The sequence below is a fragment of the Crassostrea angulata genome, chromosome 10 (genome assembly GCF_025612915.1).
Source record: "Crassostrea angulata isolate pt1a10 chromosome 10, ASM2561291v2, whole genome shotgun sequence".
Classification (NCBI taxonomy): Eukaryota; Metazoa; Mollusca; class Bivalvia; order Ostreida; family Ostreidae; genus Magallana; species Magallana angulata.
The window spans coordinates 4,100,805-4,243,309 of record NC_069120.1 but is presented as its reverse complement, the minus strand read 5'-3'; the positions used below and the strand labels follow the sequence as shown (position 1 = coordinate 4,243,309).

The 142,505-nt window shown below is 35.0% G+C and overlaps 12 protein-coding genes across 22 annotated transcripts in view; 6 read left to right on the top strand and 6 right to left on the bottom strand.

Moving 5' to 3' along the window:
- The window catches only part of LOC128165188 (helicase with zinc finger domain 2-like), a 25,175-nt gene extending 4,608 nt beyond the window's left edge, over positions 1-20,567 (bottom strand). The window contains exons 1-22 of the mRNA XM_052829448.1: positions 20,462-20,567; positions 18,939-19,067; positions 18,427-18,454; positions 18,084-18,284; positions 17,931-17,967; positions 17,729-17,850; positions 11,788-11,934; positions 11,637-11,679; positions 11,064-11,323; positions 10,911-10,965; positions 10,279-10,788; positions 9,628-9,993; positions 7,968-9,347; positions 7,415-7,724; positions 6,391-6,601; positions 6,148-6,255; positions 5,287-5,798; positions 4,674-5,138; positions 4,285-4,476; positions 3,392-4,190; positions 3,206-3,287; positions 1-3,113 (exon numbers count right to left, since the gene is read on the bottom strand). The exon at positions 1-3,113 is cut by the window's left edge and continues 815 nt beyond it. Of these exons, the coding sequence (XP_052685408.1) occupies positions 1-3,113; positions 3,206-3,287; positions 3,392-4,190; positions 4,285-4,476; positions 4,674-5,138; positions 5,287-5,798; positions 6,148-6,255; positions 6,391-6,601; positions 7,415-7,724; positions 7,968-9,347; positions 9,628-9,993; positions 10,279-10,788; positions 10,911-10,965; positions 11,064-11,323; positions 11,637-11,679; positions 11,788-11,934; positions 17,729-17,850; positions 17,931-17,967; positions 18,084-18,284; positions 18,427-18,454; positions 18,939-19,054 (9,057 nt within the window). The 5' untranslated portion in view covers positions 19,055-19,067; positions 20,462-20,567. The remainder of the gene's footprint in view (positions 3,114-3,205; positions 3,288-3,391; positions 4,191-4,284; positions 4,477-4,673; positions 5,139-5,286; positions 5,799-6,147; positions 6,256-6,390; positions 6,602-7,414; positions 7,725-7,967; positions 9,348-9,627; positions 9,994-10,278; positions 10,789-10,910; positions 10,966-11,063; positions 11,324-11,636; positions 11,680-11,787; positions 11,935-17,728; positions 17,851-17,930; positions 17,968-18,083; positions 18,285-18,426; positions 18,455-18,938; positions 19,068-20,461) is intronic.
- A 6,485-nt stretch (positions 20,568-27,052) lies between these two features.
- LOC128168142 (uncharacterized) lies at positions 27,053-45,309 on the top strand. 4 transcript variants are annotated; one of them, XM_052834252.1, is made up of 6 exons: positions 27,053-27,340; positions 35,420-35,695; positions 41,591-41,714; positions 42,363-42,410; positions 43,383-43,576; positions 43,923-45,309. In XM_052834252.1, the coding sequence occupies exons 2-6, from the start codon at positions 35,481-35,483 to the stop codon at positions 43,993-43,995; spliced, it is 654 nt and encodes a 217-aa protein (XP_052690212.1). In that variant the 5' UTR covers positions 27,053-27,340; positions 35,420-35,480; the 3' UTR covers positions 43,996-45,309. The 4 variants fall into 4 exon arrangements, with proteins under 4 accessions (XP_052690212.1, XP_052690213.1, XP_052690211.1 ...); XM_052834253.1 differs by lacking the exon at positions 27,053-27,340 and adding an exon at positions 29,055-29,206 and having other exon boundaries at positions 42,363-42,401; XM_052834251.1 differs by lacking the exon at positions 27,053-27,340 and adding an exon at positions 29,055-29,206.
- LOC128168139 (uncharacterized) lies at positions 44,345-56,754 on the bottom strand. 2 transcript variants are annotated; one of them, XM_052834247.1, is made up of 9 exons: positions 56,508-56,750; positions 56,196-56,368; positions 52,860-52,925; positions 52,490-52,595; positions 50,443-50,558; positions 50,258-50,349; positions 49,905-49,990; positions 49,575-49,611; positions 44,345-48,795 (listed from the first exon to the last, which is right to left on the bottom strand). In XM_052834247.1, the coding sequence occupies exons 1-9, from the start codon at positions 56,550-56,552 to the stop codon at positions 48,701-48,703; spliced, it is 816 nt and encodes a 271-aa protein (XP_052690207.1). In that variant the 5' UTR covers positions 56,553-56,750; the 3' UTR covers positions 44,345-48,700. The 2 variants fall into 2 exon arrangements, 1 of the variants encoding a protein (XP_052690207.1); XR_008241300.1 differs by having other exon boundaries at positions 48,693-48,795; positions 49,871-49,990; positions 56,508-56,754.
- LOC128168138 (AP-4 complex accessory subunit Tepsin-like) lies at positions 56,741-61,865 on the top strand. Of its 4 annotated transcripts, none has more exons than XM_052834246.1 (12): positions 56,741-56,869; positions 57,258-57,330; positions 57,636-57,727; positions 57,961-58,054; positions 58,192-58,259; positions 58,956-59,025; positions 59,182-59,250; positions 59,765-59,956; positions 60,608-60,731; positions 60,897-61,092; positions 61,170-61,304; positions 61,469-61,865. In XM_052834246.1, the coding sequence occupies exons 1-12, from the start codon at positions 56,741-56,743 to the stop codon at positions 61,523-61,525; spliced, it is 1,299 nt and encodes a 432-aa protein (XP_052690206.1). In that variant the 3' UTR covers positions 61,526-61,865. The 4 variants fall into 4 exon arrangements, with proteins under 4 accessions (XP_052690206.1, XP_052690204.1, XP_052690205.1 ...); XM_052834244.1 differs by having other exon boundaries at positions 56,741-56,878; positions 59,768-59,956; XM_052834245.1 differs by having other exon boundaries at positions 56,741-56,878; positions 60,608-60,725.
- Positions 61,782-65,246, bottom strand: LOC128168140 (D-erythrulose reductase-like). The gene is made up of 7 exons (XM_052834249.1): positions 65,056-65,246; positions 64,592-64,689; positions 64,150-64,304; positions 63,692-63,734; positions 63,318-63,482; positions 62,476-62,593; positions 61,782-62,219 (listed from the first exon to the last, which is right to left on the bottom strand). Exons 1-7 carry the CDS (start codon positions 65,105-65,107, stop codon positions 62,116-62,118), a joined length of 735 nt encoding a protein of 244 aa, XP_052690209.1. The 5' UTR covers positions 65,108-65,246; the 3' UTR covers positions 61,782-62,115.
- A 68-nt stretch (positions 65,247-65,314) lies between these two features.
- LOC128168143 (uncharacterized) lies at positions 65,315-69,560 on the top strand. The gene is made up of 4 exons (XM_052834255.1): positions 65,315-65,460; positions 66,847-66,924; positions 67,767-67,817; positions 68,076-69,560. The coding sequence occupies exons 1-4, from the start codon at positions 65,447-65,449 to the stop codon at positions 68,416-68,418; spliced, it is 486 nt and encodes a 161-aa protein (XP_052690215.1). The 5' UTR covers positions 65,315-65,446; the 3' UTR covers positions 68,419-69,560.
- A 3,262-nt stretch (positions 69,561-72,822) lies between these two features.
- On the top strand, positions 72,823-79,308 carry LOC128168141 (monocyte to macrophage differentiation factor-like). The gene is made up of 9 exons (XM_052834250.1): positions 72,823-73,069; positions 74,375-74,453; positions 74,610-74,673; positions 74,812-74,893; positions 75,021-75,178; positions 75,383-75,457; positions 75,954-76,055; positions 76,418-76,487; positions 76,618-79,308. The coding sequence occupies exons 3-9, from the start codon at positions 74,630-74,632 to the stop codon at positions 76,819-76,821; spliced, it is 735 nt and encodes a 244-aa protein (XP_052690210.1). The 5' UTR covers positions 72,823-73,069; positions 74,375-74,453; positions 74,610-74,629; the 3' UTR covers positions 76,822-79,308.
- A 1,454-nt stretch (positions 79,309-80,762) lies between these two features.
- Positions 80,763-88,882, bottom strand: LOC128167841 (RAD50-interacting protein 1-like). Its single transcript, XM_052833771.1, has 14 exons — positions 88,700-88,882; positions 87,180-87,421; positions 86,893-87,066; positions 86,127-86,258; positions 85,529-85,691; positions 85,303-85,416; positions 84,722-84,947; positions 84,435-84,572; positions 83,907-84,106; positions 83,727-83,804; positions 83,297-83,457; positions 82,921-83,092; positions 82,231-82,349; positions 80,763-81,803 (listed from the first exon to the last, which is right to left on the bottom strand). Exons 1-14 carry the CDS (start codon positions 88,844-88,846, stop codon positions 81,617-81,619), a joined length of 2,253 nt encoding a protein of 750 aa, XP_052689731.1. The 5' UTR covers positions 88,847-88,882; the 3' UTR covers positions 80,763-81,616.
- A 238-nt stretch (positions 88,883-89,120) lies between these two features.
- Positions 89,121-92,705, top strand: LOC128168133 (SUMO-conjugating enzyme UBC9-B). The gene is made up of 7 exons (XM_052834239.1): positions 89,121-89,214; positions 90,505-90,576; positions 90,770-90,853; positions 91,344-91,416; positions 91,614-91,723; positions 91,858-91,937; positions 92,043-92,705. Exons 2-7 carry the CDS (start codon positions 90,511-90,513, stop codon positions 92,110-92,112), a joined length of 483 nt encoding a protein of 160 aa, XP_052690199.1. The 5' UTR covers positions 89,121-89,214; positions 90,505-90,510; the 3' UTR covers positions 92,113-92,705.
- A 1,381-nt stretch (positions 92,706-94,086) lies between these two features.
- On the bottom strand, positions 94,087-101,407 carry LOC128167931 (transcription factor E4F1-like). Of its 2 annotated transcripts, none has more exons than XM_052833925.1 (15): positions 101,325-101,407; positions 100,810-101,037; positions 100,420-100,513; positions 99,978-100,269; positions 99,587-99,713; positions 98,249-98,327; positions 97,899-98,031; positions 97,281-97,448; positions 97,029-97,187; positions 96,860-96,927; positions 96,336-96,502; positions 95,836-96,053; positions 95,504-95,702; positions 95,223-95,359; positions 94,087-94,865 (listed from the first exon to the last, which is right to left on the bottom strand). In XM_052833925.1, the coding sequence occupies exons 1-15, from the start codon at positions 101,368-101,370 to the stop codon at positions 94,260-94,262; spliced, it is 2,721 nt and encodes a 906-aa protein (XP_052689885.1). In that variant the 5' UTR covers positions 101,371-101,407; the 3' UTR covers positions 94,087-94,259. The 2 variants fall into 2 exon arrangements, with proteins under 2 accessions (XP_052689885.1, XP_052689886.1); XM_052833926.1 differs by lacking the exon at positions 101,325-101,407 and adding an exon at positions 101,136-101,316.
- Positions 101,408-104,133: 2,726 nt separating this feature from the next.
- LOC128166658 (uncharacterized) lies at positions 104,134-123,463 on the top strand. Of its 2 annotated transcripts, XM_052831952.1 has the most exons (19): positions 104,134-104,531; positions 104,969-105,087; positions 105,672-105,792; positions 107,738-107,812; positions 109,909-109,997; positions 110,856-110,929; positions 112,829-112,905; positions 114,908-114,991; positions 115,191-115,261; positions 115,543-115,620; positions 115,895-115,955; positions 116,944-117,010; positions 117,170-117,297; positions 117,380-117,610; positions 118,060-118,101; positions 118,630-118,714; positions 118,852-119,003; positions 119,481-119,615; positions 122,743-123,463. In XM_052831952.1, exons 1-19 carry the CDS (start codon positions 104,475-104,477, stop codon positions 122,923-122,925), a joined length of 1,929 nt encoding a protein of 642 aa, XP_052687912.1. In that variant the 5' UTR covers positions 104,134-104,474; the 3' UTR covers positions 122,926-123,463. The 2 variants fall into 2 exon arrangements, with proteins under 2 accessions (XP_052687912.1, XP_052687913.1); XM_052831953.1 differs by lacking the exon at positions 118,060-118,101 and having other exon boundaries at positions 104,137-104,531.
- Positions 123,464-125,697: 2,234 nt separating this feature from the next.
- Positions 125,698-134,408, bottom strand: LOC128166659 (dexamethasone-induced Ras-related protein 1-like). 2 transcript variants are annotated; one of them, XM_052831955.1, is made up of 3 exons: positions 134,262-134,408; positions 126,839-127,197; positions 125,698-126,375 (listed from the first exon to the last, which is right to left on the bottom strand). In XM_052831955.1, the coding sequence occupies exons 2-3, from the start codon at positions 127,095-127,097 to the stop codon at positions 125,825-125,827; spliced, it is 810 nt and encodes a 269-aa protein (XP_052687915.1). In that variant the 5' UTR covers positions 127,098-127,197; positions 134,262-134,408; the 3' UTR covers positions 125,698-125,824. The 2 variants fall into 2 exon arrangements, with proteins under 2 accessions (XP_052687915.1, XP_052687914.1); XM_052831954.1 differs by lacking the exon at positions 134,262-134,408 and having other exon boundaries at positions 126,839-127,427.
- Between the last annotated feature and the right edge of the window lie 8,097 nt (positions 134,409-142,505).

Sequence of the window (142,505 nt, the reverse complement as noted above, 5' to 3'; positions counted from 1 at the left end):
GTCTTTTACAGACATAACAGTGGTTTGTAGCTTAGACTGGTTCTCATCTCTGATGGACATAAGGAGCTTCTGCCAATGGAATGAGGGGATCTGGTAGATGTACTGGTTCGGGTTAATCTCCTCCTCCTCATTGGTCGCGATCTCTTCAGACGGAGCCTCCGGGTCGTATATCTGCTCCTGCCAGCACAACTGTACTGCTTTACTGTCCAATGGTTTAGCAGGTTCTCTCAATGCCAGTGTCTTTATCTTTACTACTCTCTTAGAATCTGGGATTTTCCCCAAGGTTGGAGGAAAACAGAGTACAATTTCTTCCTCATTTATCCTTTCTATTGATGGTAACATGGTCATTGGCTTAGATTTTAGCATCAGGGAGAGATGGATACCTTGAACAGCTTGCTGGTACTGTTTGACAATATCACTGGAGTTAGTAAGGTAAGAACAAAGTTGTTTTATATCAGACTGGTTATAGCCTACAGCGGTTCCCTCTATAGCAGCCAAGGACAACCTGTGCATAACCAGGTCCATATAGCGACTTAATGGATTCACAAAGTGGACATAAGGAGCAAGATTTAAGGAATAATGGCCAAGCTCTGTACCATCAGCAGAACACACATACTTTGATTTTCTTTGAATTGCATTTAGTTTGACCAAGGCTACAGCTAGCTGAGGGTGGCTCTCGGCTGCAATGATTACATTCTGTACAAAACTCACATTTCCTGTTTCTGCTGCTTCACAGAGAGCTTGCCAGAGTGCCTGACAAACATCGAAAGAATCATGTACTTTAATGTTACTGGTACGCTTCATATAGTTTATAATACAAGTACACGCCATTTTACACTGACATGTCTTGTTACCATCCAGGAAAGGTTTAGTGAGGGCAACAGAATTAAGGGCATCAGCAAAATACTCCTGTCTCCACAGCTCAAGCTCCGCTTCATTAGGCTGGCTCTGACAATACAGGGGCACCATGCTGGGGAAGCGCTGAAGCAGGAACACCGCCATCTTGTGATTGGTCTGTATCATTAACTCCTGTAGCATTAAGTAGGCCTCGGGTGAGTGTTTATCTTGGTGTGTGATGTCAGCCTCCTGATACAGACTCGCGTTACCCAGTCTCTGCCTCCGCCAAACTCGCGACATGTGGAACAAGACTATTATACAGCTCTTCAGATAATCAGCTGCTGCATCAGGATCCATTAAAATGTCTGCTACTTCTTTGAAAGTGAACTTTGTTTTGGAGTTGATGATACACCTTTTAGGTTCAGCTTTTATTATTTCTCCAGATTTGGTTACAGTTAAGAAGATGGACAGAGTAAGTCTGTCTACTTCTGGTTTGATGCTGCAGAGATCCGTACTTAGTTTTTCTGGTAGCATGTGAATTACTTCTTTGTTAGGAAGAATAATAGACTCTGTTTTGTTCCTAGCTTCTGTGTCAATATTACTGTTCACCTTAACAAAATAAGTCACATCACTTACATGAACCCCTATAAAATAATTTCCATCAGTCGTCTCTTCAATGCTTAATGCCTGACCAATTTCTTCAGAGTCCCCAGAGCTTATCGAAAAAGTCCACTTCTCACGTAAATCCAGGCGTTTACTGTATTCCTCCATTGGGATGGTGAAATCGGAAGAGAAATTAGAAGAGACCTCTTGCTCTACAGCCTTGCTAGTCTCTTTCTTGATATCATATTCTAAGTTCAGAATGTTAATGGCTGTCTGCTGAGTGGTGCCTGCAGGAATTACTCCCACTGTTAATCCTAGCGGCAGGTAGAGTTTAGGGTGCCACTTTAAGAACCTCACAACAAATAAAGTTTCTTGACAGTTTATCTGGTTAATCTTCACAGCCTGACTCTGTATAACCTGTCCTTCCTTAGAGATATGATACACTGGCACTTCACTGTTACACCTCTCCCCCGACGCCGACAGAGAGTACATCTGATGTGCCCCGGTGTTGATGGGGATCATTATTCCTGTGTTATCTGGATCTACACGACACACGAAACATTTATACTCCGGATCAATCTTCCTGTTCAGAATTCCCACCACTCTTCCATGAAGACACGTGTCCATGTTATCTAGTTCTAACTCATCTATATCCTCTGTTGCCAGAATTTCTACCACTACCTCATCTCCATCCATAGCTGTTCCACAGTCTCGGACATTACCAATCTCTATTACGCTATGACTAGCCCTTTGCTCTGTCACCTCAGCATGCATTCTATCCGAGTCTTTACTGAAGATACATCTCTTAAACTTATCAGGATACTTCTGCATCATGGTCTGAAGATGTGCCTCATCATACAACTGAATCTCCTTAAAATCTTCACTCTTACTAGATTGTGTTGTGTCCTTACTATAACACAGCTCAATGTGACCATTAGTTTCTATAAAGTCAATATGTTCTACATATACTGGGCCATCAGGGAACAGAGAGCTTTCTTTCTGCTTCTTCGATCTCTCCATTCTGATAGCTTCCTCTGCCATCTGCTTCAACAGATCATCTGTGGCTGTATCATAACATTCACTCCAGTCGTACGAGTACACAATCCTGTCCTCCTGGGTGTGAGGTGTAGGTCTCCCTCTGATCTCATTTAACTGTGACACTGACCTTGTAAGAGGCCTAACTTCTGCATTTACTACAGGACTACCCCCTAAAGTCAGCTTACTTTGGCTCCAAGCTTTACCTTGCATGCTGGGATGAGAGAGGGGTGCTGGCATCAGTTGACCTTGAGTAGGTAGTGACAAGGCCTGAGGTCTGTTCTGTCCACTCATTTCCACCATTCTCTGCCTGGCTGGAGACTGGGCTAGATTGGACACCTGTTGTTTGATGGAGTCTAGAGTCAAACTAGTGGGATGGATACTCTTCATGTTCTGGCAGTGCTTCAGATAGGTCTTCCAGACGTTAAGACATTCTCCTATAGCGCAGAGGGCTACAGGGTCCCCAACCACCGCCACAAAGGACTGGGCCCTGGTCAGTGCAGTGTTCAGAAGCTTGGGATCTGACAGGAAGCCAAAGTTACCTCCGTCCCCTTCGCACTCCTTATCCGGGTTATAATTGTTGTCAATCAAGCTGCGAGTCCTCACAGTAGAAATAAACAGTGCTCGAAACTCTTTTCCTATAAAACAGAATTCAAAAGTTTACTCTTTATGGCTATCATTGTTTTTAAAAAAGCATTGTTCTTTGATAACAAAACCACAAAATTCTTACCTTGAACATTATTGACCCTCTCAACCGTCACATTCTTCAGTTCTGGGTGTTTCTTTCTTAGAGACTTTCTTATAAATAGTACCTGTTAGGAAAATGGACATACATGTAGTTGTAACACAAAGAGTTTTACTACCAGCATACAGTTTACTCATAAAGTTTCAGGTGATAATGAAGTTATGTTCTAACCTGGTCGTAATATGGAGTGACTACCCCAATGGTTTGGGGGTTCCTCTCGCCCCACTCTGTAGGCCACCTGTTGTACAGCTCATAAACCCTCTCCACCACCTCCTGAACCTCAGACATGTTGTAGAAGGAGATACTGTCAGAATCTTGGATCTCCATCCCCTGCACAGCATAAAACATCAGAGGAGTGATCTCCAACACAGAGGGGAGGTTGGCCTTGGACTCCAGTTTATCAGGGCCACCATAGAATATGGCAGAGATAAACCGTAAGATCTCCATCTTGGTTCTGTAATTGATCCTCAACAGAATGTTCAGTGGCTTGGCAGGATCTATTTTGTGGGAGAAGGAGTCATAGTACTGGAATAGCCTCTCTAACAGAGACATGTCAAACTTCTGCTCACAAGCCTCGGGGCTGTAGACTTTCGGGCTGATCTGTTGATGGTCACCAGCCAGAACCACACAGGTGTTCTTACTGGCCAGGGTCAGGGGCATGATTGCCTCAGCCTCCAGAGTCTGGGCCGCTTCATCCACAAAGATGTGAGTAAAGTAATCCTGGAGCCCCAACTCTGCCAGCAACAGGGAGGTGGATAGGGTCACTATCACTATATTGTGCTTAGTAATGTCTTCATGAGTTGGGAACTCAAAGGCTGTCTTATCTGGGGTCAACATGCAGTATTTCTTGACCTTGTCGTGGACAGTGTTCACTCGTCTGTCTTTGAAGTACACTCTTCTGATTTTGGCATTACTCTTTGTCTTCTCTATGAAAGGATCTAGGTGTTTCGTGATATACAGGTCAGCAGCACTGAAATAACAGTCAAAAAACAATAAAATCGTTAGTCAACCTACTTTCAGCAACTGTTGTGATAATCTTTACATATAAACATCTCAAGTTTTACCTGTTTGACTGAGCACATATGAGGATTTTAAAGTCTTTCCTCTCCTTGATAAGAACCATTACAGCCTGAGCAATGGTTTCTGTTTTACCAGTGCCAAAAGGACCATAGATTACAAATGGTGGGTTGTATTCAGACCGCTCTGTGACGATGTGTTGGACTGCTGTTAACTGGTCGGCATTCAACACAGAGGAGCTAAAGTAAACAAGATGAATTGCATAAATCATAAAAAAAACTGATGGCTGTAAAATTGGTTGATACAATAAAAACAATATACACCAGTCAGTTATAGAGGAGCTACAAGCAAAATTCATCAAAAATAAATCCTATAAAATCATTAAAAAATTGACGACTTTGTTATTTGGATGATAAAGAAAAAAATGTAGACCTACTTTATACTTAGTGTAGATTTCTCATGGAAAGGTTTAATCTTAGAGAGGTCTGGGAATACAACGTCGGTGGAACTGAGATTATCTACAGCATAATGCATCATACAGAACCACCTCCTGTCCATCTGGAACTGTATCTCCACATTCAGGGTCATTCCAGGTTTCAGCTTCAGACCCTGCACACATTTACTGGAGAGACACAGATAAAGGTATTCCTTGCCACGCCCATCAAAATCAAAGTTATCCTTCCCAACAATCACTCCCTCATATACGTTGGAACCAGATTGGCTCTGCGGAGCCAGCAGCACTGAGCGGACACTGGTTAGAATCAGTTTGCCTGCGTCTGTGTCCTCAGTCAGGTACTCTGCCAGAGGAACTTTGGCGAACAGTTCACCCTTCTGTGCAGGAAACACAAGCATCTGCTCCTGAATGGATCCCAACACTGTGATAGTCTTACACAAGTTGTAGCTTTAAAGAAAAAATTGCAACTAACTTATTGAGAAAAAACACTCAAATACTTAATGTAAGCTAAAATTTCATGGTATTAACCATTAGGTTATAGTGTTACTGGTACATACAAACTACCAGGTTCGAATATGCCAGAAATGGTCGTTACCTGGATATAATTTGGTGTCGCTTCATCTCCTCCATCTCCAGTAACTGGTGCATTTTGTGGTGGTAGTTGTTCCAGTTGAGTTCTGTGGTCACACTGTGCTGACTGATCACGCTGTCAGAGGAGGTTGGAGATTTATACTTACTGGTCAATCTCTTTTCAAGCTCATCCACATTAGCCCCCTCGTACCGAACAATCTCCCTGTTTTCTGCTGTCCAGTGGTCAAACTGCAGCTTCTCCCTGAGAGACCTAACCCTCTCATGAGTCCCAACGGTTCCTACCTCTACGTACAGCTTCCTGACCAGTACTGGCAGAGTGCCAAAGTCAAATATCACCCACTGGTTGAATGAGCCGAACATGTTCCCAGTGAAGTGTACCTCCACACGGTAATGGTCGTTGGTGACCTGGAATGAATCACCCTGGGCGATCTGTGTGTTCTTATCTATCTCATTCTCCTTCAGAGAGAAATGAAGGCGGTCTTTGTTGTACAGTAGGGCAACTTTTTCCAGTGTTCTCTATAAAATGAAAACATTTGTATAATTACATTATCTTAGCACTTTTTTGGTCAGCTATATTTACTAGAATATGCATTGCATTCTACTCCATATATACATGTATTGATTCACTACAAATACTCTTTGCTAGTATTTTTTTTCTAGCTATCACTATTACATCAATTATATCAATACACAGTTTTCAGTGTCAAACTTTATAATGAAACATTAAAATCTTTTTCAGTTAATCACAGTATATATATTGATACATTTTGAAAGAAACACTAATTAAGACATTGACAAATACACATGGTGTTTGATATATCAATGTCTATGACACAACAATTCAAACAATAACCCAACATCCTACCTTTGATTGAACATCAAATATCCAGGCAAACACGGCATTCTTCTTTTCCTCATAAATAGTTAACTCCTGATCACAGGTCACCTCTACATCTGGCAGATCTTCTGCAATCTGGGAAATGCAACGAAAATATGTTCAAACCATACATGTACCAGTATGCTGTTTTTCAAGATACAAAAAGTTGACTGCTACAGGTGCCAGATTAAGTGGATACCGATATCTGTTGAGAGATTAAAGGACACTGACCACTTTTATCCCGTGTTCTGCTGACTGGTACTGCTCCAGCAGTTCATCCATGAAGGAGAAGACCTTCTCCTGGCGAGCCATTTCACGTTTCATCTGTCGCCACTCGTACCTCTCCCGCCATTCGTCCACTTCCTCCTCACTGTGGGCGTACTGACACATATTGTACATGTCGGGGACGTTAGAGTACGGACACTTCCTGCCCTCCACATGTCTGAAAGAAGTAATTCAAAACAAGTTATGATAAGTTCAGTATACAAATAGATACACAGTAAACAGTTTCATATATTACATATATCTTATTTTATACCTATTTACTGGCTAGGAGGACGATAGTAAGTTTATTGTTCCCCACGACAGCAACTATTTCCATTGGCTTCGCCTTGTGAAATAGTTGCTGTCGAGGGGGACAATAAACTTGCTATAATCCGAATAGTCAGTAAATAGGTATCTTGTTATACCAAAAAAAACTTTATTTGTCTGCGATGCAGATTTTTTTATAATAAACAAATTAGAGTTATCAGACTCTGAATTTTATAATGTAGTGAACGGTTTACATCAGAGGTGTTCCGATTTTAACAAAGAGGGGAAATCAAATGCCGTAGGTGAATAGTTTTGATGACTATTTACCATGGGTAGATAGCACGGAAACTAAATCACGTTAGATAGAATAGGATGTTTATTTGATGTAATTATATAAAGAAAATATTCACAGAGGTATAATAAACATGTATGATATATATACATGTATGATCATTAAATTCCAATGGGAATCGCCTCATATGGAATTTACTTTGTGTTTATGACAAAAAGTAAATAAAATAATAAAAATCAAGCAGTTACAAATGTCAACTTGGGTACAAAACTTGACATCATGATGCTCTAAGAATGACATCATATTGCTCAAGGAGAGGTATATTTCGCACTGACATTGTATGGAATACATGTATATATGGTTTCCACATGATTTCTGTTAATGATTTTCTTACAAATTAGCAGGAGGTAAGATATAATTGGTGATCCTTACTTGAAGCAGAGTTCGTAGTTGGTGCCGGGTAGTCCCCACGGGGGCTGTCTGTGGTTCCACTGATGCTCCTTGTCTGAGTTGACGTTGAAGTTGTGTTTTTCGGAGGCGGTGTGTTCGTCCCACTGTTTCTCGCTGTTGCACTGCTTCCCACAGTACGAGCAGTAGTACATACTGTACTTGACCTGAGTGGGCAGGTTGACTCTCTTTGTGACAGTCACCACCGACTCTCCACTAATCGCCTTGTTCTTCTGGGCACTCCTGGTGATCTGGGCTTCCTTACTAGCTATGTACAGATCTTCCAATTTCTTAACTGGTAAGCAATAAAACACACATTTATACGAATCAAAAATGAAACACAGGGCTAAATGTAGCAATAGGTATGGTTGCTCTTTGTACGGTATAACTTGCTTTAAGCAAAGTCAGTTTCAAAGCCCTAATCTTAAAATTATTTTGTAAACTTATCAGATTTTAAAATGTTTAAAAAGAATTCTAACTGCTTTATCCTGCACTCTGCTATAACCCTGCTTTACAGTATAGACAGAGGCTGACTTACCATCGTGAACACACATCCACTGCCAGATCTCCAGTTCCTCCTGACTGTGAGCAAACTGACATGGACCGCCTCCAGTGTATCCACACTTCCCGCGCTTCTCGATGTAACTACACAGGATGAACCGGAATCCAGTGGGAATTTTCCTAGGAAGAACCCGAATCTCCTTGTTGGAGGGAGACACCAAGTACACCCGGTTCATTTTCCAGTTGGAGTGGATTTTCACACACCTGTCTTTTGTTCCATCCTGAAAGCTTTTCTTGCCATTTTTCCAGCAAGTTAAACACAGTTCTTGTATAATAAAAGGACACAGATCATCCCCCTCTTCGTCAACGCTGGCCAGAGGTTTGGTGTCGGGTACCTGGGGGACAGCTTTAGGGGCTACATTTTGAGTCTTCATAGCAGGGGCCTGGAACAGAGTAGCCGATGGTGTGATCTCTGATGTGTAAGTCTTCATCTCAGTGGCACCTGTTGATATACCCAGCTCTTTATTGGCCAGTTCAACTATCTTCTCCTGAGAAAATCCTGTGTCTCTTTCAAACATCCACAAGTCTCTTTCAACCAAACTGTGAGCAAACCTACACTCAGCATTTATCCTATTACGACAATAATGCAGCCATTTACAGACTTTGAAAAATGCCGTCTTGTGTTGGAACCCCCTGGGATTGATGATTGTGACTGCGCCGTCAGTGCTGAAGTGGGCCAGGATTTTATAGTCCGACCAATCATGTTTCCCTTTACCACTACATTTACCTTCGGCTCCCTCTCTATTTATCATCTGGGGTGTATTATAGAAGCAGGCCTTACATACAAAGCTGAGGTATCCTGAATGTCTCTGCAGAATATCAGCAATGGAGTAGCCTTTATCTAGACTTTTTGATCTACTCTGTATGATGAATTCTGAGATATTAAACTCCTCATCTTTCTCCATGGTCCATAACTTCTGTTCCCATGTATTATGAGCAAAGCTACAATTGTCCTCACCATAGCGACACAATCCTCCCACCACTACACTATTACACATTATGTAGCTGCCAGAGAATACCCGGTGGTTCTTCCTCTCCCTGATTTTTAGCCATGGATCATTGGAGTGCTTTTCTCTGACTACCAGAACATTTTCCTCGCATACATGCTGAGTTGGTTGGTACATGTATACTCCTTTAAGAGTGTTCACCTTATAACAGTTTTTACAGACCAGTTTATATTCCAATTTTGAGGCCAGACTTGGAGGAAAGTCTTGTGTAAAATTAGAGACACTTTCTGAGGGGTCCTCCATAGGAGCAGAGTCAGCGACTGGCCTGGGAGCAGGTGGCCTCATCATGTTAGGTCGGATCTGTGCCTGGGATGTGGGTGCATTAAATGGGGGCATCATTCTGGGTGGACCTGTAGTGAAACATACAAGTAAACTAAATGTCAACTCAGAATATCTAAACAAGCATTCAATTGTAAACAATTAGATGTAGAGTTTGTAATCAAGTATGATGTCCAGATTTGGCATGTCAAAATCATTTGAGAGAAAGTAATGAATGAACTTGATGACCAATGTTGATATGTAACTAACGTTCAAAGATATTGTTTTGTACAGCTGTGGAAAGAAAAGCAGAAATGTAAATTAAAATCAAAATGTCATTTCATTATTTTCATTTTTGTGACCTGGCCATACCTTGCATTGGGAACATACTCCTCGGTGCTAGGTGTGGATATGGCAATCGGGGAGGCAAGGGTCCCATTCCTGGGGGAGGGGGAGGGGGAGGCATCATAAAACGATAAGGGTCATGAAAACGTTGAGGTGGGGGTCCAGGCATAGGTGGCCTGTTCATTATAGGGGCAGCCGGCAGACTACTGGGCGGGGCCTGGTGTCTAGGTGGGGTTGGCAGGAGAGGCTGCTTCACAAGGGCCGGACTGGGCTCCACAGGAACAAACGGAGCAGGCTTTGTCTGTTTGGTCTTGTAGTTGAGGCCTGGTATGCTGGCTGACTTATCCTCACTAGACTCTACTGCCTGTAATCGGGCTAACTCCTCACCGTTATCTGCCAATGGAGCAAGAGAAATAAAAATTAACACATTCAAATTCATTTATTGTTCATCATCCAAACATTTACACATAATTTTGATTATATAAATAATATACCAGTATATTCAAGGATGAAATGTATATATGATTAAAATTCAAATGAACACAATTTTTCACACTTCAGGGCAAACTTTGACAGATCTCCATCAGTAAAGTCTCATCAAAAGGAGGATGTTCATCAACCTCACAGTATTATTGAATTCACACAGATAACAACAAAACATTTTACATGTATTCTGACCTATTTTATACTGCTGGAGTTTACTAATGAAGTCTAACAGAAGAAAGCTCCCTATCCTGTCCATGTTCCACAGGGTCTTCTCAGCTGTATTATGAGCGAATGTACACTTCTCCTCCCCGACAGCGCAGGGGTTGCCACTGCTGAAGTGGGTACAGATCTTGTAACTTCCAAACTGCTGAAATTTAGACTCTGGGCGTGGTCTAACCTTAATCCAATTCATCCCTTCTCTTCTTACTTTTACTAGCAGTATGTGTCTGGTACATTCATGTGGTAAGTTCCCACGATACTGAAATCCCCTTATACCTTCTCCTATCTTTACAAAACACTGTCTACAGGCTAACCTCCAGTCATAATTATCATCCAATGGAAACTTAATGTTCTTTATTTCAATAATGGCTGATGGATTCATTGGCCTGATGCTTGGTGTAGAAGTTCTGGAGGACAGGGGTGAGGCAGAACTGGAGATGGTAGAAGTGTGATGAGGAAACTCGACCTTAGAAGGAGATTTACCTACAAAACCATTTTAATCTGAACTCATAAAGATTTCTTGTTAGGTTTTGATTATAAAAAAAAAAGGGTTCTGGAATAAAGTATTGTTTTCTCAAATACACTTGAAGATAAGCTTTTGATACCTGCTGGTGGGGAAAAACAATCTAATCCCATTGCCTGGTTCTTATTTTCTGGTTCCTGAAAAAAAAAATCAAATTGAATTCTTCATCTTCCAATAAGGATTCAAATACATGTTTGTCTGTTTTACTGTATAAATAGAAAAACTTTTAACTTACAGATATATCAACTGTTGGAGCGAAATTATGCATAAAGGTGTGTCCGGGATTGCCCAGTGTAGTGTTACGAATGCTCATGAAGTTGTTGACAAAGTTTTCATCCTCACTGAGGCGGTCATCCGTCCCCTCCGTGTCATCAGACTCTGCCCCCGACGATTCCATGTCCCCGTTCTTTATCTCCTGTGCCGGCTTCACCGCCACCTTAGCGTTATTATTGTTACTGGTTCCATTGGTCTGAGCACGCTGCTTGTTAGACTTTCCTGGGGGCAAGAAAACTTATTTATTAAACATCAATCATCAAAGTATTCTGTAGTCTAATTATGGAGTACAGATCAACTTCAGTATTTCAAACACTGAAATCTCAAAAATCAGAGGTATGTCGAGGGGAGTCGGAGGTCCTAGCCACTGTTTCTTGATAAATCTCATAAATTTGACATTAGACATATCAAAGTTCTCTCTCTCTGTCCAACTGAGATCAAGATAACAGGGTTTTACTTTATATATACATACACCTCAAACTTAACAAATGATCTTCAGATTGGATGCATGGATTACACAAAAGAAGATGATTACCTTTATTTTTCTTTGCAGGCATTTTTTGTTTTGTTTCAATTTGCTAGAATAAAAAAATAAATTGAATATAAACAAATAAAGCAAAAGTGTCTGAATAAAACGTAGCAAAAATTAACTTGGAAATTCATTTTAAAATTTCAAATAAACCTACCTTATTAACGTGAATATTGGTTCCCTGTAGCCATTCGTCGTCTAATTCTTGGTCCTCTACAGATTTAGCATTCTTGGCTGACACACTAGCAGTATTATCCTCTTCTTCTATTAATTCTTTTAATTCTTCTAATATTTCTTTAAAAACCTGAAATTAAACAACCAGTATGACAGAGTGTACAATATAGGACATTTTGTTATATCTTGAAATAATGGCTTCAAAACACCTGATGTTGTCAACGTGTCTAATGACACAAAATTTTAATAGATCATAGAGACCAGGGGATCTATTCACAAAAAATTGTACGTCTACGTACACTTTAAACTTACGACAAACGTACGTTTACGTTTATGGTGCTATTCATAAAAGCTGTCATAAGATAATAACGTTGTCGTACGTCTGTTACAGTCGTAAGTGCCTCTAAGTTCTTAGTTACCGACAAAGCTCATGCGCAGTAGGCATTGTGGAAAAATGACGTCACGCTGTATTTTCGCTCATTTTATTTCGTGGAACTTTTTTAACGCTTTTGAGCAGACATATATAATGAAGTTACTATTTTTCTTTCCATAAGCCTATTCTAATATGATTATATAAGTTTACAATTATCAACAGAAAGAAAATCAAAATGTGCCCGACGTTAGAAATGTTCCATATTATAATAAGATAATTCCCTGTTTTTTAATACATGTAGTGTTATTATATTCCTGGGAATAATTTTGTTACAAAAAGTAAAATGTTTATCGTCAGACGCATGTGAGAATTTTTTTTCTGTATGAAATTTATTTCAAGTTTTAAACTTCCAAAAAATCTACAGCAGAATTTGTTTGTAATATAATGTGGCATACTTAAAATACTGTCAAAAACACTCAGTTTATCGCTACATGTACATTCTAAATATGTTGGGGTTTTTTCGGGGGGGGGGGGGGGGGGGTCTGTTTCGGCGATAATATAGTAACTAAGTATTATCACCCACGTTGGCGTGTCCATTGATAACTTTCCTTTCGATATTGTGAATTTTTTTAAAGGTCGTCTGGAGAATAAATGATAAATATATATTTTTTTTTTTAAAATTTCTATAAAAATTAATAAGAATTTATTAAATTAATTGCTATCATTTGACCTAACATGATGAATTTTTGTGCATAATTTAATAAATTTTTTAGATCATGCTCCATTGTATTAATATTTAGCGGTTGGACCTTGTGAGCTAAAAAGAATTGTGCAAAGGTATGAATATTTTTGTCTTTTTCATGAGTGTAAAAGTTGTTTCAAATTTTAAAAAAAAAATGTTTAGAAACAGATTTCTTAAAGGCTGGGTCTATCTTAAATAATGAAGTTTTTTAGGGGGACCAGACTGAGCCCTGGCCCCCACCTCTAGATCCGTGCATGATATGTAGTACGTTGATTACATTACATACTGATAATTAATTAGTGTGTTTACATATGACTGACTTTTTACTGATTTAATGCACTTGTAGGAATAAAAGAAAGCGCCTATATTATCAAATAATTTTCGTAGTTTTACCTAATACTGATACGATATACCCGAAAACGATGGCGCGTAATATATCTCTTTTCCTATATGTGTAGGGTTTGTAATGGTGATTATACATTGTATGCTTGAATTATTATAATCATGCTTCAAATATGATTAAGAAAAATAAATTCCATCCACCATTAATATATTTTGCTACACGGGATACAAAAGGAGCTCTGGCACTGTCGTTTCATGATAAACTATAGCGCGTTATCAAATAGGAGTTTCTTCTCTTAATTTTGCTTATGACAAAATGAAGGTAGTCCTTAGAACTGCAATAACTCAACTATAAATATATCAATTATAGACTTACGTCAACCCGACAGTAGACGTAAACTTACGACTGTTTTTGACGTAACGTCACACGCACGACATTTTGTGAATAACCAAAATCTTAAAAATGAATCTTACGTCAAACTTACGTCTACGATTAAACGTACGATTTTTTGTGAATAGATCCCCTGGACAAGAAACAAGAACCACTTCAGCGTGTAAGAGTTCCTAGATAGTATACAACTAAACTGTATTGAAAGTTATTAAATCAAAATATTCATCCTTGAAAAAGTTTTAATTCAAAGATAGACTGTAATTGTCTATGAATGATATGAACTAACAATTCATTATATACACACATCTAAGACTAAATGATATTATATTTTTACAACAGACCTTGCTGATTTAGAATAATGTAGACCATGAAATGAATTTCTTACGAAACTAAAACATTTTATTGTCTTACAACTAAACTGTACATCCTTGGTTAGTTAAACAAGAAATTTCAGCATCAAAAAGTAATTGTACATGTAAGTGCTAGTGATACAGATCGCTACCAATTACTTTGCCACAAATCAAGGCTAAAGGCAATCCATTAAACTGATCATCATTGAAACTCTAGAGTGTCTACTCTAAAAAGAAATTCAAAACCTCCTTTAAAGTTGCTTAGTGCCGATTATTGGGATATTGCAGTATCAATTAATTTTCCATACAAACCAATTATCTTAAATTTTATAGGCTTTCACCTATTTACACCAACAGAACCAGCCTTCTTTCAAAGGTAGATACATTCAAGGTAAATAAAAATCATTTAGATACATTCAAGGTAAATAAAAATCATTTAGATACATTCAAGGTAAATAAAAATCATTTATTTATGGGAACACAAAAAAACAAACCAAATGCATCATGGGCGGGTCAAGAACAGGAAACAATTTTTGTAAACAAAACAAACTTCAGAAAGATTAGTGAAATAATGTACTTAAGTTTTATTTTTGATTTGAAAACTTATTTCCTTCATTTATCATGTTTATAGTATATTCATGTATATTATGTTTATAGTTAATGTTAAAGTATCATACAATCATCGCACCTTGGTGCCGAGGGGAAAATAACACAGCACCATGTAATATACGGTTGGTTTTGCAAACAAATTTTGAATACCAGTTTCCTATTGAAATATAGTTTTTTTTACTGGGAAAACTACTGCCATGTCCATTATTATACATATCCAAAACAAACCCAACGTTTTAAAGCAAATATGAAATCTGATATAAGATTCGACCAAGCAGCTTTTATCAAATTTTTATCCAAAAATAAAATAAAATCAGAAAGACAGAAGTCATAAAATCCTATAGCTACCTTTAATGCTTATCACTGCCAACAACAAATGCAATGAATGAAAAACCACACAAAAGAAAAGGCTTATCAAACCTTGCATTTAAAAATCTAGTTTCCAACTAGCTATAACAAAACAGAAACTTGAACCCCCCCCCCCCCCCAAAGATATGATCCAACCACTGCATACAACAGACAGGCAAAGAAAGAGAAAGCAAAAACTACCAATTCTCACTAGTTGTCTACATTATTAAATCACAAAGAGAAAACAGTAATAAACATACCTGTGGAATTACAGAAATAAAAAAAACTCTGGGAAATCCCCATTGCTAAATATATCAATTACCAGTATCTATTAATAGTGCACATGAGAGTCAATCTTATGTAATGACAGTTTTAAATACATGTACATGTATATTCTGAATATATATGCATTTTTAAAACTACACCACTGAACTTCTCTCATGTGTGATGCATGAACAATACTGGTTTTGTATTTCCTAATATTATAAGCAGCAGAACATCATGTAAAAGTACATGTAAAACATATTAGATAATCAAAGTACTGAAGTACTGGTGGGAGTTGATTTTATCGATTATCATTTATTCAAAATCAACGATATGTGATTTTGCATGGCAAGTACCGTATTTTCCCGATGAATCGTCGATGCAGACGACTAGTCGAATTGCTCATTTTTAGCCAAAATTTTAACAAAATCCTACGATATGTCGATTCAGACGACACGTCGATCTTATCACTTCAAAATAGTGTATAAAACTGCAGTAACATTATCAGTGTATGATGCCACGATGTCCCGATATTGCTACCAATTATCATTAATGATTAACATTTAAACAATTATACTTTATACTTATGCATCATATTTTCAAATACCGGCAACATCTACAAAGTCGCTGGCATTGTAAACGATTCCCGATATCACGTGATGTGCAAAACTAAACTTACTTTGACAGAAATATTTTATTCCCATGTATTAAAATAATCACCCACTCTGACCATCGCCAGTGTATTCGCCATTATGTAACCAGCCACCTGTTGACTCGGCGCGTGGTCAATGTTTGTATAACAATTTCCGGTGTCAGAGGCATGCACCTGTCTCGTGTCGGACTTCAAAGGGGGTACTCAAGTGCAGAAAGCTTAGCAATTACAATGTACTATGATTTGATGAAACTTGTTTACTTTGTATCCAGTAATGCAGTTACACGCTATAGTTTTACATACTGTGGAATCATTAGATTTCGTGGTGACTCAATTTTTGTGCAATTCGTGGGTACCTCTTATCCACGAATTAACTTCCTCCACGAATTAATAAATCAAGGCAATAAAGTCATATTTCCTTTCGTAGGTATACGAAAATACACGAAATTACGTCCCCACGAACAAATAAAATTTAAGCAATCCACGAAAATTCGCCCCCACAAAATTTAATGATTCCACAGTAGACACTGTTAGAAATAGATCGATCATTTGTACGACTTGAAAATGATGATATAGGACATACATACGTTTCCTAATTTAACAATAATCAAAGAATTGGACAATAATTAATCAATGAACTATAATCACTCTTATAACTGTACTCTTTATATACACAGGGAGTGAAATTGCCATATAAATGTCAGACTTAGCAAGATTATTAGCACAACCGGGATCAGCCTACCGTATAAACAATAGAGTTGATAATTGCTGATAACGTATTTTAAGATTGATTTTGACCATAAAATATTTCTTATTTATACTTTCCACTAACAACTCTTTACTAATAAAATAATAAAACTTAAAAACATTCCCCAGACCTACTGCAATATTTTTTTCCATTCAACTTTGGTTTCAATTTTACTGCGCAATATTATCTTCCCACTAAAGTGATATATGGAATCATGTGACAATGTGTTTATAAAAACGGAACGGTAAAACTTTTAGTTGATTAAAAACAATGCACCATTGTTTAATAACTGATATGAATATGTATTCTAGTGTTATCAGATGAGTGAAAATGATAATAATTTAAGACGAACATTGAATTCAACAACGTAATTTTCAATAACACAGCCAGCTCAAGATGATTAAAACCAAGATTTTTAATAAGATTTTTCACAATTTTCTGGCCTCAAGCCTTAGACAAGTCGATCAAGACGATAAGTCGAGTGCTCTGCTTCAGAGAAAAAAATACCGACTTAATCGTCGGGAAAATACGCTAGTATCAGTAATCTTGAAATATTTCTGAGAAATTGTATGGATCCAGGCAAGACTGAACTCTTGTCTTGTTCAACCAAACGCTCGGCTGTCTCCGTTTATCTCTGACAAGCAAGAGAGACTCTATTTTGTCGGATATTAACAGAGACAGACAAGCGTCTGGTTGAACGAGACTACATTGAACTCTAACATAGGAATACATACGACTTTAAAAAATATCTAAACTGTTTGTACAATTTAAAATCTTATTATTTTCATGGTATTAATAAATAAGTTTTCTCGAAAAACAATGCTTCAGAATACATAGCATTGAATTTATCAATTATTTTCAAGAACTAAGTGTTGTCAGCGGTATTGATTTGTGCTTAGGTCCAAACACTGTTTCACTTTTGCTTTGCCCGAGTAAGTGCATAGGAGAGTTGATTAAAATCAACTCCCAAAAACCAACACAGTTTGGGTAATTAGTGTCATCATCCTAACAACACAATAATAGTAAGAACTTAGAAGTGCATGGGATCTTACCGAGCAACAGTTTCAATCATACCCTGATTAGAATATAAATACACAAAGCTTACCCCAGGCTTGATCTCCATGCCTTGTTCAGCTACTGACAGAGCATCTGTAAGTCTATTCTGTGCCTTCAGGGCCAGAACCTGTCTGTAGTAGGCCTTTATATTGCCAGGAAAAATCTGTAAAGCTGTAACAACAAATCCCAAATTGATAACATGTCAGACAGTTAATCACTCAACATTTTTTCTGAATGAAGACTTTTGATACCTGATTCACAGTCCTTTATAGCTTCTATATACATTTCCTGGAATTGTAAAAAATAAATAAATAAATAAATAAACCCCAAGTACTAATAGTACTTAGCATGGATGGAGAGAAAGAGAAAAAGTGTAGGTTTTCATTTGTTTGGTGTCATCATACCTTTTTGAGACAGCAGAATGCTCTGTTAGAGAAGAGAGTAGACTTAAACTCCTTATCTACGATATGATAGAATCTCAGCTCCAGTATCCGGGCTATAAACAGGGCATTACGATAGTGCATCCAGGAAGTGTCAAAATCCCCCTCCTTAAATAAATCATTTCCCTCATCTTTCAGGTCTTGCATTAGATGAAGGAGAGCATTCTACAACAAAATAACAGCATTTAACATACATGTATTTTGATTCTAATTTTCAGTATGTTTATCACATAGTTTAGCAACCAAATTAAATTTTCAAAAAAAATTCCAATAAACTTAAAAAAAGAACATGCCATACAAGTCATACCTTGTGTACTTTTGGTTCCTGATCGTTTCTGAAATTGTTTTAAAAATCATCTTACGAAGGTAACTCAACAAAGGAATATGACACTCAAAGTATTTATTAAAGCCAGGTCTGTCAGACACTCAATTATTGAAAGGAACAACTCAAAATTTGAAGAAATGACTGAAATTTGATTCATTCTTAAATTGAAACATATTCTAACAAGATACCTTTTTTGGGAACAAAGAAATTTATCATCATCAAGATCATGGAGGTAATTTAATAACAAGATATAACTTTATATAACTTATATAAACATAATAATTTTATATCATCATTCTTCATCTAAAATGTCACTGCTTTTTCGTATAACAAATAATTTGCCCATTCATTAAGAATATATACACCTTGGTCATATCGCTACATTGTGGCATAATAACCAAACAGAGAACACAACAATTTTGACTAAAGACACATCATAACTAATCAGAGAGCCCAGCAAAAAAGACAGAATAGCCAATCAGAGGGTGACTTACACCATGGACTCCCAGTAGAGGGAGATTCTCTCCTTCCTGTCTTCACGATTTCTGACCTCCTCGAAATCCCGAGGGACATCACTTGGGTATATCCCGTCCGACCACGGGAGGTCCATTTCTTTATCGGACCTACACAAATACGAAAAACATATGTTTATGTTATTTGCAAATAAAACTGCTGTATCAGTAACATTTGCATGTTACTTTTTATACATTCATATTTATTTAATCACCATATTTCAGAAATTTTTATGCATTATCAAAGGTAAAATCTGAAATAAAAAAAAGTGCTCTTGTTTTTAAATTATATTTTAATAATGTATAATTTAACAAGTCAAACTAATATTTAGTTTCGCTGGTCATATTTTCAAAATATTACATCGATGCATCAGGCAGGTATTGCAAAAATTTGAAAGGAGAATACTTTCCTTCTAAGTTTGTTACTGAAAACTAACATATTGTACATGTATTGATCCATATCTAATACTTCTCAATGCAGCAGCATTTGACCTTATTTGGTGGTGCCCTACCCTTGATTTTTTAAAATTTAATTCATGAGATTACACGATTATTTACAATGGATTTGCCCTTCAAACCAATTGAAGGAAGCATTGTGATTTATTTTGGAATTCACCACAAGCATGACAAGCTTAACTAGGAGGAAATATTTCTACAAGACTACAATTGACTCTTATTGCAATCTTTTTTCTGAAATGCCTTTTCCATATTCAATTAACTGCAATATAAAAATGTTCAATAAAGAGAGGAGAGATAAAGGCTTTAAATCTGAAGGGTCAATCCTTTCTGAACACCTTTCTGAACACCTAGAATAGTGATGAGCACTGATGACAATACACATGTATGACAGTACTGACCTTTAGATCATATCAAAGTTACTGCTGAGTCATATAGAATTAAGATAAGCAAGGTTATATGAGGATAAAGTTCAAAATCCCCAGACTAAGACCAGTGACTGGTGAAGTAGACCTCAAGTACACTCACAGTATTCAGTTGAGTAATAATTATTGAAAGTGTACGCCAAAAAATAATAATAAAAACAATTATTGATGGGCTGATTCAGTGTTAGAATAATAATTAAACCAAAAAGCAAATGTTCAAACGACCAAGTGATCATCCTCTGGTACAGTGTAAAATTCAATCAATTGTGGCATGATCGCATACAAAGTCTACCTGCCTACACGGAGTTTAACGTTAGCTCCTAAGCTCCTAAGCAGAGTTCACCTGTTCACAAATTCATTCCAATTGGCTTACATCCGTCATCTATTGCTTAACTGAATTATAATATTTAAAATGTTATCGTTACAAATGACATCGAGCAAGTATTGGTAACGACAATGCATAAACGCCATTCATAGTTTGATATTTAAAAAAAAATCCTGATGTTCAGGCGGCATGGTCTGGTGTGGTCGACGCACGTTTTGTTTACTTCCCTTTATCACAGAGGAGGTTGTCAAGTTTTAAACAAAAATCATTGTGTAATATTGAAACTTTTCAACGCTTACCTTTTTACCAATCATTAAACTTTTCCATCTTTTTACACAGTAATTTAATAAACAAAATCATATCATGTTCTTCGGTAATAGTTTCCCCCTTTCTTTGAACTTCCGGAAGGAAAAAACCAAATCCGATTCGTGAAGTATTATCCGATTTGTTTAGAGAGCTTTTAGTTTAGCGCGGTATACAATTTGACTGCAACGCTTGATGTGTTACAGGGCCGACGACATCCAAAATAAAATAATCATTCAATGCTTAACATTGGCGGATCCAGGGGGGGGGGGGGGGGGGGGGTTCCGGGGGGTTACCCCCCCCCTTTCTCTGGGACATGAATTTTTTTGAAAACGTTTAATGCCTATTTAATTAAAGGCAATTTTTCCCATTGATAATGGAAATACTGTAATTATCTCAAATAAATGCTTTTGAAATTGCTTATTTGATATCGAAATAAAGTACATTGTACTCCCCTTTAGTATCTGGTGTTTACTACACTGAGTAAACATGTGGAAAATTAAAGAAAAAATACATAAAATTAAGCAGTATGCTAAAAAACACAGATTTATAATAACATCTACAATGTATTTTCTACTCTATTTCTTTTCTAAAAAATTGATTATAGTTCATACAGTTTTGAACTGACAAGCCATCGAGTAAAAAAACGTTCAAGTACAAGTACACGCATTCGTTTTACTTTTAAAAAAGCCGCTTTCAAATGTATTGTTTAGTTAATTAACTAAAGTAATCATAATAGATGAGTGTTACTTCGTTTTATACGAAAAATACAATGAAAATTACATGACCTGCTTATGCGGGTTATGCTATTTTTCTGGAATGCTAGCTACCTTCATACCCACATGAAACACAAAAGAAAGCCTTTTTTTTTGTTTTGTTTCCAAGAATCGGAAATTCTGTTACAAAAATACCGTGTAAAGGGTTTATGTATAAACCATTATGAAAATGCCCAACTTTTCAAAACTTTTCTAAATATGATCGCATCTGTACTAGTGCCGGATGATGTAGTGCACCCATTACAGAGCTACATCAAGTTCCCTGTGCATGGCGACAATTACTTTTACCATTGTATTACACACGTACCATCTATTCAGCAGATAAATTATCCCCATTTTTTTTGTCATATCCTATCATTTAGACCTTTATTTTAGAAGGCAATCGATAGAAATCAAAATCGATGAATAGTTCAGAATTTAAAAACATCAAAGACATAAAAAAAATTACCAAAATATCTATTTTTATAATAGTTTGTCGTAATTAGTCTGAGTTATTTTTTGTTTCTTAGTGTTTCTTTTCTATCAAGCATAGACTCACTTTCTCATTGCTGGATACTTGGGTTTCTTGATGCCTATCTTCCTTACCTAAACCAAAACGGCAAAACTCTCAATAATGCAGTGCACTGTGCTGCTGAAATAGATGTGAATTAGATAGTGCTGAGATAAATGTCTATTAAATACAGTTGTATACGCACGGAAAACGTTTTAAAAAATCACTGTTTATTGACAAATGATGAATTTTGCACACATTGGTTTTCATCAAATGGAACCCCCCCCCCCCTTTCCAAATTGCTGGATCCGCCTCTGCTTAACGTATATTTATATTCACACTGTCTATTTTTTATGAAATATATGTGTATATATATATATACATCAACATGTATTTGTATTGTCGCCGTAAAGCCATTAGGCCTATATATAGGCTCTCAGTCAGGGGTATGAGACATACATGGAAATATATAATCTTAGAGATTACGCGCGGTATTCAATTTGTCTGCACCGCATTGGTGTGTCATAGAGCCGACGACATAGAGCCGACGACATCCAAAAATAAGCATTAAATGAATTAGAGAGCTCTAACCTTAAGTTTCCGTAAGAAATAGAGGAAATAATACTTGGTAGATGTAAATATAGAAATTTGAACGTCGCAGATTTCCAATGCAAACATAAGGGGAAATATACACTGAATGTAGTATATACTATAGCATTGAATGATTCATTTTTGACGTCGTCGTGTCAATAACTGCCGTCAGGTGAGCAGACAAATTGAATAACGCGCGTTAGCGCGTTATGATAATTTGTCTGCTCACCTGACGGCAGTTATTGACACGACGACGTCAAAAATGAATCATTTAATGCTTATATTTACATTCCCTTACTGAAGAAATCAATTGTTTACTTAAATAAATCGATATAAAGTGCAGATCACGGAGGGAGTGAATAAGTAACAGCAGGAACAGCTGTTTTGGAAAACCGGTTTAAACTGGTTTTCAGATAGACTGTTGAGATGAGATCGACGAGCATGAAAATATAATCCATGATAAATAACTTTTGAAATGGTGCTTTAAACAATAAAGTCAACTTTTTTATTGAATAATTATAAAACATGGTGTTTTTACAACATTCATGAAATACATTTTTTAACAAATAACATAGAAATCACTGTTTGAGAACTACTTATGTAAATTACTCGTAAATTCATACGCAGTGAATAGGTGTTGCATTTAGAGGCATTTAACCGTCACGGAATTTAATGGAAAAACACAGTAGAATGTAAATATAGGGCTATGAATTAAATATAAATATCTGTAAGAAATAGAGGGAATCATACTTGGTAGATGTAGATATATGATTATTTTTGTAACAATGTCAGTCTTATGCAAGATGAAGTGTCATCTCCAATTTTGTTTAATCTATTTGTAAATGATTTCAATTAAAATGATCTTTCTTATATCTTATATACCGCACGAATCAATATCATTAAATTTGTTTCTGCTAATGTATGCAGATGACGGGTGCTTTTCTCTGAATCTATTGAAGGCCTACATGTACTTTTATATGAACTGTCACATTATTGGAACTTGTGTATAAATGTTGAAAAAAATGTGGTTTTTAGAAATAAGAGCAAAATTAAATTAACGAAAAATGATTTATTGCAATAATGTATTAGAAATCATGGAACAATTTACTTATTTGGGGATTATCTTTTAATGTATTACTAAATTTTAAAAGACTGGACAGCAATTATCTGAAAAGGACAGAAAGCCAATGTTTGCTTTTAAGGAAAAATAATAGCGAAATTCTCCTTAATCATGGAACATTATTACTTCTTTTTGATTGTTATGTTTGTGGTATCATAAATTATGCATCAGAAATCTGGGGTATTCAGAAAGGTAACTATGCTGAAAAACTTCATCTTGATTTCGTAAGCAAGGTGGGAATAGGTCTGCTTTTTATGCTATCGTGTGCACAGCGTTAGGCAGACCACCCCTTATTACTAAGAAAAAAGATCTTTTCAAATTTTGAAAGATGTGTTATATAAAGTAATGATTATATTATTCAAAAGTGTATGAGGAAATGCACATTAACTGTGAATTACACGGACATAAAACTGGGCTTCTGATGGGAAGAAAATTTAATTAAATGAGATTGGGTTCAGTGAAGTTTGGTGTAAGCAACAAATTGATGCAGTTACTCCAAAAGTCATAGATCAACGAATCGCAGACCGGGCTAAACAATATATTTTCGGTAAAATAGAAAATGCGAAGAAATTTCAGTTTAATAGATATTTAGTTGACGGATTTGATCTTTAATGTAAACTAAGAAAATCAGTTCTTGTAAAATTACAACAGTGTATATCGAAATTAAGATTGTCTTCCCGTCGTCTAGTCATCGGAACTGGAAGGTACAATAAGTCTCACAGAACCCAAAGGAACTGTTATTTATATAAAGCCCATGTGTGTCCAGTATATATTAAATACCGTAAAAAATGTATTAAAAAGTATTTCTATGAGAAACCGTCGATGTTCAAACTGCTGCAATTTTTTAATAATGAGAATTTTTTAAAGATATGTGTAACATTGGCAAATATATTTACTTTAGTATGAAATTAAGAACCAATTTCTGTAATAAATTTTTGTTGTTCTTTTGATTTTTTTCTTTCTGTCGTATTTCCTATTTATGTATGTACTAGGGTCTCCTGTAAAACACCCACCTATGTGCTTTACCGTGTTCATCAGTTGTAACTGTATACTCCGATAAGCTGCAGAGCTTAAAGAGATACCGAATGAATGGAAGTATTTGATATCATTTCTCATTGTGGCGTAAACAGAGACAATCCAAATAAATTTTTATTTTTTTCTCTCAGCTTTTTCAATCAACATTCTAAACAATACACTGCACAGTGTATTATTGTTGAATCCCAAAAATTAAAGGTCAAGGTAACCATGTCGCATGCATACCATGTGAAGGTCGATGTCAGAAATTCCTATATAATGCCTAGTACATAGTTTTCAGATGACATTTTAACTTTCTTTATACATGTAGAAGCTTTTTAATTCAACAATGAAAAATAAACACATTTGACCTTAAGACAAAAACTTAAAGGTCAAGGTGCATTTTCATTTTACCCATCTCCATTCATTTTACGTTTTCCTATCTTCTTCTCCTATCCTTATGCGGTGAACCAAAAATTCGATGGAATAACTAGTTGAAAACAATCTTAATTTTTGGTTACAAATGCTTTCATGCTTATCGATTCCACTTTAAATGGTTAAGTTTGTGTCAATTCGGTTTCCGTGGGTCTATGCTTCTCGACACAATTTAATCATCGATACCATAATCCCACTGAGACTAATACAATAAACTTGAAAGCTTCTTGAAAAATACCCTTTTCGTTCTTGAGTAAGAGTACAACCCGATTATTCAAAAATAAACTGGTTTTCGATAATTGTGTAATGCAAACACAAAAGGGAAACCACTCGCCCTGGTGCATTTACACAGAAAAGGTTTATCCTCTTTCCCCAATACGTCAAGAGCGATGTTATCCATTGGAATCAATACTTTACAATAGATCATTTTATAGGTCGGTGCTGACCACGAAGTATACATCTGAACTACCATTGATGGCTCTAACAGGATGACGCGTACGACAACGAATACAACAACAGAGGGACCCATCTTCACAACGTCAAGATTTTGTGAATACGGAACTCCACAAAACCTTGACGTTGTGAAGATGCAGAGGGACCAAACACCAAGCTGTAAACACGATGTAATAGACCGAGACAGTTAACACGAAGTAACAACCGGGGACTATAGACTCGACGTGACAACCCGGAACTGTAAACACGACGTAACAACCCGGGGCTGTTAACACGACGTAACAATCCTGGGCTGTAAACAGGAAGTAACAACCCGGGACTATAGACACGACATGACAACCCGGAACTGTAAACACGACGTAACAACCCGGGGCTGTTAACACGACGTAACAACCCGGGACTATAAACACGAGGTAACAACCCGGGGCTGTAACAACCCGGAACTGTAAACGCAACGTACCAATCCGGAACTGTAAACACGACATCACAACCGGGGGCTGTAAACACGACGTTACAACCCGGGACTGTAAAAACGACGTCACAACCCGGAACTGTAAACAGGACCTAACAACCCAGGACTGTAAACACGAAGTAACAACCCGGAACTGTAAACACGACTTAACAACCCGGAGCTATAAACAAGAAGTAACAACCCAGAACTGTACACACGACGTGACAACCAGGGGCTGAAAACACGACGTAATAGACAGGGACTGTTAAAACGAAGTAACAACCCAGGGCTGTGAACACGACGTCACAACCCGGAACTGTAAACACGACGTTAAAACCCGTGACTGTAACCACGACGTAACAACCCGGAACTGTAAACACGACGTAACAACACGTGCGTTAACTAATGAAATCGGGGGTTCATTCTTGTCTTCTACAGTTCAAAATTAATGTGCCGAGAATGGAATATTCAATTTTAATTAACAAAAAGTGTGAATTGTTTCAAATCTAATGAAACAGAGAATTATTGATCGAAGAGAAGCAAGTTATGCCCCCGGAGACACTGTATAGGACAACTCTCCTTGATGAAATAATTCCAAAGTAACTGATATTCGACAATCAATGAACTTCTTTGTCTCATTAAACACTGTGTTCATGTTCGATTAGATGAGGGATTAAATGTTTCGAAACAAATTCTAGTTCTCCTTTTGCAGCGAACACGATAGAAAAAAAAAGATTGATCGGTAAACAATGGAAAAAGGTTAATTTATTTTTCAATAAAACTGAGAGACATTACCAGAATTAAAATGCAATTCATCTTATTTATAAAGTACTTACTGGTTATGTTTGTTAAAGAATTCTATAAGACGATATTTATGTAAAATAAATATGTATATGTACGTTTGTTGAATGGATCTGTAAAAAAGACCCGCTTTCCCTCCACTTTTATTGGAAGAGCGTATTTTGGAAATCTGTATTATTTACCATTTGAGAGAAACTCTTGTATGATTTTTAACATATATATTTTTTATGATAGCAATATCTTCCGAAGAAGGGTCCTCAAGAACATTACTCATACCGATATTGAGAGAACCAATCAATGTCCAGAAGCGGAAGTCGGCGGTCTTTGTTCGGGTCAAGAAGGTCAGCATCAAAAAGATGTCCTTCTGCTCGGTGTGTCACCCTGAAAATTGATAGGCTGAATATCGACATTCCGATTATTAATACATAGCATAAACACACCGTCGTCGGCAGTACGGTCGATATCCCCGTGTCGCCCGAGCCACACATATACTGGGTACCGTCTCTCGGTAGCCTTACTTTCCCTCTCCTGTGTGCGTACGTTCAAGGAACACGGTATTCGAATTGCAAAGAAGTCCTTAGCAAAAAACCGGGTCTAAGCCATCGACATTTCTTAATTATTTTAGAGATTAATTTTTCCAGCACAGCTCTCGGATCAGTATAGTGGATACTTTGGCCATGCATTGATTGCTACAGAGTGGGGCCCTGACATCGTCCCTGTCCAGAAGTGACTGCCTGTCCTAAGGTAAGCTATTGATTACCGGCTCTTGATACAATGGACATTCAGTCCGGGGAGGATGTGTTTTTTGTTCCTCTTGCTGTTCTTCCAGTCTCCTGGAATTATTGATGCTTACGGGTTCACAATCAATGGATACTTATATTTTGTAACTGCATTGAAACGAAACTTTAAAAGGAAAAGTGACAGTTTATTGTCAACAGACAGGTATGTATGTGGGACCTGATAAGGCTGTGCATTTTGACACATTTTATCGTCATCTCCGCTAGCTAATTAATTCATCTTGATATCCTTAAATCGATGAAGAGATGTCGTCATTCCGCTCTCTTGGGAGATTTTTCCTTAATGTCGACGGGTTTCATGGCCCCGTGGATCCGCAAGAAAACCGCGCAATTAGCTTTTGCAACCATTTAATCTTGCTTTATAGTCCATGACAATTTGTTTGCACAGTTTCTAGGCAAATTCGATAAAAAGGCGACGTTTTGTTTTGTTTATTACTTTTATTGATATAATTCTCTTTGTCAAAGGCTTGTAATGTGTTGCAATATAAACTAATTCTGCACTTATTGACAATTTCTAACATATTTTTACTCAAAACTCAAAAAAGATAAATTGATTTCTTTCATTCAACGTATCAGGAAATCAAACTGAGCGCAAATCATTTTCGCTTGTTTGGGCTTTTTGATTGCACTGCACGTCGAGCGACTATCGATAAAAAACAGGAAATCTAAGAAAATTAGTACTATTTAGACGTCGAAAAAATCGAGTACTATTTAGACGTCGAAAATATCGAACCCAAAAAATAATCAGAAAGCATAAAAAAAACCAACCCCCAAACACACATTCCGTCAACGCATGCGTTTTCTATCACCGTGCTTTTCGTTTATTCAAATTTGATTCTTTAAACACTATAACACAACAAGGACCTCTCTAGACTGGACACTGATTTTGGGGTTCTTTATAAAATAACGTAAAATGTAAAAAAAAAAAAATAGAGAACAAATTCCTGCAATATATAGTAAAATATCATAAATTACAACCCATCAAGTATTCTAAAAACCATTTTATACCAAAACGAATAAACTAAAACTTCATCTTCACGCACTCTCCCCACATAAGAATGTAAACGTGATTTTTATATAGAAATTAATTATCTTGAAAGATTTCCTGGATTAAAATGGCGCATACCCTATTTTGAAAATGGTGTAGATAAACTCAACTTCAACACCAATATGGAATATAATGGGGTTTTTTTTAATTACATGTAAACAAAAAAAATTCATTTGTGTACAGCCCCCAATCAGGGACGTGTGTGTGTGTGTGTTTAATATTATCACATAAGTCTCTGTCTCAATGAATACTTTTAGTGCTATTTATTCAAAGTTTTCATTTTTCTTTCATTGGTCCTAGGTGATTCCTATGCTGACATCTTATTGGTGGCTAATATAAAAGAACTACATATGTTTATTGAATGGGTGCTTGTCTTAAAATATGTGCAAAAATAGAGAACATTTTCCTAATTCTTACGACTCTGAATGACGTTTATTTCTCTTTTTCTGACAACTACCATATACGTATGTGCAGATAATTCAATTTTTGACTTTTATTTGTAAACATGCTTGTGAGTTTTATTAACATCGTGTAGACACTACTGTGACACGATTTCGTAAATCACGTGACATTCGCCCCAGGCCACCGAAATCTACATTTATGTTTCTTGTCCGTTATTCTCAACACTGACTGAGCAATGTCTGAGCACAGTTTTCATTGGACCACAGGGCGCCATTGTTCAGTTGTCGGAATTTCTGTGGCTTTGCTTGGTAACGTGCTACTTGTGTCAACTTCAACATTTAGTCTAGCTGCCATTGCCAAAAGGTATTATACGTTGTTAATACACGTTTTTTCTGTTTGAATTATCACACTACATGAAAAGATCGTGTTAATAATGTAGCTGCAATGGCACTGCAATTTTTCATATTTTGCGTAAAATATTTAATACAGTCTTTTGTTGGGCAACAATGGCAAAACAACCATTATACCATCTGCTATGATATTTAAGATATTTAAAACGTGACAATAGCAAACCTGGGTGTAGCGGTGAAATAATGGTTATATAGTAGATTCCGAGAGAGCAGTTTTCTGACCCTCCTTCCCAAATAGATTTCATTTTACCATTTTCACTTCAGAAATACTCTTGTAATACTTGCCCCTTAACCTCGGAAAACTGACCTTGGTCCGTTCCTGGTTATTTGTTCTTCTGTTAAAGACTTGGAGATCGAGGTCTCCTAGTCAGTTTAACAGTCAGCTTTATCTCTTACCAAGCAGACACGGACTGTTCTCTTTTGTGCAGTCATTCTGAAGAGGTTTCATGGCGATCGTTGGTTTGATCGATTCCCGTAAAAGACACCGTTTTTCTGATGAAGGTTTGATAGGAAAACTGATTTCTGTCCGATACTCAAAAGACTTCCCCACGGACAACCAGTGTTGTAATATATTCGATATAAGTGTGCCCTTTATTTAGTCGAGTAGTGACAAAGATAAGTCATCGAGTCGCAATATCAGCACCTGATTTTGTTAATAGACCATCAAAACCGACACCTTTTGAAAACTGAGGTCACATATCGGCTGATCCGACCCTTGTCTGATATCTTTGGTATGATTCACTGAAAGACGTCGTACGTAATGTTCTCTAACTATGGGACAACGTTGCCCAAATTTATCGGTATTTGATGCATTAACGTTAAGTTTCTTGGTGAACAAAAATACCCAGTGAATGGCAACTTGTGTCTGAAAAAATGGACTAAAATACATCAAAAGAAGAAAATTTCAAAACTTAACGGGTTAACCATTAATTTTTCATAATAATACATTGCATGAATGTTATTATTAAAGCATATTCGAGTTTTCCGTGGGAATTTAGGTACATGTATAATAATGAAGTTTTATAAAAAATACTTGCAGACGTCGTTTCCTTATTACCTTAACCTATTTATCTAAATAATATGTACTGTATCAAGACTTTTATACCCTTCGCAATATTGGTATACAACGTTAGTTATGTTAATTATAAAATCATCGAAATCATCAAAATCATCGTCATCATCATCATCATCATCATCATCATCAGTAATAACATCGAATGACGATTAAATGACAACAACTTTTACAAATATCACCTTGACAAGTAGGCTTCGTTAAGGGGTGTTTTTATTAAAAGTTGTCACGTAATATTTATTGTTCAACCATACACGATACAATTAAAAAAAAACCCATATTTTGGCTCCATTACTAGATTTGTATTCATGACTGGCGGGGGAGTATAATTTGTCAGGAAATCATTAAAACCATTAATGGCCATGGTCGAGATAAAATCAGAAAAGTAAGATTTCTTCTAATGTTCTCAAAAACTCCATCCATCACTAAATGAGAGCGTTTCGATCATTCTCTCTGAGAAAGCGCTGTTTGGGTTTGTTTTTCTCGTTGCCCAGATTGCCTGAACTTGTTCATCTCAATGGAAATGATCGCCGATAAAATTATTTTACTGTTTAAGGATAATGTACCTTCAAAACCTTAAAACGTTTTGGAAAAATACATGGGTCTCTTTCAATCAATATTTTGCGCTTTTTCAGCACGTTTTATGACGATTTTTGAAAGTCGAACCTTGTAAAGTGAAGGTGTTGCAATGACAAAAGAAGTAAAAGCAACAGACTGGATAGAGACAAACGTGTATTGACAAAGCAGTCGTGTCATTAATTTGTATAAGCTCGATAGTCTGAGGACAAAAAACGCAACATCCAAATGTCAACAATAGTTGGGTGAAATTATCCAACGCTAATTGACTTGTTTCGTCTTTTATTAATGGCTTTTAATGTATTGCCTTTTGTGTGTCTGTCTAACCCGAATGAATCCCCTTTTTTCTCTGCCCCCCTCTCTCTCTCTCTCTCTCTCTCTCTCTCTCTCTCTCTCTCTCTCTGATTAAACAAATAAAAATTTAATATTAATATATTCTTCCCAATGTGTAGTACAGTTATCAGACCCTCGGGAATTGTCAAATGAGGGGGAGGACGGATTAACCACTTACCAAACAGATTTGTTCAAATATGAAACCTCCCTAGCACATCTGCATTAGCAATAAACCATATTCTAAATCTGAAAAAAATTCGGTTGGTTAGATTGCTTTTAAGCCTCACTCATTCTCTAACATCTATTGTTTCCAGCCAATTACTTTGAACTACTGGCTATCTGGAACGATGTTCCGCATATCAAACATATGATAAGTTCAAAGTATTTTAATACATGCATTGTTTTAGTGGCTTTGTCATAAGTAATTGTTTTAATTAGAATTGGCACTTTTGATCATTAAAGAAAGTGGGGGGATAAGATACAGCAAATTCAATTAAATCTATTTGATAATGTTATAATACAAGTTTTCAAACGCACAGTTCTAACTATTTTTTTTAGTATTGAATTTTTTAACAAACAGTGAAAAAAGTTGTTGTAACATCGAACCAACAACATAAAAAGCCTAGTTTTAAAAGGTTACTTAAGATCTAACCACTGAGCCATTTCAGTCACAACAAAGTGCATGAGTTAAATGCTATATGCTACTTTGGCCAAGAATTTACGGACTAAAACGTTCTCTTGTTGGGATGCAAGATTATATTTTTAATTTATAGAGGGTCATCTCTCCACGGCTTGATTGAAATCGATCTGTTTTCCATTAGACCTTATGTAGACTAAAACAAAAATATGGAGTACAGCCCACTCTATTAAAGAAAAGACATTGAAGTTCTAAAACATGACACTATTTGGAGGTTTTGATACGTATACGCTAGTTTAAATCAACAATTTTTTAGTATTGAACATATTTCAGGGTTACAAATCCATATAACTGTGTAATGTTAAATATACATTGTTTTGGATAATTTTAAAAATATATACCAGATTTGATGACTTTTTTTTTTTATTTTTCAGATCTTATCCGTCCTTGTATAGGTATTTTAGACCCCTTATCCACCCATCTTCTTAATGAAACAAAAATAATATTGATAAAAACTGTTAAATGTTGTCAGAATATGACATGTATTGCTTTCTTTAATGATACAATTACGCCATAGAGATAATCAGCATCGCTTCCTCGCAAACAGAAAGATATAATATTTGAAGTCGGCTCTACTAAATACTGTAACAAGGGGAGGGGGCCTTAATGAGACATTTCCCTTGTCTACTGGGCCCTGAAGATATATTCTCACAATAGCACTAACTAACGCATAGAACCTTCAATTAGCACCCGTTGACAATAGGAGCTGAAAGCAAAAGCAGGCTAACACTTCCTTTTTCAGATCAGATTTTTTTCAGTTCGCTTCGATCGATCCTTCCACATCAGCTCTTGTTGCCATATCAAAACCTTGTACAGTACAGACTGTGTCAAAAACTTGTCCCAATGTCGTGCAGTCGTTTTGTAACAGAACCATAAACATTATTGTTGCGTGACAGACCGCCAATGCCGTGACGTCGTTCGTGAAACAGAGTTGTCTCAGCATCTCGGATTAATAAAAGCCGGTCTGAGCGGTTAACCTCAGTCCTTGGTATAACATTAAGCCCATGAGAATTCAATCTGAAACATGGCAGGCATGTACTAGAATGTATAGCATTGTGAAAGCATGTACATTAACAAAAAAACGTCTTTAGATATAATAAAGGGGAAAGAGTGCCTTATCAAATTAATAGATCGCATGTATGTCGTATTTTTTCAGAACCATACTTAGGTACAAGAAAAACTTTCATAACAAATATGATACTATTCTTAATGTGTTTTGTTCGACTGATATTTTAAGTTAATAATTCAGATTCCAAAAAATGGAAACACAATTCATTACATTCCGCCCTGGAGGCACTCTGCTGATCAATAGTGAAATTTGAAATCTACCTGTACCAAACATTTTTTTTTAAATATAAATGTTTGTAAGGCATTAATTATTAAGTTAGAAACTGTAATTCTCAGAGTAACGCCCTTTAAAACTTACCATATAGCATACATGAGCTGAATTACTTGTGGAACATTAGGAAATATACACTGTTAGCTCCATGGCAAGTTTCTATGATGACCTTGTATTTATCCATGACGACTATCTGCGAAAAGAGTCCGCTACAACACGAAAATCACTGGCTACAACACGAAAATCACCGTAACGTAGTTGCGCGATATTTATCTCTTAATAACGATATTACTTATTGTAATTCGATAATATACTCTCTTTATTTAAGGAATGAATTTAATATTTATTTGTTTTATACGATATAAAATGGTTTTTGGCAGTTTATGCTTTATAAACCGTATATTGAATTCATTGCTTTATTAATATAATTTAATTTTTTTACTCTTCATTGTAGATAAACACGGTCATTTGACCTTTAAAATGACGTAAAATTATACAAAATTCCAACGTAACGTCAGGCGTATTGATACGTTTTTGACGTTAGTCTTACTTCATGTTTGACGTAGACAACATTCTTTATACGTTATAAAATAATTTTTTAGCCAATCAGAAAGCGCGTTACAACCAGAATAAATTATTGCGTGATCTTTTATCGTCACTACGAGGACTTTTTTTTTTTTTTAGATATGGCACTATTCGCATTTTATCCAAATTGAAGTTAAGAATAATTCAAACAATTGAGTCGAGTGATTTGTGATTAATTATCCTATGATCAAAATTATGGAAAGCTTTTTTAACTTTCATGGATTCTTTTTTATCAGTTTAATCGAATTATTCTAACCAAATTGCCGTTCCTGTGCTTTATTTGTATTTTATTCAACCGATATTAAAAAAACCCTTTTTCCACTTAGTTTTATATCAGAAAATGCCGCCAGATATGACTGAAGATTATTCAAATTTTAGAGCTTTTTTTGACAAAATTATATTTTTAACGCTCTCAATATCCGAAAGCTATGTCCTCGGATAAAATCACTGAATTTGGCATGAGAAGTCACAAGCATTTGCTATGTCAAGATATTCCACATACGTCACAATTGCCAACACTATATGCCATGTCACAATATTCATTGCTATAATATGTAAAAAGATATTCAGTATCTAATGCTAAATGTCAAAACATGTCACCACACCAATTGCTATTTGTCAATGTCACCTTATACCCATTGCTATGTCAAAATATGGTAATATCATTTTGGCCACTTAGTCACCATGTTCAATGTTATATGTCTAAACGAGTTATACCTTATCAATTGCTAATGCTATAACGTCAAAAGATGTCACCACATATAACTGTGGGCAAATATCATCATACTCGCCCCAATGTCGAGATAAGTTACTGAATAAATAGATTTCACCATAGCCATCATATTCGTTCGGATTTATTGGGGAACAGGTTTGATCAGTCTTTACGAAGCAAACAAACGGGTATATTTATATTCCCCAGTGAGATTTGCTGTGAGGTTATGGCATTTAATCTGGATAAATATATTTTTCAAATTTGCAATTGATCGAGAAGGTCGTAGAAATATCAAACGTACATCGTTACAGCTGATTGGGCGCGCAGCAATTGAAATTAAAAATTAATAAAGTTCTTTGAAAAATTTAGTCGGTCACATCATGATATGTTGCGTCGGCTGAACAAATTCTATAGCAGTTTCCAGACTGAAAAGTCTTTAGGTGGGTAAAAAAAAACGATATTACTTATCTGCTTCACAAGTGCATTTTATTAAAAATGTGGCATTGGCTTTGATCACAACTTAATCACTTGGCCCGCATGGTTGATGTTCCGGGATCGATAAACTTCCGTGAGGTAACTCCCAACATGTCCTTGATAAATAACCATCGGTCTGTCGACTACTTCCCCCATTATCACCGGAATGGCCCGGGTCGATTTCACTCGCCTCTGGTAATGGACGCAATGAGCTCCGGCAGATAACAAATGCAGGAGTAAGTCGTTGTTGTAAATAGTTTTAGTCCCACAAGATCTTGTATTTTTCTTTCTAGTTAATAAATCATCTTAACCAAGCAGGCAAGCACCGGGAATCATGTGCATGATTATCCTAACAAATATAACCTTTTTCTTTCACAGATATCACTCCGCTTTAGGAAAATGATGGTAGAAAAGAACTAGGGAGTTTGTACACATTATCATGCGCCCCGCGGTCTACGCCAGTGTGGTCCGGAACAGGCACAAGTCCCGTTCCGACCGCTCCCACAGAATGCAGCCCCAGGGCTTCTCCATGAGAAGACTGCTAGCCATGGTCTTTGTTGGTGCTATAATGCTTGCTCCAGGTTTGACCTTGACCGTCCTTGGTCTAGATGACACAGAAAATGAAAATGAAAGAGTTGCTCAATCCGAAAGAATGTGAGTGTTGATATTTTACATTTTTATACTGTTGTTGTGCTGGGGGAGGGGGGGGGGGGGTTATAGACATGTAAATGTGACATAATATTTTTCGATGGGGGAGATCTTGTTTACTACCAGTGCATTAAAAGACGACTCCAGATCATCTTCATACTGGGGTAAATATAGCATAATAATGGCCAGTACTTCGAGCCCACCTAGAGACCTCCTATACACTTACGAGGCTTTTTAAAAATACTTCTAGAAAAGTATACTAATAATTTAAAGGTTTGCATTATGAGTTTGTATAGCTCAATTTTAACTTAAGGTATGTGTCATTTAACGTAGAAAAAAAATCGTCCAAAAAAAATTAAATAGGAAAATTCTTTACTTGTGCCAGTTAGAAAATGCAGTTTAATTATGGCATCATCGTTTTCAGAACTTTGCAGCTTTAAACATGCCGGGACCAATCGCCCAAATGAGTTATATTGATACGACTGGGATATGATATCCCAAATGAGTTGTATTGATACGACTGTGATATGATATCCCAAATGAGTTGTATTGATACGACTGTGATATGATATCCCAAATGAGTTATATTGATACGACTGGGATATGATATCCCAAATGAGTTGTATTGATACGACTGGGATATGATATCCCAAATGAGTTATATTGATACGACTGGGATATGATATCCCAAATAGGATAAAGATTTAAAGTGCAAAAATTGAACATTTATGATTTGATGATGTATTGTACAACCCCACTTTAATATATATTAATTGCAACAACTTTTGGTTTATAGGTTTATTCTATAAGCCTACAGTTTGTAATATTATCCTCAAGAAGTTTTGGATCTATTCATGGATCAATCTCCAAAACAGTTAGGCTACAGAGAAACTTGTTTACTTAAAGGTTGTCCCAGTTTATTTAGTCTAATGCGGATTTACAATACTTTTTTGCAAAATCAACAGTATCCATTTTTTGTACATTAAATTTATATCCCGTTTGGGATATTATATTTCATTCGAGCTATTATATCCCATTTGTATGATTAGTCTCAATCTGTTAGGGAACTTCTGTAGAAAATGAAAAATGTTCTTCATATTCCATTGGAAATTATGTAAAAGTAATCTGGATGCCTATATCCAATCTAATATTGTGTAAAGGAGCGGTGAAGAGCATATTATATTCCGCTTCCAGAGTGACTGTTGACATTCTATATATATTTTATTCGTTAGACAATTGAACTACTACTACTTTATCTTTGTCTGATCTATAGTTCAAAGCACTTTAAATGCATGCTAACAAATTATGGCATACACCGAAATGTCAGATTTTTAAAATCTCTGTTACAATGACAGATCCATCTAACTACCCCAAAATATCAGGAAATCAGTGTGCAGTATGTACATGTATATAATAGGTCCGTAAAAGTACAGTTCTTACGGCTGTTATTTATTTAGTTCACTTTATAAAAATTATTGCAATATAATCATATCATGAATGAATGAAAATACGTGCCGTTGACTTCATTATAATATCGTTGGGGTTGGGAGGAACATTACGAAAGCCCATTGAGCTCATTTTCGTAGGTTAAAAAATATTTTTTTTGCGAATAAACGCAAAACTTTCGCGATATAACGCGTTAGTTTCGCAAATAAACGCGTAACTTTTGCGTTATAACGCGTAACTTTCGCGAATAAACGCGAAACTTACGCGATAAAAGTGCTTTACTTTAGCGAATAAACGCAAAACCTTCGCGAATAAACGCGTAATTTTCGCGAATAAACACAAAACTTTCGCGTACTAACGCGTAACTTTCGCCAATGAACGCGTAAGTTTCGCAATATAACGCGTTAATTTCGTGAATAAACGCGAAGCTTTTGCAATATAACGCGTTACTTTCGCAATATAACGCGTTACTTTCGCGAATTAACGCGAAACCGTTATATAAATATTGTCATATTATACAAGAACCTTTATAAAGAAAAACGATTGAAAACAACCACATTTTAAGTTTTTAATAATCATAAAATACTCATTATGCATTATTATAATAATATCCGTGTTATGTTGATTTAAGAAGACAAGATTATCTTTTTTACACGTAGATATTTATAAATCTGAAAAAACTTCATAACATTTTTAGATGTTATATGTTCCAAGTAGATACTAAGTTAGAGCATCATTTTATCATTTTTCATTTGTTCGCCGACCCTGTGTTCGAACAGGCATTCATTGATTATCCTCTTATATAATTGATATAAATTCAATCGTCGGAAACCTTAAAAATCTAAGTACTGATTTTCAAATGACATATGTAATAAATTTAGAGGACGAATTGACGTCAACTAGATTCGAACAATAGCTTAAAAATTTCAATTCACAGCTTGACTTATTCATGTGATATTAAACTAGACGTTAATTTATGTCGCGGCGATATAACATATATTATTATGTATTGAACAATGAAATCCTTTCAATTCTAAAATGATACTTAATATTACTTTAAATTTGAATTTAAACTGTTATAATTAAAATATGTTGATGCCTCATTTTCTATAATACAGGGCCCATTAGAAAGTGAGAAGCGCGATGCATTATGTCCTTTGAAAATCAGTCCTAAGATTATAAAGATTTCCTACGTTTAAATTTATATCAATTTGTATCAGGTTTAATCTGATTTATTTAAGTCTTTATAAAATAAAATAAAATTTTTGTTTTATTTAAAATTAATAAGTTTGTTTTCAGTCATTGTTCTTCATAGGGGTCCTTGTATGAAATGACAATATTCATATTTAAGTTTCGCGTTTATTCGCGAAAGTTACGCGTTTATACGCGAAAGTTTCGCGTTTATTTGCGAAAGTTTCGCGTTATATCGTAAAAGTTTCGCGTTATATCGCGTAAGTTTTGCGTTTATTCGCAAAAGTTTGCGTTATATCGCGAAAGTTACGTGTTTATTCGCGAAAATTTTGCGTTTATTCGCGAAAGTAACGCGTTTATTCGCAAAAGTTTCGCGTGTACAGGCGAAAATTACGCGTTTACTCGCGAAAGTTTCACGTTTATTCGCGAAAAATAATTTTTTTTTTACCTACGAAAATGAGCTCAATGGGCTTTCGTAGAACATGGCTTTATTTCAAGTGAAATAGATTCCATGCCAAGTGAAATCAAAGTACTGAAGTACTGACGGGAGTTGATTTTTTGATTTTATCGATTATTATTTATTTTAGAATCAACGATACGTTATTTTGCATGGCAAGTAGTTTCTTATACCAGAGACATAAATATTTATGTCTCTGCTTACACATGTATGTATTTGAATTACGCACATTTTTATAATATCAAAACTCGGACTTTTCCGAAATTAATTTCGATAAAACCCATATGAATATTAATCATGTCGTGTAATATTTAAAGATACGTACATATGTATGTATCAGTAATCGAAATATTTCTGAAAAATTGTATGGATCTAAGCAATACTGGACTCTAATTTCGTTCAACCAGACGCTCGGCTTTCTCCGTTAATCTCCGACAAGCAAGAGAGATTCTCTGCTTGTCGAAATTTACGGAAACCACCGATCGTCTGGTTGAACCAGACTATAGTAATCTCTAGCGTATGAATCCATACCACTTCAAAAAATATCTTAATTGTTACTACCATTTATAATCTGACTATTTTCACGGTATTTATAAATAAGTTTCCTTGAAAAACAGTGCTTCATAATTCATTAAAGCGAATTTATCGATTATTTTCGAGAACTAAGTCTTGTCAGCGGTGATGATTTGTGCTTAGGTCCAAACACTGTTTCACTTTCGGTTTGTCAGAGTAAGTGCATAGGAGAGTTGATTAAAATCAACTCCCAAAAATGATGTACTAGAATTTTTAGACGTTAAAAGTAACCAACAGATTTTATATAAACAAGACTGTATTATACATACGAGTAGTATGTGACAACCATAGGGGCCAAGCCCGTTTTAACATTAATTTCAATGTAACCATAAGTAAATATGGTTACATTGAAATTAATGTTAAAACGGGCTTGGCCCCTGTGGTGACAACCTTTAATTATTTTAATTTTCACTTACTGTCAGTGTAGCAAATTTGCCTGCTAGATTCATGTTATGAAAAGATTGTATCAGCTGTGTGGAATAAGGTGGTGAAATATAGGACGGGGAGAATCTATAGTGGCTATTAGAAGATGATTAATGTTATGTGATGAGCTAACTAGGTCACAGTAATGAGACAACATCAACAATGCTGATGTGAATTGGCCGGAATATGAGCTTCTATATGTGTCATCATTGATCAGGGGACCATGCTTCACATATTTAACGTTAAACTTACAGCCGCCATTAAATACTCGTAATACTGTATCAAATGATGATCGATTTCGTTAAGTTATCGATATTTCATTTTTCTGTGGTAACAAATCATCCTGTCAATGATATATAACTTCTACTTCTTTTCACCTTTTCACGACGTAATATTTTTTGTAAAAGTCATCAGAAAATGATATAAGTGGGTGACGATATATTATGATATCCGTTACCACTCATGATCCCGTCTATGGCGTGGTTTGTGTAGAATACTAGTTACCTATCATGATCTCGTGTATGACGTGCTATTGTGTGTACGGTAGCCACTCATTATCCCGTGCATGGCGTGCTATTGTGTAGAATAACCTCTCATCATCTCGTGTATGACTTGCTATTGTGTTTAAGGTAACCACTCATGATCCTGTGCATGGCGTGCTATTGTGTTGAATAACCTCTCATAATCGTGTATGACGTGCTATTGTGTAGGATAACCTCACACGTCCCATGTATGACGTGCTATTGTGTACCCTCTCATGTTCCGTGTATGGCTTGCTATTATGTTTACAATATCCACACAAGATCCCGTGCATGGCGTGCTATTGCGTAAGATTACCTTTTTAAGTTCCGTGTATTGCGTGCTATTGTGTTTACAGTAACCATTCATGATCCCGTGTATTACGTGCTACTGTGTTTTATGCAATCACCAATGATCCAGGGTATGGCGTGTCATTTTGTTCTATGTGATTCCTTGAACCCATGTATGACGTGTTCTTTAGTTTGTTCAGAGTTACCACTCATGATTTTCTGAATTTTCTGCTAATGTGACCACTCATTTTGATCGTGATGAATGCGTGCTATTTTTCTATAATGTATTTTGGATGAAGTCAATTAGATGCACTATCTCTCGTCTATACTATAACGCTGCCACGCCACAATCTCGACAACGCAATTATTACAGTTTGTAATTCTTTTCTACTGATTTGTAATTACGTTTTACGATGACCTTTATAACCATTCAGAGATAGACAGATCTAATTGTTGTAGAGTACTGTATAAATTGTGCATTAAGATAAACGAGCGTGTGAATAAACCCAATTAGATTTCAGTATCATTTCGGTGCAAAACGGTTACTTGTGAAATCAATCCAGGAAAAAAAATAAACTCTAAAATTCAGTAACTGTCTGTATCCAGTCAAGTTTCAGGTCTGAAATTGGCACAAATTGAATTTCACCCCCGCCACGATGAAATTAATCGAGTTAGAGGGGCCGGAGTCGGTCAAGTCTGCAGTCACGATAAAGCCAGCCTCGGCTGTACATGCTGCTGTCAGCTAAAACCATACAAATCCCTCCGTCGTGAAATAATGACATTTTCACCGGTTATAATCTTCTTTATTATAATTTGCCAATCCTTTCTTTATAAGCATATCAATTTTACGTTAGAACTCTAGCAGAAACTAAATCAATTTCCGCTGACCGTATAATGCTTGATATTTGTTTTTGTCTTGGTAACGTTTATGTCTGTCACATATCTTAGGGTGAATCCTGTACATATCTGTCATTAGCAGGCTTGTTATTGTTGTAATTTCAGCTTGTACAAGGTTCTGGGTCCAATATCCTGTGCCGTGGGGGGCTTTATTCTGGTCGCCGCCATCTTCTACTACTGCTGCTATGGACTGGCGGAGCAGTCCGGACGCCAGCGTCACACATCATCGGTAAGTAAAACCTAGGTATAATGGCCGACTTATCGGTCTCACCGACTCATGTCTTGTGGTTGTGCTCACCAGGGACCGCGACCAGGCGAGATCTGTGACAGCTCCAGTTGTCATGATAACAAGGATTTCCCAATTACAGACGAATTTAGAGCACGTCTCCGGGGGATGGGTCGTACATTTCGATAATTTTTGTCGCAAATTTAAATGTTGACGCAGTTCTTGTCCAATATTCTGCACTTTATCTATCTTGGCATTTTATGATACAATGTAAAAAAACGGCTGAAATTAATGACTTTACGAGGCATCACGGGGTATTTACTGGAAATCATGATGTACGTCTGTAAAGATTAACACAACTAATCGTCTTATAGACGCGCAGTTTTGGTTAAAAACGTATTTTGGTATTGATGTAATAAGATTTATTTACAAAGAAACCTTTTGCTAGAAGCCTCAACAAGAATCCTCTCAGTGTGTACTGATTTAATTAAGAAACAAAATAGTGACTCCAGCATCCGAGCTGGCGGCGCCAAGGATTTCTATAATTCCGAGCACCTGCTATATTAGACCTCTCTAGTGAAATAAGAATGGTCAGTTTCATTTTACCCCCAACTTAATGCAGAGTTGTAAAGTTGTGTATTATTTCACCAGATATATGTAATACAAGCAAGGAAGGAGAGTTCTGTCTGGGTAAGAAAGGTATGGTACTTGGTGAAGGCGGTACGTGTATTACTAGTTCTACTAATAAATCAGACTGCAATGAGGTAGCATGCGGACTTTCTAACCCTTTAGTCAGGCCCCTGGTTTTGGTTTATATAGAGATATTAATCTATCCCTCCCAATGAACCGCTCTAACTATCGGTAAATCTCAATAAGCCACATCGTACCATTGTTGGTATTATTCATCTGTCATTAGAATCAAGGACATAATCCACAGATTGCGAATTGAAGATGCTGATTTGATGAACGCATTTGTGAGCTCGCTGCCACACTGCACAAAAATGTCTGCTTAATAATATTAGTGTGCCATTTGTCATGTATGGATTTTGGCTTTAGTCTGTTTGCTGAAATCATATGATACGTAGAATGGCGCTAGTTTGCTGAATAAAGTTACAAAGATTAATATATGGAATAATACATACAGAATGTAAAAAGAAGTTTAAAAGTTATAAAGATCTGATGGTAGTTAGAATATTATATAAGATATTTTTATATAAAAGCACAATGTGTAAGTTGTCCGATCAGTGTGTATCATTTCCTGTTTTGTTTTGTTTTGTAAATAGCCAAGGCTTTGCTATATGTACTCTTGCGAGTCATATAAATTGTTCTTTATTAACTTTCTGTAGTTAAATAGTAAGGAATATAATAAAAACAGTGTACTGCCATCAGCCTCTGTAACATTAACCTGGCCTACGAATCGCATAATAGAGGGAAGTGGTCTTTCAAAACCCCTCTACGGTTTTAGTTAGTGAAAGATGAGTGTGTTCGAGTAGATTATAACACATAGAAGCATCAAGATACTAGCTAACTGGCTAACACAATTTTGCTAATTACATATAGAATTATTTGAAATGATGATTTGTTCCGTTTTGATTTTTGTTTATAAACCATGCATTTTATTGTATGAAATGTAGAGAGATAGCTGTGTGACCTTCTTATCTAATATTATAGTCTAAATCAAACACGAGTCATCACGGTATGACTGCCTACTCAAGCGTGAATAATGAGAGAGCACAGGAGGGCAAGGACAAGTCACATGACTCCTCCAGTAAGAGCAGACGACACTCCTCCCACTCATCTTTACATCGCCAACAACAGCAGCAGGCAGAGAAGGATGCTGCCCTCGCTCAGGAAAGGCCTCAAAGGTAGACACTGTTTACATGGAAATATTCACCCCCGTTTTAATTTTCGCCCTTTTGCCCTCGTTGTCAGCGGGTGAATTTAAGACTGGGCGAATTCCAGTGTCTCAATTTATCTCTCTTTGAACACATATGTGTATGGGTGAATTTAAGATGGGGCGAAACTGTTTGCAAGCGTAAAAGGGCGAAAATTAAACGGGGCGAAAATAAGTAGGTACCCATAAAGCAAGATTGTTATTTAGAAAAGTTCCTGTAATATCTCTCTCTCTCTCTCTCTCTCTCTCTCTCTCTCTCTCTCTCTCTCTCTCTCTCTCTCTCTCCTTTCTTATATAATTTCTTGTGCTTTTTCTAGGCTGGCAGAGACGGTAGAGATTAACATGGGAGCAGCTTCCGAAGATGCCGCGCTTGCGCAATGGGAGCATTAGGTTTGGATTTTTCAGTCGTGCAGCAACTGTCGAAAAACGAACCAATCAGGAAGCTCGTACAGTACATTCGTGTTTTCGTGTTCACCATTAGTACCCCTCAAATTGCGTGTGAGAAAACGGACTCCTTGTTTACACGATTAAGTTGAGGGCTACATCACTTGACGACACTGTCCAGAAAGTGGCCTTGGTAAACTCGACTTTGCCTTCGTTTTACGAAGTCTGTTATAACTGAACCAAAGAATATTGGTCTTTTTTACGTATTGATGACAGATTGTCTTGTATACATCATTTGAACACTTGTTGTGTTCATTTTTACTGGAAAATTTTGTTGTTTCACCTGTACGAGGGGTTCTTTGAAGGTCAGCCATATGTTTGATTATCAGTCCATCATTTGCTCTTGTTAACTGGTTAGAAAGCCTCTTATTGACAGTACCATATGTGAAACTATTTTGGATGAATTTTTATTTCTTTCCGTAAGAGTTGAAATGTTTCCAAAATACATATCTTTTCAAACAAATAATGTTTAAAACCAAGTATTCTGTAAGTGATACATTAATTCTGTTATTCTCCCATACCTCCAATTAAAGTTGTACTGTTCCAGAAACTAGATGGCGCTGTATTTGACCCAGTAAAAGTGTTACTTTTTCAGCGTCAGGTGGTATCTGATTGAAGGACACGTTCTTTGAGTACTAGTATAATAATTAATAGTTTACACTCAGTTTTGAACACGGCTTTTGATATAATTTTAGTATTGATAATGTGTACACTACAACAGCTTCAAACACTTGTGTATAACTTGCACCTTATTAACATATAGAAGATTTTCTAAAACTCATTGTGATTTTCGGCAGAACCATTATATGGAGATTTATAATTGTCACTCGACTGAATGTATATACAAATTTATAGGTATATAATTTTTCCAGTTTTAAACGTATATTATTTTGATATTCTCAAAACAATTCCACGAGATGCTACCTGTGGCGTGATTAACGTCTGAAGACGGATAGACAGATGAACAAACAAGGGTTACTTGGGTGTAGCAAACAAAACACAGCCCCCAAATCAAGTACTTACACCGTACTTAGCCATTGTACTTATTAATTTAGATCTCTGTTTACACAGAGTAGTGTAATAATTCTCTATTTATTGATGTGTCATCGCAAAATGGACACTTCTATATGGTTCATGACTTCGCTTCCCTTTGTTGTGAAAGTCATTTCGATATTGTTTTGTTTTATATTTTCAGACTGCCTTTGTATGTCAAAAAATTGAAATATTTTAATGTGAAATAAACACAAAGGTATAAGTTGTTGCATTTTTTATTCATCAATACGAGTATTCCGAGTAACGAAGAATTGTGAAACCCAATATGAAGGTCTGATGGTATCAATGACCATTTTTACAAACTTTCAGTTTAGGAGTTTGGTGTCTCTCTAACCGAATTACTCATTTGAAATATGATAACAGGGGAACAAAACTTAATAACATAGCGGAATATTAAAAATCAGAACCGCTCTGAGCAGACGATATTGTTCGACGACAAACATCAAAGGACGCCGTATAAAACAGCATCATTACTGCCTCTTCTGCGGGTCTGGTCTTTCTAATGGAATTTAAACCAGCAAATGTTTGTCTTTGATTTTTAATTAGCCTTAAAATCAGAGTCTTAGGCAAAGAAAGAGTCTGATTAAACAGTTCCAAGCAGAGCGAGGTATCGTGTGTCTACAATCAAACGCTTAAACGTCGTCAATGGCCTCTTCGAACTACTTTCATAAACAACATCTTCTTTTAAAACTGCAGCGCTAGTCATGAGTAGCACGCTAAGACAAATTATCGTGACTTCCAGGAATGACATGGCTACAAGATACTAATTTAAAATCAATAACCCTGATTTTGAGGGATAACAACTCTCAAGCTGTAACTTCTTTTCGCAATGACTTCCTTGAGATGAACCGGTTCGCGGCGACTATTTTCGCGACCGAATTAAAATTCCATTAACTAGTACTTGCAATCTGCGCTGCAGCCTTATCGACACTGCCTGTCTATTATTACATGCAGTTTAGCTTTATATCATAGGTACTACCTTTATATTAATAACTTCAGCGACAAAACCTAATAGATAGAATCGTATGAATATGGTTTGGAGAGGTAAGACTTGTTTCGCGTACCTAATTGATTTCATGGCAACATGTAAGAGGGTCGTGTGGCTGACAAGTTTCAGTGTTAATGATGCTGTAGATATTCCGTGTTGACGATGCTGTAGATGTGTTGATGATGCTGTATATGTGTTGATGATGCTGTATATGTGTTGATGATGCTGTAGATGTGTTGATGATGCTGTAGATATGTTGATGATGCTGTAGATGTGTTGATGATGCTGTAGATATGTTGATGATGCTGTAGATGTGTTGATGATGCTGTATATGTGTTGATGATGCTGTAGATGTGTTGATGATGCTGTAGATATGTTGATGATGCTGTAGATGTGTTGATGATGCTGTAGATATGTTGATGATGCTGTAGATGTGTTGAGATATTTTTACAGTTGTCATGCTGTTTTCATGATTCTGGCGTTTATAGTTATAAAAATTTCCGACATGTTGTGAAGTATTTGAGAAGCCTGGTAGTTTCTGATTTAATTTTTTTTTTAAAGAATCGGCTTTGACCGTTGGAGTGGAACAAGGGAAGATTTATGTGTAGGATCAGACATTGGAATACCATTAAGAATTTGCCATCTAGAATACCCCCTTTATTTACAATAACAATTAAAAAGTAAATACTCTTGCTATTCAAGTCTAAATATCCTGATCTTACAAATGTAATTTTTTTAAAACAATTTTTAACCGGGTTTTCCGAAGAAAAAATCCGGTTATTAAAATGGTGAAAATGGCGGGCGGGCGGCTGCCTAAAGGGTACCCTCATTGTACGGATAACTCCTCCTACAGTTTTCAAGATAGGAAGTTGTTCTTTTGCAGATCAATTGTACATATATCAGAGGTGTGCATATTGCTAGGATTTTGATTTCTGATAATTTATGAAAAAAATACCAGCTTTTGAACTTAGTCATTTTTTGGCAAAATATTGCATATAGGGTACCCTCATTGTACGGATAACTCCTCCTACAGTTTTCAAGATAAGAAGTTGTTCTTTTGCAGATTAATTGTACATATATCAGAGATGTGCATTTTCCTAGGATTTTGATTTCCGATAATTTATGAAAAAAAATACCAGCTTTTGAACTTAGTCATTTTTTGGCAAAATATTGCATATAGGGTACCCTCATTGCACGGATAACTTCTCCTACAGTTTTCAAGATAGGAAGTTGTTCTTTTGCATATCAATTGTACATATATCAGAGGTGTGCATATTGCTAGGATTTTGATTTCTAATAATTTATGAAAAAAATACCAGCTTTTGAACTTAGTCATTTTTTGGCAAAATATTGCATATAGGGTACCCTCATTGTACGGATAACTTCCCCTACAGTTTTCAAGATAGGAAGTTGTTCTTTTGCAGATCAATTGTACATATATCAGAGGTGTTCATATTGCTAGGATTTTGATTTCTGATAATTTATGAAAAAATACCAGCTTTTGAACTTAGTCATTTTTTGGCAAAATATTGCATATAGGGTACACCATTTCACTGGATATGGGTTGACATGGATTATGGATACAGTTCACATAAAAAAAACCCAGTTTGCTGTCACATTGACAGCTTTTCACTTGTTTAAAAATAAATCAAGAAATCACTTCATGTTTTTTCTTCATGTACAATCAATACATCACAATACAAAATAGAAAGGGAAAAAAATCTGTTATCTTGTGTCCTTTTTTTAGTTGACCTGTGCCTATCTACAGTGCAAACATTCCCTTAACGTCAATTACACAAACTGATTAGTCAATAAAGTTCCTTGAGGGATTTCCCTTAGCTGTCTGAGAGGGAAACCCCTAAAGTTATTGAGAAGTCTCCTGCTAATTATTTAAAGCCTTAGAAGTCTCCTTTAATTATTGTTCAGGGGCGTCCTTGAATAAACTTTCTGTGTATGAAATGATTTAAAAGTGAAGACCTCCAAAGTATCTCACCAGATACATGACCGATCCCCCACAGATAATTTCCTGAAAGTAAAGATCTACCATTCTTTTACCAAAAAATATAACTAAGGATTCAAATACAGCATTTGAGTATTCATGTGATTTAATAACAACATTATAATTTAAAATAAAACTATGCAATCATATCAAGCTTATCAAACAATAAACATACAACAAAAAAAAGATAGCAAGATTCAGAGAAAAATACAATGCCAACAATTTAAATAACTACATAATAAAAATCAACAATCTATCTGAAGCATATTTTGGCTTAAGAAAATTCTTAATTCTGTTAAAAAAGGTTAACAGCATTGTGACAAAGTTAATACTGCACTATGTCTACTGATTTTATTAAACTTTCTTATGAATCTATCAAAGATAGCCTGAACCACTGAAATGAAAACACTCATCAGATTTCTGCTAATGACTTGTTTTTTGAACATTTTTGTCTTTCTGGTCAACTGGTTTCAGTGTTCGTGGTCCATTGGTTTCAGTGTTCATGGTCCATTGGTTTCAGTGTTCATGATCCATTGGTTTCAGTGTTCATGGTCCATTGGTTTTAGTGTTTAAGACCTCAGGTTTCAGCCTGTCACCTCCTGATAAGTTTTTCAGTGTTTCCAGCCAACAGAGTGCCCGTCAACCATTTGTGGCTCCAAGAAACCTCTGAAGCTGGAGCCATCTGCAGTCCATCTAGCACCATAACCTACAAACAACCAAAGAGAACCATTAAGCATCAATATAACCTACAAATAGTCAAATTAAATACTGAACAACAACAAACCCTACAAATAGCCACATCAAATACTTTATTTCAACATTTCTATTGTAGAAATCAAGCACTGTAACCTAAAAGCAACCAACTTATTACCCACCCCCAAATAAAAACCGCCCACAAAAAAACACCTAAAGCCATTGGGATCCTCTTACACTTCTCTCAGATAAACTGAGGCTAAGGGGTCTTCTAAAAACCAACATAACCAACAAACAGCCATAAGGTTCTATTGAACAACATCTCTGTTGAATGAAGTAAGGATGAATGTAACTGCTTACAGCCAAATACAATACCAAATATAGATCTATTGTCTTAAAATGATAAATGCTTGCAACATCCCTCAAAACTCTTCTGTAAATAATGAACCAGATTCATCAAATAACAAATTTATTTGCTCATAAATTGCTGGCTTTCCAATTACTGGTACCATCCAACAATAAACTGGGTACATAATCAGGGACCTTGATATATGAGCAATATTGGTAGGCATTATATAGGAAGGGAACAGCCATGAATAATAGAAAACTATCTCAGCTGACAAGTATGTTGGGAAGCTAGTGGGTCCATTATTAGAAGATTGTACAAAAAGCAATTTTTTTCTCATTTTATATACATCTTTCACTCCACTCTTCGTACAAATAAAATGAGAATATTGTCTGTCAGGGGACAATTAAGTTTAGGAATGGTTTATATTTTTATTGTGTTATTACCTTCCTCTTGTCTGACTTCTAAGATATAAACATCATGCTACAAAAAAAAAGAGAAATATGAAAAATTACAATATGCTTTAAATTCATGTTCTTCCACATCATTAAAAAATTACATAGGTTACCGGAAAGCCATCTATGGTAATATATAAGTACATGTGACAAAAGTTTTTCCATGAAGATCATAAAATCTAGAAGTGGGTCTTTTACTTATCATAATTTAAAATTTCTGCATCGTAACAAGTTGATATAATTCATACAGAAGTGCTGTGTGAATTTTTTTATTGATCCATACATACCGGTAACCAGTGGATATTAATCCATGTTACATACCGGTAACCAGTGGATATTAATCCATGTTGCACCGTCTAAAATCTTATTCATAATTGACAGTGCATAGTCATTCTTCTGTTTTTCAGCTAAAAAGAAAAACAAAAAGTGTTGAACCAACACACATACATATTTGGATTTAAGATGTTTCTAAGAATTATTTGAATCTTACAGGGAAGAATTAAAGTTTTAATCAATTCTGTATTCACATTCTTGAATAATGTACAGGAATGAATATGTGAATACGGATACTGTCCCTTTCAGTTTTTAGAGAGAGAGAGAGAGAGAGAGAGAGAGAGAGAGAGAGAGAGAGAGAGAGAGAGAGAGAGATAGAGAGGGGAGAGAGAGAGACTTACTTCCGGTGCACCCTCCCCACCAGGAGGTTGAGCTGTCTCGGTGGTAGTGTTTGGACAATGCCCGGGCTCCAACACTGATCTCAGCATTTGGACTACAAAATAGGCCAAGACAATATTTTACTCATTTTGTAAATTGTTTGAAAGAGGGATTCTGGGATTAGGGATCACATTGGTGTGTGTCTGACCTGTGCCTCTCTGTAAAGGATTTCACCATCAGCTCTCTATCCACTGGCCACAGTTCTTGAGTTCCCACTGTCTTCCTCACACCCAGTAAATCTAACATCCCTCTTTTGCCCAAAATCTAACAATGTGAAAGAAATAGATTTTAGGGCTCTGGGATACCTATAAGATTGGGGCCAATTGTAAGTTGGACATTTTTTTCAAAATGGCAAATAAGGTACACTGTCACTATTCTCAGATTTTAGATCTAATGGTGATTTTTTTTTCTTTCCGATTACTTTATGGGTTTATATCAGTGGAGCTTTCACAGGTCGTAACATCTCATTTGATAAGAGACATTTTACTCTGCTCTCAGATTTCCTTTACTATATGCTGTGACCTTGAGAAGAAAAGGATGATAAGAGACAACTCTATCAAGTACTGATGAGTCAGGACACTGGGTAGTTTAATCCTAGAGCCACCAAGCAGCAAAATAGGCATAATGCTTTTGGGCACTGAATATAAATGACAGCCTTTCAGAGTTTGACTTCATAAAGCATATTTCAAAAGAATAGGGTTCTAAGAAAGGTTCTTGACACATGGAGAACTGCTGTTTATAATTACATTTTGAATAATTCATCGGACAGCTCCCTATGTTTTCTACCTCAATAACGTAAGTACAATATATCCAAAAGAAATAATAATACAGCAACAGAAAAGGTGCAGGCCTTGGTGGCTCACCTGAACAAAACAGACCCATCTCAAATCTACTTCTGGTGGAATTTGGAGTCATAAATGAGTACCTACATCAATATATCTATACATGGATATTGATGTAAAAAGTGATAGCTGTTAATTCCATTTACAGATAGATTATGAAATTATCAGGTGAGTTATGATTATGATTATTACATCAGGTGAGCTATGATCATTAAGGGTTATACTTACACCAGATGAGCTATGCATGTTAATTATGATTGTTATTACTTACATCATATTTACTGTAATATTCTATGAGATGAATCTATCATATATTGGCATATTATAAAAATAATGAGTTTAAATAATCAAAGAAATTAAAAGATGTCAAGAAAAGGACTATATATGGTTTGAGCCTAAAATGGCCCCTTTAAATGAACATCGTCATTTTACTGTAATTCTTTGTTTTATTTGTACAGATATACATTTGTAGTTTTTTCATAATTTTAATTTTGATTTTAATGCCCCCAATATAAAAATATGACATTATAAAGTTTACCTTTTCCCGCCATTTTTGCATTTTTAGCATAAAACGGCTTGTTTTGAAGCAGTTTTTCTTTAAGGAAACATTGAGCGACTGCTTGAACAAACAAAATATTTTCATCAAAGATGTATCTACCCAGTACCTATAAGTGAGCAAAAGTTTGTTCTTGTTCAAAGAGTCGCTCTGTATTTCCCATTCGAAAAAAGATAAGAAAAATATCAATTTTGTACTGATTTTTATTGAATTAAAAAAAAATAGCGTCACTTCTGACGTCATATACTGCCAGTGAGTGCATATAAATCAAATAAATAGGTGAAAAACATATTTTATGTCAGCTCTTTTATAATATAACACAACAAATTGATGTATCTGAATCACTTTAAAAATAGCGAATTATGGGGGCCAAAATTTGACTAATAACATATATAGTTCTTTGTGATATTTTTTCTAAAAATTAATACTTTTCATGATTCTAAGATTTCAGGATAATTTTACTGAGAATAATGAGAAGAGCTGCCATTATTTATATTTTGAGTAAATTTGTGATGAACTTAAATGCCCATATAATTGTATACTGAATTGTAGGATGCTTTTTGCAAGTGAAAGCATTATCTTGAACTGAAAAAGCTATCGAATTGGACTCGGCATATTCAATCTTAAAATTATTCTAAAGCAGACCTTTATTTCCTTTTTATACAATCAAATTATCACAAACTACCATCATTGAATAACATTCAAGTACATGGCTGCTTCTGTCAACAATCTTCTATTATATGACCTCATTCTCAGCTAGAGGGCAACTTTCAGAAAAAGAGAAATTCTAGACTTACAATCATTATTTCCTTGACCCTGTAAGCTATTTCTTCGTCATTCCAATCTTCCCACAAAGTCTGAAGGCCGTCCAGAAGTGGCGTGATGGACTTGAAGTTTGCCTCCCTGTAAAATAAAGTAAAATCACTCACAAAATGGACCAGAGACTGACAAACAATTCAGAATTAACAAGAAATAAGCATGATAAGTCCCTTGTTTGGTGACTCACTTAGTACCGATTTAATTAAAATTAGTTCACATTGCCAAGGCACCCCAATTCACCTTTTTCAATAAGAAAATAAAAATTAAATATATTTGGACTAATTTTAACCAAACTTCTTATTTACTTATCTAGTTGTCAATTCTTTAAAGCATTGTACAACTACCCACCTTGATTCAGCGTATGACTTCTCATCCAGTAGATCATACTTTGGGAGATCCAGGGCTGGACAATATCTAAATGGTGAAGAAATTGTTGTAGTACATGTATTGCACTGAGTTCAAGTAATACACATCGTTATAATTAATTAATTAATGCCTTACTTACCCGGCTACTACTGCATTTCAAACACAATTTAGCTATAAGCTAGACCCCAAGATCCCCCCTTCTACTTGTTTATTTCTTCCTTCTACTTCAATTTTTAGAGACATTCCTAATCATGTGTCAAATGCTTGGATGAGGTAGCAACTTGTCCAGAGGTTTAACAAAATTATACATGTAGATCTGTTTCTCAACTGAATTGTAACGATAAAAAAAAAAAAAAAATGGAAAATCATGCAAATTTTAAATTGAAAAGAAAGGCAGACTTGTGGTTCAAACCATGCATAAACTTTTGAAATTAATTTGAAAGTTTATATTAATTAATAATAAATGCTATTAGATCATCACACATTTTCTGGTAAAAAAAAAAAACCTCTGAATTCTATGACACCATAAACAAAAACTCCTTGGAGCAAAGTGTTATCACAAATCTTAAAATTACTGAGAAAGAGACAATATATTGTATTAAAATTTAACTATATTTATTTTTACAATGATTGAAACACAAGTACTTTAACTAATATCATTAAATAGCTCTTGTTGGCTTGGGTGTTAATATGGTTAATGGGAGGAGACCAATGATGTTGGCGGAAGCCAAAGTACCCAGTAAAATCCACACATCCAAACAGGCGACTACCATACCTTCTAACATACTGTAACAGAAGAGGAGGAATGACCAATACTAGGCTCGAACTCAGAACCTTTCAGTTAAAAAATTACTGACTGAGCTAAATGGTTAACCCACTATCTAGTGCTAGTAAAAGCGTAGCAGTTTTAAACCTATAATACGCCAAATACACACTATTAAACTGGGAAAAGACCAAACAAGATCCCATCTACATTAAAACAAAGGAGGAAATGGGGATGGATATGCCACACTCTCCGTAAATCCACAGAAAACATCATAAGACAGGCACTGGACTGGAACCAAGGTGGGGAGACCTAGGCAAACCTGGAGAAGATCAGTGGAGTCCGAGGCAAAAGAGGCAGGATTAACCTGGGCCTAGTTAAAGGAAGTCGCCCAAAACAGTCTGCTGGCGAGGAGTGGTTGCGGCCCTATGCTCCCCAAGGAGCGAACAGGAATAAGTCAAGTAAGTCAACACACTATTACACTCTTCCCCCTTTTCTTTTGAGATTTTCTTTCCCTTAGAAATCTCATAGAAGACTCTCTAAATCACTCCAGGTGGGTTATTTTGTTGGGCGCCAATGTAATAAAAGAGGAAAGATCACAACTAGGGTCGAACTCGGGACAATTCAGTTTAAAAACCACACCCTACCAACTGAGCTAAAGGGTTGACCCACTAGTAGAAGCATCGCAGTACTGAGCCTATTATATAATTAATATTCACTATTACAATACAACCACTTCCGATCACAAGAATATAACTTAATTAGGGCTTTTCGACTTTCGGTCGAAAAGACCTATTGTTATTCTGATGTTTTATTATTATTATTATTATTATTATTATTATTCTTTTTCTCGACAGATTTTCCGTCAGCGATTTTTTTAAAACGGAAAGGATTTCAGAAATAACTATGCAACAGTCTTATAGCATTTTTAAATGTCACCAGTATGTAAGGTTTTGGACTTCCGGTTCCGGTACTGCCGGTTTACACAAGCAAAATAGTAGAAATTAAATGAATCAATCTATTGTTTTTATTTTTAAAGGAAATTCGTTGTAATTTTACAGTTAGATCAATCATGTCGAGTTGTTTAAAAAGTAAAGCGGCGGCGAGTTTGTATCTCTTATCAGTTTTGAGATTTTAAGCCTCAAACTTGAGAAAAGGGGGGATGAAAAAATAAAAAACTCAGAAAAGCTTAGGAATGTTCTAAGACGGATAGATATTGTTTAAATAGATGTAATTAAGATATATTCCAAGTTTCATTGAATAGTATTGAGTACTTCCGGTTTTATGATCCGATGAAAAGTGTCTACGGGAGTTTCTATGTTAAATTAAATTCTCGCATGTAACGTTTTCTCAAACAGTTTTCAAGCAAATATTTTTATATTTTGTATTTGCATTTAGGAATCTAATGCGCAGACTGGAAAAGGTCCTGGGAAAAAAATTAAAAAAAATAAGGGATCTGAAGGGGTCAATATTAAAAACGGTACTTTTGCTGTAACTTTTTTATTGTTTATCCGATTTTCAAAATCTTTTCGGTTTATAGTTCAGAATAAAGAGCACAATTTAAAAAATATGGTCCAAGGGGGCACTTTTTGACTCCTTATAGGGGTTTCAAGGGTCTGAAAATGATAACTTTATCGCAATTCAATTTCAAGAGTTATCTCGCTTTGCTTAATATATTATTATGATAGATATTGTGTTAATAGACGTAATTAAGATATATTCCAAGTTTCGTTGAATAGTGTCTAGTACTTCCGGTTTTATGAGCCGATGAAAATTTTCTATGGGAGTTTCTATGTTAAATTGAATTCACGCATGTAACGTTTTCTCAAACAGTTTTTAAGCAAATATTTTTATATTTTGTACTTGTAATGAGGGACTTATTGCGCAGACCGTAAAAGGTCTGAGGAAAAAAATTCTGAAAAATAAGGGACCTGAAGGGGTCAGTATTAAAAACAGCCCTTTAGCTATAACTTTTTTATTACTCACCCAATTTTCAAACTCTTTTCAGTTATTAGTTTAGAATAAAGAGTACAATTTAAAAATCTGGTCCAAAGGGCCACTTTTTGACTCCTTATAGGGATTTTAAGGGCCTGAAAATGATAACTTTATCACATTTTAAAAAAATTAAAATTCAAGAGTTATCTCGCTTTGCTCAATGAATGATTAGCATTAGAGCTTTTGGAATACCAAAACTCTTGAATCTTAAATGAGTACTTTCTTATATATGAATTTTTAGAACTTGTATTTCAGGAAACAAACGATATAGTTGGATAAAAAATTCTGAAGTTGTCTTTCTTTGGGCATTTAATTTCTTAAATGTTAACGTGTGGGTATATGCTCATGATATTTTCCTAATTTTTAATATACAGATTCTGAGAGAAAATATAATAAATTTAAATAAGGGGTTTTAAGGGCTGTCGAAAAGCCCTTCCTTTTTGTTGGAGACAAAAATAGGTCTAGTTTGATTTGGGTTTTTCAGTAAGAAGTGAGCGTTTAATCCATTGAGTTACTTAGACATCCAAGGCAACAATAAGAACATGATATCAAGAAAATACCTCTTTTCCATCCATTGCTGCAACATGTTACCAATCTCTCTGTACAGAGGATAGGAAGGATATCCTTGGATTGTCTCCCTTGGTGTACATTCCCTATTGCTCTTCTTCAGTAATGCCTTAATGTCTTCTTCGTCAAACTCCTTACATGTTAGTTTCAGCTCATTCTCTAGCACCTGTAGAAGAATGTGTTAATCGGAAGTAATCTCTTAATCAACAAAATAGGGCAGAGAGAGAGAGAGAGAGAGAGAGAGAGAGAGAGAGAGAGAGAGAGAGAGAGAGAGAAATTGAGATTTTAACAAATTATATACGTACCATGCGGACATATTTAGATAACTGAAGAGTTTTAGTTGTTGGCATTTTCTGCTTAGTGACAATTTTTACTACAGTCAGATCGTGGTAACTTCCAACGGTCGGTAATTCCGTAATCTAGTCATGGGATCACCTTCCACTTTCAAGAACGAACAGAAATCATCATTTAAATAATATATTGAGATTTCAGTCTAGAAAACTCTAAAGTATAGCGAAATTTCAGAGGAAGTTGAGAAATGTCAAAAGGGCCAACAACTCGATCAATCGACATAAAATGTCATCGGGATCGTTGTTCTTTCTACTTTCATTTTCGAAAAATGACAGACAACAGAGCTGTAAATGCTGTCTTTGAAAAAGTTTCTTTTGTGAGCAAGGTATTTTGATAAGTTTTAAGATTTATGTAACTCTTTCAGCAACAAAAGTCGACATGGCTAGGGAGTTTACATAAGCTAATCAATTTAACGTTAGATCTTTGCATAATAACACAATTTTGTTAATTGGGTTAATTGACAAGCGATGCAAATCAAAAACAAGTTGTGAGATTTTCATGGCATATACAGTATGTATATTTAAATTTTCTTTTTAAAAAACCCCCAGTTAATTAATCAGCTTTGTGCAAAACAACACGTTACTTTGAAATATTATGCTAGATATTAGGAGGGACATATGCATGCATATACGTTCCAGATAATATATCCTAAAGACAAATTGACATGTGTTTTTAACAAATTTTCTGTACCATGTATTTGTCAGATCAGTACTGTTTTGAAAGCCACATCTGATGATGAATCTGCCATACCAGGATATCTTTACATGGAAGTTTGTAGTATCCTTTTAAAGATTTATCGTGGGTTTCATTACCGTTTCAAGGAGTTGTGATCTGCATCACTTTTGTATGACTGAATAATTTGCATTAATAATTTATCTTTTTAAGAGTCTTATTATGTTGTAATTAGTTTTTTTTTATATTGCTGACATTCTAAACTTATCATTTATATATTATATACCTTACTTACCCGAATAAATTATGTATTGTTTTATTGCTCAATGAAATCATTAAGATGTGGTCAATATTAAAGTATGGAAACTTTGCTGTTGACTTAGTATACAGTTTCCTTTATAAGTACCTAGATATCACTCTGGAGTCAGATGGGTATAGTGAGTCCATGCTAGAATACCTAGTAGATAGACTAAACAAAAAGTCCTGTCATGTTAAAATCAAGGTAACATCAATATCCATCAACGTGTTCAATGTGTTTAAGTGTATAAATATATACACCATATTCTAGACACATCATTTGTATTGTAATCCTATATGTTTACACTAGTCAGTGACTTAATGAAATGTTGCTTGAATTGAATTGTTGAGAAAATTAACAATTTTAGTGCATCCTAGGAACAACTACTAATCTAGGGTGAGAAAACAGAAAATATGTAGAGTTCTAAAATTTTTCAGGTAATGAAATTAATGAAACACATCTTAATGCATGGGAACCCTCAATTCAAGCTAGGCTTGATGAAGTGCTCCCAGGGTATCACAGAAGCCAAAAGTAGGTTTACAAGGAAATTATTACATTAATAATTGATTCATTCTGAAATGTTACTATGAACCGATCTGTATATATGTATAATTGTATACCGTGGTGATAATATATATGTACGGTACTAATTTTTTAACTTACTGTAGAGCACAGTGGGCCACCAGATCCCTTACATGGGAACATTCCTTATCTTGCTGTGAGGAAAACTGCAAAGGTATTGAGAAGCAGGAATGCTGCTTTAGTAAAAGTGTGAAATTGATACCTGTAATTCTAATCTTGACATTTTATTACACTTGATGTATAATTAATGATATTTAGGAAGGAGTAACAGAAACATGTTTTAATATTTTCTGTAAAATGTATTGAATTATTATATTATACTGTGCAGACACTGTCCCTTGGTACTCTCTGTTTTCAGGCCACTTTGTTTCTGTATAGCTGTTGTGTTCACGCATTATTTCACACAGTTAAATGCGTAAATCCCATACATATATTTCATTGTATTAATGAATCATTTTGCATATTGTTGCCTGTAATATGAACCTGGACATTGTGAGCTGTTATTTCATTCATTATTTGTTATAATCATGATATTATTTTTTTTATTTTTTTTTAATGTATATGCCCCCTGAGGGCCTTTGATTGGTGAATAAATAAATATATAGTGAAATATATATACTCCCTTTATTTAAATGTTGGACATATATACAAAGTTAAGAAGTGTTTTCTGTAGGATTTTAGCTAGATTATACCCAAGAGTATGAATTGTGCTAATCTCCTCTTACAAAAAGATACATTAAAATTTTAATGGCAGTTGTGATTTCCTATAATTTGATTGGTTGATGACCTGATAGTTCAGCAACATGAAGTGTTGAATTCTGGCAACTCTTTCTATCCAATTGTTTTACAGGAATTATTGGAGATGCTTTTTGACACAGAGAACTTTCCAACTACAAGCAAACCCATCCCGGCATCCTCAGGTGATAATTTTGATATAATCTGAGCAAATGTCACACAATATATTGGCATTGATATTTTTTATTACCAGGTACAAAGTTTTCATTCAAACAAACTTAATATATTTTGATTTAATTATCAGTCCTAAATATCTTCTAATTGTTTAGAGTATATTACAGGTTATGGAGCCCAGTCAGGTCCAAAATCCAAGATGGAAGGGTTTGGAAATACAGCCTCGCCTCAGAAAGGTTAGAGGACTTTTAAGGTGGCTGGCCCCTCAGATCTGCCTTAAATTTTTAAACATGATATTTTTGACCATATACTATTATTTAGTCAAGAAAAATCCAAATATTTTAGCTTTGGAATATTTTCCTTTATTTAAACCCAGAGCTCTTCATTTTAGGAAATAAATATAGTCTAATACATGTAATGGCAGTGATCATCCAGCCCTCTTAAATTCCTTTTGTGTTGATACCGAAAGCTTGTGACTGCTCTTTATGTTTACTCGTATTTGTTACCTATACAATCTACTAGTATTCTGGGATTATTAGTTTGATATATTGATTTTGAAAAATAAATGCATGAATTTTATCATGATTTATAAACTGAAAATGTACACCACACAGGCAGTATTTAAACACAAGGTACGTAAATGTACATAAAAAAGCAAAGTTTTTTTAATCATAATTGTAACAATTTGGTAATGATATGTCATTTTCTAGCAATCTATGACTAAGCTGTTGAGATTCTCCTCTTCTTCAGTAGGGATTGGGAAATCCTTGCTACAAAATATCAGCGATTTTGCCCAGCAGCTTAGGGAGGAACCAGAGAACCCCCAGAGGGCGGTCTTATCCTCCCTGGAGAACCCAGGGTCCTATAAACCTCCAGTCGACCTGACCTTCTGTCCCCCCGGAGACACCCTAGAGGGCATACAGCCTGTGACAGGACGGAAAGGCAAGTTCTATTTGAATGTTTTATGGTAAGGTCAGTGGAAACTATAGTTAATGTATGCATGGTAATCTCATGGAGCAAAACTGTAATCTGAAGCCGCCATGCTGAATGCAAAAATATTTTGCTTACATTGGCATTATGAGATTCTCTCAGGGATCAGATTTTGTTTTTAAGTACTTTTTACCCATCAGAATTTGTGTACCAAATTCATGAGCAACTCATAACCACCAGAATTAGAATAGAGAGTTTCTATATCAAGGATACCTACATTTACATGCATTTACCCACTAGAATTAGTGTATTAAAGTATTTGTGGGTACATATACCATTTCATGGGTCCTGGCTCTTAAACAATAATAAGTGTACTAACTGTATTTCACAGGCACATTTTTATAAGAATAATGTAATTCATTGGTCCTTTTTGAGCACATCTTTCTTTGTACAATAATTACCTAAAGTACCTCTTCCCAATCAGAGTTTGTGTACCATCAAAATTTCATCCCCCTAAAAATTTGATAAAGTTATCCTTCTTGAATCTTGAATTTTTGGAAAATCCCGGAAAATTTGATTTAATAATTACCAGGTACTTTACTTTGATATCATTTCTACTTTTCTTTTGTTATAACAGGGCAGTTTATGTTTTATTATCTGTAGAGGTTGTTCACATCCCTGGTAAAGCAGGGGGAGGCTGGGACGATGATGAAGATAATACTGATGAAAATGTAGAGGACAGCGTGGCAGAACAACACAACAGTTCCAATACTGACACTAGGTCTAGGTAAGGGAAGGCACCGACTGTTATACAGAGTCTTGTTTCTCTGTGTTTAATATGGATGACAATTTAAAAATGAATCATATTCAGTTTGATGTTAGTTTTTATATATATATGTTCAGGACAATATAACTATTTAGCAACTTCATATCTTAGCTATTTTGATGATAGGTTAGACAGCAGTAGTTACGAGGACTGGAGCACTGAAGAGAACCTGGTGAAATCAACCGTTGATACTGGCAACGATCGTCTGCTGACAAACTCTCAGATAACAGAGTTCATCAAGTCCTGCCAGGCCTGTAACTGTGATAAAGTGTTGGAGCTGCTGTGTCAGAGTCTACAGTCGACAGACGGACCCCTACTGATGGTAGGTACCTCAAAGAATGAGATACACAGAATCAAAGAAATAACATGCTTTTCTTACATGTTGTACTTTATTTACAGAGAGCTCTGCTTTTGGTTGAGTATTTGTTAAGAACAGACATCTATGGTATCAATCAAATTTCTGAAGCTTGTGGTAAATACTTGTTAAATATATCAGAGGGAAAAGCTAGTCCACAGACCTCCAAAGCCAAAAAGGTAAATAAAAATCAGGATAGAATTTTCAGTTATTTTATCTCAATTACGTATTATAACACAAATCTAAAGTAAACATGAGTAATGTTTTCTAGAGGAAAGAATTCAGAGAAGATACATGAGTCTTTTTATTATGAAGAATTATCTAGCAGTATTTATCTTGGTAGATCATAAGAATTCTTGAGAAGCTTCGTTCAACGCTAGTGGAAAATGCAGCTTCATGATATCAACAAATGAATGATTAGACAGTGTGCAATACCATATCATTATTACAGAATGAATTAATGTATGATTTTATCTGATTATTGTATAATTCCATGTAATCATGAAAAGAGATTGTCTCTTCACTATCATACTTGGTATAGATGTCTGGACTTTCATGTGATTTACGTTAGTCATATAGATATATAATACTTAAATGATCATAAAATGACTGATTGTTTATGCTACATGTATATAATTTTATAAAAACATTTATGATTGTAATTGCACAATTTTATTGAGCCCCATAACATTGGTTCTGGTACATGTACCAGTATATCATCATTAAACATGTAAATAATTCTTTTACTGTCTTTTCTTCAACAATCAATGTCTTCACACAAGATCATACAATGATCAAATATATCACAGTCACTGTCATCAATCAAAAGTTTGATCCCTTCATTCGGAGTACATTCCATGTACAGAGTAGATCAAATCAACAAAATTATTGCGTAGCACAAAATTTGGTTATCATGTATCAGCCAATCAGTGGCTGTTGTATGATCAATGGGGAGAGAACACAAAGTATGTCCCTCATCTGGCTGGGCAGTCAACAAGCGGACATTCCTCCGTCCAAGATGATGTGCTGTCCTGTGGTTATGGCACTTTTGTCACTCAGCAAAAATAAAACGGTATTCACAACATCTTCCAGTTCTGAAAAATAAGGAGGATTAAGTTTAAAAACTTATTTGTCATAGCGTTTTATTTATTTTGGGCTCCAACATTTGTTAAATAAATACATGTAGAAAGAAAGGTTGCCTGAATGCCCAGTAATTGTGCTTTGTTTCACATACATGTACAAGCATGTTGATAGAAAGTATTTCCTAAACATCAGAGTTGCATATGATCTTTCTACAGTGAACAAGTATTAAAGTACAGAAATAAAGACATCTGAACAGAATTTTTTTACCCACAAACTTCCCCATTGGTATTTTGGCCAGCATGGGCCCTGACTTGGCTGGATCACTCCAAGCAAATGCGGCCATGTCTGTCCATGTTACTGTGGGATTGACTGAGTTCACACGAATCTACAAAATACAACACATGTATAACACTACATGCATTTCACTGCATTAATACACCAAAATGCAATTTATGGAAGAGAATACAAGATTTTATAATCTTTTAAAGTGGATATTTGGTCATTTTTAGCTCACCAGAACAGAAGGTTCAAGTGAGCGTTCCTGATCCTCCTATTTGTCATCCGTCTGTCCATCCATCTGTAAACTTTTCACATTTTTGACTTCTTCTCTAGAACCACTGAGCCAAATTTAATATGATGATTAGAACCATTTTAACAAGAGCTTGGACTTTGGGTAGTTATATCAAACAGCACTGTGACATAGGCCTGTCTATTTCATTGTTGGCCACTCACCCGTGGCTCTTTGAAATCAACAAGATTTGTCTGGCTTTTGAGCTAAGACTACACAATTGGTGCATATTTCGCTTGGAACCACGTCATTTTTAACTTGTTTTGACGCAAGAAATAGATAGCTATGCCCGACTGAAGTCCAAGGTCTTGTTAAAATTGTTCTAATGACTCAGCTATGTAAAAAATTTAACTCAGCTGAGAATTAACGAAGTTTGATTTGAGATGCGAGAAAAATCTCCGCTGAGTAAATTCTCACAATTTGAGATCAAACTTGGAGAAAAACCTAATTTTTTTGAGAAATCGGAGCCTGGCCTATATATATACTGGTACCTTGTGTTTATTGTATGAGAATAAGCACAACACTGTTTATAAAGGGGTACCTTGTGTTTGCCAAGCTCCAGAGCCATGACTCTAGTGATGGAGTCGACTGCAGACTTGCTGGTGCAATAGGCTATGTGTTCGTCCAAGGCCCGTGTAGACGCCACACTAGAAATGTTTACAATGGAGCCTCCACCTCCTCTCTCCACCATACCCTTTGCCACCACCTGTACTTAAATTACATTCTTATCAACTTCTCTCTTAAAACTGAAACATGTTTTGAATTGAGTTGTATTCTACAATTCAATGTCCACAATCCCTCTGCAACTTTGCAATATATATATCTGTATGAACTACATCATGTATAGTATTTTTAATTAGGAACAGCTTGTTTTATATGGTATTTTAAATGAGCATGAAATCAGAAACTGCCTACCTGAGACATGTTAAATACAGCCTTGGTGTTTACATTCAAAACACTGAAATGAAATAAAAGCATTCTTAAACTGAAAATACTGTATACAGGGAAATATTTGCCATTGCTTTGTTTTTGGCCCTTTCTCCATCATGTGAGTGAGCGAATTTAAGAGTAAGTAAATTCCAAGGTCTCAAATTATCTCCCTTAAAACACAACTGCGTTTGGGCAATTCCAACATGGGTAGAAACTGCAAGTGTTGAAGGGCAAAAATTACTCGGGGCAAAAATAACCCTGCATACAGTTATAAATATTTACAATACTACAAAGAGTACTAGTTCTGTCTGTTTGCCAGTTGTCAGAAAGAGTTGGTTGCATGTTTTCCATGATATATATTCAAGTTCTTTTAATTATGTAAATGAAAATTTTAAAGCAAAGTATTAAATTGGGAATATGACGAGGTAAAAAAAACAACTTACTCCTCAAAATCTTTCATGGAGAATTCCAGGAAACTGCCCAGACGTGTAATCCCTGCATTGTTGACAAGGAGATGGATTGGACCCAGGCTTTGAACAATTTTTCTGGTGGCATCAAAGTCTGCCACATCACAGAGAACTGGAATAATCCCTTTAACCTTGTCAAGAGTAAACACAATTGTTATCTAACCTGCCAATACATTTGCATGAACTAAACAAAGGTTGTGTATAAAACAATGTACTTTGGAATGAAAAAAACAACAGGATTATAAATTAAAGTATATGAGAACTGAACAAGGTTGTGTCTAAGACAACTTATGTACTTTGAAATAAAATAAACATACCAATACAAATATTCAAGGCGAACTAAAGTAAACATCTTTAGATGACCTGTGATATTCTTCTCTGAGAGAACCAACTGACTGATCAGCTGACTGCAATTTACCTCGGCTTTCAGGCTATCTAGGTCAGCCTGGGTCCGACTCAGTGCTATAGTTTCTGCACCACATTCCACTAGCTTCTTGGCAATAGCTCTTCCTATTCCTAAATTTATGAAAAAATGCAGAAACACTGGAAATTATGCGTTGCTTTAAAAACTACAATTTAATAGACCCCTTCATATTTCTTGCAGTACTCCGGTGAGCTAAAAGTGAATCACAAATAAAACACGACACGAATTATCATTCATTAATAGGCTAAATGAACATCACATATTCAAAAAATGATTTGATCAAGCTTTGCAGACACATAATAACCTGTCGTTATCTGAAAGTTACATCGAGATTTAGAGTAGATGACATATCTCAGCATATCCTGAAAAGTAAATACTGCAAGAACGATATTTATGTCAATTAAGTAACATATAATTAAGTTTTATAATATACACTAAGACGCAAAGATATTGTATACCTTTCCCTGCACCTGTGACAAGCGCCCGTTTACCCTGAAACTGAATTTCCATTTCTAACAGACTTTCAGGGTATCGTATCTCGAATTTCCTCTATTAGGTGGCCAAGGAATCTCGAGTCCGATTAAAAATACTAAAGATGTAAAAACTACGTAAACATTACTTTCTGCTGTATAAAAACAATGATAAAAGAATTGATTTTAGAATAAATTTTGAACGACTTTTTAAATATGTTGAATCTGGTCTATTTCCATATATTTTGCCGGAGAAATTTATGCTATGGGATTTGTTACTCATCATATTTGTACATCCGGTTGTTCCCTTACGACAATGATCAATATATGATCTCTCTATTTTATTCAATTCAAAGACTCCCATGCTAAGCTGTTGCACATGACATCCGAGAGGTAAACAATTTGTACCAGATAATTGGAAACGAATTATTGAAAAAGCATGAATTATTGAATAGTTATTCCAGGGCGCATTGACTTTAGACAACTTTCTGTTAATGAATTACAGATTAAGTTTAGTCCTTAGTCACTTACAGAGTGCATAATTCTGTGCATGCCGGATGTTCATTTTTTTTTAAATATGTTTTGTTTCTTTACCAAATTTCCACGTAATTATTTTATGGTATTCGTCACATGGATATTTATATTCTCTTTTGAGAAGTGGACAGGCATAGCCTACATAGGCTATGCCTGTCCACTTCTCAAAAGAGAATAGGGTATTTATTGCTGCTGCGATCACGACTATGACAAACCTCTAAATTTCTCATGTAGTATTGTTGTTTATTACATGATGTTTTGATTCTTGCATAGAAAATATATTGTTTAAGATGATATTTGTAAACCATGATTGACCTATAGCAGTGATTTTGAAGGAATCAAGTCAAGTCGTACCCAACCCGACTCGCACCCAAACCAACTCGTACCCAAATATTTGAGTACGACTTCACTAGTCAACTCGTACCCACAGGGAAAAATATATTTATACTAAGAAAATAAAATACAATAGTTTTCATTCATATGTTATGTTTTTTATTTCTGTTTTATTTAACTTTAAATTAACTTTGCCTGTTGCCTAGTCCATTTGATTACTCAAAAAATATGTTTAAATTATAAAACAATATCTAATATAGTGATTTACTTACCGTTTTCTTGCAGGAAACACACCTCTCTTGAACCATGTTGATCTTCCAAATGGGATGAAAATATGTGTTTCTACTTAATTATGAGCAGCATGTTTATTTTGTGCTGACAAACTCATTGGTTGATTGGTTGAACGGAATCACATAAAGCAATTAATTTTATTTTTAATTGATGATAGTTAACCTGCTCATTGTCATTCTTTGATCCGTCCGTATTCAAGAACAGAACTATAGTATGCTAGATTTTTTTTAACAAATTCTTTTAAATTTGTTATACAATTCGCAATTTGTTATACAATTCGCATATTAATGTTATCGATAATATACAAAACATAACAACATACGAATAAAAGCCATTCATTTTATTTTCTTATAATAAATATTGATCTGCCCGTAGTGAACCACATAGTTTTGGGTACGACCTGACCATTTGAGTACGAGTTGGTTTGGGTCCGAGTCGGGTTGGATACGACTTGACTGTAATTCATTTTGAATGTGATGGTCAATTGATAACTTTTTTAACATCAGTGTACATATCATGAGGGATAGGCCAAAAATAGTTATGGGATGGTGTGGTTACTATAGGCATTTTTTACTTTCCAAGAAGTATTTAATCAATAAATTGATGATTTTTATTTTACAGAGGTAAAAAGAGACAAAGAAATGATGACTGTGAAGATTGTTACCCCATTTCTAAAAGAATTAACCGATTACAGATAGAGTATGTAGACCTATTGTACTTTGATTTTAAGATAGCTTTCACCCAAGAAGTATCGATATGCAAGCTGAAATTCGAAGAAAGATACTCTTACTGTTTGTTCTCGGTGTCTAATTTTATCTTATCATTCTACATGTAATTGAACATTCTGAACAATCTGGCTAAAGAGTTGACTAGCCATAGTACCGTACTACTGTCCATGTAAATAAAATATGCAAAGAACTACCGTTATATTTGATATGAGTCAAATTTGGCCTCCATAATTTGGCATTTTAAAAAGTGTTTCAGGTACATTGAAAAACTACTTGGAAAATGCGCCATTTTATGCCAAAAATGGTGGGAAAAGTTTACTAACTTACTAGTAACTTTTTGATATCATATTTCAAAATTGTGGGCATTTGGATCAAAATGAAAATTAGGAAGAAAATTCACATGTAAATTTGTTCAAAGGAATCAAAGAATTACAGTGAATTTAGGGAGCCATATTAGGCCGTTATCTTATATAGTCCTTTGCTTATACATGTAATAATTTTAAAATTTGGACTTTGATTTATTATTCTCTAAGTTATTTTTTTTACATAGCTTATGAAAATATTTGACACCAGAAAAATTCTTTGGAAATTTTATGACTGAGTTTATCTCTTTATCTTCCTCATAACTCCTATAAAACGACCTCTTCACTTAAAAAAAAGCAATGTTACATGCCACAGTGAAATAGTTGAACACTATAAACAGGGTGTTTCTTAGGACAGACTCCCTTAACTGGACTTGTGATTAAAGGATTAAATTTGTTGCATAATTTATGTGATTTTCAATAATTTTTATTTTTCATCTTGTCATTGCAGATCAGTTTCCAATCCAAGTACTAGCTGTGTACATCCAGCTCAGACAATGGGGTAAGTGAGGGTTTTAAACTCGTAAATTGTAATTCATAATGTATATATTTAGGAATTTCATGTTTACATTGTATTCTTAATGACTGTTTTTCAGCATATAGATCAGGGTGAATTAAAAAAAGTGAATCAATTTAGAATCTAAGTTTGTTTTGAATTTATTAAAAAGCGTTGCAGATTCCATATTTTTAAATCATATTATGGATAAATGGTGTTGTTAATATTTTTTTCTGATATTAATAGATTGTTATTTTTTTTCAGAGTTTGTATTCCTAAAGCCCTCCCAAATGAACCGGTTGATCTTCATTCACACTCCCAGTGTAGTAGCAATACCCAAATCCAGTGTGATTCCCACAATGCCAATCACCTGTCAGAAGTTAACCCCCCATCAACCTCCACCAATAACAACCTCAATGCTGAGAACCCCGCCTGCCTGGCCTGTAATATGGGTCAAGGTGACCCGTATTACCAGGAGTTGATGCAAGGTTACGACCCCGAGCTGAGGGAAGAAGACAATCCTCATTACTTCAGCATTAATAGACTTCTGTTTGAGGCCCACGCCAGTAGAACAGGGCGACACAGAACGGACTTCTCGAACACATGACTTGTTTTCACTGGCCTTCAGTTCTGATGTATGGCAACAGATCTGTTTGTTGTTTTAATGTGTGATGTTGAACTCGGAGTGGCTGCTGATAGATAAATGGTGGGAGAGAATGCTTTTGGTTTCCGTTAGTTACAAGATATGTTATTTATTTGTGTATCAGACAGTACAATATCATTAATCTAGTGATTTATAGATTCTTCATTTTTTTTCACTTTGTAACTAGTCTGTGTGGAAACACTGTATAATCATGTATTCCTATTTTGATTTGTATTGAATAGTTTTTGAATACATCCATTCAGCAAAAATTAGGTTTTAGTTTAAATGTTCTTAATAATGTAGATTTTTTTTTCATTTACCTCATCAGCTTATTAATTAAAAAAATAAATATGGCTAATGCTTGAGAATGTTGAAATCTCTGTGTGTCATATCCAGTTATATGCAAATGAAATAGAAAACAAAGTGGGTTGTCTTTAAAAGAATTTTGAAAAAAGCTTTCCTCATAAATAATGTTCACTGTACAGTGATGAATTTTTTAACAGTTCGCAGATGCATATTATAAAACAGAATGAAAATCGTGTCACTCTGATGTGACTTAATTACATGATTTTCTACAGTTTGTTTGCCTGGTAATTGTGAATTGAAGTTGTAATTAGTCAATCTCTGGAACAGGAGGAGGGGTGGGATACTAGAAGGAGTCAGTGTACATAGGGGGCTGGTTGCTGAATTAGACCACCCACACCAGTGCTGACAGCAAAACACTCCCTACTATAGTGATGTCTTGATTTTCTTGATAACTCTATCTTGAAGTTCCAAAGTTAGAAGAAAATCTACATTAATGATTTGTTAAAATAAAATAATTTATATACTGGCATTTGTTATGACAACTTGGCTAATGAAAGCAAACCTCTGTCTCTAGATCTGTCTCTGGCATTCTAACAACCAAACTATTTTAATAACAACTTAGAATTGTATACAAATCATTGTCAGTGCATGTGTATGTATAAATTTCAATTATTTTAAGGAAAAACACATTTCCAATATATTATACTTACATTAATTTCTGTATAACGTAGGTCTGTTATATGGTAGTATTTACCATTGCCTAGTACATTATACCGGTATATTAAAAAAATCGAACAATTTAGGTGACTTATGTATTAATAAAAATTCATTTAGTGATTTACACAGGATACCTGCTAATGAAAACAATAGGTATTTTAAGAAGTATTTTAAACGTCAATTTTTATTTTAGAAACTATGTGTCTGATAACGAAATCCAATTATGCTCATTTTTGTAGCTATAGTGATAAATTTTTCGCAAAAAAGGGAAAAAAACACTTAATTTTTGCAATTCAGTGCGCAACTTTGCGATAAAACGCGGAACCCTTGCCATACTTTCGCGAATAAACGCGTACCTTTCGCTTTATAACGCAAATATGCTACGATATAGCGCTTAACTTTCGAGAATAAACGTGAAACTTAAATATTACTATCGTTTTAAAGAGTTGGTCTGTGCTCCATATTTTTGTCATAGCCTTACGAAGAACGAACCATTTGAATCAACAAAAACTTGGAGCAATGACCCATTAAATTAGCAATATCATTTTGTATTCCAACAATCGAACGTTTTAGAAAAATAATAGAAGTCTATAAGTCGCATTTAAAATTAATGATTTAGCCATATCACTACTATTCATTAAATACGAAGCATTTCCTTGCACACAATAGTGTGTGTTAAAATATGGACTAAATTCTTTAGTTTATTTACTTATACTCTACGTCTAAAAATAGTTGACTCAAAAGAAGATGGGGGAACAAGATAGCGCAAATGCCCATTTGGTTTTGTCGTAAAAAACAATTTCAAAATTATTTGTTCCAACCAAATATACTAGATGATGTTATATTACAAGTTTACAAAAGCTCAATTTCTAACTACATTCAGTGTTGAATATTTTATCAAACGATAAGAAAAAAAATAAATTCTAAAGTTTTGGTGGTATCGAACCCACAACCTAAAAACCCTAGCTCTATAATGTTACCTAATATCTGGTGCTCTTACCACTGAGCCATTTCGGCCACAACAAACTTCAGTGTTAAATGCTAAATGCAACTTCAACCACGAATTTACGGACTTGTAGTATTTCTCTAAAACGTTCAATTGTTGGGATACAAAGTATAGAGAGTCATCTCTCCACGTTTTTGTTGATTGAAATCTATTTGATTTCCTTTAAACCTTTTATAGACTTTGACAAAAATATGGAGCCCAGACCCACTCTATGAAAGAAAAGGCATTGAAGTTCTAAAAATGACACTATTTGGAGGTTTTGACACGCATACGCCAGTTTAAATCAACTTATTCTAAATATTTAACATATTTAAAGGTTATAAATCGATGTTATGGTAAATATACATTGTTTTCAATAATTTAGAAAGAAATTATGAGATTTGTTCATATTTTAATTTTTTCCCCATATAGGCAGTTTACACGCCTTATTCACCCATCTTCTTTCTTTTGAAACTTTACAATTTTTATTTCTTTACCTGTCTCAGAAATCGTATTTGACACTTTCACCAACTTATAAAAGTAAAGTGTGATCAATTTACGTACTGATCAATGATCGCCATTTTTTATGAAAATAAAACTACAATAGATGCAGATACTTTTGAAAAAGTCTGGGGTTGGTGAGGGGGTTAAAAAGTCTTTCTTCGATTAGTAAAGTAACAAAGTCAGTCAAAGTAAAATATACTCATATAAAATACCTGCGAGTTGTATGGTACTCTACACTGAAACCTACTTATCTATTAAAAACAAGTACATACAGTACAACCTACTTATCTAGCATGTTGTATTTTTGCTTACACTAAAGTGGTAAATTACAATATTACAATACAATTTGCATATAAAATTTTAACTCATGTTGCTTTAAAAAGATGGTTACATGCGTACGTAACGGTAGGTAAGTATCAGGTGCGGTCCCTTCCTGTAGATTTTTCAGTTGCAATTTCGTTAATGAAATTGACATGTCTAGTGCTTTATAAATTCCAACAATAAAAATGTTAACAAACCCACGAAAAAGTGTCTGAAAGTTTCAAGTATATTTATTTAAATTTGGTAGAGCAAGTTCCAGTTCAACGACAGCTCAAAACTTATGGTTTATTGTTCATTTTGAATCATTTTGATGATCGATAATCTATTTCATGTCTTTTATTCAGGGACTTGTGATTGGGGTCAATTTTCAACAAGATCATTTTTCAATGGGTGCATTTCATCAGAGATAAGACAATAATTAAAATTTAAGCTGTTGAAAAATGATCCGAGGTTTAAAATTCACAGCATTTGTTCTCAATTTTCAACGTTGAAAAAGTCTCCCAGATCAATATTCAACGTTGAAAAATGACCCTGGGTCATATTCAATTTATTTGAATCTCAATTTAAGGTATCCGATCCATATTAGGACCTAATTTTTCCAACCTTGAATATCCGCCATGTATTTAAAACTTTGATATTAATTTAAAGCATTTTAGAGTATAAAAAGATTTACCGAGAGAGTTATTCAAAAATATTATTAACTAAGCAGTAATTGATTAATGAAGATTGCATTATGGTCTATAGGAACAAGCACATTTTTTAAAATATAAAATTAAATACTTTGAATATCAAGAAATGCTTTGGTGGAAAGATGTATTTTATCATTAGAAATAAAAAAACTATTGAAAATAAATTTTATATCGTATAGATTTTTTTAAAACTAATTTTTATAGAATAAAAGCGAAGGGGAACAACTCTTCAAGAAAAGGAAAAGGTCATTAATTAGGACACATTCCACTCTTGCATATTGATACTTAAATATGAAAATAAGTTTCAAGTATACTGAGTATTAAGCCAATACAAATCTGCTATGCATCCAGATTCATTGAATCTGGGGCTTTTATGGATCGGATACTTTAATATAGCATTGAATCATGATTTTTTGAAGTATACACTCTCATAACTGCCGCGGTGTGTGCATACAAATTGAGTAACGCGCGTTAGCGCGTTATGAAAATTTGTATGCACACACCGCGGCAGTTATGAGAGTGTATACTTCAAAAAAATCATGATTTAATGCTTATATTTACATTTTTTAACTTCTTGCCTTGTCTGCAAATGTGAATTATACCTTAAAATTCCGATCTTATCCTAAGGGTAAGTTAACATTAATGGAAGAGCCACAGTAACAGCCACAAGCGTGAACTTTGATTTTCGCTTGTGACGTTGCAGTTTACAGCGTTCAACGTTTGTGACGTCATAATAAAACTCGTCAATTTGACCTTTGACTACTTGTTGCATTTAGAGGCATTTAAACATCACGGAATTTAATGGAAAAACACAGTAGAATGTAAATATTATTATTTGAAGGTTTTCGGGATAAAATAAATCTTCTCCGGATTTTCAATCGCCATTCCGGAAAATCTTATTTTATACTTGAACGACGCGTTCATCTAAACGCTTATTTAAACGTGATTTTTAATGAACGTGACATGGTGATAGAAACACTGTGTTAGAAACGGGTGAACAAACTTGGGGAGTTTCACAAAATACGCGCGGGCTGCCTTTAAAACAAAAGAAGATGTTGATCATGCTGTAGGCGTGATATGCTGACATAATGGCGTGAGTTTGTCTTTGATAATCAGACAGCAATGTCATGAATCTTGATTTTACGGTTCATACATGTTCTATATCCACTCTTGATGTTAATCAGTGAATCACTCTTTTTGTCTCTGGATGTTAATCGTTCATTTATTTTCGGCCTCCGAAATTTACTTCGTTGAAATATAATTAACAACACATCTGGTGCTGTTGATTTACGTGCATCTTTTATTGTGCTATCACAGTATCACTCGGGATTAGCTTACTGTGAGAATTTCTATAGATTCAGTTTTCACATAGCTTTCCGGCACGGGATCTGGGGGTTAATGACAATGTAAATGTTGTATATGCATGTATATTTTTTTAGTACCCTTGCTTTCAAGTCCCTAAAAAGACTGGTGATAAAGGACAAATATGATTTTAATATTCTGAAACATTACTGATGAATGACGAACCTGCTCCTGAGTTCACACCTGGTGCCCCTAGGGGATTTAGTATGTACACTATCTTAGTATCTCTCCTTCACGGTATAATGATTTTCTAATGATTGGTATAAATGTATCCCTGTTTTAGTTATTACTCAAACAATAAATTGCAGTGAATCAGCATCATTTACCAATACGATATATGAATATGTGAGGGTATGAAGTACAATATACCAATGTCAGAGGTGTATACACTGTACATAATTGTCTCTGTAGGTTGTTCTGGTCCTGTTATTTTAAGACAGTTTAACCCTATAGTGACACTCCCACTAAAGCAATGAATCCTTTAACCACATGCCCCAAAGTTGCCTTTTGATATTCAGGACTGACATTACACGCTGCCACTGCAAATACTGTGGACGGGCTCAGTTATGACTGACAGTGTATGACAGGGTATGAGGTAGCTCACCAACAACTGCACAGACTGGGTAACTGGCTGACAGTGAACACAACGACATACTCCAAGAAGACAATACGGTGTTGAACAAGATGCTCTCCATTAGTACTGATTAATACTGTTACTGCTGACAGCTGATGTCTGTCACTGCTGACAGCTGATGTCTGTCACTGCTGACAGCCGATGTCTGTCACTGTTGACAGCCAATGTCTGTCACTGCTGACAGCCGATGTCTGTCACTGCTGACAGCTGATGTCGCAGTGTACTTTCCACTTGTATAATCATGTGTCATACTTATGGTGTCTACATGTACCAGAAAATAAAAAAAAATCTGTATCACTTAACCTGAAACATTAAAATATAAAATGGTTTTAGTATGTTAATATTTGGTAGCAGTTTCTATTCATTTCATATGTATTTGAATTATACTTTTTTCTAACCTAGGATTCCATAGAGATGTGCAGTATTATTTCCATCCAGTCAAGCATGCAGATAAATGAAATAGTGATAATCTCTTGCTGAAGTAAGTGAATTAATTTGTGGTCAATATGAAATGAACGTTGATTTGGATTTAGATATATGATATTGATTAAATTAGTTTATCTGTGTACCATGTCACTAGATCCTTAGATTTTTTATTCATGACATTTGATAACTTTGACTTCTGTTACAATTATAGAAACAGAGCAGTGGATCACCATGAAAACGATCAAAAGAGTATCATCTCACTACGACTTTAGAAGGTATCAGTGCAGGCAAAAAAGTTAGAATACCAATCCTATAACTAAACATCCTATGACCCAAACACATGTACTGGTATACTGTTATTTATTTTCATTTATGTTTAACTGTCTTAATTAGATTTATTCATTTGTTATCAGGCTGATGAATCCAAGAGCAAAGAAAGGGGAGGCATATAAACCTACCGATGTTGAGCACATGGCAAACATAATTACACATGGGGTAAGGGATAAATAATGTAAGAGCCTTTAATGCAGCAGTTTGTTGTATAGGAATTGGGAGACTTTGTTGTATAGGAATGGAGTAGATAAGATCTTTGAATATTGATTGCTCTTCCTTATACTGACAGGGCTGCATTCCTCTCAGTGTTCTAGCCATGCTGTGGATGCTGTACATCTCTCAGACTCGGCTCCAGTTTGTGATTGCATTGGTGTATGGATGGGCGCTAATTGCACTATTTTCTGTTTCTTGTACATTTCACTCCCTGGCTTTCTGCGGAAAATTTCAGTATGTATATGAAATGTATAGAGTGTTATAACCAATATTTTTACCCATTCTTATTTTTTACTAAGATTATAGAACACTACTATGTCCATTTTTGCTAAAGAAGAAAACTTCAGAAATATTTTTCTGAAGAGTTTTTTTTTTGCATTTAAAGCAAAATATTCATGAGTGCAAGAGTACATTCAATTGAGATTCCTTTTATTGTAGACGGTTGAAGAATTTTTTCCATATTGCTGACAGAGCTGTAATTTACATATTCATAGCCTCCTCCTACTCACCTTGGTAAGGATATCCGGGACAGATGCACCATCTGATCAAGACTAAAATAAGACTTAAAACTGTTTAATGGTGAACAAATAATGAGTTTGTCAAAGACATGTTGATTTTCCAAGAAGATAGCTAAGGTGGTATGAGACATCTCTTGATATTATTGTGGATAAAAGTACATTATAATCAAAACACTTTCACCGCTTTAAATTTGTCTAATTTTATATTATTTGACCAAAAAATATGTTTCAAAATTTTTTTGAAAAGGTAAAAATTATAAAAGCCCCCGCATGATTCGAACTCATGACTCATGACAGATTTGTATTCAATGCTCTAACCCATTGCACTACGCTATTAGTTAACAGTTTTGGGAAAGAAAAAAGTTTATAAATTATGCTTGATTTTATTTTTTTTTTGATCGGAAATACGTCACAAAATGGAGGTGTCCCATACCACCTTAAATGTTATCCATCATGGATACCGTAATAGGTGTGTATTGTTTGTATTGAAGGTTAACATTGCGAGATTTTAGTGGAATTGAAGATGAAATGATGTGGCTGATTTGGATTATGGCTGTGATTGGAATTGTTTATTCATACACTTTTCATGAAAAGTAAGAAAAACCAAGTACAGTGGTGTTTTATAACACTGTATGCCTGCTTATAACATTTTACTGGTTGAAATGTTTAAATAAAAAGCTGTGTTGTAATGTTTGATAAAAAGCTAAACTAATGACTTGGTTCTTTTAAAATTCATCCTGTTGATATAATGTTTTTGCTTATAACATAAAAAAACCATTGACATTTTGGTCTTGCTGTTAAAGAACCAAGCAACATGACCTAGCTAAATTACATGTATTTATAATTTATAGGTATATTTATTTTGAAGATTACCAGAATTTGAAAAATTAGAATGATATTTAACTAAATTTAGTTAAAAATGCATTTTTACCTCTATCTCACACCTTTGTCACAGGTACAAGATACTGGAGATCATTCTCTATCTTATTATTGGCGTGTGTCCAGCTGCTGTTGCTTTTATGATGGTATGTAAATTTAGAACATTTTTATCATGTAAAAGTGTACATAGAGCTATCTGTAAGACAATTCTTAAATTTATTCTAAAAATTATAAAATTATTTTTCACTGGATATTTTTTCATCTGTTTCCTTTCAGAGAGAACCTTCAGGAATATATGAGCTGTTTTTGGGAGGACTGTCTTTTATTACTGGTGTTGTCTTCTTCAAGAGTGATGGCGTCATTCCCTTTGCTCATGCCATCTGGCACCTCTTTGTCCTGGTTGGCACAATGTTCCATTTTTATGCCATTAATTTATACTTATTAGGCCAAGAAGTTGATGAAATCATGATGACAAAATAAGCAATGTGTTTACAGGGTACTATACAATGTTTATACATGTAGGACATCAAGGTCCTCAGTCTGTGATTTTTTCCCCTTATTTACTTTATATAAGTTGATTTTCCCTTCTTACCTCAGTTATGTTACATGTAGATGTTTATTATACATTTAGTAAGGACTGAGTTTTCTTTGTTGTATTAGTGACATGAATCATAACATTTTAGATGTACAGAACCTAAATCATTGCCATGGTTACCTGTTATTTATTATCAGGTTGTTTTACTTAATGACCATTAACATCGCACACATTATAAACATTACAGAGCAGGCTGATTTTCCTAGTCAAATTGAAAAAGAATGGCTGGTTTTCAACAAAATGGGTACTTTATACAGGGTTATTTTTGCCCTTTGTAATATTTATTAATTAAAATTAGAACTTCCATCCGCTCCCCGGTTTTCTATATGTCGCGACATATAGAAAACCTGGGAGTGGATGGCAAGATGGATGGAAGCGGATGGCAAGGAACATAAATTACGGTAAAGATCTGGCAATTAATAATTATCAGGAAATTTTCAGGCATTTAAAAATTATTATTTGGTTTACAGTACCAGGACTTTTGAGTTTGTCATCTTTAAAGATATTTTCTCTTTTTTCCTTAGTGTCAACCTTACATAATGTACCGGTAAATAAATTGTGAGTTTTTGTTAAGGGTATAAAAGCTTAATAGACATTATATAATGAATAATTAACAGGTGCTACATTTAGTAAAATGGATGTAGGAAAACTTACAGTCTGATTAAAACCACCCCTTCTCCTAACAATGGTCATGGGCCTTGATGAGTGTAAGGAGAAGCAGAATGGTTTGAATCAGACTGGAAAACTTTTTGTTTTTTTGTACTTAGAATTCAACAAAGGTTCTTACTCTGTCACAATCTTTTCTAGAATGTCTGTAAAAAATATTTGAATATAATTAAATGAACGTACTTTTACAAAGAGCAAAGACTGACAAAGCTCGTATTTTGTTTATGTTTATTTTAATGAATGGCATGTTGTCAATATATTTTTCTATCATATCAGAGTTATTTTTTTGAACAAAGTACATTTATTTACTTAAATGTTTATGTATTTGTTACTTTTAGAAAATAAAGTTTCTGTGAAGCGGTATTTTTTTTAATACTCTGTATTTTATATACTACAGTATTCATTTTTTATCCCATTGTAAGTTCATCTTAGATTAAGTTGGTCTCTGTTCTCAGTTAGCTCCCTTTATGTCACAGCATGATAAACTGCAAACCAACTTTTATTCGCGATAACTTTATTTCATGATTTAAAAGAAAACTTGTTCATGGCAACTTATTTTCGCGACAAAGCCTTATCAACATCCATTTGGTCAATTAACCATACAACAATACTTGGTTTGCGGCAAGAAATATTTGCAATGATGAGGCTCTCGTGAATCTCGCAAAAGTTTACGAATAAAAGTTACTACATTAAGGTATATTTGAATAAAAAGTAATTTCCTTTATGTTGTTTTGATGAAATTTTGTTTTTATTACTGTTTATAATCCGTTTTTTTTCTCTCATGAAAGTCTGTCTCAAATTAATGCATGTTTCTATAGAAAAACAACGTTCAATGTATTATGTAAGTTACGTGTATTGCTGATTTTTATAGGTATGTGTTTTTCTTAAACTTTGATTTCAATTAGTTCTGTTCTTCTTGACAAGTGAGTCAACTGTTAAAAACATTACATTTTTTTCACATTCCTGTACGTGCTCATTCATCTTTCAGCAGACTGAATTGTCAACAGAGTAAGTAACATCAAATCTGCCTTAAAATTTTAAATTACCAGTATATTTTTAATGTACATATATATCCATGTACTATTATTAGTGAACGTTCCTATTTCTTCAAACAAGCTCTCCTATATATAGTAAAAAAAAAATAGCCATGACCATCTGCACTTTTAAGGTTTCATTTTCCTATGAAATGTAGTCATATATTTTTTTAAAAGAGAGTGTCTTTATACATTCATATTAATTAAAACCTGCAGCTGACAGTGAAGTCGAGCTGGATCTGTATATTTGTATCTTATCAGGTGTAACAGGAATATGTAGGTGAAAGGAGATATGGCAGTGATATTTGTTTAACAGATTCTTGCCTCTGTTTTGATACATGCGTCTCTCGTTATTGTACATTGCATTTGATGGAATTTGTTGAGTCTTCTTCCTCTATGAATTTTGGGAGTTTATAGAGTTGCATTTTTGCATGACTGTATAATTATTTATTTTGCTACATTTTGTAGTTCATAATACATTATGGTGCAGATTATCTATTTATCATGATTTTGAAGAGTTTTATTTATTATATGACAGAATACCTGACTATTTTGAAGTCTAATGTACCTTTTAGAGTTAATTATACCTGATTGTTGTAAAATGAATGTATGTACATGTACCTACATGTACTTTCATCTCATTGATTTCATATAAAACATTCATTCACAATCTATTTTATTTTTATTATTCATTCTGTTTTTGAGATGGATATAATTTTACCAATATGAAATAAGGTACAATACACAAGTTGTTGGCAAGGGAGACCCATTTGATAAAAATTTGAATGTACCTTTAAATTTCATGTATACTGGGCCCAGTTGTTTTAACCCACCATCACCCCACAAAAAACCATGAAACAATTATGCGGTATATATTGCATGTTATGCAAGCCCTTGGATAAAAGTTCAGTTTTGGGTTTGATACAAGGTTACCCTCTTTAGCCTGTGGATAAGAGTATGATACATATAAATTATCGTAATTGTAACCCGATCCAAAAGGTCAGATTTCGTCTTGTTGCTAGGCACTGAACATCTGATCAATTAAGATTCAAAGTGTTGACGAGTTTGATCTAATGATCTGCGTCTGGCAACCAGAAGTGATCCACTCTGGGTAAAGTTACTGTTATGATGATATATTTATTTTGTTATACTTTCATGTTAAATACTGAAATCTGATTGGTTAAGACGCAGTTAATAATATTTACTATTACCCTCAGCGTTAGCAACGCACTTGGCAACGGGTAACATTAAAAAATATTACATGCGCGAAAATTATGCGCGTACGGTTCGCTGTAGAATTCACGTTATTCCTATATAAAAGCAGTAAAATTTTTTTAAAAATTTTAAAAAAGACATTCAGTATAACAAAATAAATAGTGCCTGTTTGGGAGGATAACAGTTGAAATCGACACCCCTCGAAAACCATTGTCAACCTCCGCTTCGCGTCGGTTGACAATGGTTTTCTCGGGGTGTCAATTTCAACTGTTACCCTCCCAAACAGGCACTATTTATATAATATAACCTACAACTGAAAATTTATAATTACTAAACTATCTCATATGGACAATCATACAATGAACAAGGCCATTTTAAAACTTAAGACGCACTAAAATCATTCATTGCACGTCATCAGTTTCAGAGAGGAGTGAAAAGGATTCAAAAATTATTCCCTGTATGCGGTGATCTGAAAAATTAGATCATATACTCTAATTATCAGTATTAAGAAAGGAAAATTGATGCGTATATATTAAACATATATACTAAGTACTGTAAACCAAACTTTATTTGCAACGACATTATTTCGCAATTTACTGGTGATAGACTGGTTTTCAAGTTTATGAGTAAATTTGGTGTTGTAATTGCAACCATGCGTAAAAGGTTAGTTTGCAGCGAGAAATTTTCGTGACAAACAGGCTTTTGAGAATCTCACGAATAAAATTTGGGTTACAGTATCTGTGAAAATGGTCCATTATATTATTTGTTCTACAATTAAATTCTTTGTTATAAGCAACATTTTCTCTTCTTTTAGTGTGTCTACACGGAAATCAGATTCTGACATGTTGAATCTGTTGAGATTCTTCATTATCAAAAAAGTAACGGAATAACAAGACAATGCTACACTCAAATTAGGTTTCCACATTTTATTATTCATACAGTGCCCTCAAAGATTAACATTGGTTGATAAAATAGTCATACATACTGTATGATGTACACAAATACAGCTGTACCTTTCTACACGATCTCTCTCATTGTATGCCTTAGGTACTTCAACAACAAACAAAAAACAAACTATAGTAAGGTACAAGTTCCTTCCACAGATAAAGTACCTGCTTGTAACACCAACAAAATTAATGATCGGAAACCTAGGATAACATACTTTGTTTCATCATGACCTTGGTTAAGATCAAGAGAATACTTTATGGTCATTAGCAGCAATAGCTTCGTGTACTGGTACTTCATCTTTTCTGATCCCTTAGTAAATGGAAATGTGAACATATGAACTTCTGGTATTCTATCATCTTATCTTCTTTTTTTATGTAAATGATCACATACGCTTTACCAGTGTTTCATTAAAAAGTAAGATATACATGTATGCTATAGTATCATAAATTATTAGGTCCATACAAAGAATTCATAGGGGGAAATATTCCACCAGAAGTCTTTCTTAGCAATGTGCTATAGTTGTCAGTGAGATAGATTTAGACTGGACATAGCAAGGACATACGACTTTGCTTCAGTAAGTGCTGATTAGTCAAACTATCTCAAAGATCCCTCACCTCAAAGATTATTTCTCAAATACAAATCATGATTCAAATAATGAACATACAGGTACAATAAGTAAATGTAGGATTCACTATACCTATGAAATAAAAAAACATACACAGAACTGTACACAGCACTCGTTCAAGTGCATAATGAAAGACATTAGAGTTACTTCACCGATACAAACAAAAGATGTCAATGGAGTATTGTTGACTTATCAGGTCACTGACAGGTTGGTCCGTGAGTTGAGGACGTTGAGCGCCCGTTGGGGGGTCAGTTTGTACACCCCCAGGTCCTGGAGGGCCTGCTCTTTCTCCAGTCTACTCTCCTCTGACATCAACACCTCCCTCAGCAGCAGGGCTGACCCCACCCTCAAGCACAGCAGTGTGCATGCTTCATTGATTCTACAACACAGTCAACGGTCACTAAAATCAGGACTTCATTTAAATGAAGCAATTTATACCAATCCATGTACACTAAAACTACAATTACATTCATGTAGCCTTCCCTAACTAAAAAAGATCTATCAAGGGGAGAACATCTGATCAATTTTCCCTTCCCAATTACTGGTATTATAATTTTTTTTTTTTTTTGGGGGGGGGGGGGGGGGGAGGGGGTTAGAACATTATAGAGAGGAGTACATTATAACAGCTAATGCACATGCACATGTACTGTAGTATTTGAAGTGTACTGTATGTAACAGCGGTTATACAGTTGTAGTTATACCAAAAATGTAAATGAATATACATGTAATAACTTTTTTAGAGTATCAATGAAATGAATTAGTAATACATAAGAACAAGAATGGTACAGACATTAAATAAAACCTACAATCTGAAGTAATTCTGTGGCTTTGTGGTGTATTCTCCAAAGAGAGGGAAGAGGTTCCTGGTCATATCAAACTCCAGCTGTTTGGCACCACCTTCACTGAACCTGTTCTGAAGCACCACCTGTAGTAACAATATTTGGGTATAGTATACAGCGACATGTCAAAATAATTCACTGTTAGAGTAAATAAAAGGGTAAGAAATGCACACATAATTATTGTGAACTGGGTACTTACACATTTTAAGATATCTCATATACGTGTTAATATACATGTATCATTTAGTATTCTACATACAGTAAATCTGATTACACACAAGAAAATGCTATTCCAAATTATGTTTCACTTCAAAGATTTTGAGTGAAATTATTTAAACAGACTGTATTAAAATAGGACATGCTTTGCATCACATAGTGTACACACAAATGGTGTAAAATATGAAGTAAAGAAGGAGTTCAATACATGTACATGTACTTTCAAACTGGTTCCCATATGGAGTATGCAGATTACCGATATATAAACATCAATAGATAAATTACCAGGTTGTACAGTCATATTAATTAAAGGTACTTGCTCAGAAATTGACTTTCCATAACATAATGTTAATGATCTAAGGATTTTTGTACAACAAGGCATACCCATCACAAAAACAATATGCTATCCTTGTCCAATATAGCTACACATATCATATCTACCTCTTCTAACATAAACTTGCTCATTTCCTCCGCCAACTTCCTCCACATTTTTACAAACAGTGGTTTGCTGAGTTTCGTATTCATGGTCATGAGGTGGTCTCTCAGAACCATCAACATGTCACAGGCAGGTGTAGACAGGGAGAGGTCCCCAGAGTCCTCCAAATCCCTCCATCTGGATGGAAAGAGGAAGCAAAATAAATGTACAACAATCATAATCATATACCAGAGATGGAATTAAATATGAAAATTATTTTATTACTTCATGATACAGGTTTTGTGTAGCTACCCGGGTAGCATTTTTCTTTTAATGACAGTTCAAATTGAATTGTGTGCATTTTTTTTTTTGTGTAGAGGTGGGAAGCTACTCTGCACTTACCTATACTTTCTGTAGGGCTGGGATCGGGCCTGAACATCTAAGGTCGCATGTTTGAGGATGTTTTTCTCCATTTCTACTTTCAATTTGTCAAACAGATCAATGCCCTCATCAAACACACTCTCATCAGCCATAAAACCAGCTCCAGCTCTCTTGGTCGGCCTCTAGAACACAAATGACCAATCACATACAAGGACACATAATCTATATGTGAAATATTCATTGATATTCAAGCAATAAACAACATATCATTTAAGGTAAATAATATACCACAATGGCAATTACAGTTTGTGATGCCATGATTACATGTACATAAATGTGGTTACATATATGCAATAGCATCTATTATTTTGAAACCACTTTGTATATTTTATGAGGCATACAAATGTAATAAAATGGAGCACTACTGAGAGTGAGGCTGGTTTGTTTTTACCTTCGTATCCTCTTCATCAGCTCCTGTGGAAGGTTCCACTGGTCGCGTGGCATTGTGATATTGAAGCTCCACAAAAAACTGAAAAAAAAGATCAGATGCGGAAACTTAATCCAATGAGTAAACATTCTTCATCATCAAGAGACATGCCTTACTTTTGGTAACAACTGTAGAATCACTTACAGTGGTGTTGCACCATTCTCTGAGGACATCAGTAATGTAATGCACTCCATTTAATATTGCACAGAAAGTGTCGCCCAGAGAGTCATGGGTAACCTCTTTCATAACTTGTACAAGGCGAATTCTGAAGTCTTCCAACAATTCAAGCTGCATGTCGAGGAATTTCAACCTGTGCTCTGGCGAGGGAAGGTACTTGTAACGGTCTGTGATAAAATAAAAAAATTCAAATACATTTCAAAACAAGAGCTATCTGAAATGAACACAAAAAGGGGAAAGGGGGGGGGGGGGGTTTAGGAGGTTGCATCTCATCATTATGAATAAATTCTTGGATTGGATTCACATGAGTGTCTTTATTAATGGATTATTAGATCATTTTAAAGGTTTGTAAGTTTAGAGCCATATTGAGTAGATTAAACATGGTATTTATCAAAAGGACTACTATTTTTCTTGTAAACATATAATTAATAAGGCATGTTAGCATCATATGACATAGTGTACATCTCCACACCTTTGTAGCTGATGGTCACTGACCTGTAATGGTGGACATGAGGGTGATAAAGCTCTCTCCACACTCCGGGACTTTCAGTGTGTCAATATCTGCAATGTTCTTATACTGGGACTCCCAGGCCGTGGGGGAGGATAACAGGGCATCCATCTTCTCTATGGCAACTACAATACATACATGCACAAGGTGTAAACATATACATTTGCCCAATGTTCCTTAAATCTAACAATCACATACTCTACATGAGGTACCGGTATAAAGTACCAGAATTAAGAATTATTACATGTATATTAAATTGATCAATTTGTCTTACACTTCTTTTCTATTTCAATCCATCGCTCAAACACTATAGGTACCGTCAGGATATCCATGCTGCTGTTGAGTCCGGCTGGGTAGTCGTAGATTTGATGAAGTTCGTGATCAAAGAAGATGGCTTCGTCCACCAGGTGACAGAACAGGTGCTCGTCCTCCATAACCGCAGGAAGGTCAGCGGCCATCTTCTCCATCACAAGCACCACCAGCCCCCTCATAAACTCCACCTGTCACAGAATATAAAGCACCGATGTAAATACTGTGCACAAACTCTTATTCACTTGGGAGAAATTTTTTTGAGCTTTTCAAGAACAACATTATCCTGAATTTTTCTTGCTGCAACCCAGTCTTTTAATGTACATGTACTGGTACAGGTGTCACATTTGTATTAGACTATATGCACACTTGGTGCTTAGACTTGGTCACAAGATTACTGTAGTTCCAACAAATCATTTTATCACTGGCATATCATGAAATAAAGTTGCTGCAGATAATAGGTAATTTACTGTAGCAATAAAACATTGTAGTGGTGAAAATTCCTTATGAAGGAAAAATTACACTTTCTAATCCAAATAAGTCTACCTTTGCATCCACTGAATAAAATCCTGCAATTTCCAACAAATTTTGTATTCTGTTATCCAGGAACGATGAATGGTCCCTTATCCAGTTTAACACTTGCCCAAAGTACCATTCAGGCTGAAAGGAAAAGTCTGGTTTCAAAACCGATACATTTACAATGAATATTGTGTACAGAAGCAAAATTCACATCGAACTTCAGTTCAACTTCAAATTGTAATTCTTAAATTACCTTCTCTTTGTTATTTGTCTGCTTGTTACCATAAAAATGGAACTTGAATCGTTTGCGTAGTGGGGTGACTAGATGTTGAATGGGCAGTAATAACGGTTTGAAGGTAAATTCTCGAGATAGAAAGGTCATTGTTTTCTTCTGCACCTCAACACTGAGAGAATCTCTTTTGTATTGTTAACAAATTGTGAACATAGAATGCAGTAAAAAAAGATGCTGTACAATTTATACTTGCACACACACAAACACACACATACATTAATTTTGTAGATAGTAAGCAAATATACATGTATGTACAGACAAGGAAACAAAAATATGTCAAGTGCTCAACTTAATTTTTTGTATGTGTTTGGAAATTGTATACAATACAAAAGTTGAAGGACTCTGACTGTTTATAAAAAACAAACAATTTGAAAAGATTTTGAAAAAAAAATATTTTAAAAGAAATATAATTACACATAATTATTCAATTATTGAAATTTTAATCTTTGTCAGTCAATGGCAATAAAACATTTGTTATGGGGAATTACTTTTTCTCATGGCCAATTTAAGATACAGTGGAAGGCCTCTCTATGTTGTAATATTTCTCAGTAAAGGATACGGTAACTGTAGTAGAAGCAGCTGTAAAAAGATGGCGTCCATCTTCTGTGAGGGATGTGATGAAGTTTGGGGAGTCTTTGTGGCTGTAGCAATTAGTGGCCACCCAACCACCTTTAAACTCTCTTCTAATAAACTGAATCAAAAAACAACTTTGATTGATTTTATATTTGCGGAATGATCACTTACCTGGTACTACTTGTAAAAAAATTTTTTTGGGAAGTGTAGAATCTAAATACTGTTAACACAGATGTTCCCAAACATTGTTAATTGATCCAAGCCTTTAATATGGTGAAAAGAATACATCTAGGTATAAAATTTTTCTTCAGGTATGCTATCCAAGTTAGTCACATTGCACATCAAAGTTTAAAATAATTTTTTCATGTTTCATAGGTGTTGGAACCGTGGGGGCTAGGAGGGGTGGCTTAGCCCCCCCCCCCCCCCACCCCACTTTTTTTTGCAAAGGTAGACCTAACCATTAGGCACATAGCATTAGGGAGGGGCCACGCCCTCCCCTACTTTTTCTCACAGCAAACCTAAATGTTCCAAAATTAACATTAAAAAAAAATGAAATATTAATAGTAATATTGAAAATTGGACTCATAGGTATACTAGCTCCCCCCCCCCCCCCCCCCCCATGGATTAGGTTTTTCATGATTTTATGAATTACTTGTTTGTTTGTGGGGTTTTTTTTTGGTTGTCAAGATTTCCGATGATAAGTCTAGCCCCCCCCCCTCAATTTGCTTCCAACGCCACTATGTTTACAGTACCTTGAGAGTTTATCCTTGAGTATGTTGTACCAGAATAAGATGGTTTCCTTTAGGAACTGCAAAAGGTTCTGGCATTTTGAGTGTTGTTTTTGTATGTAGTATTCTGACAGTGAAGAGAATTCCTCCACTGCGTTAGAAGTTCTGTTGGACATCAGTGCAGTATAAATCTGGTTACTGAAAATGAGAAATACAAAATGTACAATTATGTTGTCTTCAAAGTATTTCAAAATCAAATATCATCTTTGATAGTGCTTGTTGTAAATGTTAATAAAATCATATAAACCTGCCTTATGTTTTCTATGTGAGCCACACATGATAAATACTGTCTATACTTTTGGAGTTCCTCTATCTGACTAACAAGTGGAGTCAAATCGTTCACGATGGGTTTCAGTATTTTGCAGTGGTCCACAGCTTCATTTCGAATAGCATCACTTTTTTTTTGCAGGTTATTTATAGAGGTCTGTGCCTCCTCTGCATTTTTTAAGGCCTCATCCACCTCAGGAGGAATATCCCATTCAGAAAGTGACAGCTAAAACATATTCATTAAAACACTGAAAATTGTTTCTTCACTTTCTTGCCTGTTTTTATTTATAAAAAATAAATAATGAATTGACTGCCAGAGAGCTCAGTTAGTTGAGCACCTGACAAGAAACTCAGGGGGCCCAGGTTCTAATCCCGTCATCATTTCTCCCATCCCATCACATTTGGTGTCATGACCAACCTCTGGAATTGAGAGCATATCTCCTGCCAGGGGAAAGGGCCTGAGATGGTGATCTAAGAGAACAAAGATTGTTCATGGTGGTGGTGGTGGGGGGGGGGGGGGTGGGGGTTGGGGTGGGTGTGTGCCATTCAAACCTGTTCAAATGTTGGCCCTAGATAGCTTAGTTAGTGGAGCATCTGACTTAGACTAGAGATTCAGACGCTGGTTTGATACCCACACTGGCCTGTCATTATTTCTCTGACGCTGTTACATGTGTAAAAATTCTTACCCTGAATCTGTACTGAAGAAAAATTTAATAATTATAGTTTTCGAAGTCGGTAAGTGTATAAACTGTGAAAGAGAAAGTCTGAAGCAAGCAAAGTGAAGATATAGTCTGGTAGCAGAGACATAAATAACAGAGATTGGCAACTCTGCCATTAGCGTGTTTTGTTATTGAAAAATGTTACTGGACCAACCTTACTTTGAGAACTACATATTAGTATTAAAACCGAGATATTTGATCTTAAACCAAAAGTATATTGTTTTTATGACAAATGTGCATAGGTTTTAGACATTTTTTAAACAAAAAATTGAAAAGAAGATTAATATATATAAAATATATTGGCCAGCTATGAACCATCGGCGAAATCTCGGACGATGGGTAGCCAACTGCCTCCTAAAACTCCTCTTTTAATATTGTTTATAAGACATAAACTCATAAAAATATATTATTTTGAATGTTTTGGTAATAGGTTTTAACTTTTGACTGATTTTATTTCGATATAATTGTTTTTAGGAAGAAATACTGATTTAAATTTGTAAAACTTTACAACAGGAACCGCGAGCTTTCATTTTATGTTATTTATGTCTCTGTCTGGTATTGATAAAAAAGTAATAAGATATACATGTATAAGTGAAGTATTTCCAAAGAATGTGCTATAAAAATAAGTTTAACCTGTCCAAACTTAGCTCAGTATTAATTGCACCGCAAATCAAAAGGTTTTTGAAGGTAAGGAACTGTAGGTCTATGAAATAACAACCTATTTTTTTTATAAAATTACTTGAAGGGCTACAACTTGTTCTTAGTCCATAATTAATGATACTTACACGATTTTCTATGGTTTCTGCTGTTTGTTTAGTTTCTAAATAGAAAGATTTTAAGTCCGATAATGACTTTATATTATCTCCAAACTTGCTATTTACAATTTTCACAGCGTTTTCTTTACATCTGTCAACTGACATGGGCGCATCCATGTTGGCAATTATCTTAGTCAGCTCTGTGTTTTTTCTCCGAAGTAACTTGATCTTGGTATTTTCTTACTCTTGTTACCCGCAAGATAAAGTGATATGTATATAGCTTTCAGTTTTTGAAATTCTTATTAGTCTTAGTTTTATCACCCTAGAATTTTAACGAAAATACAATGATTGAAATATTTTACAATTATTATATTGATAGCAAGAATCAAATTGTAATGTATGTCAATAATATAATTTTTCGTACAAATTAGCTAATATAAATTTAACATTCAAGCACTCGAAGGCCTCAGATGAATAATCACGTGACAATTTAGAGCGAAAATCCTCAACTTTGCTATTTGTTAGTTATCCAATTTTTATGAAAGGTAAACTAAACCTTTGAGTTTCACAATGTTGGTTGTGTTGATTGTAAATATATGTTGTTACTTGTTAAGAAAAGAATCCATCGATTCTGTCAATGAGTTGTTTTTAGTACTTTTAATTATTTTACATGTCCAGAACTTTGTTAAGATCCTGGTTAGGGGAACGTTGACCATTCAACAGGCTGAGCACAGCCTATTGTTTGGTGTCCATTTGGTTGGCAATTGCATGTATGGTAACCCCATTTTATCCATAGTCCGTCCCAAGTAATATATTCACTTTTTTCTTAGTATTTTAATATCCATATATACCTTTGTGTCCAAAGTGCTATAATTCACTAGATGGGAAAAAGTCCAGGAATTTCCCTTTGATGTGCCCCCTTATTTCTTCAAGTTGCAAAAACTGACTTAAATTTGAAAAGTTTTTGGGGATTTTGTGTGGCAAACTTTGACATGAAAGCCTATAGATGATGTTGTTGAAATATTCTGCGGGTGTTCTGAGAGACTTCTAAATGGAGAAAAAGACCTCAGAGTCTTCCATTATAATTTTTTAAAAGAAATTCATTTTTGTCCTTAGCTGCAGATCTGTAGCTTTCTGGTTGAAAACATTTGGATAGACAAACCAAATTATTTCGATCAGAGAGCTACAGATCTGCAGCTATGTTATCCTATTTTTCCTGGAAAAAAAGAAATGACATATCAATATAAATATCTTTTCCTGTACACAGTGTTCAATTGTATTTCTTTGACAAGCATAGTGTATTTTCGTTTAAAATGTCAAAAAGTGGCAGAAATGGTAACTAGGGACAGATAATTGTACCAACCGGAGTAAAATTTTGTTCATTGTGGTTAATGCTTTCTAAGGAAGGTTTGCAGCCTGTCAATTTATGTGGCAAGTACTCTGGCATGTGTATTAATACTACATGTATTATGAATGAATCTTCTTGAAAACTGTCAGTGCTGTGAAAAGTACTGGTAATCCCAATAGCTACATTCACTTGTAATATTTTAAACATTGATAGTAACTGTTTTCTAAGATACTGTCAACAATCTGGATACATATAATTGGTCAGATATAGAGAAGAAATTAACCCTTAATTGTAGTTAATTTTCCTCATATTTTATTGATAACAACCCAGTTTAAAACATTTTTTTGCAAAAGTTTTACCTAGTAATTTTCCCCTATACTCTTTGTAACCAAGCAATATTATGGTAATTTAGCAACGTTAAAGGAATCCATACTTATCTCAAATTTCAGAAACTTATATGCTACTTTTTTTACGAAAACTTTTACAGATAGATATGTCCGGAATAGCCATTGGAAGACTTAGTGAAGAGCGAAAAGCCTGGAGGAAGGACCATCCATTTGTAAGATTCTCTTTTATTCCATATAAATTTAAGAAATATTCTAGTACATGTGTATATTATTCTATCCAATACCAGCAAGTGGATTTATAAGATTATATTAAATCAAGAACATTAATGAATTTTTGAATTATTTGGCTCACAACAGGAAGAATTCAAATCTACACTTGTGTTTTATGTGTATATTTCATTTTAGGGATTTGTTGCAAGGCCAGCAAAAAATCCAGATGGCACTTTGAATTTACTGAACTGGGAATGTGCAATACCAGGCAAAAAGGGGGTAAGTAAAGTAGGAATTAACTACATGTAGTCATGTACTTGTATTTACAACACTATGGGTGTTACAGTTTCTTTTACAGTTATTTTGTATCTCAAATTCTTTTTAAAAAAAAACAATTCACCAATACATGTACTCCATGAAACTAAAAGCACAGTAAATGGTGACAGCTCAGCAAACTGGGAAAATTTAGATATGTAGAATTAAATATGTTTACAGCATACCACAAACAAATGACAAATATTATTCTCTTTTGGAAATTATCACAGTATAAAGTATGCAGATATTTTAACATTAAAATATCTGTCTCTGTTTATATATAATAATAGCAATAGTTTATTTCCAATTTTGGGCCAAGAGGGCATACAAGATTACAGATATCAGATAGAAATGCCTAAAAGAGAGATTCTACATAAAAAAAAAATAGTGAAAAATTTGTTTAAATTTGTGAAGCCTAAGCTGCAGGAATTAATTTAAGCTTGCTATTTTGTAGACCCCCTGGGAAGGAGGACTTTACAAACTAAGGATGTTGTTCAAAGAAGATTACCCCAGCTCTCCTCCAAAGTGTAAGACACATGTACTCTGTTATGAATAATCCCAACATAGTCACTGGACATATCCACTGTATATTTCTTTGCCAAGCTTGTAGTATTTGTTTAAGGATAATGTGGGTATTGGTACAAGAAATACAGTATGCTATAAAGACAGTTACATGTATAAACAAAATGCTGCTTGAGAGATAACACTTTGGTGATGTTTGCAGGCAAGTTCGAGCCCCCATTGTTTCACCCCAATGTGTACCCTTCGGGTACAGTCTGTTTGTCTCTGCTGGACGAGGAAAAAGACTGGCGACCGGCGGTCACCATCAAACAGGTGGGTGGACAGCTCAAGCCCAATTAACAACACTAGTATTCAGCAGACACAATTAGCATTAAGAAATTACAGTGTTTTTTTAAAATCAACTGATGATGGTATATATTGATTCGATTTCATATTGACTTTTCCAGATATTGCTGGGTATTCAGGAACTTCTGAATGAGCCCAATGTCAAAGATCCGGCTCAAGCCGAGGCTTACACGATATATTGGTAAGTGGTCCACCATTGAACATGATGATGTAAATTACTCTTGCACTGTTACATGCTGATACAATGTTGTCCATTTGTTTTACTTTGTACTGTTCTTTGTTTCAGTCAAAATCGGGTGGAGTATGAGAGGCGTGTTCGGGATCAGGCTGTCAGATTCCGTGATCCATCATTATAGCTAGAATCATGTGTCGAATATTTCAGGGAAGATACTGTGTTTCATCGGTCTATAAACTTCAAGCACAGACAAAGTGATAATCAAGTCTACATCAAACGCTTGAACTTCAGTGCTCTTGTGTTTATTATAATCTGCAAGAAACTACAAGAAATTATCAACATTGCTCTTTAGTGCTTTCGCTACAGTCCGATCTGAAATTGTTTATGTGTATTGATGTATCTTATCGTACAGCTCTCATGGTGAAGCTTTACAACAACTGTAAGAACTTACATGGTTGAATTTGGAACTCTTACCAATGTATTGTGCTCTTATGATATAAATATGTTCTCTTATTTTCATCCTGGACAAGAAATCTCTGTTCATTTCGATTCTTTCTTGTTGTGTGTTCTAACTGTGTAATGTTTGGTGAATATTAATCTGTTTACTAGTCGTGATTCGGTTAAATTTGGTGTTTAGATTTTCTTGTATATACATGTACAAGGATTATGTTTATTATATATGAAAAATAAAGGTAAATTTTGTAATTGATTTCAAATCTACCCAACAAATTTTAAATCAAATTTATAAAGTTATTAATAAAGAAATAAAAAGAATTAATCTTTGAAAGTTGTTATTGGTCTCTCCCAAAGGGAAATAACGTGTAATAAGGACTTGAAAATGGGGTGGGTGTTTTTAAAATCTTGTCTTCAGAATCATATGGACAAGTACTTGTATTATCAAAACCATTTACAAGATCTTTCATATGAAGGATAGATTTTTTTATCCATGACCCTAGCGTTCAGGAAAGAGCAACAATAGAGACTAAAAAGCAGAGGAGAAAACCATTGTCAACAGACACGCAGAGGAGGTTGACAATGGTTTTCAAGGGGTGTTAGATCTTTCAAATTTTTGGTCAACATGGAAGCTAGAAGTTGTAAAGTTGTTTAGTATAAACAATTTTCAATCTTGTTCAAACCATGATCCTAAGGGCCAGAAAGAGCTTAAGCTGGGTCCCCCAATAAATTTCTATCTTTAAATTTTATAAAGAAAATGAAAGCTATAATATGTGATAGTATAAACATGATTGTTAGAAAATTACATGACCATTTTTTTATCAAATGAATGGTTTCATCAGAAAATTATTATGTTTGAGATCTATTTTCATGGATATTGGTGTCGAGTTAATCCACAAATCAAATGAGATAAAACAATAAGATCAACGGCAACAGATGACATTGATAGGACCATTGTCATTAAATTGACCTATACTCATTCCAGTAACACTAAACTTTCCAAATTTAGCAAAAAATGATGCTCACAAATATTGATGGAACTAAAGTTTTCTTGGACCAAGAATCTTGTTCAATAAGTTAAAGTAGTAAAATTATTAACTCAGTAATCAAAAGGGTAAAGAACTATATATGATAAGAGTTAAATTTGGCCCCCATAATTCGCCATTTTTTAAGTGTTTCAGGTACAATAAAATGTTAACTAATTTTTTAGAAGAGTTGATATAAAATATATTTTTCATCTATTTATTTGATTTATTTGCACTCACTGGCAGTATATGACGTCAGAAGTGACGCCATTTCTATAATTCAATCAAAATCAGCCAAAAATTGACATTTTTCTTATCTATTTACGAATGGGAAATATAGAGCGCATGCTTGAACAAGGAAAACTTTTTTGTCACTTATTAGTCTTGGCTAGATACATCTATAATTAAAATATTTTATTTGTTCAAGAATGCGCTCTATGTTTTCGGAAGGAAAAACTGCTTGAAAACAAGCTGTTTTACGCTAAAAATGCAAAAATGGCGGGAAAAGGTTGTCTTTACGATGTCGTATTTCTAAATTGTGGGCACTTGAACCAAAATGAATATAATGTTAAAACATCACATACATATCTGTACTGAGAAAACAATGAATGATAGTAAAATGATGATGTTCATTTTAGGGGGCCATTTTAGGCCCTTATCATATATAGTCCTTTATTAATAAAGCGTTTTGCATGTAACCTCTTTACATTATCTTACTGATATACAAAAATAACTATTTCCTCAAAAAATTTAATGTAGGAAAAGCATTTACAAGTGTAAATATTAATAGATAACCAAATATTGGTTTACAATATGACTGTATAAATGTAAATGAACAGCTTCCTCCTGCCTACACATGCTCCTCCGCAACACTCGCTGCCATCATGGCTTGTTGTAAAGCATCACCAATGTTAGCATCAGGTGCCATAGCCACAGCCTCGATTTCATTGGTGGAGGCTAAGTCCAGCTTTCCTGGGATGTCAGAAGTATCGGATTTCTCCTCGGTGCCCCCCTCTCCTATGATGTCCTTCGCAGATGAAGCAAGCAGAGTGATTGTTTCTATTTCCTGTGGACTATCAGACACAGCAGAGGGATTCATAGCAACAGCTTCAATCTTGTTTAAATCTGAAGGCTCTATAGTGACTGTCTCTATTTCACCTACAGAGGAAGGTGCCATGGCAACGGCCTCTATCTGATTGTCTGCGATAGGTAAGGTGACAATCTGGCCCCCGTCGTTGATGGTGGATAAAGGCATCATAGCCAGCGTTTCTCCCGTCTTTGAGTTAAGGATCTTCATGTTGTCGCCGGAGTCAGTGATCACCACGTAGTCATCAGTAACCTGCACACCCTCCAGAAAGTTTTGATCCACCTCTCCCTCAGTGATGATCTCCACATTCTGTAGATCCTCGGCACTAAGCCCGGTCTGTACCACCACATACTCGGTGGCTTCCTCTTCCTGAAATGTAATCAGTGCAGTTTGTAAAGAAGAGCTGTACCACACAAAGATCACAAGATACACATATTTGGTATATGGTATGTGTATAAAAAAGCTGTATTAACCAAAATATATTTGATATATATGAAGAAAAGCTTTATCACACAAAAAACCCCCACCAAAGCTGTATCACATAGAAAGATAACAAGGATTTACAGTGATTCATGTACAGTACATGTACAACAAATATGAAGAAATATAGTACTAGCATTATTTAAAGCTTTAAAAATGTCTGAGATCTAAAGTGCACACCATTTTCCCAGAAAAAAAACTTCAAATTGCCACTGAATTTGAAATGAAAAGTCAATGCATATAAACCTGTGACTGTCCCTGAGTGTGCTCTTCGTCCACTATGTATTGCTGAGTGTCGGCAACTACAGAGGAGAATTCAGCCAGCACAGTGAACTCTTTCTTCTCTTTCTCTCGCTCTTCCTGCAGCTGACGAGTACAAGGCACTGAAAGATGACACTTCGTATATCAATGCCTATTCAGAATAAACATAGAATGCAGATACTAAAAGATTTATGAACAAACCGTAAGAAATATCTCATGTCAAGGTACATGGATGTATATGGATAAAATGTTCATAGTAAACATGCCTTTAGCCTTTAGATGCCGATTCAGAGTTCCATGTTCAGCAAACGCCCGATTACAGTGATGACATTTGAATGGCCGCTCCCCTGTGTGCATTCTCTGATGACGGAGCAGTGACCCTTTCTCTCGGAATCTTCTGCGACAAAATGGACAAACATAAGGCAAGATGCTGGTGTGAGTTCGCAAGTGAACCTTCATGGCATTCTGAAAATAAAATCTCAACATGACTATCATCATAATCTATTTAACTTAAAAAGAGAGACGTACACATAGACAAAGAACACAGTTGTTCCTAGTTCTGAAATTATGTACTGTGTACCAGTACATATATACTTACATTTGTTTTGAAAGTTTTGCGACACACTGTGCAGTTGAATGGTCGGTCCATGGTGTGGATTTTGAGATGTTCCCTGACATGAGAGATTCTTTTGAACAGTTTCCCGCACTGACCACACTTAAAGTTCCTGGTCTCATTGTGAACACTGAGATGTTTTGTAAGAGTATCCTTGGTGATGAAGCTTTTGTGACAGTGCATACACTTGTGAGGTCTGTCACCTAGTGGTACAGATAACACACTGCATTACTATCCAGTAAATCAGCAATAACAATTCATAGGTGCATGTAGTTTGATCTGATTCAGTATTTAAGACTAATGCTATTGTACTGTTGAAGCAGATTGATTTGAACAAAAGGAACCAAAGTTGTTCATAATGCATCTTAAAGCTATACCTGTAATACTAAATTGCAAGTATTTCTATCCTTGATACAGGTATTTTGGGTGAATCGTTAACCTGTGTGGAATTTCCTTGATACAGTTATTTTGGGTGAATTGTTTACCTGTGTGGGATTTCATGTGCAGTCTGAGGTAGTTCTGACTTTTGACAGTTTTGGCACACACAGGACACTTGTAGATATTTCTGGCCCGGTGTATTGATGGCTCTGGTTCCTCCATCTCCAGGCTTGAGGGAAGCTCCAATAACTGATTAACAGCAATTCGAGCAATCCTGTAAAATATCATAGAGCTAGAGGTAACTGGTTCACAGAACTAAGCAATCTTGTTAAATATCATAGGACTAGAGAAAAACGGTTGCTGGTAAATGTTTCTTATGCAATTCCGTAAAATATCAAATAATTACATGTGCCTAGTAATGGAAGCTTAAACTACCCAGTACTTATTCACAATATAACTCAATGATTTAACAGTCCATTCCAATATATCTATAACTCATCAAATGTACATTCAACAATTGATTCAGATATCGAAACAGTTCTATAATGAAATATGGTGACGGTATATCACAAATCTATGATATGAGGGAACATTGATACTAGCAATACTCAATACTCAAAGTACTCTTTACCTGTTTTGATCTTGATTGCTGTCTGAGATAGATTTGCCCTCTGGAATTTGATTGATGAGTTCAGAGCCCTAAGAAAAAAAAGAGAAAAATACTCCTATGTAAATCTGAAGTGCGTCATTACAGTGCATGGTATATACAGTGAATGTAGGATGAGGCTACAGAAACAGACCTTGAGTTGGTTCTGGTGCAGGGACGTCATGTGATTGCTGAGCTGACTGCGACTCTCAGCCACAAAATGACACATGCCACACCTGAAAGGAATGTCCGCCAAGTGTGCCCTCAGGTGTATCTTGAGGATGTCGCAGGACAGGAAGTCTTCTTTACAAACCTGGAGGTAAAACAAGAATCAGAGCCCAAACTGACTGCTGAATTCTCTACAAGTTTGTGAAGTAACAACAAAATAACCATAATTCATGCCTACTTTGCACTGAGTGGGGTTAATCATCTCCTCTTCTAGAATGTTGTCTGTTGACAAGGTTACAACATCCATGTTGATTTCCTCTACTGTAGCGCCCCCTACATCCTCATCCTCATTGGAGGCTATAACCTCAGCGATTGCACACTCTGTCTCCATGTCTTTAACTGCCTCCTATAAAATTGATGGAAAAAACTACTTGACATTTTACAAGAAAAAATTACAAAATAAATAAAATAAGCGTATCAATGGATTCCTTCTTGGTGTTGCCTCCCTTGTAATACTGTATACAGAGAAATATTTGCCCCGTTTTATTTTCGCCCCTTTGCCCTTGTTGTCAGAGGACGAATTTAAGACTGAACATTACAAATAATATCTCTGTTAACACAACTGCATCTGGGTGAATTCAAGATGGGGTGAAACCTATTGCAATTGTAAAACGGTGAAAATTACAAGGGGCGATAATAACTTGTATACAGTAATGCATTATTGTTTTATTAATGGCCAACTACCAATATACATAACAGCATGGACCTACTGCAACAATTATATAACCTTCAAAATTATCCCAAAAAACCCTTTAAATCCATAAAATTAACCAGTAGACAGAATAGATGTGTTCACCTCCTGGGTGTGGTCCTCGCCTTCAGCAAGAAGTTTGGTCTCCACTTTGGCCTGAGGTTCGTACATAGCATTTGCCGACCATCTTTTTCCATATCTTGGCAAATCAAGATCTGATTTGTTCTTACAGGATACTCTGTTTATAACAATCACTTTTGTATACTCTTTTCAAATGTGAATTAAAAACATGATTTTTGGAATTATATTTTACAACCTTTTTACTACATAAAAAAATTAATTCGAATGTCCATGTACTAACAGACAAAATTTTCCATTTATTTTCTGTAAATTATAGGATATATATATAACAATAACAACAACATGACAAACTTTCCTGTACACGAGTATCTAACCTTGATTTAAGATGACGAGTTAAAGCCCCAGATTCTGTAAAAGTCCTTCCACATTCTTCACACTTGAATGGGCGCTCACCTGGCACAAATGGATAATGACTTTTTGAATTTCTTTCTATGCATATTCAAGCTTTTCCTTACATCATACAAGTTAACCTCCAGTGATGAAAAAGAGGTAGATTTTGAAATGAAAAGTGGTAGCATTGCACGCAGCCATTTTCACATAAATTTCAGAGCACAGATTTTTACGTACTACAAATTATGTAGTAAGAGTTTCTGATTAGTAATAAACTATATCAACTAAAATATAAAAGACTTTCAGTTTTGAAATGTAGTAATATTTACAAATGCAATAAAAATTTTTGCATGCATTTACCATCATCTAGAAAACCAGTAAGCTGTTTTTTTGGAGGAAAAAATATGTGAGTGCAGAGACTTTATCAATAGCCCTTGTTCAGAAAAATAGGTTACCGGTAAGTTGCCATAATTTAACATATAAGAGAATTAAGAACAAGTAGGAAATCGTACATTCTTTTTCAATATGTTTATATGCTTATCACAATTCAAGCAGCATTGCAATAAACTGCAAGTCAAGTTTACTGTTCTGACCAAGTTAAAAGATATATTCTGTCATTGTTTAATAAAGCCAGGTTTGGAATTGCAAAGCTTCTCTTTCATTGGTGAGATAATATTGACATGTCTTGTAACTAATGTAATCACAGGAGGTGGCTTCTTTCATCGTTTAATGTAAAACACATCCTTGAAAACTTGTCATTTACGCAATTTAATAAAGAGCTTTTGTGTCTTTGATTCAAAGCCATGGGCTTATTTTAAACCCACCGAGATTTTTTGACCACAATGGTTTCCAAAATGGCTATCTATCAAAACAAGGAACATATTTTAAAAAAAACCGTGAGATTTTTTAATAAAAGCAGTAGGCTAGAGACAGAGCTAAAAAGCGGTACTTTTGCATAAATCTGTAGAGTTAACATGTATGCTTACATCATACTCTTAATTACTGTTAGGCCTAAAAAAAAAGTTGTGTGTTTAGGGTAACCCTACCTAAACTACAAAAATGCCCCGATCCTACCATTTTTAGATGTCTGTTTTTATCCGATTGTGAATTTTATATTATTTCTATCAAAAAATCCGTTTTTAAATATGACACAAGCAATATTCTAAGGATTCATGAAAAAAAAAATATGATAAAATGAAAAAAAATCCCTACCTACCTAACCTAATTTTTTCATCAGTGTTACCCTAAACACACAATTTTTTTTAATAGGCCTTATTAAGTATATTACATGGTAAATGATTCAATTTTCAAGTAAAACAAACCTGTGTGTCTCCTCATATGTCTTTTAAGAGAACCTTTGGTTTTGAAAGCATAAGTGCATCCCTCAATGGAACATGGAAAATCCCTACTTGATGAATGAGTTAGTAAGTGAGCTCTTAGAACAGGTGCCTGACGACAGAAGAAAATAGCATTCATCTAAAAATTCTCAAATCAATTACCGGTAAACAATATACAAAAATCAAGTGTTTCTCAAGTTCTGTAAAATTCGAAAGCATTTTGCTATTCTCCATTTGAAATTTCCTCGTTTTTGGGGTACTTATTATTCTTAGGAACAGTGATTTCATCAGCATTTATACCCAACTTTGGGGGTACGTTTTATTCAAAGGTTTGTGTAATACATGAGACTTTACAGTATTAAAATAAAATCTATACCTCCTTGAACCTGTTTCCACACAGGTTGCAGGAATAAGGCCTATCTCCCTTGTCCTCCAGCGGAACAGGAATATGCTCCACCTGGACCTCCTTCGTGCTGCTTTTGGTTGTTACGCAGAGCTCCTCCTGAATGTTGAAGTCTGTGTCGGTGGGGTCAGATTCCTCAGGGGTGTGGTCCTCCTCCTCCTCCTCGGCCTTACCCACCTCATTGTCAGACCCGTCCCCCATAGCTGTAGTGTATTCCCCCGACTGATCATGGACGTACTCCACATGTCTCTTTAATGTTGCTTCCCTATGAGGAAATTTTAAAATTTAACAAACAGAACTTATGTAATTTCTCTTGGGATAAGTATTAATGTTTAAATTATTGGCAGAAATTCAATTTTCTAAACCTTAACAATTACATTATATCTTTTCTAAATTTTTCATGGACTTATTTTACCTGTTGAATTTTATGTTGCACTTAGGGCACCAATAAGATTGCCTCTCAGTAATAACTAAGTCAGGATTAACAAGTTCTTTTGTTTTCTTCTTTCCTGAAAATGAAGAAAGTTTATTATCAGTCTACAAATGCATGGAATAATAAATATTCATCAAGTACTTTAAAACAGTGAATCATCTTTACAAGAAGATAAAACAATACTGGCGTGCCACCAATTCTCGCCGAGTACCATTTCTCGCCAGTCATTGTGACGTCATTTTATCAACACATAAAATTATATACGAAAAATGACGTCACAATGTACTGGCGAGAAATGGTACTCGGCGAGAATTGGTCGCACGCCAGTAAAATCATCTCATTGATCATGATAAGTACTGCAAAATTACAAACCTCTTCTCCTTCGTTGTATGTTTTCTTTCTCACTCCCTTTTTCACTCTTCTCTGGTTTTTGGATGAGTTGAGGAAACAGCATGCGTCTGTCGCTAGTGCGGGAGAGCTTGACTTTGTAGTTGTCATGTTTTACTTTGTGCTGGAGGTAGTCACTTAGATTTGTGAACACAAGTTTACACTTTTTACATAGGTGAATATCCTCGTCACCTTCAGTATCTGTGTCAAAACCTATAAAAAAAACAGAAATATATAAAAGATGATTTTTACCTGGCGTCAACGTTTCTAACAACATGAGATGCCACAGAATGCACTGTATATATATATACTGTATCACTTCAATGCTTGAGCCCAGTCCAAGAGCTCGTGTCTGAGATCACAATGGGCGGAAAACAAGCAAATAAAGTCATTATACTACTGCTAACATTGTTTTAAAAACAAAAGTAATCGACAATGTTGACAGAGTATTGTGAACTTTTAACAGTAATGCATTTTCCACTATTTTTCGTCTGCTTTACCGTCAAAAACGATAGTTTCTGTTGTCTGGTTGTCGTTCTCAGTCATGGCGTCCTCCTTGCGACTGTCGTAATCTCAACTTCCGCTTTTGATAAGCGGGAAATTTTAAACCGTAAAACACCACGTGTTAAAGAGTATTTGTGGACAGGGCCGACACCCCTTCCATCCCTCACACCCAAGTCTAGACCCCGGGACTTTACTCATTTTTTTTTATCAAAATATCCTTTTATGACATATTATAAATTCAATGCACAAAATTGCCAAAAACAAACTCAACACTCTCTATAATATAATAAGATTTTTTTTAAACGACGTATTAAATATAAAGAAGGGATGTTTTTCTGTCTGTAAAAAAGTTAACAATAGATTTTGTTGAAAAATATAAATTCATATCTGTAAGCTATCATTAATTTACATTCGTTAACTTAGTTAAAAGTTGTTAATCATGAAAAAAATATATATAATATTTATCAGATAAACGTAAACTATGCTTTGCAATAGCAAATACTTATTTTCAGTGTTTTAAATTATGGTTTTAACTTCTGAAACCAGGCTCGTGGCAATCGGGGGGGGGGGGGGGGGGACCTTTTTCTGGCAGATTATTTTCCTCAAATTTACTTATTAAAAAATTGATCATGAATTACCATGGGGATGGCCGGCAACTTTTTTGGAAGCAGATAAAGTAATCATCTTCGCTAGCCAAGGGTTTACGACCCAGAGTGGATCGTAAATCCTTGGCTAGCAAAGATGATGAAAAAAAATTGAAGTGAAAAACAGGGAATTAACATTGAAATCGAAGTTTTAGTTTACGAACCATTGACTATATACATGTAGTTAAATGTTAACTATAGTGTACTTTACGAACCGTAAACCGAACTGTAGTTAACAATTCGTTAGTTTTCATCTGTACATATTTAATCATGTTCATAGTTGTAAACCACAGTTTACGAATGCTAATCTAAGTTTTTCTGTCTGTAAATAGACGATAACCATAGATTATGCTGAAAAATATTGATTCACATCTCAGTGATCTGCAAACTATAATAAAGATTACATAAAATACGATTTTATGTGAATGTTGCAATTGAGACAATTCACATCGTTTTGACTAGAAATTTTGGTGTGAAATTGACACGGTTCTAAAAGTGTTAACAGTATCTGCAGGTCTGTTGCCCATGGTCTGAAAAAATTCGGCTGGACGAATTTTTTCAGACCGGGAGCTACAGACCTGCAGCTATGTTTACTGTAGCATCGTTTTTGAAAAGGGGGGGGGGGGCAAACTCCATCTTCGCTGGCCAAGGGTTTTCGGTCCACTTTGCTCCCCATAGAAAAAAAAATAAAAAATGGAGTGCAACTCCATCATAAGCAGTGCGAGCAAAATAGGTATTTCTGATTTGATAATGTTCGTGGTATATTGGAGAATAATGGCCGCAGCTTTTCTCTGATCTCGGCAATAACTGTAGTAGAATTTACATTAGTTAACTTTAGATAAGAGTTGTTAATCATAGTTTTACAACTGTGAATCTATCGTATTTATCAGGTAAACGATTTTTTGCAATCGCAAATGGTTGTTTTTGGTGTTGTCGATAATGATACTTTATACACTACTTAAACAATACATCGCGTTAACTATGGTTTACAGATGTGAAATAGAGCGTAGTTAGCTATAGTTTTCTGGCCGATTGCTTAATTTAGTAAGTTTGGCACATATCAGATTGACAGAATGCCTTGTTATATCACTTGTGTTTGGACAAATATTACAAAATACAACTTCTTCCCCTAATTGTCCATACCTCACCCCCTCATCAAAGGGGGTGGGGTGGTCATTGCAACCACTGTCACTCCTTTCTACATCCACCATAGGGATTGCACTTTCAATAAACGTAGAAACAAATCTAAAACGATATACACAGGCGGATCTAGTTCATTCTTTAAGATGGTCCTAACTGACAGGGGCTCCTGAGTTGTCGGACAGGGCAATCAGGTTAACTCCTAGCTAAAGACAGAACCATCATCAGCTTATCCCAATGAATTATAACTGCACGTGTAATCCTTCAATTTCCATCATAATTCATCAAGCAATGTCATATTCCACATAAACCACTGCCTCTCCCCCAGTCTATTATACATAAATAACCAAGGCCCCCCCCCCCCCCCATAATTCACGATATTATGACTTGCAGTCTTTTATTCTTCATTTAACATTTCATGTTTATTACTTCCAACATTATTATTACTTATGATAAATTGGAATATATAATTTTCTTATAGAACTTTAAGTTTACCCAGTCATGCTTTACATATAAATAATATATATCACCATCTATTGACATAATTTCAGCATAGATTTTAGAAAAACTCTGTATGGTTCAGCAATCCGTAAGATAATCATATACAGGAACCATTGGAAATCTCCAGATATTTCGGACAAATGTTCTGGCCATTCTGTACCAATTCATGGCCATGAGCTTATCTTTATTGACGTAATGTAGACATGAAGTGTTTGAAATTTGGATTAGTGGAAGGGTACCTAAAGGCAGCGTTAAAATTAACAAGTCAATGTTTTGTTCAATACCAAACATAAGAGCGTATATACTGAAAGATGTTCATTTAATTAGAAGAAAGCAAACCAAGGATAGGCCAAAACTGAAACGATTATTCAATTCTGCTAAGCAAATAAATAGTTTTGTTAATTACCCGAGGGTGTTCGGGTAAGTGCTTTAAATACGTGGTCATTTGTGTGAGGGTTGACCGTTTGTTTGCGCGCTGCCTTTTATTCTGTTTGAGTTTGAATAGCGGGCACTTATTTAGCAAATAGATGCGTTGAATCAGTGCCCCCTCTACAGGCGTACTACTGTACATGTATACAGAAGATAATTAGAAGGAACAAACACCTGACAGAAGGCCCAGGTATTAGAACCGCTTACCTGATCGATGTTAGGACACCGTGATGATTCACCTGTAGTTTCAGTTCTTCAGCAGTTCCGCATTGATTAAATTGCCTTATTTTAAATTTCTTCCCATATTAAAATTATAGAAAAAATCTTAGTTGTTTTTATTAAAGAGGAGAAACTTGATTTTTAAAATATGTAGGAATTTTAAACCTGTTTTTGGCGTTGATTTCGGTGTTCGGACTACTGCACTGTGAACACATGGATTATCTAGCGACAGCTTCCAAACTCCCTGGAATTTTGTACAGACTCAGAAAGGTGAGTAATTAACATAAAATCAGAGTTTATTTACCCTTGAATCAAACGTCTTTTGATACAGAAAATTAAAGTGTACAAGTGAGCCTGAATATCTGCTCAGCGGGAGTGAGTAGTGTAAGGGGACTGAACAACAGAGTCCCCCAGCCCGGCCGAGCAGCGTGAAAAATGTATCACATGGTCCCATTTCTACTCAGTCAGGCTCAAATATCAATTAGGTAAAATACTACATTAAACGAACAAACAGACAAAGGAGAAAAGGCGGTATTAGGAAATAGAAAAACGAATGTTTGGCGTTCAAGTTTTATACATATGGCATTTCTAAATAAGTGGGATTGAGTGAAAATGAAACAGTGCAATGTCAATAAACTGAAATGAAATGTAAACACTTTGAATCTGAATAAAATCGGAGACCATTTAGTCTTCTCATGGCGTTTCAGCACCATCAGAGCCCCGATGTCGTGCTTCCGGGAGAAAGAATTCACCCAAGGGACAGGTTCCGGCGCTACGCCCGACTGGCCGTCGTCTGCGTCCGTCTGTGTCAACAGAGCCAGAAAAGGTACGTCTGAGAAACAAGTCATAAACAATACATAGCCAACAGAGCCAGAAAAGGTAGGTCTGAAAGACAAGTCATAAACGATACATAGCAAAGAGAGCCAGAAAAGGTACGCCTGAAAGACAAGTCATAAACCATACATAGTCAACAGAGCCAGAAAAGGTACGTCTGGAGGACATAATGCATTTCTTTATTTCTATATTTTTACTTGATTACTTTTTACTTAATATTTCATCCAACAGCTAGTGTGCATACTTAAAAAATAGTCCAAACAACATTTGCTGTACAGCTGCAATCTTTAAAGGGAGGGGTGCAATCCTTACATGTGTTTTAATTTAAATGCACGTTAAAATTAGTACATGTATATTTTAAATGATTGTGTATTTGAAATTTTCATTTCTGTTGATTTATGTCATTCCTTTTTTAGAAGAAGGCACGATGTTAAGAATGCTTTTGTTAATTTCATATTGATCTTTTCATCATATATTTTGACAAAGACCTACTGCATAATGACTTAACAAACAGGCCGACGCCCTGAAGCGTTCTCTCGGCGACACCGGATTAACCCTCACATGTTTCTGTTCCAGCGTGGAGGCCCACGAGTCAGAATTCTTGTCCGTGCTGCAGTACATGAACCTGGACCTACAGAACGTGGACCGCGGGGGGCTGTACTTCGACCCCTCAGACTACCGCCGGACCGATAAGGAGGTCAGTAGGGGAGGGAACTATAGCACCCTCCTGGTCCGTCAAAACTAAAATGTGCGAAAAAATCAATAGATACGACGATAAATATCTTTTTAATCTCTATAATTATTTTTATGAAGAAAGTCAAAGTCGATAATGCGAAGTGTAGTTTTCCAATTTATCTGTGTCATTATCTATTTGTAGTGTGGTATTTTTTGTACTAAAGTATTTAAATTTTTTATTTCATGCGCAGTACATCTGGTGTTCGCTTAGTCGCAAAAATTGTAAAATAAAAGATGAGATAAAGTAGTCAGAATCTTGGATTCCAAAGAAACATGACTTCAAAAGTAGTCCGCCAAATGAATGCTTTATGGTTGTCCTAAAAACACGACTTCAAAAGTAGTCGACATATAAACGCTCTTGGGTTGTCCTGAAGCGGAGGAGACCTTTGTATTAGATACTAAAATTCTTCTGTTGGAGCCCTCAACTATTACTCAATAAATCACAACACCAGAGAGAAATTATGCATGATACTTATACGCCAAAACACAAACGTCTTCATAATCACCCAATCGCCAGTCACTTCAAAGGCCCATTGTTTAAATTGGGTACAAATAGATATATAGAAAAAAGGAAGAACGGCTTTGCGCCTGAATTATAACGAATTTTATGACCTTGGTTATTTGTAGTTTTTTTATGACCGAAACAAATCGTCCTTGACTTTTAATGAGTTCAGAGTTACACCCGGTTTTTCCATTCCTTTTTTAAACGAAATTAAGAGAGCATCGCCGCTGGTGTGAATATTTATCAAATATATGACAATGTTTAAAGACGTCGTTTAAATGTAAGCATTTCGTGTTGAGATTAAACTAGCCAAGATTAAACCTATTTCATTTAAATTTAAACGTATATAAAAGAAAATTGTTTAAATGCAACCATAAATTAAAGATTCCATGAGCTGCATGTAATAGAAGCCACTGGTTAACATGAAACCGGGGTTCGTGGAATAATAATCAGTAGACTTAAAAAAAAAAATTCTTCAGTTTGGTATTTTTCCATTTACACTTGTATACATAGGACTCACTGAAATTTTTCCCCTTAAATTTTTTATCCGTTTTATAAATTGCCTTTGAAAGTGTTACTTATCATTAAGGAGAAATGTTTGAAATGAAATAGTTTTCTTTAAAAATTTGTACAGGTAGAGTTAGGTTTGATCCCTTTTCGAAGCAAGAACAACAAAGTTATTTTTAAAATGAATTACAGTGGGAATTAATAAAGACAATGTCATATGTATGACAATCAAATGATCATTGATGTCAGATTACTTTTAGTTCAGGCTTTAATTTTCATAAACGGGCTGAAAAAGACAATCCAACCTAGGCACATCGATAATTTAAGATTAGCAAAATATATATGTAAGGAAACGGAATAAAAGTGTTTACTTGTGTCCGAATCCTTGCTTAATTATGTATTATTGTATATTGATAATGTTCATTGCATTTATAAAAAATAAACAATGGTTTACATTAAATTACTTTTATACATGTATTTATATATTCTTTATTTATATATAAGATACCATGAGTGTCGAAATTAATTTTACCAAAATTTCATCAAACTTAGTATGAATTCCTTTGTACATCATCACACTATCACAATACAGGGGATAATCTTATCAAAAAAAATATTTACATCATTATTTGATCATATGATGACAGAAACTACATAATACACCGGTTTATTATTTAATCAAAATTTCAAATTTCTCATTAAAGATCAAAATGTTTGTTGTATATAACAAGGCTTCAAATTGTCTAGTGTATGGACCTTGATAAAAAAAACCCAAACCTACAGTCTTGTTTTTAGTCGTGAAATGGGCATTTACCAAGAACCAATACACGAAGTATGACTCTTCACGAATACACAAGAGTTATCGCGCTTGACGTGAGAATTTTTGTTATACTTACAGGAACGACTGCCCGTTGAGGCTAAGAGAATTCTACAGAAACCTCAGAATCTCCGGACTCGGAAAGAGATACACTATGTAAGTCACTGAACAACACACTTATGGTAAAGCTCTAATGTCGTATGAATAAATGACCACCAATTTTGATATATATATATTAAATGAAGTCACACAATTTTTGATGAGGCGATTGGCCACCATTCATGAATGGCCTCAAACAATAAACTGCTGCATTTTTTTTTTACACAGTAACAAAACAAAATGTTAAAAACCTATTAGTGCTTAGTGCTGGATTGAAAAAGAATGCACAACGCATGTTAAAATAAATTGAGAATATTTAACTGTGTGGTAGGTTACTAGTATCCCATAATTAGTGTGTGTGGGGGGGGGGGGGGTAGGATACACCCTATGGTTTAGCCAAAACGAAATGATTAAAATGGAATTTAATCATCGATGTCCATTGAAAAATAATTTACTTTAAATTTTCCAATTGTTAAAACCTGGCTTTTCATTTTTTACATCCGCCACGCGGCATAAGAATGCACAGGAAATCAATGAAATGGAATTTAATCATCGATGTCCATTGAAAAATTTCCAATTGTTAAAACCTGGCTTTTCATTTTTTACATCCGCCACGCGGCATAAGAATGCACAGGAAATACATGCATAAAGGTTTTGGATTCTTACAGTGAGAGATTCATTGTACGCTATCTCACACAGTGAAAAACCAATCAACCAAAAAATCGATCAATCATTTATCCACTGTACAATACATATCATGGATTCCTCGTGCTGCCTTGAACGTGACCGGTGGCAGTCAGCTGCTCATTCAAAGGGAACTGAGATATTGTTTATCATTGATTACAATCCTTTACTTCGAGTCCGTTCCGATTGAAAATTCAAAATAAAAGGATAATGAAAAATTCAGCAATGCTCAAGAGTATGTGGAGAAGTTTTTTTGACAAACAAGTTGAAGCCATGTATTTACATATGTATGCGCATTTTGTTTTATACATTAAGCGCGTGACATTGATTTTATGGGAGACCATCAAACGTTTGCCAGTTTTATGACTAATTAAAATGTGGGAAACAATTAATACCGGCCACCATCTCCCGGTGTGTGCATTGATTTCACACCAGACCCAGAGATCTCGGTCACAATCGCTGTACGACGGTCGCGGGGAGCCTGATTAGATCTACCGGTGTAGATCGGTTACGATATCGTCAATTCTTGACATTGTATTGCAACATGCAATGCTAAACGCTCCTGTTTGAGGGACGTCAGTTTGGTTCTCCATCAGTTTCACGTATCACATGATCCTGCCAGTTCATTAATCCACATAAAACCACAGTTTGTACAATGGTAATTGACAAAAATTCTACGAATTGCGCTTTGATGACTTATTTTGTCTTGTTTTTTTTTTTTTTTTTTAATTTTAAACGTCGATATTAATAATAACAAGCAATAAGGAAAAGTGAAACCTTATACTAGTATAAAAGAGAAAATATTTAATTCCACCCCCTTCTCCCACTACTGAAAGTTTATTGTGTTTACGACTTTGACATGATTATTCGATTAAAATTGGAGCATAAAATTTCCCCCTTTTTCGGATTTTTTAAATCAAAAACATTTTGATAGTCCATTGTTCTGTACTAATTCAGTAGGTTCTGTACTAATTCAGAAGGTGAATTTTATGTGCAAGGAACTTGTTTCTTACTATGTTCTACCTGTACAAAAGCGTGATATGCCCAATAAAAATTACAGTGCAGCCTCGCCAATCCATACGACAATAATCCGATTAATATTGATAACACTGACGATTCTTTTACCCGGATTTATCATTAATCCGGACGATTTTGTTTGAAATGAATGTGTATGATTATTTAGACGCTACTGTGTTTTAATATCAAAATAGGGATGTAGCAAACGCCTGATAAAAACAGATTTCTTATTTCTATTGAATAATGCTTGTAAATAACGTAACTTTGAACACGTTGTTTGGGAAATAAATCGTATTCATTTCGATTGAAAATGATCAGCCAATAAATATTACTTGAGTAAGTGACAATAGAAATTGTGAAGAATTATCATATTATCAAAATATTTTCTATAACACCCATTTGTATTTTTTATTCTATCACTGAAATAAACACCTCTGGTTCTTCTTTTTCAGCTTCAGATCGTACTACGGAGGATCAGAGCGTTCTCGGAGTACCCCAACGACATGCAGCTCAAACTCTGCCGGGTCGGCTGGTTTGAGGCGTATGTATCACGTGACTAAGTCAGGGTAGAGAAAAGGGATGGGGTTGGGTGGGGGTTAGGTAATAATTCATCAAGTTTCAATTTCATATACGAATTCTAAAGATAAAATATTTATATCTGAAATTCTGAAAAGATCTATAGGGTTGTTTTTATAGATCAGCCACAATATTATTCTGATTTTTGGTCGACTTCCGAATGCAATTATTTAGCAGAACTTAAAGATCTTCGCTTCAATCTGCCGACCTCTGTCTTATATAGCCTGTCGCCTGAGTCTCTGCATTTGCCGGACATTTGTTGATTCAGACCACTCGTCGGGAAAATGGCGTTTTCTTAGCCTCGATGCTGGTCTGTCATGTCCCCAGTTTATGGACAATGAACCCGACATTTATTGATAGCTGTATAAAATTCTCATTAGAAAAGATTGTAGAATTAATGTACTGGAAGGTCCGCCCGGAGTCTCCACCATCTCCCGTCCTCAACGAGGAAGTTCCAGATGCTTTGTTGTTTTAATCATTACTGAATGTTTTTTCAAAGGCAGATCCGAATCTCCGAACAGATCAAACGTTTCCCCATAGTCTACTGTAACAAGATATGAATGGGATTTTCTGTTGTATGCAGACAATTCCTTTAACTACCAAAGGAAGTCAAAATACCTATGGGGAAAAATAAAAAAAACCATTTATTATGCATAAACGGTTAAAATCCCTTTTACCGTCTTTCTTTTACAGAAAATTGTGCGTAAAAAATACTGCAGCAGAATGCTATCATCATGTGTCATCTGAAAATCATACTTCGTCTGAACATTCAAGTGACTTTATCAAAGATCTTATATATAATGTTCTTTCGTTATATCTTCAGATACAACCCACGCCGGGCCATCGTCCGACAGAACCAGCCCCCTCAGTCCTTCTACTTTATCCTTTGCGGGACAGGTAAGGGCGAAGCTTGTACAATACAAGTACAAAATACATTGCTGCTGCCATTCCCTGTAGTATAATACAAGTACACTGTAGATTACTGCTGCTATCCCCTGTAGTATCCAGTTTGATCCCAGTAAACTGTACATTGCTACGGCTATCATTCTGTACTATCCAGTATGATACAAGTACACTGTACATTACTGCTACTATCCCCTGTAGTATTCAGTTTGATACAAGTATACTGTACATTGCTGCTGCTATCCCCTGTAGTATCCAGAATGATACATGTACACTGTACATTACTGCTGCTATCCTTCTGTAGTATCCAGTATGATACAAGTACACTGTACATTGCTGCTGCTATCCCCTGTAGTATAATACAAGAACAGTGTACATTACTACTGCTATCCTCCAGTAGTATCCAGTATAATAAATGTATACTGTACATTGCTGCTGCTATCCCCTGTAGTATCCAGTATAATAAATGTATACTGTACATTGCTGCTGCTATCCCCTGTAGTATCCAGTATAATACAAGTACACTGTACATTGCTGCTGCTATCCTTCTGTAGTATCCAGTATGATACAAGTACACTGTACATTGCTGCTACTATCCTTCTGTTGTATCCAGTATGATACATGTACACTGTACATTACTGCTGCTATCCCCTATAGTATCCATTATGATACATGTACACTGTACATTTCTGCTGCTATCCCCTGTAGTATCCAGTATAATACAAGTACACTGTACATTGCTGCTGCTATCCTCCTGTTGTATCCAGTATGATACAAGTACACTGTACATTTCTGCTGCTATCCCATATAGTATCCATTATGATACATGTACACTGTACATTTCTGCTGCTATCCCATATAGTATCCATTATGATACATGTACACTGTACATTTCTGCTGCTATCCTTCTGTAGTATCCAGTATGATACATGTACACTGTACATTGCAAATGCAATTTTTCTTTAGTATCCAGTATGATACAAGTACACTGTACATTGCAAATGCAATTTTTCTTTAGTATCCAGTATGATACAAGTACACTGTACATTGCTGCTGCTATCCTTCTGTAGTATCCAGTATGATACAAGTACACTGTACATTGCTGCTACTATCCTTCTGTAGTATCCAGTATGATACAAGTACACTGTACATTGCAAATGCAATTTTTCTTTAGTATCCAGTATGATACAAGTACACTGTACATTGCTGCTGCTATCCTTCTGTAGTATCCAGTATGATACAAGTACACTGTACATTGCTGCTGCTATCCTTCTGTAGTATCCAGTATGCTACAAGTACACTGTACATTGCTGCTGCTATCCTTCTGTAGTATCCAGTATGCTACAAGTACACTGTACATTACTGCTGCTATCCTTCTGTAGTATCCAGTATGATACATGTACACTGTAGATTACTGCTGCTATCCCCTGTAGTATCCAGTATGATACAAGTACACTGTACATTAATGCTGCTATCCCCTGTAGTATCCAGTATGATACAAGTACACTGTACATTACTGCAGCTATTTTCTTGTAGTATCCAGAATGATACATGTACACTGTACATTACTGCTGCTATTCCTTTGTAGTATCTAGTTTGATATAAAGACAGAGTTCATTGCTTTTGCTATATTGTAGTATTTAGTATGAAACATGAGCTGCAGAGCACTATCTATTGCTTTTGCTATCCCCCTGTGTGATACAAGTACACTGTATACTAACATGTCTGTATAGATCCAGGCCATGTCTGGGTCCATGTCCTGGATACAGTACGGTTGCTCACTGTTCTACGGCTGTGTACATTTACCACCAAAAAGGGTTTTGTTCTCTTTTCATACTTTATGGTCTGTTCCTATGGTTACTTTTGAATTTTTTTACTTCCTTGCTTTTTCAGTGTTGGTGACGGCCTTTAACAAAGACCAGGGAGGAACCAAGCTTCTGGTCAGCCTCCACAAGGGGATGTCGTTCGGGGTAATTATCTCACCAAGTTTGTAATTAATAACTGTTCAGATATTATAATGTCGGTACTCAGTGAGTAAATAAATCTTGAGAATTGAATTGTTCATGAAGCGACTTATATCTCGGCTTCCGGCCGAGAACACCGGCATTGTAATAGTTTATTTCTATCATCGAATTTTAATGATTTGATAAGTGTAATATATACACGTTCACGAGATTTTTCCGCGAGTAACAAGAGTTACCCAAGCTGACATTCAAACAGTTACATAGTCTACATACTTTTGATACACTAGCCAAAAATTGATTGATTTTTGAGGAGGATTATCTGACGTAATCGACATTGAATTGCAAGGATAAGTGAGAATTAGTTTGGAGAGACTTTATTAACACACCTGGTCGAAGGTAATCACAAGTCAAAAACGTTATTGCCGTGTAATAAATAATCGTCTTTAGTTACGGATTGTTCTCGCTTGATATTAAACAGACTTGATTGATATCCGTACGTATATTGAGGACTGCACTATTTGACATCGGTTCTCTTGAAGCAGTATGGAAAATCAATTTATAAGTAGAAAATTCAAAGAAAAATTCACCTACATTTATATGGTAGCAGTATATGGTCCATCGATATAAATGTGGTTAATCGCGTTAAAATCTTACAATTGACTTTTATTATATTCATTTATTTTTATTAATTAACATAAGTCAAGCTACACTCGAAGCCGCTTTTCAATATTGTAAAGTTTGAGAACTATACTCTTTAACATGCAGGTAGTATGGGGGGGGGGGGGGGTTCGCTGCTGCCTAAACTTTTCAGAAAGAGACATTATTTATGTTTCAATATGCGGAAAGAAACTTTGCAACTAAGCCCTCATATTGAGTATTTAAAAGATATATTGCCTCTCACTCCCATAATGAGATTTGAAAAATGAGTTTTGACATGGAACACTCATTCTCTTATTTTTGCTTATCAAGACGTCCCTTTCAAAGACGATATTACTTTCTCAGTCATCTCCATTTAACCTGAAATCTGAAGTATTATTAATCTATTACATTGTAATCTTTTGTAGTATATTAATGATTTTTGTTTGCTTACATAAGTTTAATCGCGATTTAGCCCATTAACTGGCGTATTAATACCAGAAAGGCTAGTTTTTAAGAAGGTAAAACCATTAACATGTAGTATGTAGTACTCGTCATTATGAGCTGAAAATCTCGTTATAACGACTTAGTATCTCGTTTTAACGAGTTAATTATTTCTTTATAACGAGTTAGCTATTTAGTTACAATGAGATAACGATTCGCTTTCGCGAGATAACGAGTTAAACAAGATGAAATATCAATAGGACGAATAAGTTATCTTATTATACCGAGAAAAGTATCTCGTTAAAACGGAAAAAAATATCTCGCTAAAAACTACAGTAATCTCTTAAAACGAATGAAGTTTTAATGATTTTGTACTAACGGACCCTAATTTGGAAACAAAATATGTCTTTAGTAATACTTGCAAACTGACGAGCAGATAAAAGTTCACAGGAACAAAATGCACCTACACTAACTCCTTGTTCTTCTTGTGTAATAGAATGTTTTATTGAATTCTAAAAGTTAAATCTTCAAGCCAAATCTGTCAATATTATTCCTGGACAATACGTGAGATTTATGTGTATGACAGGTACTCAGACTAGGCTTAGACTTATTCAGATCAAAAGCTCTTTCAAACAGCAATGTGTTTTATTTTTTATTAGGGACGGCCATTTAGTTAATTTGAATCTGTTTTGGAATTTGTTATTATTTCAATAGTCGTTATGTTTCAAAGCCACCCCCACTTAACAATCTGTTACACGGGTTCGTATATATATATCTACTATTAAATAAAAGATAACCCGTCGTTTAATTCCATTTAAAGGGACCATTGTAGATTAAAACTTTGAAGTGATAAACGGACTGTGTAGTTCTGTGATAGAGGGGGTTGCAGAGAGAATGCTGTTAACGGTGTGAGGTTTCCAACTTGTAGGAATTAGCTGTGATTACAAAGAAGCCGCGGCAGGCTACAGTCAGTACCCAGACCTACACCGAACTCCTGTGTATATCCGCCACAGTAAGTAGTTCCTCAGCCTCGATCTAAATACTCCTGACAAATGTCCAGTTACTAAAACTCGGACCAAATCCTAAGCCGATTTTGCAAGTCTCAAAAAAGTCAATTATAAATTACTATTTAAAGCACGTTTAATGACAAAACATTAGGTTTGTTTTATAAGTGACCGTTTTGATGTTTTTTATTTTCATTTTTTGACAAGGATTTCGAGACAATCTTCATGGCGGGAGGTGTGAAGAGTGTGACAGATCCACAGCACAACGCATTTCTCGGGTAAGCCAGGTGATCCCTGGGGACTTAGCATCGACTGTGTAAAACTGTGTCCAAGGCGAAATTTACCCCGATAAACTTAATGAAATACTCATTGATTGCTACTTTCTTATTATGAAGGCAGGTGGGGTCTTTAAAGGTTTTTGTATTTATATCGATAAATATTTTTAAACAATCGATAAGAGCCGGGATCGAGTTCCTTGTCATGAACTCTGGCTACTGATAAATGTCTACCACCTCCCCAAAGTGTACCTTATGGACCCTGTGTTTGAATTTTGTTCCAGAAAAGTCCGCTGTCTCCGGGATTGGCCAATAGAGTCCTTATCCCAGAACCCCCAGGCCTGCATGTTCCATTACTTCAAGTAAGTTATAAATAAAGTAATACTATCTATAGCTTTCAACGATAATACTCAGTAAATGTGTATCAAATGTGTATTAAACTTGCATTGAATGCTTCGAGAATTGCTAACCTTATTGTATACAGAGCCAATGACTATGGAGACACCACACCAAGCGACACGAGAGGTCGCCCGCTGTTCAAACGGAAATCTTTCAACAGCTTCTTCGGGAATCGCCTGATTTTATTTATTGTGTTATTCTATATTGATCTGATGATAACTGTAATGTCTTTTACAGCCGTGGGGAGATTCTGGTCCGTGACAGTAACAGGTCGGACTGGATCTACATTGTCAAGTCAGTAAGTACACAGACACAGTCAAATCAGTGAGCCCAGCATAATCAGCTACAGATATCAAATACCACCACAGATATGGCTTTGTGTATTGCTATTCATAATTGATTCATTAATTGATTTAAATCTTTGAATCGACCTATATCTATAATTCTTTATGCTAAACATGGTATCATTCCTTTATCTCTACAGAAACTTGATTTTGTATTGATAGTTGATAAACCTAACCACGCAATGACAATTAATGATGGTTTACGAAAACATAAAGTATACCATTTTGGACTAAATTGGAAGCTAAAATTTTTCATTAAGAAATCATTATTTAGGGTACTAGAAACCTGTTGAAGTGTTTGTCAAACATAACTCGGCAATTACGTAGATGTCCGTGTAATTTGTCACCAAGGTCCTTCTTTCAGAGCATTTGAAGTTTTCAAAAGGCCAAACAGGCTCTCGAAAGATTCCGGACTGCTCGGAATTTGTCAGGCAGTCCTTTTGTTGCTCACTGTCAATTGTTTCCATTAATAATCCTCTATGAAAAATGTTGGCCATTGTGTTTTTCGCGGGCTCTTGTATTTGATCGTCTGCGTCTGGAAGAGGCCTTATTAATACACGCGCGGATCGATTTTGAAGCTACTTTATGAAGACAAAAACAGTAAAAAAAATTGACATTCAAATCTGATAATGAAAATCAGTACGACATTCATATGAACTGTAAATTCTAGTCTCTGTTCGGTGATGTTTTAGTGATATTAATGGCGGACGACACGACAAGTGCCGGGAAACTTGCGACCTTGATTCATTTCTTGTATCGCAAGAAAGACAAATTCAAAGCTCGATATTGAGAAATGTTTTGTGACCCCTGCAGGGCGCTTCACTCAAATGTATTTGCTACATACAAAATAACCTTTAAAAGAAAACATGTGATAATCAATATTTCGGCTCTTGATAAATTTTTTGAATGATTTTTAACGTTTATTTTATGCCTTTTTTGTAGGGAAGTTTATCAGTTATAAAGAAGTTAAAAAAAGTTGAACCTGAAAAGCTGCGACCAAGAACTGAAAGTAAGATATATTGTCAGTGTAATATGTAATGCCTTATTGGTAAAAGTCATTTTTTTTAACTTAATCTTAATAAATAATATCTAGAGATATCTAAAGATAATTTACCAATGCAACACATTGTAACATCCAAATACAGCAGCCACCAATTTCCTTTTACAGATTTACCAATAGATCGAGAAAAAGAAAATGCATCCAAATTGAACAGATTACGTAATCGCCACAAGCGCCCTCTAACGGAGAGAGAGCCAGAAACATACAAAAGCAACTATGAGATGGAAAGACGCTTGGTAACTATTAGAAAAATAACATTAGTATTACAATTTCTCACAAAAATATTTGGTACGTATTTAATATTGTCTATGATTAAAGGATCAAACACTTCCGGGTTATTACAACCCACGTGACAGACTAGGAGTGATTGATTATGATGACGTGATCAACAAACACCGGGAGCGCTTACTTAAACCCCAGGATGAAGGGGCGTCAAAAGAGGGTGAGAATGAGGGTGACAGCCAGCAGACAGAAGATACAGGAGAGGAGGGGGCTGAAAACCCCGAGGAAAACTCTATCAGACTGCCTCAAATCCACAAAACCACCAAGGTAATCAAACCGTCAACCTCAATGTCGCTTCCCCCTGGCGCTTGTTTCATACAGTAGGCTTATTAACTACAAACAGTAAATACGCGTAATGGATGAAACAAGTGCCTGTGCGCTTACCCCCAAATCACGAGAGCTACTTGAATATATTTTAGTTCAATGGAAATCATGTGCGTTTCTTTATTATAAAAAAATGAGTACCTTTAATATCAATGGGTTTGGGTTTTTTTTTATCATAAGACACGCAAGCTTTCTAATATTCAGTATTTGTCAACATGTATGAACGCATTGCGGATGTTTTTTTTTCACGCCTTACGATGAATTTAAACCAGATTTCGCCAATTATGTTGCCGTAATGGCGAATTCACATTTGATTGAGAACTCATAAAACGTATTGCTGCGCGACAAATTCATATCAGATTTTATAGACCATTTTCTTTTCCTTAACGAAGATGTTGGTCAATAAAGTGTTCCAGAATAGCGCCGTGGATACGGTAGGGGGAAACAAGCATGCAATATATTGTACATTACGAAGCTAACGCTGCTTTATTAAAACTTGTTGGCGTTTCAACAGCTTACTCCATCACTTCGTCGTGTCTGAGTTTGGATTTAACCGCATGCGTAGATTACTGAAGCCCGGGTTTTGATCTTTTAATATGAATGAAATGTATTTGGTTTCACTATGAATTGAGAAAAGAGAGTAGTTCCTATTTAATTAACACTAATTAATTTTTCTTTACCAGAGAGTAGAGTTCTGTTATGAATTTTTCTCTAAAGACGCCTCGTGTTCAGATCTAGTTCCTCTTTTACCTGTGTATTATTTTATTTAATTAATTACTAGAAGTATATGTAGTTGAGTATGAACTTGTTCAGTCCCACTTCCTCGGGGGAGAGGGAATTTGACTCTAATATAGCAACAATTATATTTCATTTTTTGTCTTCGATTAAAAGAAATTGTTATGGCCACTTATCACAAAATTTGTTTGCCTAACGACAACAGTTTCTTTTGAATCATTTATCAGGGAGCCTACTTGTCCTCGGGCTTTTCCAAAAAACGTAAGGAGACGAAGACATCATTAGCAGACAAGATCGCCCAAAAGGAAAAAGGTCTGTAAAGATAGTCTGTATGTTTAGCTTAACAAAACCTCAAATTTTCGAACCTTTTCGGCAGATTTCGAGATCTGCCGGACACGTCTGAAAAGTTTCGATTGTGGCTTCACGGAGAATCTTTCCTGACTCTGCAGAACTACAACATAAGATGTCGACGCAGGCCGAAGGCCGGAAGACGATTGTGAATGAGTACGACAACCGCCCGCCGTCACGGCTTGTGCTCACAGAGGCGGACCTACACCCTGTGTTCATCGTAGTCCAGGTCCTGGAGAAGGGGCAGTACTTTGTAAGTTAGCCATCCTAAAACAAAAAAAAAAAAAACAAACAAAAAAAAACAACAACACAACAACAACATTAACTATGAAAACCATACAATCCTTAGTACTTTATGGGGACTTATCAAAGGTTAGCTCTCCTGAAAAAAAGATAGTATCTTGTACGTTATCCCTTATAATACAGCACTCTTAATACTCATTAATTTTATAATAATAGAACATTTTTTATCAGGTAGCTATCATATTATAAATGTCACTTGACGAATGAAATCAATTACCAATTTAACACATAGCTAAATGCAAGACATTTAATGGTAAACAATTGAGCAACCGGGCAATGAGATTGATATTTCTTCTCTGTCTATCTATTGGTAATATTTTCCAAAACTTTTCTCCATAAAAATAAGGCAGAAGATTTTCCAATGAGTGCATAATACTGTAGGAATATTAGTCAGGTACATTAAGTATTTGCTTATTTTTTTTCGAAGGGAATTTCTAATTTGATTTACCAAGACCAGCCTAGTATGTCGGTGATCAGCAATGGCGCCGAGTGTATCATGATCTCCAAGAAATTCTTTATGGAGAAGAAGACGGACGCTACGATGCGGAGCATCTACCAATCGGTTTGTCTCACATCAAGTCTCAATCTCAGTCGCATCACTTTCACTGACCAAGACTGAAATGTCTATAAATATTTACGAAGGTCTGCGCGATTTTGATAAATAGATAAATTAGCTTGGGTATTGAATCCTCAGATTTGTTGTCACAAGTCGGAGAAGTTCTCATTTCAGAAACCCCTGGTGGTTTAGACTAGTAATACTAGTCTGTATGCAAAACGCATAGAATATCTGGGCTTTGATAGCTTGTAATTTTATTCACCCATGCTTATTGAGGAAAAATTCGCAAAACGATCCCTTTCACACTCGGTATACAACATGTATCAAATATTCACTACAGCTCCAATGTTACAATACTTGCTGGTTTATTTCTAGATTGAAATTATTTTTGGCGGATTACGACATTTTTTATTTTTTTATTTGATCATACGGGGGTTCTCGTGTGCATATTGTCTGAACACTATTTCTCTGAGGCATCGGGAGAATTTCATTTATGACATACGCAACAAGATAACATTTTCTGTCAGGATTTTATTTTCTTCATTACATAACAAAAACAGCTGACATGCGCCGATCCTCTTGTTTTTTTTATAAATCCACAGTCGAGTTATTACTAATAAAGCACGGGAAATTAGAGAAGTGTTTGATACTTAAACCGCCAATCAGTAGGCAGTACTATTTATTAATATTGGGATGAAAGTATTTTTTCTTTTTCCAAATTCTATATACCAGATTCTTAGTCTATAGCACAGAATTAATCTCTAACATTTAAAGAAAAAATGAAGCAGATGCCAGGGATGGGCGGCCGATATTTAAATCGGAAGAGTACTGTTTTTTGTTTTATTTTTAAACATCGTTGGTACTTGAAGATTACCAATTTGTTTTTATTTTTTCTCAACTAAGCTTCGCTAATTAATAATCAACGAAAATTCCTCAAAAAATTCCGGAAATCATCTGGAATTTGGGGATTTTATAATCTTGCGCGTGCGCATTACATACATGCTAAATCACGGGAGGCTTATCACGGTGTTCAAATCAGAGAAGACAAAAATGATATATATTTATTATTCTATAATTTCTCTCATAAGTATGGTGTTCCGATGGGGCCACTTCGACCTTCGCACTTTCGCCTTTAGGTCGAAGATGCGAGAGTGCGAAGTTGCGAAGGCGAAAGTGCGAGAGTGCGACGGCGAAGGAGCGAAAGTGCGAAGATGCGACGGCGAAGCGCGAAGATGCGAAGGCGAAAGTGCGAAGGTGCGAAGGCGAAGGAGCGATACTACTATCGCTCCCTCGCCTTCGCAACTTCGCACTCTCGCCTTCGCACTTTCGCCTTCGCCTTTTTTGATAGCATTCAGAAAGTCTCGGTCTATTACATAGAATTTGATGCAGGCACCGTACTCGCAAAGGTTTTCCGATTAATCCATGATATCATTGGTACGCATGCGCTAAGCCATTATGCTTACTATGAATGTTTATAAATAATTGTTATATACTCCATATAAAATGTAAGGTCCGCCATAATGTATACTTATGCACTTCCAGACTCCTGTCACTTACCAGCTGTCTGTTTACCGTAGATCAAAAACACAGTAACATTCTAATTTCATTATGCGACACTCCTTGCTGATGTATGGATCTAGAGGTGGAGAGCCCCCCCCCCCCCCCCCCCCCCCGGAAAATTCAATACTAATAACTTCACACATGCAGTAAAGGGAGAGAGAAGGTCCGGATCTCATCCCCCCGGAAAATTTAATTTTATTAATTATATATAATAAAATCTCCAAAATATGTCTCGGAACCCTCCCCCACCCCCGACAAATATAATTATTTATCCACCCCACCCCCTAGAAAAAGTTATGGATCTGCGCAGGCTGTTGAAAATAATTTCTAAAAAGTCCATCGTCTGCCTAAGATGTCCTTTAATACAGTTAAAATTGTCTTTAAACGATAGAGAGCTCCATAATTATAAAAAGGCGAAGGCGAAAGTGCGAAGATGCGAAGGCGAGAGTGCGAAGTTGCGATGGCGAGAGTGCGATAGTAGTATCGCTTCTTCGCCGTCGCAACTTCGCACTCTCGCCGTCGCAACTTCGCGCTTCGCCGTCGCATCTTCGCACTTTCGCTCCTTCGCCGTCGCACTCTCGCACTTTCGCCGTCGCAACTTCGCACTCTCGTACCTCGACCTAAAGGCGAAAGTGCGAAGGTCGAAGTGGCCCCATCGGAACACCATACATAAGAAATCATTAATATAAGTAAAAAGAATGTATTGCAAATTTTCAACAACAAAAAAAATACACGTATTTGCATTATCGTTTCTGAGTTTATTCATGCAAATGTGATATTGTGGAAACATGCAGACTATAGGTAGAGAAATATTTGATACCCTGCAAAAAAATTCACATTATAATTTAAAGGAGAGTGTAGATAGAATGTTTAATAGTTAAAATGATTAATGTCCTACGGACCCGGTTAAACAATAGAATGCGTTCCGTGTATTGTCTCTGTAGCAAAGAAAATACGGGAGATAGCTCTAACCTAGTGTATTTACCATGAAAAATTCCGAGTGCTTCGAATGTCATTCTGTGCTATACGGAAGCTCACTGAGGCTTCCGTAGTGCTACGCCGTTACGCAAAAATTTTTCAAATGAAAAAATAAAAATAAAATAAAAACCTAAATACCGGAATTAATTCATTGTATATTTCAAAAGTGCATTACAATATAATTGTGTCGATGTATATATATTGTAAATGTCCGATATGCAATGTACGGGTCAAAGTCTAGTTTGTTATTAAAAATATCTAACATGATGTTAATAATTCTAAATCTAATAATATATATATATATATATATATATATATATATATATATATATATATATATATATATATATATATATATATATATAGTCTCTAAAGCATATCACAGGAATTGTTGAAGCCAATATTAAACACAAGAAATAACTGCAACGTGTAACACGATATAATTAGAATGAACAGGATTGTTTTCCCCCGAGAAATAATGTAAAAGCAACACCTAGATAAAACTCGCACTAGCTTAAATTCATACACGATGACTGAAATGTGTAGTGAAAATTACTTCGAATTAACGCTGAAAACACTCTTCCATCTTTTCCAGGAATCTCCATTTCCAAACGACGAAACCCTTCAGCGACAGCTTCAGGAGTATGTCAACTGGCAATCTCAACGGAAGCGGATATACGACAGGATTGTGGGAAGACTGTCGGATAGGCAGATCAAACGAAAGCAATTTGCCCCTCAGTTCCAAGGACAATATAGTTTTAGAACAGGACCAACCTGAAAATAATGTCAGAAGTAGGCAAATTAATGCAAAAATCGGACATAAAACTACCACAGCTTTGTGGAAAATGGCCGTGAAGATGTCAAAATAACCTGAAGACCAGACAGTTTCTATGGCAACCACGGCAAACATAGTTCCGTGTCACGGTACCATTGTACCTTGTTTATGTGATTCCGGTGGTTCTATCGATATCTTGATGCAATCTATTGATAAACGTTCGTGAACCTAAAAAAACAACAAAATTGAACAATACCATTGTACATTCCTTATTATTTTGTCGACAAATGTTTGCTTAAATGATCGCACGACATGTTCTTTGACCAAACACCTGTGAACCATCAAATCTCTTTAGCGACTAAAACAACGAAATGGTGTATCATTATCACACCCTCAGATACCGGGGATGTGTACAATTATTCTGTTATAAGTCATGGTTATGTGTTCTCATTGGTAGTTGCCGGGGTGACCGGGTAGAGAGTCCACATGTACTCAGAAAATAATTTATCTGGTTATTACTAATATACACTTATCTTCTGTTTGACACCTGTTACAATGTTGCACCTTTAACAAACAATGTACTTCTATAATGTCGATGTACAATTATGACTCGATTTTCTCCCAAGCTGTACTACTTGACAGTAAACAGGTTTTTGCATGCCAGCATTGATTTCATACCTTAATTGATAGTCGTGGCAAATTTTAGGATATAAGTCTTCTTAAGAAGAAAAGCTCTATAGTCTGTCCCAAGTTATTGCTTCCATCAATTTTTGATGATTTTTAATAAAAATACACATACCTGTGAAAGAAATTCAATTGAAATCGATGAAAGGGAATATATCCAAGATATCTTCATTGAACAATTATCCCATTTCACTCACAAAATTTCACAGGAACGAAAACCATTTTTCTTACAGAGATTTATAACGGGAAATGTTTACATCTTTTTTCTATTCGGAAGTACTCGTGATACCTCGCGCAATTTTTCAACGTTATCATCCGGGCTTATTCATGGCTGATGCAATGCAAAAATCACCGTAGACTTTCAATTTTGGGATGTGTATTGAAACCTGAAGCGGTAGAGGGGGCGTTTCAAGACAGATAATCTGGAACTTTTTCATATTAGTGGATTAACTTAGTTTTAACATAAAGGTATTTATTATTATCAAAATATCAAGCTAAAAGTGGTGGAAGCAAAAACTCGGGACAGAGTATAGATAAAGATATGGCAAAATATTCAAACTTCAAGCTAAATTATAAAATGAATTTCTTCTTTTCTAAATGTTAATTTCTCGCTGAACAAATCGAGTCTGAGATTTAAGGACAATCTGATAGTTAATTGGTTGACCACACAGCCTCAGAGTCCGTAAATATCTAATATCATTAACCAAAGGTACGGACAGGTTCGTATCTCGCTAAAGGTATCCTTCATTACTCATTGTTGTTGTTTATATAAGTATCAAATGATGAATCACGGTACGTGCGTTCCGTGAGTGCGCTACTCGACACGATTGTGATGGACACGTGTAACCAAGAACTCGGTCTCTGTATTGGTTACCATGATCCAATACTTTTGACCTTGATTATCCATATATAAACTACAAAGTAATGAATGAAACGGGGATTTTTATGAATTTCTTACCGAATATTGTATATAACATGCAAGGAAAAGGATTTTGAATTGCATTAATAGATAAACTATTCTGAATTAAAAAGTTGAAATTTTATATCTCAAAACCAAAGACAAGAAATTAATGCAGTAAAAAACTTTCTGCATTGAAGTGAAAACGTTCACAAGTCCTGAAGTAGAAACGTGTAATAATATTACATTTGTATCCATATCACGTTGCAGTCAATTTTCGTAATTGCTTCTCGGATTTTCACCAAAATACACAAAAACTCTAAATAGATAATTAATTATTCTTTAATCTGCAATATTCCTTGAAAAAAACGTCTAGTTGGAATATATTGATTTTATTTCGTGCACAAAACGTATAGAGCCTGTTGAAAGGTGCTCACTGTGTAGCCTATGGCGAGTAGTTTGTACGTAAATATTAAATTATCTCAGGAGGAACCTGTTACTTTTCCTGCAATAACGTATTAATAAAGCCTCCGTGTCACATGACCGCAGCTAATCAGGCGATGAACTCATACAATGAACATGTTTTTTTCCTTAAACCCCTCGCAACGTCTTTCTTCGTGTTCGAATGATAATTTATTTATTGATGTCAAGCGAGCGGTAAACCTGAAGAAGTCGTTACCTCGGAAATCCCCGACGCCATGCTTATTGCTTGTCTTGTGACAAAGAGATGAATTAATTTGCCTTGTTTAACGTGTGTTCTTCGGCAAACAGCTATTCTTTCAATTAAATGTCGTAGAGCGCTGATTGATTTAGGCAATTTGGTCCAGACCAAACAATCAAAGCCTGGTTTATAAAGGTTGAGAGTGACGCTTGAATTCTGTTCTATTAATCAAATTAGGACTTGTCTTAAAAGCAATTTCTTCGATTTCAGAAATAATGACAACTGTCTGCGCAATTACCAATTATTTGCATTTGAATCCAACATCATTAATTTGCAGTCAACATGAGAGGATGCGTTTGCATTTCATTGGTTGCAGTAAGAGTGACGACGTTGATATAAAAAAACCAAAGTCCTTACTATTCCAAAATGGATACTTATAAACGAATCTCACTGAATTAGAATTGGATATAAAATTCGATGATATGTTAAAATACATTTGTTCTTGCTTTTGTTGGAAGGAATTTAATCAATCTCAAATTGATATATTTTCTAATTATTCATAAAAATATCAGAGGTATCAAAACCATTTTACACAAGAATGCGTATAGATGAACTGTTGGCAAAACGTTAGAGACAATCTTGTCAGATTGATAAAGCAATCACTGAATAACACATTTATCCTTTACATCGGCTTTGGAAATGGCGGACGTTTTGGTTCTCATCTGGGCAACCATGAGATCTGTTCGGATGCTTGGTCGCCTGACGTTTGGGGCAATCGTCCCACATGCATCGGACATTTTTCTCCTGATGGACATACCCCTTCTTCCGGTCGGTGACGAACTTCCGCTGACGTAAAAAGGATGCACCTTCCGATGTAAGGATGGACTCATTTCAAGCGGAAGGTTGCCCAGGTCAAAAATTCTAGTAAAAGATTCTTCGATGTTAATGTTTTTCTTCGCAGACGCTTCTATAAACTGGCAGTTCTCGTACACTTCGGTTAGATGTAGTGCTTCGGAAGGGTCTATCACGCGCGATTTCTCCCGGTCACACTTGTTGCCAACGACAACGATGGGGATTCCGAACTTCCGGCGACGTTCCCCTGTTTGAGTTCTACACTGCGTCTTGCATTCTTGTATTTGCTGACAGAGACGTTCAACTTCTTCAAAAGATTCTCTGTTATCGATGCTGTACACCAGAAGAAACAAGTCACCTAAAGACAAAAAAGTGCCATCGTTACAAGAAGTGGAATAATCTTACGGAGAAATACAGCGAATGTCTTTGGATAAAACACGAACACGTATCTTAATATCTGTAAATGACAGATATCACAATTGGAAAGCCCTCCCATTCTTCGTTTACTATAATATCTTCTGTATTTTCCTCTGCTATACATACAAGTTTTGCAAATCAAAGCGCAAAATCTGCTTCATTAACATAATTGCTATATTTAAGGCTTCTACAAGATACAGAAAACGACTCGCTAGTACTAAAGTGTAATTTAAATTGTAGCGCTCAAATAAATATCATTTTATTTGACGATCTGCTGTTCAACTTCTTTTCAAGAATTTCTTTGTCGCATTTAAAATCGTTGTCATGATTTGATGAAAAGTACGGGTAACAACAGGCTGACGGTAAACATTTGAAATTAAAAAAAAAATATTGAAAAACCCTACCTGTAATAATAGACAATCTCCTCATGGCGGGAAACGGATGGTTGCCGGAAGTATCAAGAATGTCCAGACGGTATGCCTCTCCTTTGATACGGTAAATCTTCCTGTGAAAGTCCTCAATGGTTGGCGTGTATCCGTCATCAAACTTATTGTTCAGAAATCGCGACACCAGCGAGGTCTTGCCCACTTTACTGGAGCCCAGTATGACAAGTCTCTGGCAGTTCTCGGGCGCCGCCGTGTCCCCTTGCTCTATCAAGGCCATTTTAGTGGAGGGTGTCACCTCTGGGGACCAGCACGAGCAAGGCCTTTGCTCCTCGTTCTCAAAAGGTTCCGCGCGCTCTGGATTCCACCTCCATAATCTTCTGCAAAATATAAAAGATCCCATTACAGCAAACACCGAGCAGAAGTACTTAAACTGGCCATTACATCGCCTCTCTGTGTTAGACCGGGATCAAAGCAAACATAACGAGTGGTAGAATGAAGATCAAGGAGAAAAAGAATCAGTTAATTTGCATGCCGTATTAAGTAGAGTGATCAATACGCGCTGAGCGAATACAAATCTTGGTTTTATCAAGTCAATTGCCTGGCGGTAGCGACTGGGCGTGGACTGAGTCCGAGGGTCTCCGAACAGAAGCCGCCATTGCCTTGATTGACAATTGTCATATCGGCTTTTTGCTCTCATAAATCCACGGACTACATCGAGCGTTTAGGTTGATTATTATCAATGTGCGTATCGTAAGATTTTATGATAGACATATAACTTGACCAATAATTTCACGTGTCGGAAACTATTTTTTTTTTTACCTAAATTGTTTCATCAATAGCAATTCACTGCAAAAATTTGCGCGAGTGTAAACAATGTGCGACAGATCAATCCTCCTTATGTTATTAATATAAAATACGTGGATCTTTCCCGGTCACAAAGCTGAATAATTATGTCGAGTATAAACTATATCCAATTATCACACTAGTGTAAGTAGAGGTACCTAGTTTATCACATTATTATGCATTATGGTCTTCTTATCCGATCCAAGAGTTTATTACTAAACCTAAATTGACCCCCCCCCCCCCCCAAAAAAAAAAAATCAGGTGCAAGGTTACGGGAATTAATTCGATACGAGCAGAAATTAGTGTTATGGTGATTTAAAAAAAAATCTGCATTGCCGGAGGGCAAAATGTTTCTAAATCTTTTCCACTATAAACATCATCCCCCCAACCCCTCCCCCCCCCCCCCCCCAAAAAAAAAATAAACCCCAACAATATTATCGGTGTAAATACAGTAATGTAAAGACGCACCTCACTTATGCCACAACAAGTATAGTTACGTTGGTTTCCATGAAGCAAATGCCTACCTTTGTGTACATGTATGTCTAAAGAAATATCATCTTTCTCACAAGACTATTATGTGAGCCTAATGTGTATTCATACACACCCCTAAACATGATAAAATCAACATTTGGACAAGAGAAACGTAAATTTTTGTGTTAAAGTAAAAAACAAGAAAACAAATAAAACAGTAAGGATTAAATCAAATAACTTTTTTCATATACACTGTTTTGATCAAGATATCAAAGGGGAAAATTAGATGGAAAATTTCATCAATGTGCGTAGCGCATTAATGAAAATCACGATCAGGGTCCAATATTTTGCTGTCATGACTTGATCTAAACAATAATTAGATCCAGTGTGCTTGTATCCACCAGGTTTTCTTGAGAAGCTAGTCTTGAAGCATAATTAAAACTATACATGCAGAAATCGGTATAAGGTTGGAGAAGTGTCGTTTCGCATTCTAAAACTTTGTCCAAGCCCGGAACAATCGTCAATTGAACTCAAGACATAGTAAATTCATTACATTTAATAGTTTTTGAAATCATGCACAATAATAAATATGAATAGAGAACTGCACATATTTTAACACGACCTTTGTAAAAATACAAAGTTCCGAATTCCTAATCTGTATAGTTTTGCTGTCACACATTTTGACAGCACAAGTCAATGGATGGTTTTGTCATTTAAAAACTTCTGTGTGTTTTAATATTCTGCCGTTTTGTTTTCGGGGATAAAAGACTAAAACGCCAAAAGAATACCCATAGTGACCCAAGTCATCAGACAACTGTTGGCTGTATGCTCACTGACAGAGGTATAAATAAAGGGTGTGATAAGTGATGGAAGCTTACATAATAGTAATCAGGTAGAAAGTGGCGATTGAGCTGTACATGTAAATAATGGTAGGTTGTAATAAGAGGAGCTGGCTATTTTGAATAATTTTTTAATTAACTCAAAAGGCACTATTGTAGTATATACTATTTGAAGCACTTAGAAATCCAAACCCAAGAGAGTAATGTCTTTAAGTACCAAGAGATCTAAGCAAAAAGGCACCAAGAGATGTGACAGATTATGACGGGAAAAGGACTTAAAAAACAAAATGCAACTGTAATTACATGGTGTTATATATTCGTGAGAAAGAGAAAAACACCAGCTTAGAAGAATTTCTAACATAGCACGAAAAGGGAGAAAATGATAATGGGTAATGGCTTTCTTACCTACATTGTACAAAACAAAAACCCAAGAAATTTGGCAAAGGCAAAAAAAAAAAATGATAATAATAGAAAAGCTAGAGAATGCAACATCAGATCAATTTAAATAGAAGTTAAGAGGGGAGTATAGAATAAAACACAGAAAAGCAAAAAAGGGCTATTCAGAACGAAAAAAAATGGATGGAAAAAAGAGTTGCAGATGCAGAAAAGGCTACTGAAAATGAATTTAAGGAATTGCATATCATAACGATGGTAGGTGTTGAAGAGAAGTCAGTCTGGTAGAGTGTTAGATAAGAACGGGGACTGAAAACAGTTAAAGATGATAGGATTAGAAAATAAACAGGCCTTTCTATTAGGTTTTGGACGGGAAAGACAAAATCGACTCACAAAATGAAACCGAGAAGACAGAAGAAATTAAAGACATCTATGGGTGAAGATCAACAGTGAGGTGATATGATGGAGAAATAAATGAACAATAAGAGAGATAGCAGGAGTATATAAAAAAAGTGAACCACTGAAAGTAGACATAGAAACTAACACAACTAGAGAAGTGAAAATATGTAACAGAGTTGGGAGGTAGAGACCTATTCAAAAACAAGGAAAAAGAGCCTCGTGGTAAAATATAACAGTGATAAAAGAGATGTAAGGACCGGCGTGGAATGACTGCTATCTAATCAGTGATCAGCTGTTATGCCGAACGATTATTAACCGTATTAAGAAAATCTAAGTGTGGAGTCATCGAATTTATCAATGAAAATGAAATATCAGAGTAGTTGTTGGTAACGACCGGGATAATGTCTGTGTTTCCTTTCCTCCTTAAGGTAGACTGGGTGATGAAAACAAGGGACGATGTCAAGTTGAAAGATATGGAAGACTGGACTTTGCATCATCCTAAGAAGACTTTCAATCCACAGATTTAATTGTTTTGTTTATATCAAAGTTTCAATATGTGAGTGAAAAGACCAGGTAATTTACACCAGCAAGAATAAAGTCAAAGATAGATGCAAAGAATGTAAATAGCTGAGGACTGATTAAAGCAGAAATAATTATTCCATAACAGTAAAAATTGAGCAACCTTAGGATTCCAATTATTAAAATAATAAGTAACTATGGTAGACATAAAAGGTAGTGGCGAATACAGTATTGAAAATATATTTAAAAAACCCAGAAGGGTATTCCAAAGAATATGAAGACTATAGAGCAGAAAAAGAATAGTAGGAATCAACAAAAGGACACATTTACTATTATGGGAAGAAAACATAAAATGAAAAACATCTCGTTGCATTCCAGATGAAGTGCCTACGATGAAAATTAGGAATTATGGAAAAAACAGAATACCATCAGCTTTAAAATATGAAGGTTTGTGAAAATATGTAAATAAAAATCATTTGCTAAATTGATGCTAAAGAAACTTCTGAAAACTAAAGTTGGTTATATGACTTATTGACCAGCCACTCTCTTCAAGCTGAAGTACAATTCATCGTAAACTTTAAGAAATGCATGATTTATTTCTACAAGATCAGCAAAAATAATGAAATTGCACATCAAGAAGAATGTTTAACAATGGCAACAATTTAAATATGTACAAATTGCTTTAACCCAACAGAGACGTCTTTAAAACGTCGGTGTAAAAGACAACAAGTTTATATTTCATGGCCCGTTGACAACCTATAATTGAATCTCAGTTGACATTACTGCACAGATTAAAAATGCATATCGTCAAACAAACGACGAAGCCCCTCCTGGGACACATCAAGAGAGCTCGTGTACTTTGGAGCTAGCTTCCTTCCTGTTTTGACAACATAATCTTGTTTTACGGAATTAGTGCAAATACTAGTTTTTGATAAAATTAACACCGACTGATCGACAACCTAATCAACCAAGTTTGTGTTTTACACAAACATTTCAGACCTGGACTCTGTGACTGGAGAGCTGCGCCGCTCATTGTTGTTATGACTTGATCTCTGTCTCGCCTTCAGCGGATTCTTCTACATTTATCATTGATATTTAAAATCAGAATTTTTGTACAGACTAATCATAAACACAATTCGCGTGTTTGATGGTGCGCCAGCTCAACCTTTCTGGTAGCCATGGGACACCAAAACAACTTGTAATTGAAGAAATGCTTTTACATATTGTATCAAATAACAATTTTTATGAATACCTTTGGTTCCACTCGGCATCAAATTGATACGAAACGGGAAATAACAGGCTTATGATAATGAATAAAACAATCAAGTAATTTGTTTCTTCATATATATGATTGAATATCGAATGTCATTTGAATATCGATTACACAGTCTTTTTTAACTTTTCTCTCCGTATGTTTCGTGAATAATTATCTTTGACATCGTATTATGATTGTGCGAGTAATGTTGAGGGAAATGAGGAGAGCAGATTTATATACATGTACTTTAAGAAATTAACATCGATTTTGTATTCATGGCTCTTGTTTTAAAAAAAAAACACCAACAAACAACAACAAAAAACCCCCCAAAACAACCCAAAAAAAACAAAACAATAAAAAACACCCCCCCCCCCAAAAAAAAAACAAAAAAAAAAAACCCAAACAAAACACATCCCAATTTAATACATGTTGCTATCAGATCAAAAACAAAACATTATAAAATTTGACAGTAGCCAGAATAGCAAGCGTATTTCATGAAGTTTAATATAAAAGAAAATCATGTAGAAACATTTAAAGATACTTAAACTATATATTGGGATGCTTCCAGGCTTTGACCTCTAGAAAAGGTTGGAAACATAACCAATAACGGCCTACACCTGACACCAAGATCTACTGCTCACAGCATGGACGACCTTGATGACTTCACATAGACAAAGAAACCATGTATTTTCATCAATTCCAGCTCCAAGACAATCGTTCAATGTCTGTTCGGTTCCACAACAGTTCTACAAATCCGTGCCTTATCCGTCTACCCCTCCCCGTTCCTGTCACAACACTGCGTTCTCCAGATCTCCCCTTCCTTCAGATGACACATCGGAAGATAATGAGTACTTTTCACGAAAGGAAGCAGTAATCAGTTTGTAACTAAAGACTTTGAAAGTAAAAGGAACGAAAAAGTGATGTCTTTTCGCTGACAAACCTTGATTTTTGTTTTTCGTACAAGCTCAAACGTTTTTAGACTGTCACTTTTTGACAGAGGATTGTACATATATATTTTTGTATTTGTCATCCAAACGAGACCATATTACTTAATATCCCAGAAATAAGCATCAATTTGCTCACAGAAATTTCACTTATTAAATGTAGTTTCTATATCAGGATATTTCAGATCATGGAGTTACAATGTAAAAAAAAGTTGGATAATCTGTTTTTAGTTCTTCATACTAATATTTTAGTTAGTCAATCAGGACCAACATATTTGCCAGGAATGATGCGGTCAAGTAATTGCCTTCTGTCGTTCAAAAGAAAAGAACGGATGTGTTAATGTGCTATAAAATCGAACTTAAAGTGCCTATAGGAAGAGCAGAGAGGCGTTGGGAACGAGTTGGGAAGAATCAAGTACAGCTCTAGTAATCGAATCAGCTGATTAATTGTTTTCATAAACTATGTACTATACTTTTGAGACGTTGGGCCAATAGACATTTTAAAGTAGTATTGCATAAAAATATTCTTATAAAGAGTATAAGGTGGTTACAAAAAGACGTACCACACTCGGGCGGCTATTGATCAAGATGGGGAATTGATTGTCCTTCAGTGTTGAATAAAAGATTGCCAGACGGCAAATATTTCAATACCTGTCCAGTTACAGTCTCAATCAACGTTTTGTGATCAACTAGGTGTGATTATACACCTGTCTAAGATTAGGTCTTTGTGAAGATATAGGAAGTAACTTTGCTATCTTTCAATTATTTGGAACAGGGTTGCATTAGTTTAAGATATTGTTCAAACAATTTATTTTGAGGTTTTTTTCTGCTGAAATTGAAAATATATGTTGTAGTGAAACCAGAAAGAGTTCTTTTTTTTTCTTTAATTAGCTTATGAAAATAGCCATATCTTGCCTGCTTGCTTGATTGACATGTGTCTTCTTTTACCGGAAGTAGTATAGAAGTCAGACAATTACTGATCAGTGTTTTGTCGGAATGAGGGTGCAATCATTGTCTCGTGGACCTCAAACAATTCAAAATGTTTTGATATAGCGCCGTATAAAATGTCCTCGGCTGTGACAATAAACACGGCAATGTTCGATTTCTCTCAAGGTCACAGCAAGTCAACGACTCAACCTTTTTTTATTACGCACAGCTTCTAATCTTGCAAATCCGCGTAGATTAAAACATAGAACTGTTAAACATCAAGAGTATTAAAGAATCAAAATAATGGAAATATCGTTGTTTAAACATTTTGCTCTTGATCTCTTTAATTTGCAAGATAGGTTTAGATCTTTATCACGTACTCAATGTAGTGAAAACATGAATTGGAATTACTTAGTTAAAACTTCTGCATAACTGTTCCCCATATGTTTTATTTTAAACGGATACGATAAATACTAGCTTTTTGGAAAAACGTAGTGACAAATGTATTGAATGCCACTTCTTGCAAAAATCCAACGATCTGGACGATGTATCGAGGTGTAATGTCACAGAGACGCATTTGACGAAATTGGGTTTGCATAAATCGTCATTATCTACAGTATGCCGAATTCATACAATACAGATGGCAACATTTTCTATGAAATGTGACCCCCTCTTCCATAGGAAGCTCAAATATTAATTTGACATGCCAACAAAAAATAACCTACAAGTCAACTAGACACTTGTACAGATATCAAATTCAAAATATAAACGTTCATTAAAAAAAGATTACTTGTATTCTACAAAGTAAAAAAGATAACGGATTTGGTCAGTTTGTTAGAAAGATTACTTACGCTTTACTCTGAAACTCCGAGGACTGATAAAGATCTGAGGGGATTCTGGTTCAAAGAAATAACGATTTATACAAAGTCTCAGGAAACGAATAGAGACTCGTGGGGGGAAAATCCATATCAAATAGCAATATAGCGGTCCTCCGGCGAAACCAAAGATGTCAAAAATGAGTGGGACTGCAACATCCCGTTGTAGCTCGTGGAGGCTGATACATGCATCGCAGGAAGTGAACATCGCTAGTATGTATAATTAAATATCTCATTACAGTAAATGTGACAGAGCAAACTCGGAACTATATGCAAGAGATCAAAAAGACGACATATGCAATCAATGGCCTTATATGGAAAAATTAGATGAATCAGAAGTTTTCTTCTACATTGTAGATGTTGGTCGTTGGGAAAATAACCAATGAATATGCTAAAAAATATTTTTATCTGAAACGTTTTTTCGAGTAAGTTATAGTTAGTTGGAATGTAGAGTTGCCTGATGATAATGAACTGCAACTAAGAATATCTGATCCTTGTGTATTATACTAAAACAAAAAAAAAACACCTGATCCTTTATTAATTCAAAAGTTTTTTTTTTTTTTTTACATACTATTATAATTGATCATAGTTATTTGGTCCTGATATATATATATATGAGAATAACCAATGGCAATAATTGTATTATTCCCTGATAGATCAGAACTATTATTAGAGGCTATTTTTTCTCATATATTATAACTATGTAGTTTGAAATTTTTTGCTTTACATATACAATAAGTTTATACTTCTTTGGTCCTTTAATATTCACGACCATAAAGTAATTATTTATTTCTTTAAGAAAAAAATGAATACAATAAGTTATATGGTCCAATTATATTTGGCCAATGCTGTACGTTGAAAAGAGTTAATAGTGTCTTTGTTTACGGTTCTCTGCTTGCAGTATTTCATTTCTTTAAACGATGAAAAACTTCACTTAAAATTATTAATTTTGTCTGTAATATACTATGACTAAAATTTATATGGATTTTCTTCTATGACTTCATAGTGAAGTTATTTTGTCCCATTTACTATATAACTATAATGAAAAGTTATATTTGGACCATATGTATAATAATTATTACTGATAATTAGTACTGTTATTAGGTACTCAAATAACATTTCTATAGTTTATAGTTTCAATGGTACTTTTAAACTTACCTAATTACCTAAGGCTTTTTATATTAAAATCAGAATCACAAAAGTTAATTCTAAAAATTCAAACAATAAATCTATGCTTCATTTAGTTTTTTTCCTCGCAAACACCGGTTTTCTATGAACGAACAAACGAGGTATAACTCGTACAACTAGCTTTTACTTTTCAATGATTCGGGAACATTTTAATAATATATCATCCAAAATTCCAACCGTTTACACCTGCTCCATGTTTGGGTCGTCTTTAAATAACACTCATTACCTATCTATACTACTATATTAAAATAATAGACTCGAATTTTTGCTTTTAATACCGAGAAATCGGAAGAGTACTGTCTTTTGTTATGTATATTTTAAACATCATTGGTACTTGATAATTACCAATTTGTTTTTATTTTTTCTCAATCAAGCTTCGCTAATTAATAATCAACGAAATTTCCTTTTAAAAAAATCCGGAAATCATCTGGATTTTGGATTTTAAAATATTGCGCATGTGCATTACATTTACGCTAAATCACGGGAGGCTCTTTCGTTATACTTCCACAATATCACATTTGCACGGATGAATTCAAAAACGATAATACATGTACATATACGTGTAAATTCAGCATTATTGTAGGCTCAAAGCTTGGTATTGTAAATGTAAAAATATGGTGTGTCGATGTGTCTATTTCGTAAATGTCCGATATCATATTTGAGGTCAACCCGTGCACGCACGGGTCAAAGTCAAGTCTTTTATAAAGTTAATTGGTCGTATTTAAGATAACTATAATTTAAAGTTATTTGGTTCATATACCATAGTTTTAATCATATATATTTTTATAAGTTTATAAGTTATACATTGTGGATTTTATAGCGATTTGCGCTTTGATCTATTTTCACAGTCCAAAAACACTGGATAAACTTTGAAGATTTTAATGAAAATAATAAGTTACACTTTTTATTAAATAACTCAAATGTTCAAGATATTTCAGTTAAAACACTTGTTTTAATGTATAAAAGAAGGAAACGTGCAGGTATTTAATAATTCTGCTTTATATGTACTTTTTATGCAAAGGGGCATAACCTCATAGTGTCTCAAATTGTCTTTTTAAGGCAGGGTGCCAATATTTATGCATTGTATCTATATGAAATTTTACTTGTAATATTGGCATGTGACACTCAAATAAACAATTACTTACCTACTTACTTACTTACTTACTTACTATAATAAAATAGGTTATTAAAAATATTTAAAAGTTATACACCTCATCACTGTACATGTATGTAATAATATAGCATTGAAACAAAAGAAACTTTTAATAACCTTAAATTGTGCATCGCACAGAAAATGAAATATCCAAGCTTTGATCTCTACTTCACCATTCCAATTGTAGCATGCGATTTTAACCTCTTTAAGATTTCTATGCTCATCGTGCCATCAAATCCAGTGTTTAAGACTTTACTTGTGTTATACAGTGAAAGATGTACTCGATTCTTTGAAGTATGGATAAAGTTCACTGAATAAACCATTAAGGTAGGTCTCAACACAAATGAAGTAAAAATTATTTTTGTTGATACATTAATTGTTTTGGTAATACCGGGTAGAATCCCAATATTCAATGAAATAAAAGTATTACACGACGCTTTATAAACAAGCTTTAATATTTACATGTAGTGTAACGTAAAAACATGGCATTCTTTATTTATAAAAACCCTTGATAAACGAAATGTTACTTTAATTAAGCTCCCAAAAAATAAATAAATAAATATCTAAAAAGGAAACAAAAAATGAAAATTAATTTAATGAAACGCGTTTAATTGTTTTATGACCCCCCCCCCCCCCAAAAAAAAAAAAATATGTATAAAAAAGGGATTTCATATTAATCTGGCGTAAAGATTAAGAAAAAAAGAAGGAAACTGAAAAAGTGACAAAATGCAAAATATTAAAGAAAAGTAGAGAATTGGTAGGACAGAGCCTTTCAAATAATTATCTTTCTTACTTCTATCTTATTGCATGCCAAACGTTGCAACCTTCGATCTTTTCCATTTGTATTGTATAAATAAAATTCATTTGTATTGTGTAATTTTCTATTTGTATTGTATAACTTTCCGTTTGTATATATTGTATAAATTTCCCATTTGCATTGTATAAATTTCATTTTTATTGTATGGTATGTCAAACGTTGCAATATTCGATCTTTTCCATTTGTATTGCATAAATATTAATTTGTGTTGTATAATTTTCCGATTGTATTGTATAATTTATCATTTGTATTGTATAATTTCCCATTTGTATTGTATGATTTTCCATTTGCATTGTATGAATTTCATTTGTATAATTTTTCGTTTGTATTCTAAAATTTTCATTTGTATTCTATAATTTTCATTTGTATTCTATAATTTTTAATTTGTATTGTATAATTTTCCCTTTGTATACTATAATTTTCATTTGCATTCTATAATTTTTAATTTGTATTGCATAATCTTTCATTTGTGAAGTATAAGTATACAATACAAATAGAAAAATGGAAAATTATTGAATACAAACGAAAATTATAGAATACAAACGAAAATTGTAGAATACAAATTGAAAATTATAGAATACAATAGGAAAATTCCATTAGTATTCTATAATTTTCAATCTGTTTCGTATGATTTTTTATTTGTAATTCATAATTATAGAATACAAGAATCAACACTTTGCTAAAGTTGTTCCCCTTTGCGGGGTCAACCCAAAGGTCAAAATGGAAAAGACAACTTTTCCCTTCTTTATGCAACCAAATATTTGGGCGTCCTGTGAAGAAATCTTTTGGGATTTAATTCATTCCTTCGATGTGTGGGTTGCCCCAACTTGGGGTAATAAAATTCACAGCGGAAACGGATTTCTAATGTCAAATGACAAAGTTACAACCCTCTAAACTACAAAGGCTACTGTGAGAAATATATGGGTTTTTCCCCAAACATGGCGGCCAAGGGACATAACTTTTGTAAAGTGTGGATTGGTCTATATAAAATTATACAATACAAATTAAAAATTATACAATACAAATGTAAAATTATACAATACAATTTAAAAATTATACAATACAAATTTAAAACTATACAATACTAATGGAAAATTATAGAATACAAATGAAAATTATGCTATACAAATGGAAAATTACAGAATACAAATCAAAAGTTTTATAATACAAATGAAATTTTTTTTAAATACTATAGTACAAATGAAATTTATAGAATACAAATGGATATTCATATAATACAAATAAGATAAGATAAGATAAGATATTCTTTATTTCCTTTACATTATTGGAGAGTATTATGATGTTTAACATGAAACTAAATAACAAAAAACAATAGGAGAAAAATAAACATAAATACGAGGGTTGTCCCAAAATAATGTAGACAGGACACATAATTTATAATCTGTTCACTGGAATTTCATTAGACTTCTATGTTTTTCTTCAATGACCCTTTGGCAAACAATGCTGAAAAGTTGAAATCTGTACTTTATTTATTTCTCGAGAAAATGAATAATTAGTAACAACAAATTTTGTCAGACGGCGCAATGTGCGACGTCAAAAATTTACAGTTTTACGTTGTTGCTAAACCCTCCACATCGTTCACGATAACATTTACGTTTTATTTCCGAAAATGTCTTAGAAAAAATATTATCTTTGAACATGTACTCTGCGTGCACATTCAATACATATTTCTAGTTTTGTTTTGTTTTTAAATATTTTCTAAGTACAAACGATCTGTCGGCTCCAAACTTGCCCTGTATTACTTGTTGTCTAACGTCCGTCTTACCGAAATGTGTCGTTCAACATTTTGACGTCCATTGATATCGTTCGGGGTTTCTTTTTTCCACTTATTGTCATCATACTTGTTCAAATATTTTCAATGTTGTTTAACTACTTATTCACAAAACGCATTTCTCATCGATTTTGTTAATTTCATTTACTTCCAAAGCCGCTTAGGCTTTATTTCATGGTCTTTACAAAATTGTATCAGTTACTGCTGCGCCGCCTTAAACGCTGAAAACGTCATTTTATTACCACTTAACTTTTCAACTTGTCACAAAACGCGCTATAAAATATTTAAAAGTTTTGTTATAGCCAAAACATTTTCTGAGTAAATAATAGAATTATTATCAAATATCGGTGTATGTTTTATTTGAATTTTTTCATTCGAAAAGTACTTTTCCGCCCAATTTTCAATTCATTATGTTGATTTTAACTTTTTGTTTTTGACATTGCGCCGCATGTAGAATTTCTGATCTAACATGCTTTCATTTCACTAATTTAATCTCAAACAATATTCGATTTTAAAACATTATTTGAATGCAAATTTCTTGAACCCTTTATGGCACAAATTTCATCTTCCTTTGTCTTCGATTAACTGAATAACGCCACTTGTCTACGCTATTTTGGGACAACCCTCGTACAAACATATTTACAATCAATTCAGGAGAAAACAAAATTCAATTTTAAATTTTTCTACAATCAATTACAAAATGATCCCACAATAGAAATACGAATTTCGATACACAAATCATAATTTTTTCCAATTTTCAAATGTAATTTGGGCAAAACTGGTATTTGTAATGCACCAAAATTGCAAATCAAAAGAAACATATTCAAATACATCTAAAATATCTAGTAAATCTTCCAAAAGTTTGTCTCTATCATTCATAAATAATGAACAATTGAGCATAATATGCATGTTAAAATTGTTTTCCATTTTTTTACAGTGAGTACACAAGAACCGTTTTCATAGTCAATAATGCAATAAAACGATTAAAATATTTTCTCAGACCAGGGTTTTCTTTAACAATTGCCCATAAACGGATTGGCTTTAATTTACAATGAATATTTCTATATACTGACATTTTATGAGTGCTGTACAACAATTGTTTCCATTTTGTTTGCTCTTCAAAAAAACATTCATGACAACTTGTTTTGAAAATAAAGCTTTGTTATAAACACAATCTGTATATACATTAAGAGACAAATCATACTCAATTGCTGTCTTTTGAATAGTCTTAGAAACAATATATTTATCTGAAACATCCTCGGAAGATAAAAACATGAAAACTTTCTTATGAACAGTGGTTTTGTCCGCTCTCGTTAGTCTACCGAGAAATAGAAGGCGGCATTTGTCTATATATTCTTTTACTGACCACAGGCCGAGGTTCGATGTACAGGATAGAGAAGGTGAGTATTTCGAGAGTCCTTGCACAATTCTTGAAAAATGTCGTTGGGTATATTCCAGTTTGGACTGGTCCTTTTTTGTAAGATCAGTCCAAAGTTCACGTGAATAAAGAGAAGAGGGAAGATCGATTCTTTTCCATACTTTGGTAGATACAACTGGGTTGATTTTGGAATTATTAACGCCAACAGGATGGAGTGAATGAATTTTACTTCTTGCGTTTTTGCAAGCTCGTTCTACAAGTCTATCACTTTTCAGATTAGCCTTCAAGAAAAGCCAGCATAAATAACATTATTGCAATTGGGTATCACATTGTCAAAGAGTTAAACATCAAGTTTCAATGAAAAATGTGATCGTTTGTTGAAAACAATAGAAACACTTTTATTTGGATTGTAAAGTAATCTCCATTGACAATAAGTCATCAATATAAACAAGAATCATAAAGGCACTGAGCACTCAACCTTGGCCAACACCGTGAGATATTTTAAAGAGTTCGGGATTGACTCCAGCAAAAGATACAAAACATTTGCTATCATAGTACCAATTTTTCAAAATTTTCCACAAGGTATTGTCAATTTCAGGTTCATAAAACTTAAACAAGAGACCATTGTGCCATATTCTATCAAAAGCCTTTTCGTTATCAAGAAATGTACAAAAAACCGGTGAACCTCTACTGTTATAATAACCAATGATTTCGAACATAACAGGCAGGGACAGCACCATGATCAGTTCTAAAACCAAATTGTAATGGATGTGGAAAACAGATTTGTCTATCTAATAAATCATTTTCAATATGAGACAGAATAACCTTCTCAAACAGTTTACTAAGTGCTGATGTTAGAGTTATACCTCTATAATTTAGGATTACTTTTATCTCTGTTTTTACCTTTGAAAACTGATATAACCTTTCCAACTTTAAACATTTCGGGAACATGTGCATGTGTAAGTATCGAGTTAAACAAAATACATAATTCATCAACAATTTTATCGCCACAAAAAATGATATGTTCGTTCCTGAGAAAATCTGGACCAGGTGCTTTTCCCTTGGATAATGATTTAATATGATGTTGAATTTCCTTGCGTGATATTGAATTTTTTGAATCTAATGTTGAGTTGAGATTATTGTCAATGTCGTGCACAAGCTGGTCAATATGCTGTTTAAATATCTTGTCGAATTTAGTCGGGTTCTGATTTTCCTCTGCTAGTTTTGAGTAATAGTCTTTCCACAATTTTGCCTTGATATAATAATGAACTAGGGAGTTTGGACGAGGATCGTTTCATGTTTTTCCATGCCATCTTGTAGAACGTTTCTAGGTCCATATCTGTTGCCTTGTCGATATCATCAAATACGGACTACTGCCATTGTTTTGCCGTCTGTCGGTGTAATCTTCGAAAATTTCGCTTTGCCTTCTAATAGTTTACAAACGAGTGTGCCTCCCTTGATCTCGGTGACCCGTCAGCTTTCCACTATCGGCGGGCGTCTCTCATATCATAGTGAGCTTGGTCCAGACCGCTGTCTTTCCAATATGGTTTGAAGTAATGTCTAAACTTTTCGTGTGGGATATATTAGTCGGATGCTGTTAGCAGAGAAGCTGTAATTTTCATCAGATGTTGATCGATGTCATTTTTGCGGTATGTATCTTCCTGTAATAAGCACAGATAGTGGTAACACTTGTTTTTGTAGGAATTCAGATTATCGGAATTTGCAACATTCCATTTGGGCATAATTCTCGATAAATCAAAAGAAGTTTGTGTAAAGGCTTATTCAAAGTCAATTTTTGCAAATACTGGAAAATGATCTGAAATGTTATAACTGAATTCTGAGTAAATTTCTTTATACATAATTTTCGAGTTCAGCCATTCCGGTACCAAAGT

What these genes read in the sequence shown, in the direction of transcription:
- LOC128168138 (XM_052834243.1), top strand. Translation starts at nt 56,741, where the DNA reads ATGTCAAAAGGGCCAACAACTCGATCAATCGACATAAAATGTCATCGG. An exon ending in ACCCATCCCGGCATCCTCAG is followed by an intron (nt 59,026 to 59,181) that starts GTGATAATTTTG and finishes AGTATATTACAG; the next exon opens with GTTATGGAGCCCAGTCAGGT. An exon ending in CAGACGGACCCCTACTGATG is followed by an intron (nt 61,093 to 61,169) that starts GTAGGTACCTCA and finishes CTTTATTTACAG; the next exon opens with AGAGCTCTGCTTTTGGTTGA.
- LOC128168141 (XM_052834250.1), top strand. Translation starts at nt 74,630, where the DNA reads ATGAAAACGATCAAAAGAGTATCATCTCACTACGACTTTAGAAG. An exon ending in TCTCACTACGACTTTAGAAG is followed by an intron (nt 74,674 to 74,811) that starts GTATCAGTGCAG and finishes ATTTGTTATCAG; the next exon opens with GCTGATGAATCCAAGAGCAA. An exon ending in TCATACACTTTTCATGAAAA is followed by an intron (nt 76,056 to 76,417) that starts GTAAGAAAAACC and finishes CCTTTGTCACAG; the next exon opens with GTACAAGATACTGGAGATCA.
- LOC128168133 (XM_052834239.1), top strand. Translation starts at nt 90,511, where the DNA reads ATGTCCGGAATAGCCATTGGAAGACTTAGTGAAGAGCGAAAAGCCTGG. An exon ending in GGAGGAAGGACCATCCATTT is followed by an intron (nt 90,577 to 90,769) that starts GTAAGATTCTCT and finishes ATTTCATTTTAG; the next exon opens with GGATTTGTTGCAAGGCCAGC. An exon ending in GAGGCTTACACGATATATTG is followed by an intron (nt 91,938 to 92,042) that starts GTAAGTGGTCCA and finishes TCTTTGTTTCAG; the next exon opens with TCAAAATCGGGTGGAGTATG.
- LOC128168142 (XM_052834252.1), top strand. Translation starts at nt 35,481, where the DNA reads ATGCGCCCCGCGGTCTACGCCAGTGTGGTCCGGAACAGGCACAAGTCC. An exon ending in GTTGCTCAATCCGAAAGAAT is followed by an intron (nt 35,696 to 41,590) that starts GTGAGTGTTGAT and finishes TTGTAATTTCAG; the next exon opens with CTTGTACAAGGTTCTGGGTC. An exon ending in GCCAGCGTCACACATCATCG is followed by an intron (nt 41,715 to 42,362) that starts GTAAGTAAAACC and finishes TTATTTCACCAG; the next exon opens with ATATATGTAATACAAGCAAG.
- LOC128168143 (XM_052834255.1), top strand. An exon ending in ATTAACCGATTACAGATAGA is followed by an intron (nt 66,925 to 67,766) that starts GTATGTAGACCT and finishes TTGTCATTGCAG; the next exon opens with ATCAGTTTCCAATCCAAGTA. An exon ending in CATCCAGCTCAGACAATGGG is followed by an intron (nt 67,818 to 68,075) that starts GTAAGTGAGGGT and finishes ATTTTTTTTCAG; the next exon opens with AGTTTGTATTCCTAAAGCCC.
- LOC128168139 (XM_052834247.1), bottom strand. Translation starts at nt 56,552, where the DNA reads ATGCCAACAACTAAAACTCTTCAGTTATCTAAATATGTCCGCATG. An exon ending in CAGCAATGGATGGAAAAGAG is followed by an intron (nt 52,926 to 56,195) that starts GTATTTTCTTGA and finishes TTCACCATTTAG; the next exon opens with ATATTGTCCAGCCCTGGATC. An exon ending in TCCTTTACAGAGAGGCACAG is followed by an intron (nt 50,350 to 50,442) that starts GTCAGACACACA and finishes CCTATTTTGTAG; the next exon opens with TCCAAATGCTGAGATCAGTG.
- LOC128166659 (XM_052831954.1), bottom strand. Translation starts at nt 127,220, where the DNA reads ATGGGATCTTTTATATTTTGCAGAAGATTATGGAGGTGGAATCCAGAG. An exon ending in GAGATTGTCTATTATTACAG is followed by an intron (nt 126,376 to 126,838) that starts GTAGGGTTTTTC and finishes TTTTGTCTTTAG; the next exon opens with GTGACTTGTTTCTTCTGGTG.
- LOC128167841 (XM_052833771.1), bottom strand. Translation starts at nt 88,846, where the DNA reads ATGGATGCGCCCATGTCAGTTGACAGATGTAAAGAAAACGCTGTGAAA. An exon ending in TTTATTCAGTGGATGCAAAG is followed by an intron (nt 84,948 to 85,302) that starts GTAGACTTATTT and finishes ATTCTGTGACAG; the next exon opens with GTGGAGTTTATGAGGGGGCT. An exon ending in CCACAGAATTACTTCAGATT is followed by an intron (nt 81,804 to 82,230) that starts GTAGGTTTTATT and finishes ACTGTGTTGTAG; the next exon opens with AATCAATGAAGCATGCACAC.
- LOC128168140 (XM_052834249.1), bottom strand. Translation starts at nt 65,107, where the DNA reads ATGGAAATTCAGTTTCAGGGTAAACGGGCGCTTGTCACAGGTGCAGGG. An exon ending in TGGAGCTTGGCAAACACAAG is followed by an intron (nt 62,594 to 63,317) that starts GTACCCCTTTAT and finishes TGTATTTTGTAG; the next exon opens with ATTCGTGTGAACTCAGTCAA. An exon ending in ACCAATGGGGAAGTTTGTGG is followed by an intron (nt 62,220 to 62,475) that starts GTAAAAAAATTC and finishes CTTATTTTTCAG; the next exon opens with AACTGGAAGATGTTGTGAAT.
- LOC128167931 (XM_052833925.1), bottom strand. Translation starts at nt 101,370, where the DNA reads ATGACTGAGAACGACAACCAGACAACAGAAACTATCGTTTTTGACG. An exon ending in ACTCGTCATCTTAAATCAAG is followed by an intron (nt 98,032 to 98,248) that starts GTTAGATACTCG and finishes TGTTATAAACAG; the next exon opens with AGTATCCTGTAAGAACAAAT. An exon ending in GCACATGAAATCCCACACAG is followed by an intron (nt 96,054 to 96,335) that starts GTAAACAATTCA and finishes CTGTACCACTAG; the next exon opens with GTGACAGACCTCACAAGTGT.
- LOC128166658 (XM_052831952.1), top strand. Translation starts at nt 104,475, where the DNA reads ATGGATTATCTAGCGACAGCTTCCAAACTCCCTGGAATTTTGTACAGA. An exon ending in CTTTATCCTTTGCGGGACAG is followed by an intron (nt 110,930 to 112,828) that starts GTAAGGGCGAAG and finishes TTGCTTTTTCAG; the next exon opens with TGTTGGTGACGGCCTTTAAC. An exon ending in GATCGCCCAAAAGGAAAAAG is followed by an intron (nt 118,715 to 118,851) that starts GTCTGTAAAGAT and finishes CTGACTCTGCAG; the next exon opens with AACTACAACATAAGATGTCG.